The following is a 121,896-nucleotide window of genomic DNA, read 5'->3' on the forward strand; positions in this document are numbered from 1 at the left end:
AATGGGGCCTTAATTGTACATTTTCATCTTCTTCTTGAGAACCCCATGACCCATTTTCACCAAACTTGGCAGGTAGCATCCCTAGGGGGTTAGGAACTCAATTTGTTAAAATGGGCACCATGCCCCACCCAGGGGGCCCTCAGGGGGCCCAAGCCCCCCAAAATTAAGGATTCTGCAAAAATCTTCTTCTCTAGAACCAGAAGTGATAGTGCTTAGTTAATACTATGAGTTAGTACATTGATGACTGTAGTTTCAAGTTTGTTCATGGCAGAATCAGGGGTGCCCCCCTTGGGACCCAGGGGAGGGGGTGAGGAGGGGTCCTAATGGGGCCTAAATTGTACATTTTTATCGTCGTCTTGAGAACCCCATGACCCATTTTCACCAAACTTGGCAGGTAGCATCCCTAGGGGGTTAGGATCTCAATTTGTTAAAATGGGCACCATGCCCCACCCAGGGGGCCCCCAGGGGTCCCAAACCCCCCAAATGAAGGAATCTTTATAAATCTTCTCTAGAATCAGAAGTTATAGAGCTGAGATAATACTATGAGTGAGTACATTAATGACTGTAGTTTCAAGTTTGTTCATAGGAGATCCAGGGGTGCCCCTCTTGGGTGGGGGGGGGGGGGTGGTTGGAAGGGTCCAAATGGGGGCCTGAATTGTACATTTTCATCTTCTTCCTGAAAACCTCATGATGGATTTTTGTCAAACTTGGCACGTAGCATCCCTAGGGGGTCAGGATCTCAATTTATCAAAATGGGCACCATGCCCCACCCAGAGGGCCCCAGGGGGCCCCAATCCCCCCAAATTAAGGAATCTTAAAAAAATTGGGCCTTTATTGTACATTTTCATCTTATACTTGAGAATGCCTGGTCAAATTTTGGTGGAGCTGTAAATAATTTAGATTAGTGACTGCGTGAAAGGTGAACTTGCGATACTCAGGTGAGCGCTAGACCCGCGGGTCTCTTGTCATGTACTTATTGTGGTACACACAAACTTACAAGCAAAATGATGAAACATTTGAGGAGGTAAACAGGGTATTTTTAATCTTTTACGTAAGATTTTACAAAAGTATTGCAACTTCTTAAACGTGCCATCGTGAATTGACATAAAATCTGCTTAATTCATGTCAGACGAGGCAACCCAAAGCTCCTCCAGCTAGAAACAAATCCACATCTAGTGTTTTAATTTGGATATGTTTGACAAGCCCTTTTAGTGACAAGATGTGTGTGTGCACAGCATACTCCTCTGTAAGACAATTTTGCATGGCAGTTACTTAGCTGTACAACCCCACTGCTCATGTAGATAGTTTTTGTTGTTTTAGTTTCATGTTTTAATTTCTTATGAGGGTTTTTTTTTTTTTTTTTTTTTTTTTTTAGATTGCATGCAAAGTTTTTGGAGTGGTTAGTGGTCTACATTAGGCATTTCACAAGAGGGGCTTGGAACAAGAAAAGTAACGGCCAGTGCCTGTCATTCAGTTTAATTTCTGTGGATTTATAAGAGAATGATTTTTACACAAATGCAGTAATTTTTTCATGAAATGTTTAATTTCCGACAACATTCATCGTCCCGAAGTATAGGGTCAGTCGTTCTCATAGACCTTCTTACAAGATTTGTTTTTTCAAGATTTTATCACTTGTTCCCCCAAGATTTAAAGTGCCCTTTGGGCTAGAGTCAAAATTATCTTTATGCAGGAAAAAGTCCTTTTTTTTTTTTAAAGTGTAGTATGCTAAACAGCATGACACTTGTAAAGAAGATGAAAGGAAGGATCTTCTCTCTCCCTGGCTGTATACTTTGCATTTGATTATTGTTATTATTTTTTTTCTTGGGGGGGGATAATTGGTGAAAATGTTGTTATTGATGGAAGTGACAAGGTGTATAAGTGTGCTTGTGATATTATCTGGGTTTCAAACTTTATTTAAAGATATAATCTCCTGCGAATCAGAAGTACTCAAGATATCTTTAGCCAGACTAAATATACAAAGAAAGGGAGAAAGAGAGAGAGAGGAAGAGTGAGAAAGAATATGAAAAGCGTGCCTGCATTAGAGTTTGTGTGAGAAGTGTATTTACATTTTTTGCTATAGAATGAATCACCTTGTTCAATGAAAGGGTTCCTGCTGAGTAAGCCTAGCCCACCTCACCTGACTATAGTTTGTATATACATGTGAATTTGTATCATAGTATTTATTAACAAAGTATATTATAGATGTGTGTGTTCCTTGTAAGAAAAAGGAAGTGTGAGGGGAAAAAGGCTTGAGTTTGTATTTGTGTCAACTGTTTTCTGCATACCAGGACCTCTTGAAGTCAACAATGGCAACAGGTGTGTAAATGAGGTTCCGGAACATTCTATTATTCCGTATCAATGCATACTTTGCCTTTTTATACAGAAGTACAGGAGAGAGATCTCCTGTACATGTATTATTGGTATGTGTCTTCATAGTGCCTGTCAGACTATTGCATAATGTATACAATCATGGCGGTCATCAAATACACTATTAGTAAAATAAAAAATGAACCAATACTACATTGTTCTTGTCTTGGTTTTGTGTTTCCTCTATGTCATAGTGAGCTGTTTTTGTTTCTACCTTTACTTCTGATATTATCAGCCCCGTATTTACGAAGATAGTGTAAATAAGATCTGTAGTTTAAAATTGAGTCTACAGACTGAGAAAAGCATGAAATAGACATACCTTGCACATGCCATTGTCAGCGTAAGTACATTCACGTGGATGTTGGCGTACATTAAAGTGTCACACGCATTTACGCAATCAATTCCTAGCATAATCAAATGACTACATTGCAAATACCTTTGTGATTGCGGGCCAAATTTTGCCATAGATAGCGCTTTATTTTGCCTGCATATAAATGAATGTACATTCATTATTACCATTTGATACAGAATTCAACAAGTAAACACTGAAATCATACACAATGCAAATAACACACAGACAAGCATGCTCCCACTTTACAAGGGTATCCTCATATCCTCAAAATGTTCTTCTATTACTCTGCAAATTATTTTGCTTTGATAAAGGGAACCACAGTCATTTGAAAATCCTGCCAAATGGCTTTTGATTGCAGGTGTCACTTAAATAGAACATTGATTAAACGTTACTCTAGCTTTTAATTCTGTCCACACACAGAGATAGGTTTTGACACGTAAAGCGAGGATGATAATGAATAATACTGAGGTGCGTTATATTTTTAAAGAATATGCTAAGTCACTTCATTTTTAGAGTCGACTCAAGAGTCGACTCAAAGACTTTCTCTATATTTCTTGAATTTGTAACTTGTTTTTCATTTTGGATACTTCTGTTGATACATCATCATGGTTTGCGATTTGACATACCCAGAGATAAGGTGAAAGACATGGTGACATCAAATTCGGGCGTACTATTCAAAACAAAACAAATACAGAATTCTGAAGTTTCTCATGTCTTCATCAATAGTGACAGGCATTTATGACAAGTGCAAATTATTAGCGATGATGCCAACGTATATTCATAACTTTCCCACTCATTTCCTCACGAATATTATTTTTTAAACCACATTTTTGTAGTACAATATGATTCTACAACTATGAACAACTCTTTCCTCTCAAAGTCACCATTACTTATACATTGCACATCCCAGCAAACAGATGAGAATAAAAAGGGAAGTTTCCTCGTTGATTTTATACCACTGAACAGCAAATTCAGTGAAGGTGTGTGCAAATCATTGGCAGACGTGGGAAACGATGATATCCCCTCATCCAGTTTACATTAGTATCGACAGTTCATAAATATGCAATAAATTCACATATAAAATTTAACCCTTTTTATAGATAACCTTTTTAAATTAAATTTTTAGCTTTGTTTTGTTTGATTTTATTTGAACTTGGTGTAAAATTGGAGGAGACAAGACACAAAGCATGAACACAATAGCATAGGATATTATATAACACACAGTTGCCTTTATTTTGTGGTCGGGTGATGATGAACGAATTCAAGTATTGTACATTATTTCATATTAGCACGTCATGCTTCATATTCATATTGACACACTTGAAATTGATTCGGGAGGGGGCAAGAGAGAGGTGGGGGAGGTGGAGGAGGGTGGGGAGGTTAGTGAAGTTCAGATTAAACAAAATATGAATAAAGAAGTTTGTAGAGTCATGTACGACGCATCAGATTTAAAACAAAAGTGGAGATTGACAGGAACTTGGAGAACAGAGATCTAAAAATGAAGCAAACAAACAAATCCTTATATCCATCTTTTTGTGAGAAATGTACACTCCGACAGCAGTGTGACAGTGATTCCTGCAGCAATCTAAAACGACATATCGTGTTTCCCCAATTATTGTTAAATATATATGCCGACATATAGCTAGGCCTTATCTTTTGACCCGATGGTGTTGAAGACGAATGACGTTCATGAGAGGTACCTGGTCAGGATAAGTGCAAGTTCGATTCATACGCTATTATAGTAATTATCATTCTTAATCTGTTGGGCATTACCCACTCGCTGCCATGGCAACACTCATTATTGTAGATTGTTCTATAATTATATCTACATGCAATCTGAACGAGCATCAGAGTTGGGCTATAGTGGCTCCAAAATCATATACTTTTGGATGCCACTTCATGGGGCATTTCATGAAGCGTTTTGACATATATATTTCTGGCAAATTGTCATAAGTTAAGCTACAGCTGAAATCCTTGCATCTGATTGGCTGAAAGCAAATTTGTACGACAAATAATTTGTCTGACACAATACTCCATGAAATGCCCCCCTGCTTTTGCTTCCACTCATAACAGTCACATTCATGATCATGATGACCCTGGAATAAACGTCCTTGACATGAATTTCATTTGTGCATCGACTGTATGGTGACGAGGAGTTATACTACATGTATTAAATTGAACTCTATGCAGGAATTGTTCACGCTTATTATGCATCGTAATTATATAACTTACAGTACATAGAAGAGTTGAATAATTTATGAAGACACTCTAAGTAATTTTCTCCTTATATTTCTACAGGCCTGTAGGTCGGCGAGGCAGAGAGACGTTCTTCTTCTGCTTTATTTCCTTCTTTCTTTCTTTCTTTCTTTCTTTCTTTCTTTTTTCTTCTTCTTCTTCTTCTTCTTCTTCTTCTTCTTCTTTTTCTTTGTCTTCTTCTTCTTCTTCTTCTCCTCCTCCTACACCTCTATCCTCCTCCTCTTCTTCTCGTCTTCTTCATCCCGTCACAACAAGAATGTGTAATAGTCGGGTTTTATACCTATAGTATAATATAGGCAGAGACTCCAACTCTCCCGCTTTCGACGGGAGATCTCCCGCCGAAAGCCCATTTTTGCAGAATCTCCCGTTCTCCCGCTTAAAATGATTTCTTACTTAATTTCATTGTATGTTGAAAAATAAGCCTTAGATATAGCACGAGAGAGCAGCTAGAACCTATCTTGACCGCAAGGAACTTCGCCCTCGTGATGTGCGTTTTGCACACATCAAGTTGGAGTCTCCCGTTTGCTAGGGGTTTCAGGCGGGAGAATCTCCAGATCAGAAGGTGCTTGGGATTGGAGTCTCTGTTAGGTTAACAACAAAAGTTGGGTCTGAAAACCAGAAAACTTTGCCCAAAACTGATGAAAACAAATTGTATCCCAAGTATACTTTTTATATGCAGATAGTATGAACAAGTACAAAAATTGATATTAAATTCAATTCATTTATTCCACATGCTTAAAAGATCACATAAGTCACCTACACATAATTATTTCACATCACGTTTACACGGGACACAGAAGAAAAAGAAAAAGAATATTGAATATTGTATGCCATAGTGATACGTCAGGAAATCAGAAAAAGGCCATAAATCATACGACATATCGAGGCTGATTCGCTTAACAAACTTGATAGGTGCAAGTTGCAATCACTGAAGAGAGATTTACCCTAACAAAAAAGTCCTGTGGTACTCCCTGTGGTACTTGTCGGTACCACACAATGTACCACACACTTGTAATGTTACCACAGGAACTGTGTGGTACTGTACCACAGGCTTGTAGGGTACTCCCTGTAGTACTTGTCAGTACCACACAATGTACCACATAAATAAATGTTACCGCAGGAACTGTGTGGTACTGTTTTACAGGCTCATGTGGTACTCCCTGTGGTACTCGTTGGTACCTCACAATGTACCACACAAATATATGTTAACACAGGAACTGTGTGGTACTGTGTCACAGGCTCGTGTGGTACTCTGGGATGTACCACGGGGCAGTACCACAGGACATTACCACAGGAAAGTTCCACAGGACAGTGCCACAGGACAGTATACACACAAATTGTTCTGTGGTATTTTGGGACGTATACCACACAACAGTAGGGCCTACCACAGGACAGTACCACATGAATTGTCCTGTGGTATTTTGGGACGTACCACAGGAGAGTACAACAGGAAAGTACCACAGGATAGTACCACAGGACAGTACCACACGACTTGTTCTGTGGTATTTTAGGACGTACCACAGGACAGTACCACAGAGCAGTTCACCAGGACAGTACCACAGGAAAGTACCACAGGATAATACCACAGGACAGTACCACAGGAATTGTCCTGTGGTATTTTGGGACGTACCACCAGTGTTGCCAGATGGTGATTTCGGGAACCAAAAAGGGTGAAATTTGGTGACTTTTGAAGTTGTTTGGTGACAAAATTTTAGCCTGGTAACCAAATCAAAATTTGGTGATTTTTGGTAACTTTTTGGTGATTTTTAGACCAATGAAAAATAATCACACTAATTGAAAAGGAAAATGCATTTTGCCCAAAGTTTTCCCCTTATTTCCTGCAGAAACATAACATCCATGTGCCCCTTTTTTGTCACAGCGACACACACAAACACTCATAGTCATATATCCATACACATCGTACACATTTTGCACTTAGTGTGTGTGACTACGGTGCGCCGAAAATTGCACCGAGACTCGCGCAGTGTTTGATGAAGGTTTATTGATACAATTTTGTCTTGAAATTAAAGCCTTACCTACTCTCTTCCAAATTTGGTGATTTTTGATGACTTTTGGTGATTTTTTGCAAGCCTTTTGGTGATTTTACTCTGTTGGGACCTGGCAACGCTGCGTACCACCGGACAGTACCACAGGATAGTACCACAGGACAGTATCTCACGACTTGTCCTGTGGTATTTTGGGACGTACCACAGGACAGTACCACATGGCAGTACCACAGGACAGTACCACAGGAAAGTACCACAGGATAGTACCACAGGACAGTACCACACGACTTGTCCTGTTGTATTTTGGGACGTACGACAGGGCAGTACCACAGGACAGTACCACAGGAAAGTACCACAGGATAGTACCACAGGACAGTACCACACGACTCGTCCTGTGGTATTTTGGGACGTACCACAGGATAGTACCACAGGGCAGTACCGCAGGACAGTACCACACGACTTGTCCTGTGGTATTTTGGGACATACCACAGGACAGTACCACAGGAAAATACCACAGGATATTACCACAGGACAGTACCACACGACTTGTCCTGTGGTATTTTGGGACGTACCACAGGACAGTACCACAGGGCAGTACCACAGGACAATACCACAGGGCAGTACCACAGGACAGTACCACAGGAAAGTACCACAGGATAGTACCACAGGACAGTACCACACGACTTGTCCTGTGGTATTTTGGGACGTACCACAGGGCAGTACCACAGGACAGTACCACAGGATAGTACCACAGGACAGTACCACACGACTTGTCCTGTGGTATTTTGGGACTTACCACAGGACAGTACCACAGGATAGTACCACAGGACAGTACCACACGACTTGTCCTGTGGTATTTTGGGACGTACCACAGGGCAGTACCACAGGGCAGTACCACAGGGCAGTACCACAGGACAATACCACTGGAAAGTACCACAGGATAGTACCACATGACTTGTCCTGTGGTATTTTGGGACGTACCACAGGACAGTACCACACGAATTGTCCTGTGGAATTTTGGGACGTACCACAGGACAGTACGACAGGAATTCCTGTGGTAATTTTCGATGTATACCACAGGAGAGTACCACAGGAACTGTCCAAAATCCCACAGGAAAATCATAATATGGTGCTATTCCACACAGAAGTACCACACATCAAATTAAATTCGTAAGTACCACAGAAAAATGCTACAGGATATTCTTTTTTTTTCTTAACATTTTATACCAGAGGACTATCACATCAGGAGAATATCACACAGCAGTACCACACATGAGTACCACACAGGAAAATTGTAAGGCAGAATCAACTGAAATTTATAACAAAAATACCAGCAAAAAAGCACATATTAATGTTCCTCAATTAATTGATAGATGAGTTATGCTGTGAATTATGACAATTGATTTGCCATTACTTATCCTGTCCTATACTCCTACAGTATTACCTATTTAGTGAAAGTGCTGATGTAAAGCATGAGAAATTTCATAAGGACTTCTGTGGTACTCCTGTGGTACTCCTGTGGTACTCCTGTGGTACTCCTGTGGTACTCCTGTGGTACAAATTTTTACATAGCTCATGAATATTCATAAAAAGCACTCTAGATTTTAGAAAATACATATATGACTTAAAAAGTCAAAGTATTAATGATGGAACTTACTTTGAACTTTATGAAAGATTGTCTAATTATGTTATGTTATTCCCAATATCATAGATATTGTTATGAAAGTGTAATTTCATATCTTGATAATAAAGTATAATCGAGTTAGTAACCATGCCTTAATGCTTTACAGATAGATGGCCATATATATATGTACTGATAGGGTCGATGGCTACCTAGGAATAGAATATGACTATATAGATCTATTATAGGACTAGATTGGCACTTGGCCATTAGACTCTCGTTTGAGGTTACCGGTATATGTTAGGAGTAGGACAGGTTATTAAGTAGGGCCATGTTTGTCCTGAAATCCATCACTCACCTATCATTAATATTCCTTGAAATGTGGCTAAAAGTCTCCCAGATTTTTTTTTCGATCTATCCTGTGTGGTACTCTCCTGTGGTACCATGGAAATGCTGTGTGGTACTGCCCTGTGGTAATGCTGTGTGGTAATGATCGACCTGTGGTACTGTTCTGTGGTACTAGTCCTGTGGTACTGCCCTGTGGTACGTCCCAAAATACCACAGGAATTCCTGTGGTACTGCCCTGTGGTACCTCCCAAAATACCACAGGAATTCCTGTGGTACTGTCCTGTGGTACTGTTCTGTGGTACCGGTCCTGTGGTACTTTCCTGTGGTACTGCCCTGTGGTACGTCCCAAAATACCACAGGAATTCCTGTGGTACTGTCCTGTGGTATGTCCCAAAATACCACAGGACAATTCCTGTGGTACTGTCCTGTGGTACTGTCCTGTGGTACTGTCCTGTGGTACTGTCCTGTGGTACTGTCCTGTGGTAATTACCACAGGAGTACCACAGGACTTTTTCGTAAGGGTAAACAGAGTGTTTGTTACTTGCGTAATTTGTTATATATTCTTGATTCTGCATGGGCCTCTACTTATCTTTTATATCAGCAGCGCACTTCGACTAATAGAATCCGTTTATACGACAACTATGTCAAGAGATAGTCATGCATGCATAGACACGATACAGAATCAATTCAAACTACCGGCAAAAAAAAAAGAAAAAAAAAGATGGCAAACAAAGATTGCCATGAATGAAGTGTCATTCAGATGATAAGGATGTGCAATAATCGAAAGAGTTAAAATTGGATTTGTTGTTATTAGATACTCAACTTTACTAGCCATATACGAAAGATTGACCTGGCGTATCAGATGCTGCATTGCCTGTTCATATTACCATCTGTAGTGGCAGGTCATCATACCGAACTCGGAGCTGTAATCGTAACTGGATGAATGGGAAAGATGCTGAAAGTGCTTTGTAATTCCCGCGGCAGGCTGATAGTGCTCCGGCGTTGGACAACCGTGAAATCCCAACACGCATATATCGGATGCATATGTTGGGGTTTACAAATTTGATGGCATTTGACGCTCTAAAGTTTACTGTTGTTTGTTTTTCTGCATGAGAGGTCAAGCGAGTGTTTATTTTGTCCCGTTTGAATGAGGAATGTATACACGAAATATCTATATCCAGTCGGAAGCTGTAGTAAATAAAATTTGCAAGTCATGCACGATCATTTGTGCCATATGAACGGTGGCAATGAGTCAGCAGCAATTCTATATGTATCTTATATAGGCCATATCTTTTTTAAAGGCCTGATGCAGTCAAAAAATAATCTATCCGACCGTTGTCAATGCACAATTAAGTTACAGCAACAATTGCAGATCTTGCGGAGAGGAGAATGTGTTAACGAAATGGTTGCCATGGCAAAAACACTAGTATCAGCCTATCTCGCATTACTGGATAATGAGATTTGGCATGACCTCTGAAAAGGTCTATAGATTATACTCTTCATATCGGGAGACTCAATATGCTTTGGCCAAATAACAAGATAACTTGAAAGAATGGAGAAAAAAAAATGTAAGGCCTACAAAGAGAGTCTGATTCTTAAATTAACAAAAACAAAAACACCTCCCCCAATTTGGTACTTTTGAAGTTTCCAAAATCCCTTCAAAGCTAGCCACAATTATTCATTATGCTCAGTTGCAAATCGTGAACAGATAAGCCTATACATTGGAAATTGCTGTTTGTAAATGTGACGAGAACAACATGACTATTTTCGAGAACTACCATACTTAAAATTATACTCTCGAAAATGCAAAATCAGGGCCAAGAAGCTGCACTGATGGTTACCACTGATTGAAGAGTTAAAATTGATTGTAAAGTTATCATAGTTTTATGCAATGCGGCCCGACCATATTCATATTCATAAACCCCCTACCAGTAGCATGACAATCTCATACTTAACTTACTTTTTTTTTTTTTACAAAGCTGATGCTTGCTGAGAGTAAACAATTTTGTGTTTACATATTTCGTTGAGTAAGCAAGCACTGACCCATACCAAGCCCTCAAAAAGCCCTCTACCGTTGGCCGAACAGCTGCATTACTGTATTACCAAACTGTCGTCTGCTATCATCACATCACGACCTCCCTCAGTCGAGTGCACAGCATTCTCATTGTACCGCACCGACCGTTGCATTGCGTTCTACGAACTGTACGCGTCTGTGTGTGCTCATCACGTAACCATCGGAGGTGGACTTGATAACGCGAGAATAAATCTGAATCGTTGAGAGGATATTTGCAGAAATGGCATCGCAAGAACCAAAAAAGCAAAAAGTAGATTCATCTTGGGGAACAGATATCTCCAAGAAAGGTGAATTCAAACGAAAGCCTTCCGCATTTCGGAACTGGATTACCGGTGAGTGGATCTACAGTAGTACAGCCCAGGGTGTCGTTCATCCCAGTCCCGTGTCTGTAAATAGACGTGTATTATGAATTCTGGTAGTAGTGTATGTAGAGTAGTGTGAAAATATGTTTATCTTTAATCAACTCGATGGGATAGCTAAATTTATTAAATACTTTGAAATGGCGCACTGCCAACAAAGTATCACATGAGTTTCCAGGAAATCATAGACCCCAACCTTCTTCTTCTTCTTTGCTTGAATTCCTCCAGTCAGGAGAACTGCTAAAGTTGCAGAGTTGTCTAGACTAAAGTAAAAATGTGAGGTCTATGAATGAATAGTCACAAGGTCACAGGATAACAGCTGGATAACAATAATGGTACTACACGGCTATACGTTTGGCAACCATACATTCATCCTATCTTGAGCTGAGGGTCAGATGTGATATGTGTGCATGTGCCGTGCTGTGTGCGTGTAAATTAATCTAGGCCTACTACTGTAAAATTTACTAGATCAGGGCCCCTTTGCTAGAAACTTTGCGTTTAAACGCAACTTGCAACTGATTGTCACTGGCCAATCAAAATCATTGTTGCATGCATGTCTTCTTAATAGGGCAGACCCTGAGCCAATCAGAATGGTTGTTTCAAAATTAGCAATTATTTGCAATTGATTGCAACTTTCTTGCAACGGGGCCATCTACTAGACCCCTACTAGTAGTACTGTACTAGATTATTGAAGACCCACATCGCATACCGGGTATCAATAATTACATTAAATTGGTAGATCTATGTAAACACACAACTGTTACAAGACACATCCAGGCGGGGGCGCACCAGACGTGTGCCCCCGTTCATTTTTAATGAACAACTTGAGCTTAGATGTGACATAAGTCATAGCTCTCTAGCCGTCATGCGATTAATACAACTTCGTTTATTACAGTCGCCACAATGCCACGATATTGCGACAGTTGGAAAGAACCAATCTGATACTAGTATAGTAGTGATAGCCACAAGTATTCAGTGGTTGGTTGCCACACGTGGTACATGCGATCAGTGCAACTTACTAATATTGTAGACATATACCTGAATGAAACCTCTGAAGTTTGAATGAAAGCCTCTGAACGAAAGAAATGTTTTATGAATTTTCTGTGAACTTGATTTATATTTCTTGTTTAGGAATACAACTAAGGAACACTTGTCGTTGTACTGGTACAAGTGCACTGTGGTTCATTGCAAGAGTCAAGTCCACCTACGGTATTCAATAAGAGGGCGTTGCTGTTTCAATTTCAGCCAATTTCTTTGGTTTGAATTCGTTAAAGAACTATGTGAAGCAAAGATTAATTGTTTTCTCTTTGTTTCTTTCCTTTGTGCCCCTGTTCACTATTCTGAGGGATCTATGTGTCTAGCTTGATTTTTATCTAAATTGTAGTAATACCTTGCAGTCATGATGTGACCCGTGTTTGCATCATACATTATAACCATGATTCGATTGGTAATCTGTAAACATTGTTGTAAATCTTGCCTTCGGTGATAGATTTGCATAACTGAACATACATTAAAATGCAAACAGGGAGCCACCACTATGATTTGATTGATCAGTATATCATTGTTATATTTGCCTGTGAAGATGGAATTATAGACTTGCATTTGAGCATACAGTCAAACCTGCCTTAGCGGCCACCTGTCTATAGTGGCCAACTGCCATATGCAGCCACTGAACCCCCCCCCCCCCCTTCCCCAGAGCCGGAGAGAAAAGCCATGATACAGGGATGCCAAGTTCAAATAAATTTTATGAGTGAGATTTTCATGACTCGGCATCTCGGCATGCGAATGTGCGCGCGAGCGAGGGTGTGGGAGGGGTTTTTCCCTCCTGTGGCCCGAGTCCCACGGTAGGGAGCTTTTTCAATTTCAATTTTTATTTTTTGCGATCAGGTGCCTACTTAAGTGACTATAAGACAAAAGGGAAATATACCTTCATTTGCAACTATCACTGTAATCTTTTGAGCTATGCTCATTATTATAGGCCCAAGTTGCAGACTTCGCCTGATGCGTGAGAAAAATGGGTGCCATGCGTGAGATCGTGAGACGGCCCCTAAATGCTTGAGTCTCACGTAGAATGCGTGAGACTTGGTACAATGTAGCTCTGATGATAAAGACCCTGTCTATAGCAGCCATTTTTTTTTCATCTCCCTTGGGTGGTCGCTATATTATACAGGTTTGACTGTACATTCTGTATATAATGCAAACAGGACCTGCCACTGTGACAATAAGCTGCCATGCCTAGTGAGCATATGAAACATACCTTAACCCATTGAGGATGGGCTGATTTTGCTACAACACATGTTTCCCATAGACACTTGCCAGAGTATACTTGGGGAGTTGGGACTCGTCCTCAACAGGTTGAACATATTGTGAACTCATTGCAGTTCTTTAGTGTACAATGTAAAAGTCAAAGGATTCAAAGCATTCAGAGTTTGTGGCAAGAAAGAAGACTCAAAGAGCTGATTGTGGGACAGCCTTCATGTTATATTCAGCATATTCATGCTGAACTGTTGCAGTTTGTTTCATTTGATAGACCATCCCAGACATGGACTCCAAAAAGGAAGAAACACATGTGAGTGGACTACCCTAAAGTGTTGTACATATTGGTTTCTGAAGTAATGTGCATGTGGCATGACTCTGCATTTCTGACGGCCTGGCCCCTCCACTTCCACTGGTCAGAGGGATGGCATACCAAACTCGTTCCCTATATGATCTCCACTAAGAATGATTTTCATGTGACAAAATCCGGTGCGATGATTAAAAAAAGAAAGAGTATTATAAGGACGGCACTGGACTTTTCATGTGGAGATTTCTTTTAGATGGGGCATAGGTTCTTTGGACTCCTGAGAAATTAAAGGAGGGGGGTAGATTGGGGTTGGAATGAGAGCTCACCTGAGATTGGTGCTTGCATTGAGCACTGTTTTGGATTAAGGGGGGTCTCTGAGGCAGAAAAAGCCTGTGAAAAGCCCACAAAAGGGGGGGGGGTTGGGGCTGGGGCTCAGAAATTTTGGCAGTCCCAAGGTATGGGGAGTGCATTCAAAAAGAGGGAACGGAAATGCACATATCCTAAATGCTACAAAGTGAGGGGGCCATATACTGTCAGCCAGACTGATATTGTTTGTCAAAATTCTTCTTAAATCATTGTATTGTAGACCGGTTCTTTGCCTGCTTGTCTGCCAGCAATGTGTCCCAACTTCCCTTATCAATGAGACAGTCGGCCCATAATTTGCATAGTGTAGATAATGTGTGTCAGCTTTGTTTAAGCATCTATTCAAAGGGGGTGAGGAGGGAAAGCCACAGGGGTGGTGATGTAGAAAAAGACAAACAAGTAAATCTTTTTTAATTTACGAGCAGTGAATGATTGCCAGAGATACAGTACATGCTACTGTAAAAGTGGAAATTTGTGCGGTTTTGAAATTTTCGTGCAATTTGGGCAACCAGAACCTATAGTGCGAAAATTAAAAGCACGCAGATAGTTTTGCCTGCCACATGTTCCAGTAGTTGATGTCTTGATTCCGTGGAATTAAAAACATGCAAAACTCTTTTTGCCTGGTTTAGCGCGAAAAATTAGTCACGCAAAAAATATCCACTATTACAGTATGCATTCACATCACCTGATGAAAATGAAAGGGGTATTTAACTGTCAATGGTGTAAGGGCAGGCAGGGAGGAATAAAAGCAAATGAAAGCGATCATGGGATTGCAACTGGGTTGACTGACGTTGACTAGCAGACTCCAGTATGGAGGTAAACTTTTTAGCTCTAGCGCCCTCTTTTGGCTGAGCAGCAGTTATCATGAACTAGTGCCATGAAAACTATGAGTGTATACCCTTCAATGGCGCCAACTGTACTCTCTATATCTTCTGTTCTCGTTCAGCAGCGGCGGATTGGGGGGGGGGGGGGAGAGGGAGGGATGTTTTTGGGGATTCCATGTGTGTACTCCAAACTGTACATTGATGTGTCAGAAATAGACATGTAGGTTTGTATACATAGGCCTATAGAATGACAGCAGCAGATAAGGATGATGATTGAAAAAGCTTGTTTTGTTTTCAATTTTACAAGACATTTACATAGGCATAGGGGAATCAAATGGAAATAAATACCTGCAAAAGAGAGTGAGTGAGGGAGAGAGACTGTTAGATGGACTGAAGGCAAGATCTAGAGAAACAAAAGTAAAGTGAAATAAATGATTGATTGATAGAGAAAATGCAATATATTAAGAAAGCATGCTTAGGTAAAATGAAAATAGAGTGAAATGGATGAAGAGAAAATGCAATATTTAAAAAAAACTGCTAAAAAAACTGCAAATGAAATGAAATAAAGAGAGAGAGAGGGAGGGAGAGAGAGAGTGAAAACAGAAAATGATGCGCAAGGAAAATTGGGATGATAATGTTGATCTGTCATTAATTTGGAATTGTGAGATTGCAAATATTCTCCAAAGCATTCACCCTTTTGCTTATCAAATTATGTAAATTGTGAAGTATATTATTTCATCACTGAAATAACAGAGTTAAAAAATGGAGAGAGTTTATTATAAAAGAAAGAAACAAACATGACATTTTTATGCCCATTCATTGGCTGTATTTCATTTATTTCTCTTTCATTTTTAATGTGCAGTATCTGAATATTCATTAAATATGTGTAAAATGTAAAGGTATATATCTACGGTTAGTCTTGGTGTAACTGTAGATATACTGTATGAGACCCAATTCACTTCAGGCGGGCTAAAGAGGGGATCACTGTTCACACATGATGGGATGCCATGGGTCAGAAGGTAATTCCTTCTCTCAGATGCAGTTCATTTCATCACGTTTCCTCTCTTGCCCGTGTGCAGTCGTGTCCAGGTTGAGTTCACAAGGCGTTTCGTGCGTCACTTTGCGAGTAATCACACCCGCCTCCTGAAACTTTCATGAGGCTGGGACGCCAGCGCATGTAATCATGGGTGCCGAAACTTGTTCTAGCTTCAAAGGGACCAGCGGAAGTTGGAGGGGGTGGGGGGGGGGGGGGGGGGGAAGGGGGGATGAGGAGGCTAGGGCCGGTGTTTATAACAGCTGAACATCAGAAGAGGTGTGATTTACATTTATTTGGGGGCCCCTTAATGTGTGTGTGTGTGTTTTGTATGTGTGTGTGTGTGTGTATGTGTGCTTGCTATTTAGTCTGCCTGATGATTTCTCGGTCTGACTGTATCAATTTTTGCCATCATGCATGCCTCTCTCCCCTGGTGATAAGATTGACGCAATAAGCCAAGGTTGTCCACCTCGTTAAGAATACATTGAATCTCATCTCGTTTTGAAGAGAAACCATATCCTGAACCTATTACTGCAAGCTTGGAGTAGGAGAAAATGAAAGAAAGAAAAACAAAACAAAACTGGTGTCTCGTGTATTATGCACAGGCCAAGACAAAATAAAAGACAGTAGTTTTAGTGCTCCCGTGCTTTTTGGCAAATTCATGAATAAAGAGTGAGATTATATCTTTTACTGATATCGGGTTCAGGGTTAGGGACAATTTTTTTTTTTCAGGGTAATTTTTTTTTCTATCAGATCTGACAAAATGCAGAAATAAGTTGTCACTATAAGATCTTTGTTTCATTGTGTGTATCTTTATATCCAAATGCATCATTTTGATATACAGTAAGATAAATCTCACATAGACTTGAAATGTAATTGTAATTCTCACAGGTTTCTAGTGCTTCTTGATGATCAGTATCATCATAAACATTACCAATATCACAGGTATGTCATTACTACTGGAGAGAGTATCATAATTGTTAATTGTCATCACAATCATCATTGTGAATCTTGGCATCTCCTGGTATTGCATTTTATATGACAGTAAATTAAAAATTGACTTTTTAGAGATAAAAGAATAATGATAGACGAGTTTTCACAGGTCATTCTAAGTTTGAAGAACAATATCAGGATTTCTGTAAAGCAGGTTATTACATTACAATTTTGGTATCGAATAAAATAGTTTCACTTGGTGACTTGTGGACACTTTGAAATTTGTTCTTTTGGTCGTCAGATGAATTTGATTGCTCATTAAGTGCTTGTTTTGATGTGTGCAAAGAAGATTAAATTGTTTTAAAAATAAAATAAAATTCTTCCCCAAGATTAAGGATGTTTGATTTATACCACTTCATTTGTTATCAACCATCATCAGCAGTCATGCAGAAATTTTAGAGAAAATCTCAAAGTTTAAATATTGTAGTGACCTTTTGTGCATAAAGAGTTAGAAGAATATATATTGTTCATCGAGTGTTAGGCACATCACTGTGACCAATCTTTCAAGGTGCTGAAGTCCAAACACCATGTGAGAATATTTCCTGACATTCAACTTACTGATTACGATTCTCATATTGCATATAATAATTTAGTGACATGTTTCCACTGTTACATTTGTAGCTGTAGCTCTTGCATCAGTGCAGTCATAAAGTGTATTTTGTTCAGTGGTACTGTATACGCCAAATATTTCACGAGGTTTTTATTTTCGCAAATTTCGCGAGTCAGCTGCTATTCGCATAATTAGAAACACACGAAAATATTGACTCTGATCCTGATATGAATGTGACGTACGCGTACACAATTGCTCCATTCAGTACAGGACTACACGATCATGAAATTAACCACTCATGAAATAGTCGGGGAAATCTCGATTCGCGAAAATTTTAGACTCGCGAAATATATGGCGTATACAGTATATGATATTTTCATCATAGAAATACCTGCTTTTTCACCGGTGATCATGGATTGATATGATAGCCTTTTTTTTGCATTTTCTTTCATTTTACAGCCCATTGGCAATCTAGAATACCAAAATAGAATGAAAATGTGTTGTTGTTGTTGTTGTTGTTGTTGTTGTCGTCGTTTTTTTTTGGGGGGGGGGGGGTGGGAGGGGCGGAAAGGGAACGATCCACAGTGCAGTAAGAGGTGACCAAACTCTTTAATTCCAGTTTGTAATCTATGTCTCGCAATGAAGATATCAAGCTCCTTCCGTTAGTCAAGGTTGGGAGGCATCACTGCCATCGGGTCGTTAAGCATTCATGTTATTCAGGCAACGTTGAGATGGAGGTTCTCAAGCCCGTCTCGTCACCCGGCATTTTCATCATCAGAGGAGACGGGAGAGGTGTGAGAGGACACTTTTTTCCTCCTTTCTGTGTCATGTGTGTGAAAGGCTCATTGGTTGAAAGGTGTTTGTTTGGCCCCCTTCGTAAACCCTCCCCCCCCCCCCCTTCCACACACATACACCACCACCACCATCACCATCACCACCACCATCATATCCAGTCATACCAAGCATTTTGCATCATTCACAAAAGTTTAGCAGTAATGGATTTTTTTTTTTTCTGGGGGGGGGGGGGGAGGATTGAATGGGGTGCTTTTCAGAGCACAGTGATATTGACAAATAGCTCAAATTGTCTCCAAAGTTGATACAATGTAAAACCCCAGTGACTTCGTGTGTCTATTTCTTCTGTTACTTTTGAATGCTTCCAAATCTGTTCTTCCTGTGTTTTGTTTAGATACAAGTGGAAGGCTTTGTGGATGCAAGGTGGTTGCCAAACCCTACCCCAAGTATGCTGTATTTGCCATTTTATGCAAGATTTGACCTGCTCCTGGATATTTATTCTGTTGCACTGCATGACATAAATGTTCAGCTCATGTTGTCTCCATAGTTGAAAAAGCAATAAAACAAAAGGAAGCCCTGACTTCCTGTGTTTGCCTACTTATGTTGCCTACATGTGGCAGTTCCACCTTCGTCAAAAGACAAGATGATGCACTTGCAATTTTTCTGTCATCACCACAAAAAAATGAAGAAGAAGGAGAAATTAAAGTGCCAAAGAGTACTAGTATGATGACTCAGTGGAGTATTATTTAACCCATTGAAGATTAGTCTGGAGTATACTCCGGCAGATGTTTATGGGAAATGCATGTTATAGCAAAATCAGCCTGTCCTCAATGGGAAAAGTTCACCTGAATATATGTGTGGATTGAGTGAATGCTGCAATATCAATAGAACACATCAGTGAAAGTTTGAGGAAAATCTTTCAGGCAATTCCGAAGTTATGAATTTAAGAAGTTTCATTTCCACCGTTGCTGGCTGAGAATGCTACTGCAGTTTGTGATGTCACATGCATGGAACAATATAAAGAAAATATAGAGAGAATTCCAAAATATTGCATTTGTTTGTTTGTTGTTGTTTTTTAGTACACATTCCCTCAAATTGTTATTTAAGTATGTTAAGGTTGATATTATTCCCCCTACTTCCTGAAAGAGGCAAGCGAAGTGCATGCTCTTGTATTATGCCAGAAAAGTGACAATATGTTTAATTTTCTTTATATTTTCTTTATATATCGTTCTATGCGTGTGACATCACAAAGTGTGTTAGTCTTTTCATCCAGTGATGACAGCACTGAAGTTTCAAAAATTCATAACTTTTGAACAGTTTGTCTGATTTTCCTCAAATTTTCACTGATTTGTTCTACCAATGATGCTGAATTACTCAATCCACACAATGTATTTTGTAAGGTAAGCTTGTCCTTTCAAGGTTTTCCCTTCCTGTCCTACCCATCAAAACATGCATGCTTAAAAAATGGAAAAGTCCAAGGACCAGTACAGTGGAGTAATATAAGCCTTATCCACTCTTCTTCTCTCATCACACACACACACACACTCTCTCTCTCTCTCTCTCTCTCTCTCTCTCTCACAAGCACACAACAGATAACATAGGACAATGACAAGGTCACAAGAAGCCATGCGTCCTCACAGATAAAGTAAATTAGTTTTAATTTGCCTTCCGTGCACATTTCCTATTGTCTCCATGCATGAGAGAATAAAAGACAGAACGAAAGACGGAAAGGGAGAGACAAGTTTTGGAAAGACAAAATGTGTGTGTGTGTGTGTGTGCAGTGGCAGATCCAGGGGAGGGGGCGCACTGGGTGTGCACCCCCCCCCCCTTTATTCTTCTGAAAATAAAAGAAATAAGAAAAAATGAAAGGGGTGTGTGCGCCCCCCTTTTAGTTTTCGATTGTAGTGGCACCAGGAAATTGTGCTGAGGCCTTTTTTTTTTGATCGTCAGCCAATGAAACCTGGAGGTGGCACCAGAAATATTTTTTTGCACCTCCTCCTCCCCCCTACCCCCTACCTCCCACCCCCCACCCCCAATTTATGGAATTCCTGGATCCACCTCCGGTGTGTCTGTGTGTGTTTGTATTTGTGTGTATGTGTGTCACATTCACACAATGAAATCCCGCACATATCTCGATCATTTCCAGGAAAAACAGAAAGCGGGATGAATACGTCCAGTCTTGTATCTCACTACATGCATGGCTGCGATGAGGCAAAGAGCCAAATTGGTTGTTATGCTCTGCGTTGCTGGGCACGGCGCGATTCCCACCCCATGAATTTCACATCAGCGTGCCTGGTTACCCAAGCTCGCCGTCAGGCGACGTGACAGGACAATTATCAGGATGCGTAGACATTTGTCTTCTCCAGGAATCTCAATAAGCTTGGTTGCGTGATGTGAGTTGAAAGGAATATTGAGACAAAGAGAAAGAGAGAGAGAGATGGGGGAGCAGGAGGAGGAGAGAGAAAAGGAAAATATCAACAACCTTCCTTCCTCTATACAGGAGCACACACGTCCTTGTCCCACAAATTAAGCTGATGAAAATCTTCACTGTGCTGCAATTTCCCCTCTCTATGGATGGCACGCAATAATTCAAACCACAACACGAAGAGAAGATCTTGGTGTCCTTCCATCTCTTCACCCTGTTTTAATTCTAGACAAGTGTATATTGGTTTGATCTTTCACTTTTAATAGCTTTTTCACTCCAAGCCTCTACCTCAACAACCATGATATTGTTGTAAGAACACAATGCCATAGAAGGATTATTATTGAATAACACCAAAGTCTTCAACCTATAGTCATTATCTTAAATGCTTTTTATGTGTTTTTGAATGCACTGCATACATTTGTGTGTATGTACATTCATCGAAGCACACACAATCTGTCACATTTCATGTATTCTCATTTTATAGTGTACATAGATACATACATCTATTTAGGCTAAAAAATATTAAGAATTCAACTGTATCTTTATGTATAACTGTCGCATCGGGCTGGGATGGGAAGAAAAAAACAACAACAAAACAAAAGAAGAATGGAAATGGGTATTATATGTCAAAAGAGAGTAGAACATGATATATATATGAATTCCAGATACTATAATAACCAGAAATGTTAGCGTGCATTTTAATTTCGCAAATTTCGCAAGAGCCAATGTTTATGAAATTAGAATGCATGCGAAAGTTCTTGACTGTCTACACTATATGCATTGAATGCCAGTGGCCATTTGTGAAAGTTTCACGCCACGAAAAAAAGTGATGTTCATGAGTTTTTAGTGGAATATTTGCAACCTCTCATAAGATGTCTACGTGCTTTGGCACATTTGGGATTGAAACAATCATCTTAAAGTGTTGCAGACTTTCTGACTAGGCTGTATTGTTCTTATGTAATCGATAAAGTCTTGGGATTTTTTTTGTCTGGGAAAATTATCATCATATTAAATTGGCAACTCTGAATGGTGCTATATACCATATACTGGAAAAATAGTTAGGTAATCTGGTTGAATGCATGAAAATTGCACAGGATCAGATTGTACATATTAAAAGAAAATGGTCATTTTGAGATAGAAACATTAACTTTACTCTCCTAAAGCTTGTTGCCAGTTTACAGGTCAGAAACCCTTACAAAAAAAATTGCTATGGTATACCATAAAAATACCATACAATGTATGGTACCATACCATACTATGGTATTGTATGGTATCATAGACTTATACCATTCAAATACCATATGAATACATCACAAATACCATAGCACAAATACCATACAAATACCAGATACCATACATACACCATACACATGTACCATACATATACCATACACATACCATAACACATGTACCATCCATATACCATACATATACCATACAAATACCATACATCTCATTTACATTTTTGGGACAAATTTATGCAAATTTATGCTACCATACATCTACCATAAAAAATACCATACATCTACCATAAAAAATACCATACAGTTACCATATTACCACCATACACCACCACCAAAGCACTATATACCATCATATAGCTACCACACAAGCACCATATAGTTACCATACAACTACCATACACCATCCAGCAAAGCACCATATACCTACCATATAACTACCACAGTAGCACCATGTACCTACCATATAACCACCATACACCTACCACCGAAGCACCAGATACCTACCATATAACCACCATACAGCAACCATAGAAGCACCATATACCTACCATATAACCACCATACAGCTACCACAGAAGCACCATATACCATCATATAGCTACCACAGAAGCACCATATAGTTACCATACAACCACCATACACAATCCAGCAAAGCACCATATACCTACCATATAACTACCACAGTAGCACCATGTACCTACCATAAAACCACCATACACCTACCATATAACCACCATACACCTACCACCGAAGCACCAGATACCTACCATATAACCAACATACAGCAACCATAGAAGCACCATATACCTACCATATAACCACCATACAGCTACCACAGAAGCACCATATACCATCATATAGCTACCACAGAAGCACCATATAGTTACCATACAACCACCATACACAATCCAGCAAAGCACCATATACCTACCATATAACTACCACAGTAGCACCATGTACCTACCATATAACCACCATACACCTACCACCAAAGCACCAGATACCTACCATATAACCACCATACACCAACCAGCAAAGCACCATATACCTACCATATAACCACCATACAGCTACCACAGGAGCACCATATAGTTACCATACAACCACCATACACCATCCAGCAAAGCACCATATACCTACCATATAACTACCACAGTAGACCATGTACCTACCATATAACCACCATACACCTACCACCGAAGCACCAGATACCTACCATATAACCACCATACAGCAACCATAGAAGCACCATATATTTACCATACAACCACCATACACCATCCAGCAAAGCACCATATAACCACCATACAGCTACCACAGAAGCACCACGTATATACCATACAACCACCATACACCATCCAGCAAAGCACCATATATCTACCATATAGCTACCACAGAAGCACCATATACCCACCATAAATCTACCACAAAAACATCATACATCTACCATATGAGAACCATATATATACCATAGCGGTATCATACATGTACCATATTACCACCATACATATACCAAGAAGCACCATACACCCACCATAAATCTACCGTAGCGGTATCATGTACCATATAACCACCATACATATACCGAAAAGCACCATATAACAGCCATACATCTACCATATAACCACCTTATATCTATCATATAGCCACCATACATTTACCTCAGAAGCACCATATACCCACCATAAATCTACCATGGCGGTATCATACATGTACCATATAACCACCATATCCCGAAAAGCACCATATAACAGCCATACATCTACCATATAACCACCATATATCTATCATATAGTTGTAGCCATCATACATCTACCATAGAAGCACTGTGTGGTAAAAGCATGGTGATTTTGTGGTAGATGTATGGTGGTTATATGGTGCATGGTGGTTATATCCCTAATAGCAGAGACACATCTTAAAAACGTCTTAAAGACGTCTTTTCCTGACCAGTAAGTTGTCTTAAAGACGTCATATAATGGCACAAATAAGACGAAAACTTGCACCAACGCGAGACGTCGTGATGACGTCATATTTTTACGTCATTACGATGTCTTACTGGTCATGAAATGACATTTGAGACGTTATTAAGACCAGTAACTGACCATAATATGACGTCTTAAAGACGTAATTCTTAGCTGTCACTGGTCATGACAAGGCGTCTTTAACTCTTTATGTGCCACGGTGGAAACCCCCTGTGTGCCACGTTATTGTGAAACAGGAAGGCAGTCATGCTTTGAGAAAGAATTCTATTTTTCCAATTTGTAAAACTTCTACAAATTTCTGTTAAGATGGGCATAATAGCAGGCAAAGTTAAAGAGGAATGCCAAGATTTGTCTAGATATGAATTGTATGACGAATCTGGTTTCAGTTTTTTCTTTTGAATGACCACTTGCTACATTATTGTAAAGGCATGACCTTTGCACATGAAACCGTGACAGAAACTTAGAATGTATGAGCAAATCTAGTTGGGAACACCGCTTGATAGTCAATCACCACATAGAATGCAAGCCGTATATGAGAGGAACAAAAGCACGAGAAACGCTTTCATTGTGCCGCGGGATTAGCAATGATTAGCCGATTTATCGATCGGTTTTGGCGGCTTTGTTTGTTGAGCAGAATATGCGAAGTTGGCACGACGTCGACTGAGTCGGACGTGCGAACGTGGCACATAAAGAGTTAAGACCAGTTACTGACCATAATACATTGTATGACATGTTTAAAACGTAATTCACACATTTAAATGGGCATGAAAAGACGTCATTAAGACGTATTTAAGACCTGTTACAAGTCATGACAAGACGTCTTTACGGCATATTTTGGACATGTTACTGGTCATGAAAAGACTACATTAAGATGTGTTACTGGTCAAAATAAGTCGTAATACTCTGAAAACATTTTAGAATGTATAAATGTTCACAAAGATGTCTGTGTGATATCATTACGGTGTCAATAATTGTTTTATTTTAAATTCTATTTATCATGTAAAATGAGTAGGACAGCATTAATGCATCAAAAAGACAGATTGTTCTATGGTTACAGTATATCAATGTATAATTTACAGTAGTACTGTACTCAGTGTAATGCCCATACTTGTCTTACAACTACACCTGTCAAAACCACCTCATAAACTAACACTCAATCACTAACACAAGACAAAGACTACAATACTGCATCAAAAAATTAAATACACACAAGTTGATTAGAAACGTATTTACATAATTCAATCATGAACACAAGAAAAACACATACATTCTATATCTTGAAAAAAGGAAAACATTTTTAAAAATACACTTTGCTGTTAACATAGCAGTTTCCAAGCACATGTATTGAAGGTCTAACTAGTATATTGCTTACTAGAATCAACTGAAAGACCTGAAAATTCACACATACTGAGTAGAATAATTTAACCACCCCCCTCCAAAAAAAAGACCAGTATTTTCAACATTTGGATTTCAATATGCAAATTTCGAATGAATTTTAGGGAAAGTTGGAATTTCATCTAAAATCAATGAAAAATAGAACTCCTTTAGGTTTTCTGTAGAAAAAAAAAATCTTCCAAATGATGTAATTGATATCCATGACACAAATTCATAAAAATTTTGCACATTTCCTATTTTCCTTTGTTTTTACAGAATTTTCTGCTTTTTAAAAATGATAAGGGAAAATCTAGCCATGCTTACTTTAGACAATAATAAAATATAATTTTAAAAACTGTATACCCCCCTTGCCCCCAATGTCACTGAAGGGGGGTAATTACCCACAATTTCAGAACATGAAATGGCGGTTCTCCACAAGACTGAGCATAGAATTCATGTTATTGGCCACATTGCTGATATAGTCTGTTACTATTTCACCTTCCAAAGCTCTGATACAAACTTCCAATTTTTGGCTTGATAAAATATCCACGTGTATCAAACATTTTGAAAGCCTCTCATAAAAAGCTTATCATACGATTGACAATCTGTAGACGTCCGCATTTTCACACTGTAACATTGGCAATTCGCCGGGGCAGCGGCTGAGCTGCTGCAAGCAAGAGCACAGAAGTGCAGTCTCAACTGCTCTGTGTTGGTTGTATACCTGCTGCGATGTGGCGTGTGAGAGCCATATGACAGGCGTAGAAGTCCGCATTTCACTGACTGTATATTAGGGAGTTAAGATTGCACCTTGACATAGTCGACATGAACCGATGGCGTCATTTAAGGCTACGTTTACATGGTGCAGTGGACGACGTTCACCCGTCTGAGATGACGTGAAATTGGCAGGTTAGGAGTTCTAAGTATGGGTAGTGAACACATTGACGTACTGTTGAGAGCGAGGCACATGCGCAGTAGCCCTTTTGTTGCAGGCAGACATGATCTCGACTCCGTCCACTAGTGCATGTTCACTGAAATCTTAAACTCCCTATTGGGAAACCACACACAAGTAGACGTGCTAACTACAATAGGTTGTGGGTGTTCCAGCCTTTTTGCAAAATTGTTTATTCCACACTGACGTAGTAATTTCCATTGGGTGCTTCCTTGGAGACAAGATACAGCTAGTACAGGGTGCTGAGTAAAGCTAGCTTGCTACTTGCGAATTTTGTTACAGGGCTTGCTCTGGATCCTGAAATGACCAGTCATGTTGGGATGCCACAGCTGGTTGCTGGACTTAGAGTGCTGGGAAAAGAAGGGGATGTGAAATGAAGATTTGAAATACTGGTGGAAACTTCTTTTTGCTACTATAAATTACATCTTAGCCATATACTGAGTATCAACACAAGAGTTTTGGGTCAATTTAACATGAGTCACAAAATTAATGCTCATCTAAGTTAACATATTCATTACACTTCTTACCCATCATTGCTAATTTTCTAGGGCAAGGTGCTAGGTAAGCATGTGCCCGCTTGCCCTGGGCAAGTCAAAGTCGGGCAAGTGTTGTGGAGCAAAGGCAAAAACTGATTGCTCAAATCAGGCAAGGAAAATTCTCAAAGTAAGGTGGATTTTTTTTTTCTTAATATTCCTCAAATGCCATTATGCAGTTAATGAATTTGATCCTATCAAGGTAGGACAAACTGATCATCCAAATGGATGACTTGGTACTCTCCAGTTACTACAAACTTCACACAAAAGTATATGTTTTCATTGGCTTATACTCTTCATAATGATCTGACTTTGCAAGGAGAGGAAATTCAAGTAGAACTCAGGCAGTGAAGACTGGTCTTTAAAAGACTAAGTTTTTTAAATTGATTTCAAGATTTCTTGTTAGTGTGTAGGTGTGGATGTGCAATTCATCACATTATACACTGTACTGACTTTTAAGCAATCATTCTTATGACAGCTAGCAACCAATTCATGTCAAATTTATTTGAATCAGTTTTCAAGTACTATAAAAAGCTGTTACTTTGAATTATTTTTATAAAAAAAACATAACGGAGCTGTATGATAATTCCCATGGTTATTTAAAAAATAACGCTGGTCCATCTCAGCATTGTCACATGTGCGAGGTTAGAGTAGTGTTTTCCATCTTTCTGGTTGGTCACCATGTTATATAACCACTGTTGTGATGTAGAAAATAAATGATTATTGTCGCAAACAAATCCAATATTTAAAGCACAAAGATAGTTTTGGTAAAGAAAACTTTTAAAAATATAACTTGCTCTACAGTTGATAAGACACAATCCTAAGTATTTCTGAACAACTTTCACACTTTGAACCGAAGTAAGATTAACAATTTGATAAAAAATACATCTTGCAAAGTGCATTGATAAGGTGTATAGATTTGATCGGAGGCCCTCCGAACAATCCAAAAAAATAATTCAAATAAATTATATAAATTATACAAAAATAAATAAAAGAGATTCAGAGTAAACCATTACTGCTTGATGCCTTGCATTCATAATCAGGATGAAATACTCGAATTTTTGTTTAAAAAAAATATTTGTGAAAAATTTTCAGATTTACCCAAACTATCTTTGTGCTTTAGAATCAGTAATGTGATAATCACCTGATTCTTCTATTGCTGATGGTTGCCTCCAACATGGAATCCACACCTAATCTGTTGCCTTTTGACACCTCCTGGTGGCTATTTCATGATTTTCTGTGCCAGAGATAAAAGTGAAAAAGGTGATCCAAATTGTGACTGAGACCACACAAGACAGTACACAAGTGCCATTCATCTACCAATATTTCTTGTGAGCAATGGGAGGTGATTCATGGGCTATGGATCATTTTCCAAGAAATATTGGAAGATGAATTAAGCTTTAGAGGCTTATATTTTTCCCTTTCTATTCAATAAAAAAAAACCTAACGATTCAAAGATCCATGTATTCATTAAGCAATAAAAAGCAAGTTACAGAAAACAATACATTTTCTATTACAAATATCAGTCTAAAATTCATATCTACAGTCTCTTTAAATCAAATTATAGGCACACTTTTTGGAGTATAAAAGTGGGGAAAATCAAGCAAGTTGAAAGCAAGCTTCACATAACACATTTCCATCATATGAATACATTGTACATCATGTATGACAAAAAAAAAAATGAATTAATCTATTCTGCACATATTTTTGTTGAATATTAATTGAACTCAAATGCTCTTTCACTGAAAATGATGTGAATCCTAACATATTGCAAAATACAGAGTCATAAGTGCACTTATTTGCCTCTTGATGGTCAAATCAAATGCAAATTTGCGGGGGGGGGGGGGGGGGGGGGCAACTGCCACTGAAAGGTGGACACCATGCTCATTCAACAAAACATGTAAAAGGTTTTTTTTTTTTCACGGTCAGGCAATGCATGCGCGAACAGTGGAAAGGGTATCAAAATCACAGAAATTTTGAAAAAAGGGTTTGCTTTTCAATAGCTCGATATGTGTTCAGGGAATATATTTTACAACTCATGAAAATCTGAATACAAATACTTCATTCAGTGGAAAAAATCGAAGGGTCATTACCATTTAGGGTCCATTTTGGAAGTTCATAAACGAGCATGGTGTCCACGTTGCAATGGCAGTTGCCCCCCGCCCCCGGAATTGTAATTGGTGATGAATTATGGGTGCTCGTGTGGTATCATACCTGTGATGTACAAAACCCAAACAAGCCATGATGTCCAGCCTCCAGGACTCAGGGTCAGGGGCTCAGAGGGAGCATTGGTCATCATCATCATACAATGTGCCTTTCTCAACATGAGTGGTAGGGCAGGCTGGTACATGTGTCTCGCATCAGTTCTGCCCTACGTACATGTACGAAGCTCCCATATGTTGCCGACAAGTGTAGTTCATGTCATGGCTCCTCCAGTCGCCCTCCATTCCTACAAGCACTTTTCATGCTCGCTGCTAGCAGCCATACCTTTAAATATGAAATTAAAACAAACAAATTGACAAAAACGATTTCATTACTTCACTGGAAAGTATGAGTTTTGAAAAAAAAAGCCACTTCCTGCATTTAAATTGCCACATCAGCAAAAGTAAATTTGTTTCATGTGCTGTATTTTTATAAAGTTGCATGTTCTCTATAAATTTTTTAAAAGCCTCAATCAACATTGGAAGGCAGTGTCTAACATTGTTCAATCCAAAATTGTTGAATTGTACTAATCTAAAGTTTCATTATATAAATCAATGCAGATTGCAAGAATTCTTATAGAGAACCAATATTAACGAAAACATTTTGAATCAGCAATGTGACAATAGGCCTCTTCCAAAATCCAAATGCAAATTTGACAGTATTCTGCACATAAATAGTAGTAGCATTATGTTTAATTAGTATTAAATTTGCATTCGACATTTCTAGGGTGTTATGTTTCCAGTTCCTCCTTTTTATCCATGAAACATCACCACATACTTGCATGACAACAAAGTTAAAGAGAATTCATTTTTAAAATAGATTTTAACAATGAACAATGTAAAGGCTTCATTTAGACAAAACATGTAGCAGGATAATGTATTTATTTCGCAATCGCAATGTCACTCATTTATCATTATCACTGACAACTGATACATGAACATGCAATCTTCTTGAGTACACACAGCCTCATACTCACAGGCTGTAACACACTAATATGCATGGGTTAGACTGTTTTGTGTTCCATATGGGCCGTGGGCTCTGACCTTGTCCTTGTCTGTAAGAATTGTAACATTGTCATTGACAGTGTCAACGACAATAGATTAATTGTGACAATGAATAATATCCTGCCAGTACTATAAACCTTCGGTGAAGCCTTAATTATGTTGAACTTGGATTTCTGTTTAACCCGTTGAGGACGCTACAACACGCATTTCCCACCTGCACGAGTATACTCGGGACTCGTCCTCAACGGGTTAAGTTACACGTTATGTAGTTGCAAGTTCCGTCTTTGTATTTTGTAATGCCACAGTAGATCTTGATTATTACGGCAAAATTTAGGAAGAATCTTGCAAGTCCTAACAAGCACAATCCTGTCAAGCACAGTCCTGAGCCGATTCCAGTTAGAATATTGTTTCCTATAAGGTTGCATTTTCTTCTACCCAGCTAACGAGCTACATGTAACAATATCGAACACGACGTGTGCAATATGTGTAGGCCCTACTTTCTTTGTCGTATTTTTTTCTCATTGTTTTCATTGCCACTACCCTACCTTACATGACCACTTCATGATCTTGATTATCACTATAGGCCTATTCAAATTATTTATACAGATTATTCATAGACACATGATCTAGGCCCTACAGGCATTTGGACATCCTTTCTTTGAAAATTGTGGCAAGTATTGATTTCATCATTTAGTCAGCAAAAAATGTTGACAAATATAAAGTCACACGCAGGATGAAATTAACTAAAACGATAAAAAACAGACGCATCAAGATCACTTTCTTTCTTCAACTTTTTACTGTCGAGCCAACGTAATTATTGTGGTTAAACATCAAACAAACGGCTCTATCACAGACTACAACAATCGATTATAATTGTTTTATCGCTCTCCCACATAATCGATCACCCATCGTGCTACGCTACACACAGCCGTGGATCAGCGTACTTTTGAGTCAAAGGTCTATCTGCATATTCAACACACCGATCTTGATCACTTAAGTCGATTATTTCTGCGTAAGCGGGCTTATAAACTTGCGGTTGCACTGTAAATTACTGCAGGATGTGATTTCATTTTGACAGAAACTGCCTCCACATCTATGTTGGTTAATTTAAGCACTAACTGCGACCAGCAGCCCCATACGCATAGTGTATGCATGGGGCTGCTGGTCGCAGTTAAGCACCAACACAGAAAATTATCTATGGGACTGTGGGAGTAAAAAGAATATTTGCCGAGTGCGAGTGGATGGAGAACAGGCATCAAATAAATTCTTACCGAATTTGACGTGGAATTGTTAGTTCTTTGATGAAACCGGCCTCTTCAGCGAACAGATGCTTTTATGCAGTTCACCTTTCCACTTCCAGTCTCCAAATTTGGCATTCAATCTCCGATCTTTCGAGACGTGTCCTTCGCTTGCGTTGGCCACATCTAACGGTTACAATTCGAACAATGGCGGGCACTGCACGACTGCGCATACCGCGCGCTGGCGGTTAACGTACGAGCTCTGCTTTTGGCGCGCACGGCCAGGGGATGGCATAGCGAAGGGGACTACTTAGTATTGGTATATGGCTATGGCAGGGCTCGACACTAACTTTTATTTTTGGTGGCCCGATCGGGCCACCAAAATCATTAATTTTTATTTTTTGGTGGCCCGAAAGTAAAATCTGGTGGCCCGAAAAAAAAAATCAAGAAAAACATAAATACTAAATCGGTCCTACTGAACATAGAAAATGAAATATTAAGTATTACTGAAGTGATACATTGTACATGTACCCATGTCTAAAATAAATGAAGAGAAAATTCAATCATCTTACCGTTATTCTGAGTTCTAAGATTTAGCAAATAGGCTTATAGATTATCATAAAAGTTGATGCCTATTCAGGTGGTCAAAACTTACGTTTGAAACGATAGAGTGGGAGCATTTGCAGACATTTGTGAACATCCGACATCTGTTTTGGCATTATAAAGAGCTGGAAGTTACCGTTATTCATTTCTGATTGTAAAAGCAATTATCCAACATTTACTAGTATTTTAACACCATACGGAGCCGAATGTTACTATTAATTGTTTTTTTTTTTCAAATGTAAAAGCAAAGAACTGACATTCATTTTAGCATCTTACGGAGCTCAATGTTATCCTTATTCATTTCTGAACGTGAAAGCATACATCCCCGATTTATTTTAGCATCTAACTGAGCCGATTGATACCGTTAATCATTTCCAAATGTGAAAGCAATAATCTGTTATTCATTTTAGCATCGTACGGAGCAGAATATTACCGTTGTTCATTTTAAAATTAAAAAAGCAAACATCCAACATTTGTTTTATTATCGTACGGAGCCGAATGTTGTTGCTGTCCACTTCCGAAAGTGAAATGAATTATCTGACAATTTACATTGTACGGAGCCGAATTTTACTGTTTTTCATTTTTGAACGTCAAGGCAGACATCAGACTTTAAATATTTTACCATCAAACGCAGCTGAAAGTTACTGTTATTCATTTCGAAATGTAATAGCAAATATCCGACATTCATTTTAGCATCGTATGGAGCAGAATATTACTGCTATTCACTTCCGAACGCAAAAGCAATCATCTGACATTTATTTTAGCATCTTCCTTATATAGCCGAATGTTATTGCTATTTACTTTCGAAAGTAAAAGCAAACATCCGACATTTATTTAATCATCATTCGGGGTTGAATATCATTGTTATTCATTTCCGAACGTCAAAGGGCAAGGGATTATTCGACATTTATTTTAGCATCTTCCGCAGCTGATCTGTTATTGCTATTTACTTCAAACCTGAACGTGAACATCCGGTATTTATTTTACTATCACAGTGATCTATGGAGTTGAATATTATTGTTGTTCATTTCCGAACGTCAGAGCAAAATTAATATCCGACATCTATTTTAGCATCATCCGGAGCTGAATGTTGTTGCTATATACATTCGAACATAAAAGCAAACATGAGACATTATTCTTATCATTCACCTGAACGTGAACATCCGGTATTTATTTTCCTATCTATATGGAGTTGAATATCATGTTTATTCATTTCCGAACGTCAAAGGGATCATTCGACACTTACTTTAGCATCTTCTGGAGCTGAATGTTGTTGTTATTTACTTTCCAACGTAAAAGCAAACATCCGGCATTTATTTTCACATCGTACGGAGTTGAATATTATTAGTATTCATTTCCGAACGTCAAAGCTAAATTCCACATTTTTTCAGCATCTTCTGGAGCGGAATGTTATCCTTATTCAATTCCGAACGCAAAACCAAACATCCGACACTTCTTTTAGTATCATACGGAGCCGAATATTACCGTTATTCATTTCCAAAATAAAATGCAAACATCCGGCATTTATTTTCTCATCGTACGGAGTTGAATGTTATTAGTATTCATTTCCGAACGTCAGAGCTATAACATTCCACATTTATTTCATCATCTTCTGGAGCCGAATGTTATCCTTATTCATTTCCGAACGCAAAATCAAACATCCAACACTTATTTTAGTATCATACGGAGCCGAATATTACCGTTATTCATTTCCAAAATAAAAAGCAAACATCTGACATTCATTTTAGCTTCTTACGGAGCCGATTGTTACCGCTGTCCATCTACAAAAGTAAAGGCAATTATCCGACATTTTGGTGGCCCGACGCGCGTTTTTGGTGGCCCCGGGCCACCGTTAGTGTTGAGATCTGGCTATGGCATGTAACAATTCTCCATTTTGACACGTATTTTAGTTTTACTAAGGTTTGGTAAAAGATTTAGAGTGAAATATGTACATATACAGTAAACTTAACCCTTTTATATAACACGTCTAGATTAGGTTAAATGACGTGAAATAAAGCGTCTTTATCTGGTTGCGGGAATGCACTAGATCTGGTCAAAAAGCGACGTAAAACTGACGTCTTAATCCCGACATGAAAGCAGGAGAAAAACACTGGTCATTTATTGGTCAATAACTGACGTAAACGTCACAGCATATTCTAGTTGTGCAATTCATTCGTCGTTGAAAGTCGTCATAAAGACGTCGTAATTTTGTCGTAACACGACGTATGACCAGTTGACCAGTTTATGACCAATAAAAGACGTTTTTGCGACGAGTGTCTGCTATCACTAAACAACAGTATCAGGGATGGTGTATGTATGGTCGTCATTGTAGAACATGCAAATGTAATGGTGGTAATATGGGGTATGTATGGTCGCTATATGGTGTATGTATGGTGGTTATATGGTGTATAAATGGTAGATATATGGTACTTTTGTGGTAGATGAGTGGTGGTATGGTGTATAGGTATCATGGCGGTCATGATGGTAGCTGTATGGTGCTTCTGGGGTAGTTTTATGTGTGGTGATTATATGGTAGAAGTATGGTAGTATTTGGTAGATGTATGATACTAGTATGATATATGTATGGTGCTTATATATGGTGTATGATGGTTATATGGTAGGCATATGGTGGTATGGTTGCACCATTTACCCACCATAGAAGTTATAGAACCACTATGCATACACCATAAACACCATACATAAATCATACTTCGTTCATATAATTACCATATATCTACCATAAACCAAAACAGCTAACACAAATGACGCATTAATCTGCCACAGATATCTACCACAGTCACCATACAATGTTCCATGTTAGCACCTGATATCTACCATATAACTACAATGCATCTATTACCATCATAGAACCAACACTATACTTAACAGCCATATTTTGTTCACATGGTTAATTACCTGTATGAAAACAAAAACCGAGTCATAAAAAATGTAACACAATAAAAAATATCTTAATATATGAGCTGCATAGAGAAGTATTAGATAACAGAAATGTCTGTATGTACCATATACAATCTATTCACCATATTCTACACCATACGGTATATTGTAGAACAAGCATCTACCATACAGATGTTCCATACGCGATCTACTCACCATAATATATACACCACCATATGTGATATCAACATAGAACAAGCACCTGTCATACAAATGTACCATATTTATTCTACTCACCATGATTAACACTATGTGGTATACCATAGAACAGGCATCTACCATACAGATGTACCATATTCATTCTATAATTCTACTCGCCATCATTTACACCATGTGGTATACCATAGAACAAGCATCTACCATACAGATGTACCATATATGCATTCTATGATACACTATAAATTTACACCATGTGGTATACCATAGAACAAGCATCTACGATATTCATTCTACTCACCATATATTTACACCATTTGGTATACCATAGAACGCATATCTACCATACAGATGTACCATATGCACTTTATTCACCATAAATTTGCACCATGTGGTATACCATAGAACATGCATCTACCATAGAGATGTACCATATGCAGTCTACTCACCTTGTATCTACACCATATGGTATACCATAGAACGCATATCTACCATACAGATGTACCATATGCACTTTATTCACCATAAATTTGCACCATGTGGTATACCATAGAACATGCATCTACCATAGAGATGTACCATATGCAGTCTACTCACCTTGTATCTACACCATATGGTATACCATAGAACGCATATCTACCATACAGATGTACCATATGCACTTCATTCACCATAAATTTGCACCATGTGGTATACCATAGAACATGCATCTACCATAGAGATGTACCATACGCAGTCTACTCACCTTGTATCTACACCATATGGTATACCATAGAACAAGCATGTACCATACAGATGTACCATATGCACTTTATTCACCATAAATTTACACCATGTGGTATACCATAGAACATGCATCTACCATAGAGATGTACCATATGCAGTCTACTCACCTTGTATCTACACCATATGGTATACCATAGAACAAGCATGTACCATACAGATGTACCATATGCACTTTATTCACCATAAATTTGCACCATGTGGTATACCATAGAACATGCATCTACCATAGAGATGTACCATATGCAGTCTACTCACCATGTACCTACACCATATGGTATACCATAGACCAAGCATCTACCACACAGATGTACCATATATGCAATATTCCCACCATATGTTTACACTATATGGTATACCATAGAGCAATCATCTACCATAGAGTTGTACCATAGATTTACCATACACCATAGAGCCATACCATACATGTACCATACAATTTTTTTTTGTAAGGGAATATATTCAGCAATGTAGAGGCCTTTGATTTTTCAAAGCACTCATCACTTCCCTTCAATAGCAATGAGTTGGGGACATCTTCACTTTTGAGAGATTTTCTTTGAGTTTTAACAAGCATTCAAAGCCCCCCCCCCCCCCCCCCCCCAAAAAAAAAAAAAAAAAAAAGAAAGAAAGAAAGAAAAGGAAAATGTGTAGCACTCCTAACACTGCAAATGGAAGGCCAACACAATCCCATGTCATGTTATTCCAGGATTCCTGCCATACTTGATACTCAATACTAGTCCCCCATGTTTTATTAATGGCCATTGTATAGTCTGATCAGACAAATGGGTTAATTGGTTTTAGGGTATAACCACCTGTATCGCTTGTCAGATAGTGTCCAGCACTGCCAAATGCCACAGTGTGGACAGACAACCTATAGCATGCAATGCAGAGGTCCCCACCCCTTCCCTCAATGTATATTAGGGATTCAATGGACAAATACAGTAGCTTTTCCCTGGAGTGTTTTTCAGATATTGAAGGTCTCATCTTGAGACATACGAAGCATGACAGTATTGCATTGAATTACACCAGTGAGGGAATGGCCTACTTTACAATCAGATCATAATTCCATGTCATTTAGAAAGCGATAGCATTGTTGTATCATTTGTAATTGTTTAAATAGTGTGCAAATGCCATTTGCGATGAGATAAACTTTTACAGGCTTTGTATAACACCCACAAACCTTGCATACATGTGGTGAGTTAACTTATTTTCTTAGTATTTACATCACTGCATCAATTTATATGAACGTCAAACCTGGCTGTTATTTGAAAAAAAAAGACAATTGAAATATATATTAGATATGACTGCACAAAAGCGATGGCAGAACAAAAGTGATTAATTTGCCTAATGTGAAGATGAATACAACAATTTATTAGTTTAGGCATTTTACGTTGTATTAAATTAAACCTGTGTTGTATTACATGTAAATGCATTTACATATTTTTGAAATCATTGAATTGAAACTGAAATCATGCCACTATTTTATAAAACAAATAATGCACATCTTTTTGTCATCCTTAGTTAGTACATTAGTGACTAGTATTAACAACCACTTGTGCTCAGCTGCATTGCCTACATATTACCAATGCATTGCAAGTGATTGTGTGTGGTGTTTAATTAACTTGTGGCTGGTGCTGGCCCAGGAGTCATACGCAAGTGGCTGCTGCAGAATTGGAATCGTGTCTTTATTTTATAAAACAAATACTTCGTGCACATCATGTGGATGTCAGACGTCCTTAACTTTAAAACAGTCCGAGGCACACTCCGCTTTGCTTTGTGTGTTTCCAACTGTTCCAAAGTTATTGAGGGTGGATAGCTCTTACTGCAATGTTCATTATTTGTATACAACTTACAAGCAAACCCGAGAGCCAATCAAACATGCATCTTTTTAATACAGTGGCAAGGACTCTCGGAAAATTCTGAAGTTCCTTTAGACCACAGTTTGTGATTGCAGTGTGAACGGAAAGGTCAAACATTGCCATAATTTTTTTATGTCAGAATAATTTCCCAATGAGAATGAACAGGTCTGCATTCATGGATCCTGAATTTTTCAAGCTTGATTGCCAGTCCCCTCTTGTATTTTCCCGTGGGGTTGTGGTGTGGTGTTATGGCAACATAGACCTAAAAAAAAAAAAAAAAGGGAGAAGGAAAAACAGACACAAAAAAGGCAAAGAGAGAAACTGTAGACTCTCCGATACGGAGCCCCAAGGGGTGAAGTGTCTGGACCTGTTGTGTGCTGTGACGCTCTATCCAGCAAAGTGGGACAAGGCAGGTTGCCAGGATGTGAGGCAAGTCTAGTGGCTCTTGACTGGGTGCCTGACGAGGGTCCTACTAATGCCCCTTTCAGACTGGGCAATTCGTGATGATTACACATCATATTTTCCAGTGTGAAGTAGCTCTTCATTTTCTGTAAAACATGATATATTCGCGGCATGAATTTTTCGTGAATTGGAGCCGACGGCCTCTTTTGCGGCATGAAATTTTCGCGAACTGCCACTGGCATTCAGTGCATATAGTGTACAAAAGAACTTTCGCGTGCATTTTAATTTCGCGAATCTTCACGCTCGCGAAATTCGCGAAATTAAAATGCACGCGAACATTTCTCATTTTACAGTATCTCTCATTGGAACACCATTGTGTGCTGATGACAATTTGAGCATAAGACTCTGTTCGCACTCTTCAGTAACTCTCCATCTTTAAACAACTATGTCACGAGAGACTCTGGGCCCCATTTCACAAAAGATGTTAAAGAAAGAGCAAATCTGGCTTGAATAGTAAATTTTCATAGCAACAGCCAATCGGGAAGCTATAAGTTCTTGTCATTACAATAACGTTGCCTTTCCAGCAAGAGTTACTTTCATAGCATTTTTTTCTTTTAATGAAATGGGGTCCTGGTGTGAAAGTTTCCTCTATTGAAATGTTGATGAATTCACTGCCTATAGTGTGTTGGGGGGGGGGGGGGGGGGGGGCAGGGTATTGGCTGCTGCACTGCCCTTGCCTGTGAGGCTGCAGGTGCACATCATACAATGGTAGCTGGTAGCGGGATTCATGTTTTCTAGCTTGTGATTTCTATGGCACTTCATCTCTTTTTTGGTGAGAGGAAGACAAAGCAACTCATCTTCAATGACAGTCAAAACACTCACTGTCCATTGCATCATGCAGGGTGAATATGAAGTCAGTGTGAAGGGGGTATAACTTCTGCCAGCAGATGGCATACAGAATAATTAGAATAACCTCACAATGAAGAATTTTAAATACGGTAAAACTATCTGAAGAGAGTGTGTCCTTGGATTTAAAAAAAAAATGAGAGGTGAATCAATCATTTCAAAGCTTTTCTTTCCCTGTCGTTGTTGTGATGATAGTAAAAATGATAATGATAATGATATGACTTGAAAATGATATTGATAACGTTATGTGGCAAGCCATAAACTGGGGTGCTGTTGTATCCAAAAGTTCAGGCATTGTGCAATCTTTGGTTTTAGCAGGGAGGTCACCTCCCTGGTTTTAGGTACAGTTATGGATTGACCTGCATGTAATATACACATGACAGAAGTCTTGGGAAATACGAAGACAGAAAGAAAAAAATAAGACATATCAGCTGAGATTCACAGAGATGAAGGTCATTACCACTGCTCTGAATTATGTGTCAGATATTTCATGGTGTTTTTTATCATTTTTGTCGAGCCCACCAGAGGTGAGGGGAGACTTAAGGGATCACCTGCACCGTCTGTCCGTCCGTCCTCCCTTCGTCGTCCCTCCATAGTGCTACAAAAACTTGAATAACTCTCTACTGAGGACTTCAATTTCAGTCAAACTTGGAGGAAGAGTGGTCATACAAAGTTACACATTTCACCAAACATGAAGTTCATCTCGAGGTCAAAGGTCACAGGCAGGGGTCAAGGAACTTATGGGCCCAATGTTAAGTTTTTACGGCGTGTTTCGATCATGGCTCATAACTTTTGATGTATATGTCTGTTTTTGACCGAACTTGGATGGTAGATGTCCTTTATAGGGAGTTGAAGTTCATCACCAGGTCAAAGATCACAGACAGGGGTCAACAAACTTTTAGGGCCCAATGTTAAGTTTTTACGGCATGTTTCAATTATGGCCCATAACTTTTGATCCATATGTCCGTTGTGACCAAACTTGGCTGGTAAATGTCCCTTGGGGAGTTGAAGGTCACCACAATGTCAAAGGTCATAGTCGGGGTCAATGAACGTCAGGGAGTTAGAAAAACATTAATTTCTTCTATGCGATTGGGCGAGACACATTTTGGCACTTGCCTTGTTTCTCCAAGTTGCTGGTATTCATAAAATTACGTCCATATGTATGCAAAAATATTGCCTCCAATCCTGTATTCAAACACAAAGCGTTGTACATATTGTCTACAAGATGGGACTCTGATAATTTTCTCCGAAAAGGATTAGGGGTCATATTTTCTACTTGACACTCACTTATAATTCCATTGCCCAGTTTTCCAATCGCAAATTCAACCAAGTCGTAACTTTGTTGATATATATGCAAAACTCGCCAATTCAAACTATATGCAGTGCACACAAAATACATGGAAGGTGTTACCATTACTATTACCAAGTTCCTGAACTTTTCAGGAAAATTCATATGAGGACTTTTACACTTATAACAAGCTCATTTATGGATATGTTTCTAAATGTCCTTTATGCTCATCAAGTAACTTTTATGAGTCTGCACACACCTGGAAGCATGTTGACTTGAGACATTATTTTGCAGCTGTGTTGTGTTTTTGTAGTTTCATGGATAATGCAGATCAAGTTAACGAGCTCAACAGTATGATGAGTATACTTTTCTTTTATGAATACTTCAAGTTCCCAGTCTGTAATTTTGTTGTTGTTTTTTTGTGTGTCAGACTTATCAATTGCTATGTAAACATACTGGTCATTTCACTGCTTGAAGCATGGCCCAATTTGTTTTGCCAATGCAGTTGCAATACATTATTCATTCGTTTATTAATGAAACTTGCATGGAAGGTAAATATATCAAAAACTCAATGACCAAAAGTCATTTAGACTGTCCCATTATATCAGAATCTAATCTGATGAAACTTCTGATGTAGCAAAGTGGAAAGTGATAGTTTTAACCTTTCCCCTTCCATGAAAGGGGGTGGGATGGATTACAGTCAAGAGGATTGAACTCATTCAAAAGCTAAAAGTCATTGGTATAGTGGAGCCCAGGAGCATGGAGGGAGGTGTTGGGCACACGCCAGAACAAGCAGTAATTACCACGCATCATCACCAGCGCACTGTCCACTGGGACTCTGCAGCTGTAAGGCCCGTCCAATTTCCAGCATCCACCCACATAGTATGGAGGGAGAAGGAAGGCGCCTCGGGACTTAGGGACTGCCCCTGCCCTGGGCATGTTGACACCTACAGTACCAGCCATGGATCTGTGTCAGTGATGGGCCCCCGAGGGGTCTTGACACTTCACACCCACCCACCCTCCGCCCGGAGGATTGAATGGTTTGGATGGAGGGAGGGCATTATCAGGGGCCAGGGAGGTTGTGGGACCATTTTGTCATTATCGCACGCATTCCCATCTGCTCCTAGCCAGGCCAGGAGTGCATCTCGACATCAGCTTTTGTGTAAACTTGCATTCACACAAAACGCTCGTGTCCAGTGACTAGACCCAAGGAGGTATGAGATACCTCCTTGCTAGACCCCACTGTCATCACTCAAACCTTTTTCTTTGTTTGAATGAGAGTGTTCATTAGTGTGAGGATGACACAGCATTGGTTTGCCAATATGGTCGTGATAGTTACACTCTCAATACCAGGGTCAACTTGGGTCAGAGTTACTGTACTTGTACATCATGCAACTGCCAAAACATATAGGAGATGGATACCTGTATAGATATCACAGAGTAATTGATAGGTAGTTAGACATAAAAGGGAATAGGGACTGAGATTATGATTTGAGATCAAAGTTTATTTAATTTACCTGAATGCTTTCTGATGCAAATTTTGCTTTCATTTTTATAATTTCTTTGATCATAGCGGGATACATAAAACACATTCAAAGTGTCACTGTATCCTCTATTGTGACATTGGCATGTTCCTCAACAAATTCAAACTCCAGTTCAATGAAAGCCCAGTTCAGTCCAGTTCAAGGAAGGCACAGTTTACTCAAGTTCACTCAAGTTCACTGAAAACAACTTCATTGAACCTGATTTTTATACTCTAATACTTCCATACTGTTTCTTGCAGGGGAACTAGCTCTCAACATAGGAGTGCTCCATGCAAGTGTATATGAAAGAGCAAGAAGGTGACCATTAGTCTATTTATATTGGCAAAACCTGAAATCAACCAAAATGAATGTTTTTGTTTTGTTTCATTTGTTTATGTGTGTGTCTGTCTGTCTGTGTGGGGTTTTTTTGTGTGTGTGTTTTTGTTTTTTGTTTTTTGTTCCACTGTTTGCACAGGCAGAAATATTTAGTGGGAGTTTCCATGCTGAGAATGCATACATCTCTCTTTTTTTTTTCTCTCTCTTTTCTAAATGTACAGTCAAACCTGTCTATAGCGGCCACCTGTCATATACACCCACTAGAACCAACTGCTATAAGAGAAATATATAGCAGCCACCTGTCTGTAATGGCCACTTTTGTTTCATCTCCCCTGGGTGGTCACTATAGACAGGTTTGACTGTATTACACACGACCATCTCAACTTTATGGTGTGTGGTGTCACTTCCTTGATGGAGTGTAATGAATGCCATACCAGATGCAGGAGGTTTGTGTAAAAACAAACAAGCAAACAGACAAACAAACAAAAACAAACAAAAATGCAACCACTTATATAATGTCTGCAGAGCTACCAAGTCTTACGCATTCCGCGTGAGACTCAAGCATTTAGGGGCCATCTCACGATCTCACGCATGGCACCCATTTTTCTCACGCATCGGGCAAAGTCTGCAACTTGGGCCTATAATAATGAGCATAGCTCAAAGGATTAAAGTGATAGTTGAAATTGAAGGTATATTTCCCTTTTATCTTTCAAAATATGTAAAAAATAGTCACTTAAGATTGCACCATTAAGAGCTAAAAATTGAAAAAGCTACCTACCATGGGAGGCCATGTGGGGGAAACCCCTTCCACACCCTCGCTCGCGCGCACATTCGCATGCCGAGATGCCGAGTCATGAAAATCTCACTCATAAAATTTTTTTGAACTTGGCATCCCTGTGTCTGTGCAAGCATGCACCCACAGATGAAGCATCATGTGATCAAACCCAAATTTTTACCAGGGAGAAGAGAGCAAATGCCTGCAGTGGCAAAAACCAGCGAGAGTCTGGCAGAGTTTCAAGAAACTGCAGTTCTGCGTTGTATTTTGCGTAATAGTTTTGGATATTTCGCCCATTTTTCAGGTACGGGTTTGTTGCCTGAGAAGAACTTCTGACAGAAGTCCAGAATTTGAGAACAAATGTGACAAAAACATGTTTGAATATTAAATGATCTCCTGCTGGGTCCATTTCACACACACACACACACACACGTACACATATAGGTGCACTTTAATGTGAAAGGGTCTCAGTTCACCTTCATTCCATTCTTCAGCCGTCTGAATAAGAAATAACGACAAGTACACAGTGGAGAATATTAATGTGTCGTCCACTTGTTATGACCAGCATGTTGTGTGCTCTGGAGAGTTGATAGCTTCACACTTTAGAATTGCTGCCAAATGCAAGTTATTTATAGACGAGGAAGACGGGGTAAATCAGATGATTATATGTAAAGTGCGGAGACTTAAGTGCTTGGATAGATCCTTATGTCCATCGATCAAGTTTTCCACTGGCAGCCACATTTTTAAGCTTGTATCATATTTCAATACAAAGATGCTACATCAAGCTGTAAATAAGAATGACACGGCAATATATCATATGGAATATGATATGAAGTCGAGTTGGTGTAGTCCCAACATAGTATGTTGCAGTATTAACATTTCAGTGTAGCAGTGTGAAATCCGATGCATCACATCCGACCCATCAGCAATTATGTGTCTAGCTGAATTTGTTCTCACATTCTCTGCTTTGGCTTGACATTTCTCCTTCACGAGCAGCAGAAGGTCAGGCGAAATCAGGGACACAGGAAGAGGAAGCTGTAATTTCATCCGTTCCATTGTCAAAAGTCTCAATGTATTTGATGTGTAAACATGTTTTTATGCAGATCTATATGAAGAGTTTGTTCACAAAAACCGATTAGTCCATTTTTAAAGATTTTGAAGTACGGTCTCTGTCATAAAGTAAAAAATAATACCTTTTGAATGATATATTGGTCACTACATATAAAGGTGCATTTTTGAAGTTATGGTCAGAAGAAGCAAAAAATTTTCTTATTATTCTTTTTATTTTTCTTGACCTTTAATCGCAAATATCTCCATTTGGCAAATATGGACTTATATCGGTTTTTGCGATCAAACTCTTCATTTATATACCCTTTGGTCACCAAAGAAAGTCTGCGATTTTGCTACAAATGGAGTAATTAAGTTTCCCCATTGTTTGTGTCTGAAGTCTACACTTGTAACCTCGAAATGGTGGATAGTATCCTAGCTTTATCTTCTTTTTTTCACCCAAATGTTTTTCTCTTTATTTTGTCATCATTATTTCTTTTTTTGAAGCAGGACAGATCTCTCCAGAAATGGGAGATTGTCTATAGATACTATAATTGAAGTTTTTTTTTTCATCAATCAAAATGTAGTTACAGTTTGGCCAACATTCTTGCTGTCTGTTCAGAGCTGTAATGGATGGGAATGTGGATAATGAAAGTATAAAGCGGCATCAGAAAGTAAGTATTTTTCCAAAATATGTATGTGGGTTCATTACTTGCTGAAATATTAGTTACATATGAGGAAAATCAGATGATCTGTTCAAAATTTATGAATTCTGAAATTTGTCGTTAAATCAAAGTGCCATCATCAAAGGCTACCAAAATATGTGATGTCACAGTAGGGGAACAATATAACAAAATCTTAAACAAAATTCCATGCATTATGAATTTTAATTTTCTTAACATAATGAAAGAGCTCATGACTCTGCCTTGAGAATGATATTACCCTTTGAATATGTATGTCAGTAACAAGGAGAGGGAAAATCATGTGATTTTCATAAAGAATTAAATTTCGTGGAATTGTTTTTAAAAAGATGTCTTTCTATCATAGCAGCACAGACTGCTGTAGCCCTATTACCCAGCAATTGGTGGTGCATAAAATCAACAAAATTTTAAAAATTCATTACTTTTAAACTGATTCTCAAACTTCACAGTTGTGTTCTTCTAAACGTTTCTGCATTCACTTTAAATAGTCAGCATACATGTATGTTTGGGGTAAGTTTTCTGGTACTGTGCCAGTTTTTCATTTGATAGTTTTCACAATTGTCATTCAGAAGTTACAACTTATGACAACTGTGGTTTCTTTCAGTCCACATCATAGCATAAACAAATTTGATTTCCTTTGATTTTTTTTTTCTCCTTTTGAGAGTTATGATCAGAGCAAAATGTCATAAGCTGATATTCAGAGGAGCGATGCCTTTCACAGACCAGTTGAGGTGGGTGTGATGGGGGGGGGGGGGGGGGGGGGGGGGAGTGTGGTTTCTACCAATACATAATTGATCAGCACTTACTCAATAGTGACTAGCCAAAGAATTATCCAACTTTTGTACCCATATCCTTGCAGGAGAGAAGAATTTCCTGTGAGGATCTGGGTTGGGGTACAATGGGGACAGGACGGTGATCGTTCGCTGTACCTTTACCATTCGTATAGAGGCAGTTTGGTATCATCTGTGTTTCAGACTCCCATTGCCAACTCGAGTTACGCTCCAAATGGCTGTCACTTCGTGTTTCGAAAGGAAATGCCCAGAATCGAGACGTACAGGAAGGATTTTGATGCAGGTGTTCCCCCTTCCCCTCCTCCCCCCCCCCCCCCGCCCCCTCACGACAATGAAAAATAATGCCCAGAATGTTGTCATAGTTAATGCACTGCCAGTGCAAAATACTTCCTATACGTAATTCCGCTCTCTGACAAAGGCCAAGGTACAGTGTAGCTATCCCTGGTATATTGCCTCCTGCATATTTAATGCTTACAAGAGTGACAGCACTAAGCGTGCCCAGGGACTTAGTATGTACTGCATTTACAATTTCACGACCTTCATATTGCTGTTTTTCTGACCCCCCCCCCCCACTTCCCCTGTCTTCTTCAACAGAGTAATAGGTTGTTATTTGTTTTGTTTTCAGTCCATGTCACTTTGTTTTTTGGAAAAAATACATCCACTCTAGGCTTTTGCTCTTATATTCAGACTTAAATTTTTGCTTAATCTTAACCAAGTACTTCAATATTTTATTCATTTATTGACCTTTTTTTTTGCGGGGTGGGGGGGGGGGGTGGGGATAGAGTCTTTTCTGAAGCATGTTTGCTCAGGCAATAATTTTGCTGTTTGATTGATGATTTGACGTCACAATGGCATGCTTCGAACGTCCCCATATTCTGCAAATACTTTGTGGAAAGATAATGTTTCTTTCATCTCCTATACATCATTTGCCAGTTCTCCTGACAGGAGAGAAATGCTACCTTTCACTCTTCTTATTTTCAGTGTTTCAAAATTGTGCAATGTGTTTAAAAATGTGGATAATTATGCAAAATATTGGTGTTACCCTGAGCTTGTTCATTTTCTTTTGTTCATCTATGTATTTGTTTTTAAAGATGCCAAAAAGGCTTCATAGGTCTACTGTTTGTATCAGAATGTGGTATTTTTGAATGAATAATCTGAATTGAACGTCTAAATACTTTATGCAGTGTCACTTTATTCAGGGGTGCCATGTAGATGTACTCCAGCTTTGATGCTAAGCAAAGTGTATATGAGCCTCCTCTAAAGATTTAACTTGTATCAAGTTTGCACTACCCATCTCAGAGTAAATGCATAGATGTGTGCATATAATGTATTTGTCATGGTTCCTGATCCCTTTTGACTGACAGGACGTCGCACATTTCGTTCGGAATAATCGAGCCAAGCTTGTCAACTCGATACGCTTGATGCGGCAGAGCTGCATGTATCAATCCGTCACTCCTATAAAGGTGTGCTCAGTGGTAGAAAACCACGCAACCCCTTATGTCCAATCTCTTAATGTGTTTGCTCATGGCCAGCTGCCATGGCGAAGCATCAAGAGGCAGTTTGCCCGCAACAAATGCCTCCAATCCCCCTTGGCATCCGGGATGCAATCCAATCGACTATAGAATGGAAATGCAATAACTGCAATCTTTTCTTATGCCTTGTACTTTTGTTGTTGTTTCTGTTGCTGTTGAGGGCCTCAAGTTTTTGTACTTTCTCATATAAACTGATGGAAGTGAGTGAGAGTGAGTTAGGTTTTTTTTTTGTTTTGTTTTTTTTTTTTTTGCTGTTTACCCTGATTGAACATAAAGTGTCACAATTGCCTGTATCCTTTTCATTTGAAACTTGGGACTCTTTGCAAATTTTCCATCTCAACTTGTGTATACAAAATTGTTTTGCATGACAGTGGCTTAAAATGGTAGTTGCCGAAACGTGAAATGCAAAGCAAAGAATTCACAAACTTGAATATGAGTCAATACATGTAGTTTGGAAGACCAAAAAGACTTGCCTCCGTCTGTAAATCACCATGATGTACATGATAGATACAAACTTGGCATGGCATGTCTATCGTACGACAGTTCTTTCTGCCATGAGGTAACTAAGAAATTAGATATCACGTTTATATGCTGTGTGTATGCATGTGTGACTGGCAATGCAAAAAAGAGAATGAAATGTGTTCTGTCTGTTTTGCTGTTGTTGTGGGTGGGTGTGTGTGTGTGTGTGTGTGTGTGTGTGTGTGTGTGTGCAGCTACAAAAATGTCAAGAGGTGAAACATGTTCTCCTCATTGTGGTCAACCTTTGTGGTTTGTGGTATCTTGCTGTCATTATTGTTGTTTTTTTTTAAAGTAAAAAATCACAGACTCTGAAAGGATGCATAGCTGCATGTGCTTATTGCAAAAACGTGGTATTACCAGTAGGCCCTACCTCCCAGGTTGTATTTTCCATACATGGCTTCATTTATCCTATCTACAGGGCATCTTGGGCTGCGTTCATGCGAAACTAGAATTGCGTTTCTAAACACGTTTAGTCGCTAAACGTGTTTAGTTGCGTTGCGTTCATGCGATTTTTCCATTTAAACGCGTTTCAAAACGCCGATCTGAAATGCGGAAAATAGGGCGTTTTGAATCATGATTCTACCAGAATCACGATCGCAGAAACCGCATGAACGCAACCGTGATTTCAATCATGATTCTATGACGTCATTGTGCGTTGTGCGCATGCGTGTCTCGAGGGGTATCCCACAGCTTCTTGCTCTGTTGTGTACGTCTAATGAATCGTGTGTTTCGGTACCATACTTGCACTTATTTGTTTACATCAACGCCATACACCGATTCTATGCTAGTATCTAACGTTAGCTGTTTAATATAATAATACATGTAATTACTCTCCGATTGAGTTGATAAAAGTAATGGCTGCAGCGCTGTGTCTACCTAGGGAAATGATTGGAGAGACGAAGAATTAGGATTATTCCCTTCTGTGGGCAGAGCCTGAATGCCACACCTTAGTATTGGAAAGTATTCACTGAAATTAAAACGTAAAGGCCTATAATAACTGACTGATCAGTTGGCATAAGGAGGTCTGGCTCGAGTTGCAGAAACTGCGCAGTGCGCTGCGCAATGGCAAAGGATGAGCAGAGCCAGAATCAGCATTGCGAAAGCCCGCATGAACGCTCTTCCGCTGAGACCGTGATTTGAAACGCCGTTTTGAATCATGATTCATGTTTGTGATTCTGGCTACGAAATTCGCATGAACGCGGCCTTAGAATACAATGTCTACGTCAGTATTTTTTATTTTTTTTAAAAGAAGTGTTATTGAAAATTAACTACTCTGGTACAACTTCTACTACCTGAAATAATAATAAACATTGCACTCAATTGCATGGAAACTTATATTAACGATTTGCATTCGTGCAGGCGAAAGGATTGGCTAAAGGACCATAATACCACAGGTGATATTGAAGAAGTGTGGCATGCATCTTTAACAGATGATGACATACATTCTTGGAAAGCTCTTTTACACTTTGAAATTCTATAACTTGTCGTTCCTTCTTCCTGTTGGAATTCGATTTATCTTGTATAACTCGGCTTGTTCTGATTGTCACTCGATCCAGTTGTTGTGGTCAACTGCAGAATGGAGTGGAGGTTTCACTCCAAAAACATGGTTTGGTGAGACTTTACCTGAGGGTATTATTGTCTAATCTCTTTATCATCAATAAGTCAGTTCAATCGCAGATGCAGCAAAAAAAAAAACAACAACAACAACAACAAAAAAAGATCAAGAAATTCCCATCCAGATCTATTTGTAATTATGCAGACAGCATCCTCTTTTCTGTTGACTGGATCTGACCTGTTCAAAGTGAGAATTTGTACATCTCTAGCGAAGATAGTTAAGGGTACAAGTGACCCTGTCCCCCTAGAATCCCCTTGATCCCCCCCCCCCCACACACACACTCACCATATTTCAAGTTACCATAAAATTATCACACTGTGGGCAACCAAGGTTTCATGGGTGTCATAGTCACTGCTTTTTGTGTGATGTAGGGAGTGTGAACTCACCCTAAAGGCAAGGCAAGGGGGAGGTGCTTCATAATGCTTCTGTTTCAAAAAGTGCAGCTGAGAGTTCAGTGACACAGGTACGTGATGTCATGATGTTGTGATGCCGGTGTGAGCGCTCCCCCCCCCCCCCCCCCCCCCTTCTTCTTCTTCTTTTTTTTTTTTTTCTTTTTTGGTTGACCCATCTCAGACCTACCACAATTTCATCAGAACACAGCCACTGGCATCAGGACAACATGTGTTGATATGTGTGTTTATGTGTATGTGTGTGTGTGTGTGTGTGTGTGTGTGTGTGTATGCATGTGTGTTTGTTTGATTCTTTGTTTGTTTTGTGCCGGCAGGCTGCCTGATTGGTCATGAGGATATCAGATGTTCTTTACTTGTTGAATGTCCTTTTGTACTCTGTATAATCATATGCTTCAGGGTCTTCCTGTATTGCAGGATTAAGAAAAAAAAAAAAGAAAACAAAATGTGTGATAGCATTCCTCTGAAATCCAACTGTGATGAATCAAATGATACCGGTAGTGGTCATAAGGCCCCATTACAGTCTGTGATGTCAAAACAAAATTTCAGAAAAGTTTGATTGAATTCAAACCACTTGCTTCACTTGGTATTATTCTGGCAGTTGCAATTACATTGTATTGTACATGATTGCATCCTATGTCTTTCCTTAAAAACTAAACCTTGCTTAAATTTTTCCATTTTCTTTTCGCACTCCTGTCTGAGGCTTCCAATTATGAATCGACGGTAAATCATACATTTTATATCTCTTCTTTTCTGAGATGCCAAGATCCCCTCTTTTTCTATCTTTCTCCTTAACGGATATAAAGTGGAAGCCACATATCAAAAGACCTTGAGTGAAAAAAAAAAGCCAGACAAACAACCATATAAGTAATAACAGCTGAAATGTGCCTTTCCAATTTGTGTACATGGTACTAGTAGGTGCAGGGAGGTGGAAGCAATTATCCATCTAATGTTACGTAGTTTGCTTGGCTATACTGTAGTTGCATTCACAGAGAAGAAATAGCAAGATGATGATCTCAATTAAAATACCTTTTTTTTTTTCGCCCCTTCAGATGGACAGAAATATCCCATTAATTGCTAATTACCTCCACCAAGGAAAGAGATTAGTGTTTTTTTTTTCTTGTAATTTGACATTAAATATAAGAATGTTACGTATTTCAAAATTCACATGTTTGCATCAAACAGGGATATCACTATAGCAACTGCACATGTTAATTTGGAGATGATATCATTGAACTGTATTAAGAAAATTTGAAAAAAAATTCTCAATATCCTGCATTGATGGCTGAAATACCGGTAGGGAGATAAAATCCTCCAAAAAGAAAAGGAAAAATATTTGAAAATATCCACTTCTGTTCTGTATTGGAGATAATTACATTTGACATCTGTTTATTAAACAGAACTCCTAATAGTATTTGAAAAAAAAAAGTATTAGTGCTATTTTCCAACTAGTGTAAGAAGCAATTCAAAAATCCATATACACAAGTAGCTTATTTAGCTTGGTACAAAAGAGAAATAGGCCAAATAGAGTATGTGACACCCATCGTTATGCTATTTTGGTTATGTGTTGCAAGTGTGATGACATTTAGGGGAGCAAATTTGATGTGCCATAAAACTTCATTTAGGGTCCATTTCTTGAGCGTGTTTTTGACGCAAGTACACTTGGTAGCACAATTGTCTGAGCACCCCCCCCCCCCCCCCCCAACGTATGACCTACAAACTCACCAATTTACCAGCAGCTCACTATAAAGCAGAATAGGAACTGCAGAAAAAGTTGACCACAAATCCCATCAGATGCATTTCACAGGGAAAATTTCTACTTTCACGCGTGATGTTTGCTGCAAGTGGTAACCAGAGCAACTGAAGGCAGCGTATGAAATCTGATGAATAAGTAAGGTCGGACCTTTGTGGACTAGAAAAGGCACGGCGCAGAAGGCTATCTGGGAAAAACTGTTTTTAGTCTACGTCAATCAGTATGCACTATAATTGCTCTGTTGCACACGAGAGCCGAATATGCACACACACACACACACACACACACACACACACACAAACACACAATCCCCACTCCTCCAAAAATAACACACTTATACACACACAAACACACATCACACACACAGTGTACATATGCCTCCATAACGATTTCTGCCATATTCCACTGTCAATGCCCTATGATCCCCTTCACCTTTTTAGGTCATCAATACAGTTAATAATTGCACGCCTCTGGGCACCAGACACAGTTGTTCTCTTCGGGAGCTGGAGTAAAAAGAAAGCTCCCTTTTTAATCATGGACATTAACCGCAGCTCTCCCATTCCCAAAACCTCAATGCATGCGATAGAGCTCACACAAGGGATAATGGGTGTCTGGTAAAACTTTTTTTTTCCCCACACACACTACAGTAGCACACTCGGTATCACCATGGAGGTGGGACCCCCTGGTTGGTACACGTATCACAGTGATCATTATATGTACATATGCTTTTACTCATCATAACTTTTGTTGTTGCTAGTTTTCCTTGGAATTTCAGCCAGTGACTGTTACAACAGCAACAACAAAAACAAACAAACAACAAAAAACTATGCTTGAAACCTGGTAATCTCTCAGTCTGAATTCTATTAAATACAGTACCAGGTCCCACAATGATCAAAGGGTTGAGAAATATTTTTCAAACCGTTTTTTTTTTTTTTTTTTTTTTTACATTTTGTCATTTATCCAGGATGGTCACGACCAATACCATGCTTAAAATACTCTCATTCACATCAAGTGCTCAAAAAAGTGATGCATAATGAAAACTTAGTGTATAACTAGTGTTATAGACAGTGTTTTGGGTTTCAGACTGTGTTTTTGTTAACCAGTTAAGATTGGCCATTGCCTTCATCAGTTGACTTCTTTCTACTTTGAGTGGCAGCTTTCTAGCATTGATGCACATTGGTCAAACATCTTTTTTACACAAACTGGTCAGCGCAATTTAAATCACACATGCAATGCAACTTTGATTGGAACCTTGTTATAATGAGGATTAAAAAACAACAAAATCACAATATACATTGTTCTATCAGGTTTCTAACTATGTATCAGGGTACAAAAGCAAAGAAATATAAAGAGTTGGGACATGCAGAATTGTATACCTTGTAAGAGGATTTTGTTGTATCAACCCTCTTTACAACAAGATTCCACTGTAAAACCTCTAACAGAATGTAATACTAGAAAAACACACATAGATACATCTTTCTTGACACATTTTATTTCTCTTTATTAAAAATGAGAATTACATTCGAACAGTGTAACCAGGGAGGTGTTCCCACCTCCCTGGTGAAACGCAATATCACTGTACAAACAGAATGTGCTCTATTGATGAATACTTTATCAATATTCTAGTACATTGCATTAAAAAATGGCAGTTTGTTTGAATGATACAGGATCATACTGTACATGCTACTTTCTACTACAGGAATTTTCAATAGCCTACTGTCTAAGAAGTCAAACTTTGAGCCTTTAAGAAATAAGTATTGGGCCAATTGCATTGTCCCATATAAAAAATCTGGTTGTTGCTTTGCTTTATCTTTCATGTAACACTAAATTGTCCTTTGGATACTTCACAGGGTAATTTGGGTCTCTTTTTTTTTGTGGGGAAGAGGATATCCACCTTCATAATGACATATCAATGGCTAGGGGGAAAACATACAAATGGAAATCACATAGGACTGAACTTCAATTTATTTGCAAATCGCTATCTGGCAAGGATGAAGGGGGGGGGGGCACTTGATCTCTTACAAGCCCTTTTACACACATAGCCTGTCAATGTATGCTTGCATCCTCACGTAATACAGTGTGCTACACATGCGTAGCTGGTGAATTCTACAGTATTATGGTCACATCTTTGTCTGTTCAGCAATAAACACAGGCATGTAGACTTTTTATCAACTGCCAAGACAAAAAGAAAACAAAATTTGTTTGATTAATACCAGCCACCTGTTTCCGGTCAGTCATGTGACACTATTATAAAATATATGACAGAAATTGCAAAGCATCTAATCTTGAGGGCTCATTTTGTATCATTTTGTATCATTCTTGGTACAAGTACAACAACATTCTATTCTGACTCTGCTACAGCAAATAACAAGTAAACAGAGTGGCAATTCATTGTAATTTCCAACACATTTTGGACAAAATGAACTTAAATCTCACTGCTGCCACATTCAAGATACTGATACTGTATTTCTCATGCAGAGACTCCAACCCAAACCACCTTCTGACCTGGAGATTCTCCCGCCTGAAACCCCTAGCAAACGGGAGACTCAAAGATGATGTGTGCAAAGCGCAAAATTCCCAGGGTTCTATATGCTCTCTGGTGCTACCTAAAGGCTTATTTTTTCAACATACGATAGAAATAAGTAAGAAATCCTTTCCAACGGGAGACAAGGAGCCAGGGCGGGAGAAATTAAATTTCAAGCGGGAGAACGGGAGACTTTGCAAAAATGGGTTTTCGGCGGGAGATCTCCCGTCGAAAACGGGAGAGTTGGAGTCTCTGCTCATGTACATTGTACTTCTAGTAATACAACTGTGTCTTGCATGATATGGACACTTTGCACAACACTTAAAAACCTCATAATAAAAACAAGGAGTTTGACAATCTCATCTTTCTAATTTAAATGAGGAAGAAAAAACAATCTGAATTGTACATAGAATACAACTATTGTTACATGTTTCTCTTCTTTTTTTTCTTTTCATTAGAGCGACTAGATGCATTTTCTGACAGCAAAAATATGTCTATATGCAATTTTCAGAAATTTGGAAGAGCCTTAAGCAAAGCGAAGACATACAGTTGTAGATTGTGTGTGTGTGTGTGTGTGTGTGTGTGTGTGTGTGTTTCAGGAAAATGAAATGCAAGTATATGTACACCATTACATACGGCAGAGCCAGAGTTCCCATTTGAACAACCTGCTTGATTTCTTCAGTTCTTATAACTAACACGACTCCATCAGAGGAACTTGGAGAATGAATTATGATTTTAATAATATGTCCACAGAGAGAGCAATATACTTGTAAGCCAGCAACCACATGACCAAGAGGCTTCAAGTCCCATCCAAAGGAGCGAGGAGAAAGTGCTCCCTGCTCAGGGGGCACAGCCACTGCTGCTGGGGGACTCACAACCAAGGTCCAAGGACCTCATGACTGGTTGTCTGAAGTCATATATACTGAACTACATAAACAGACTGTAACTTAACAACGATTGCAACAACATTTATCACGATATCTCTTGAATGTGATCATAAATGTATCGAAATTTAAGATGCTTCATCCACAAAACTGTGTCTCCTTGCCAAGACTAAAATTCAGAAATGCTGTTCCATCACTACGTAGCATACATTTCTATGGCTGTTTAGTCAAACACATTCTTAATAATGCTTGCATGAAAATGAATGTGTATATATGCAAGTACTGAAGAAGAAGTTCATACATTTACAGCAGGTAAAGCTTTGCTCTACAATCTCAATTGAATTCTAGAGGTCAAAGCATTGACATCCCAACCTGCACCCAGAATTGGGCAAAACACTGTTGGTAAAACTCGACTTGAGAAACATACAATGTAGTTGAAGCATTTTGCAAGTGTGAAAGGGAACTAAGCTGTTTCAAAGAAAAAAAAAATAAATGAATAAATCCACAGGGGAAATTTAAGAAAGGCAAAATGCTCCTGGTATGTAGAGCAAATGGAATGAGAGTGCTGCATGAGTAGTATCATGGCACTTGACCGAGATGACTACTTTCACAAGGAAGAAAAAAACAAGGAAATGGGAGAACCGAGAGGTACCACAGAGCGTGTACACGCGGAAGGAAATTTGTCATTTGATTGAATCTTGTGAAAAGTCAATCAATCTTGTAGGACGCTTGTACATGAACTAGAATATGATTAAATAACAATCATAAAATTCCAATTGCTATTTTGGAGGTAAATTCTAGTGGAGGGGTGGGGGGGGGGAATCCCTAACATAGTGTAGCATTTAACAGATTCTTATATGTATATACTGGTACACAGTGATCATGATTTGGGAGGTTGAGTTTACATCATGACCTTCCAACCGCTTCCATGGATGAACGGCGCACCATTATGTGTAAATACACGTGTAGTTTGTACTGCAGTTTGATGCTTAAGGGGGTATCTCACCGGGCTTGAAACTAGTTCACGACTCTAGATTTTGCTAGTCGCAGAGACGTCTCCGCGACGTCTCCGAGATGTCTCCAGAAAATTACAGAGTCTCCGATTAGTCGCCAGTTAGTCGCAAGAAATTTAAACATGTTCGATTTTTCACGAAGTCTCCGCGACGTCTCCGCGACGTCTCCATCAGTCTCGGAGACTAATCATATCTGCGACTACTAAGACGTCTCTGCGACGTCTGCGCGATGTCTCAGAGACGTCGCCGAAACCTGCTGGAGACCAGAAAAACTGGTGAGAGTCGCAGAGACGTCGTGTCTCCGCGACTCTATTGACGCTGTTTGACCTACTTTAAAAACCATGTGACCTATCTGTGTGCTGACATCCTGCCTAGATCAAGTCAGGTGATCCTGCAACGGCTCCCTCATATTTGAAATTTTTTGGCACCTGCCATACCTCGTCTCAGAGACGTCTCCTTGGTGAGACCGCAAGACATTTTTATATTGGAGACGTCTCCGCGACTGCTGCAACTGATAAGTTGGAGACGTTGCGGAGACGTGTCCGTTGGTGAGATACTAGCTTTAGTGCTCTCAGCATGCAAAATTGATTGACATGGCACAAAGGATTAGGTTGTGCCTCTTTTTTTAAAAGAATTTACATTAAAATCACAGTTTCCAAGGTACCGTGTGTTGGTCTGATCATTGCAATATGAATTACAATCATTATCGCGATAATTTTTTTCTTGTGTATCCGCCCCTAGCCACTTGAATGAGATTGCTACTTTGAAGAGGAAAAGGAGGATAAGATGTATAAACAAAATGGCACCATGACACAGGAATCACTCATACCGTGGAAACTGGTGACACCTTGGTTTATTCACTTTGTCCCATCATGCCAAAATGCTTGCTCATCATACATTTAAATTTCATTTGAAGCAAGTCTCTGTGGAGTGCATCCTCCCTTTAATTAATATCCCCTTAAAAAAAAGATGACCCTCGCACGAGTCAAATATTGCTCAAGTCGAACCAGTCCCAACAACTTTGAATCATACAAAGTTTACTGTATGGCATTACTATGCTCACAGGCATATAATACAAATACTGTACCTGAAATGATACTTACTGTTAAGAAAAACAGGCACAAATATAAACTGTACATGGTATTGCAGTCAAGGACAAAATAAAACAAGTAATGCTTTAGTGGATGATTTCAAATAATGCTAAAGCAGAGTCAATGGTACAAAAACAACATTTCAAAATTATGTTTTCAATGCGTAGCATACAAAATTGAAATATTTCCTTGTGTGACAGACAAAATACATAATTTATTATCTTTACTGACTTATTCACTGCAAGTAATGCACAAGTATGCATGCATTGCTGATAGTAAACTGTGATGGGTAAAGTTCATCATAAGTACATTTCAAAAAAATATTGACAGTACTTGGATCAGAATTGCATATAAAAGTATTACACATAGGGAGAGCCTGTCATAATGCGGAACCACTGTTCATGAGGTGAATTTTATAGTCCCAATTTTCCGTGAATGCATTTAGCTGTTCTCTTTTTTTTTTTTCAGTACATTTACATGGAGGTCCCAAATGTACATAACAAGGTATTAAATGTGGCAATCCCAGCAAACTCGTCAAAACAGGGTTTTCCTGCACATACAATGAACAGGTATACCAGATAGATACCGTGTTGTGTTAAATGACTTGAGTACAACAGAATACATGTATGGGTTGATTTCTGCACTTATTTGGCAAGAACAAATTTAATCACTGAATACTATTACAATCTGTACATTCTAGTTTAATAAACAAAGCCAGACCACATTAAAAATATATAACAAAGGAATTTCGTTATGCATCTAATATAGTGCATGATGTTCAGGTGAAACATTGTCGGGCAGTATGTGTGTGTGTGTGTGTGTGTTTGTATGTGTATATAAGATATTTTATGTATGCACATTTTTTTTGGGGGGGGGTGGGGGAGGTGTGCTGTCACTTTTATAATCATTTACCGAGTAACTCAATACATTGTCAAAGTGAAGAGTGATATCACTCCTTTTTTTATAATTTGAAGTCCTCTTTGGTATTTTCTTTAGTAGGTTTTGTTATAGCTCCTTAAAAAAAAAAACATGCTAAATTTAAGAGAGCTGCCCCCTCCCCCAACACACACACTGGTGGATATATGTATAACAGTACCCACTCATATTCCCTTGCCCCTTCTGAGTCCCTGCTACATAACTATTCCTAAAGCAAATATTAGTTAGGGGATGATATACTACATGATCACATCTGAATAAAAGTTTCCGTGCCTGAGCCCAAGCACTGATGAATACACTGAGCCGTACCCTGCTCCATGGGCGAGACAAGGAGTCTGACTAAAAATCTGAAGACCAGAGAGAAAGAGGTAGAGAGCGGCCAAACGTGGCCCCATCACTCAGCATCTAACCTGCTCGAGGCGCATTCAAAAACTGACGCTCCCTGCCTACTCACCACAAATCCGGCTAATATCGCTCCATCACTGGAGCACTCTGGATGCATATTACTTGCAAATTAGGCAGCAAGTTTGACTACAATGTGCACTGCGTGCCTAATTTCTTCGCCGTCCTCACGAGCGGGGTCTTCATTCTATCATAGTTCAGAGGCAGTGGCACGGCAGCCTTACTATCTCTGCTATTTAGCCAATCTACAGAGCCTATGTTACCAATCAATCCATGGCAGAGCCCATAATTGCCATGAATTATGGATCCATTACAGTAATGATCAGAATCCGAGTACAATTATATTAGTGGTATTGATGTTATTACAAAATGGGATTTTTTGAATGAGAGTTTCCAGTGATAAGAATTTTGACATCCTTTTTTTTTGGGGGGGGGGGGGAGAGGCAGGAGTAGTAAACAGCTGAGAATGTTTACAATTTGACGCTGTATGGAATGTACATGTACTTCATTTCATTCATACTTTACTACTTACTTTTGTCAGTCATCCAAGTGTGTTGCCATGGTAACATACATGTAGTACCAGTAAGTAAATGTTAAATGCTGTCTGTCTGAATTCCAGACAGCTACATACAATGTATTTCCCTCATCATGCCCAAAGTCATTTTAACTCATTTGTCATAAACTTACTTGAAATTCATTGAGTTGATATTATCTTACTTCAACAAAACTTTCATGTTTCTGTGTTACTGCTGATGAAAGTAGTCACACATTTGGCAAGGTGATTATGCCATCATTTGTTTATCTCAATATCAGATATATGGCATACTTAGTCCATCAAGCATTTATCAGCAGGTTCTTTAGCTTTGCTATTATGCAATCAGTACCTTATTCTTCTTTGCAAATCTCCTCTGAACCATGAAAATAACTGCACCAATATCAAAATTTGCAAAAGCAGCATATGAAGATGTAATTTCTTAAAAATCAAACTCAAGCATTTGATCACTTGCAGAGTAGTAACTACAGTACTGTAGGTCTAGCATGCTGCATTGGCCCTAAGGGTGGGATTTCACGGAGCACGCGAACGATTTGCGAAGGACGCGAATGGCAAAATCCAGCATTCGTATTTTAGTCTGCAAAAGATTGCCAAACGAACGTGAGGGTTCGGAAGCGTCGTCAATTGTTCGCGAATGTCGTTTTTACTTCGGCGAGAATTTCAGAAAAGTTTGAAATTTTTTGCGAACCTTTTCTGCACACTTGGTCGTGATTTGCTCGTGAATTGTTCTCGAAAGTGTCTTTAAAGCCTCGTCATATGCGCAAGACCTTCGCAAGACACGCGCGATGTTTGCAAAATGTTCGTGAAACCACAAACAGCCTCCAAAACTTTGGAGAATGTCTCGCATATGTTACGCGAAATCTGCGAAGTTTTTCCGATCATTTCACGACGTAATCGAAAACTGTTCGCGTACCTTTTGAGACATTCTCGCGAACGTTTAGCGCACGTTTGGGGGATGTATGACCTATACGTTTTCTACAAATAAAAATCATAGTATACATCTTAACATCAAAGAATTATTAACAACTATAGTAACAAAAGAAATTAAAGACTAGCAAAAGAGAAAGAAATGTTTGATATACCAAAAAAAATTCGCAGAATATGCTTAAAATTAATCTAAAGTATGTAAAATTTCATTTTGACTATAGAGATTATGACATGGAGGAACTGCAAAAAAAAAAAATCAAATGCTTTACTAGTGGAGATAGGTATTAGGGAAAAAATGTAGGCAAGCACACGATAGAGAAATGAGAGAAAAAGAAAGGAAAAATAGAGGAATGAAAAAAAATTCAACTCAAGACAGCTTACACCTCTCCTTGGGTACATTTTCTCCCATGATTATTGGACATTTTTCGTTGTTCGCATTTCCGTCGCGTGTTCTTCGTGAACGTAACATGCTGTACTTTAGCAATGATACACACGACATTCGCACATACGTCGTGGAAAATTCGCACAAATTGCGCAAGAATAGTTTTCGGATTCATGGTCGGAACACATTCGGAGAAAAACTTTGCCGAATTTTGGATTTTGTCATTCGCGTCCTTCGCAAATCGTTCGCGTGCTCCGTGAAATCCCACCCTTAGGTAGCAATATCTGGGGCATAACAGCACATGAATACAGTACTTCAAATGGAGAACACATTGCTATTCAAATGTATAGGGAATCAACATTAAAATATTAAGTACACAGTTCTTGTACTGTCTCTCATTACAATGTACTCATTCTATTTATTTTTTTTTTGCAGGGTGAAGTTAGAATTACTAGACCCTTGCAATCACAAAATTAACATGCCAAAGTATTTGACAAGCAGTAATTCATGGAAATAACTGTAGGCAATTTTTCTTTAAAACAACAACTGTAAGCAAATTTTTCAGCTCACACAGTAGTGAATGCAGAGCTAGACGTTAAGGGAAATGTCATCAAACAAGAAAACCACCTTGGAAGATACACGTGTATTGTCACTTCATTTCTGACTACTAAAACATTCACTTGGTTTCTTCCTATACACTCACCAGACAAAAGCTGAATTTATGCATTGGCAGTGAATAGTGTAATAAAATATACTTTCTCCACATCAACACTCTGACCTTTATTTTCACACTTTTTTTTTTTTTCCCCTTTGGGGGGGGGGGGGGGGTGTTCCAGTCCTAGGACAAGTGCATACAGGGTTAATAGAAGTCTGCTGAAAGTAAGAGTGCATTTTGCTTTTTTTGTTTTTTTAGCCTTGAGTTATTTCAGTTTGACCTATATGAATAAAGAATGTACAAACGTAAAAGCTCTTTAAGCTTACATAAAATGCAGCAAACAATGAAAACTCAATGCTGTACAAGCAACCCTGTACTCTGTCATATTACACCACTTTTCAATGAGAAGAAAGGTAAAATACTTGATATGTACATTACATTGTAGGTTTATACATAATGTATAGTACATGCTGATAGTAGTTACTGGCTGTTCTGGGTACTACAAAATGAGCAACAGTCTTCTTTTTCCTGCAATTGTCCAGCGTTGAATCACTTTACATACTCTGCTCGTACTGGAGATATCTGAATACTTTAAATGACACACTGTCTCAACATTCCTCATGAGTCATGTCTTAAAAACGCAGTGATCTGGGAGGAGGTACAATTCGGGCATATTCTATACTGCTCTGATCGTTTCCTCCCGGTTTGACGCCACCTGCATCGCCGCCACCGACTGCCCCTTTTGCCGCATCCTCCTGCTCTGCCTCACCCTCCAACTCTGCATCCGGTTCCTCCTCCACCCCCTGGAATGCTAAGTCTGCATACACCAGGCCCTCCACATTCCTCTTTTTGGGGTCATCACAGGTGTTGATGACACCACCATTTGAGCGGATGATGATGTCTTCCGGTTCCCAGGAGATGGTCCTGTGACCACCCGGTTTCGGCGGTATCTCCTCCGCACCAGTCTCCAGGCGTCCACCTTCGGCTGTCACGACTGTTCCATTCAAATGCCCATTAGCACCTCCCTTGTGAAATACATACGTGCTTCCAGCACCAACATGCATTCCACTCTCAGGACCGCGCTCAAGGGAAGCATAGAGACGCTCATTTCTTCTCCTACACTTGATGACGAGAAAGTATGTGGAAAGACCAATAAGTAACACGCCCACCACGGCTCCAATGACTATTCCAATGATGACTATTGAGGAAGTACCACCACCTGTTGGGGTAGCAGATAGGACAATCTTTAGATCAGTACTTCCCATTTGGGACCCATCAAATATCGAGCAAGATAAGAAAGAGCCATTGGTGACCTGACTGAGTGGAAGATGAAGTGTTGACTGGGTACTCAATGAACTAACTTGACGGATTTGCTTCATCTCCTCATCCTGCAGGTGCCACAGGTAGTGGTAACTTCCTGGTGTTTGCACCGAGCAATTAAACTGGGCATTTCTGTGGTTGAGGTACTTCAGGGAGATGGAGGCTTGGGGGAGTTTTGCGATTTTGCACTGCCGTGTCTCAAAATCCTCTAGTTTTTCAGAAGCGTCGTTCAGCTTGCACTGATACAAACTGAAATTGAGGCCGGCGCCAATGTCTACGTCAATGCAGTTCTCCCTCACCTCGTCATTCCACTTGCTAGCTTGCTGGGTGATTCTCCAACTGCTGTTCTCTCCCTGTGCTACCCAGGCCAATGACATTGGTACGCTGACTATCTCTGTGCAGCAAGAAAGGATGACATTGACCCCAGCAGGCCCTTCTTGAGGGTTGACCAGGCACTGGGGATACTTGGAACTGGGAGGGTAGCTAACACTTACAACCGCAGTTCTAGACTCAGTTTTAAGGGAAGCCTTCCCTCCCGTTTTAAGAGAGTTGTTGTATACTTGGCAAGAGAAGTGTGAGCCATGATCCTCTGGTTCTACACGATCTATCCCCAGGTTACTTCTAGGGCCGTAACCTAATCCTCGGAACCTTGGAGAAACGTCATCATGGATTTGCTCAGAATCTTCCATGATTGGTTTCCCATTTCGAGTCCACACCAGATGATGATTTGGAGGCAAGTGGTTCACACTACATTCCATCATGATGAATTGATCGGGAAGAGTGTCTATGTTTTGGGGCTCATTGAGGTATACAAGTGTTTGGTTGCTGCCACCAGATGCTTCGCACTGTGTGGATAATGTAAGCAATGTGAGAAGTGTTGCCACAGAGAAACACTTGAAGAGGATGCCTGTAAACTTTGAGCCTCTCATGGTGATGATACGATGCTGGTGTGATGTCAGGCCACCTGGAAAAAACCTGAAATAACAAGTAGTTTAGTAAAATGTTTTGACGCCATAACACACATCATATGACAATACTGCCAGTATTTCAGCTGGCGCTTCAACAAACTGCATTAATTATTGCCAAATTGCCCTTCATCAATGTAATTAAGCGCTGATTGCTGGTATTCAGTGTTTTATAGTAGTAGACGGAGAGGTGTCAGGCAAAAGCTTGACGAGTCTATCACTTTGCCTTGAATTATTGCTGACTCATAACATAAGCTCTCTTTTCAAAGAAATGTGTTCCGGATGCTGAATCACCATTATAAACCAACACATAAAGTAATGAGGAAATTACATTATCACCTCTTCCAAGTTCCAATATGCATTCCTGTATTTGGTCAAAAAATATGCAATTTCGTAATTCCATAACTTTATAGTATCAGGTCTGATTTTTAAGAAATTTTTACAGCTATTCTAACTATCATTGATGCACAAACTGCACTTTTGTGATCATTCATCATATGTGACCGTGCACCTCAAAACGAACATAAAGTCGCACACACTGATTTTGCGTGAGGACTGAAAATAAGTGAAATGGGTCAACCTAGCCGAACTTGACTTTTTCATATTTTCTGAAAGAGCGGGTCTTCTTACATTATGCTAAAATTTGGTATCATAAAACGGGCAGGAAAGTGTGTTTTTTTAGCACTTTATCTCGAACATTTTTGGTAGAATAGTGTGATTAGGTGTGTCTTTAGAATCCCTTTTTCATTTCTGAAAAACCTTGTCCACACTCTTCGCTTTCAACTCTAATAACTTTTGAAAGGATAGTGCTACTGCTTTGAAAGTTGGCGTTAATTATGGACAGAATGTGTTAATGAGGCATGCTTAATTTCAGTTTAATCTGATAATCCCTTCATTGTTGTTACTCTGGTGGTTTACTTCCTGATTTTTGTCCCATTCATTGCACAGCCAGCACGGTTTGGTAAAGATTAAGCGCTTGAATAGACACTGTACTTCAGAGCCTCTTTTCTCAGTTCACAATTTTCCTGAGTTTGTGCTTTCTTTCCAATATTTAGATAGGTTAGGAGAGTCCATTTGATTTGAGTTATACATCATTTTAAAGCTTAAAGTCTGCTCTTTGAGAATATGGTCTTAACTAAAAATTCATGTCTGGCGACTTTTTGTTTGTTTTGAGGTGCAGTGTCACATATGATAACAGCTAGTTTATATTTGTTTGTATACAAGCTATTAAATATATATCATCAATTCAACATTCTATGTAAGTGCATGTGGTCACAAAACAGAGTTGGTCAGAAATATGATGCAAATGGATGGACAATAAAGCACAGAGGCTGTGGTATCACACTGTGACAACAGCATATTGAGTTCTTCTATTCTTTCCTGTTTGCTAGCAATACTAAAATATCAGGGAAAGTGAGAAGATCTATTTAGAGGCCTGGTATCATTACCATGACAGTAGAAACTCGATGTGAAGAGATCTGGGGTGGTATTCTGTAAGGATCCTAGGACAGCTCTCGCTCCTAAATACGCGATTAGTATTCTGTAACACCGCGCGTAGGAGGAGAAATAGGATAGTGACGTCAGGGATCCTTATTTCTCTCCCAGTTTAGGAGAGGGGCGTAACTTGATATGCTAATTAGATGTAATTAGATGTTAATGAGATCTTAAGATAAGTGGTATTCTGTAAGCACAAGTATGATCAAGTTTAGGAGCAAAAATAAGGATAGCCTCGAGGCAATCTTTCTCTGGCGATTATGCCGGGCTATTGCGTATAGGCCTACTGACGACCCACTGTCTCTTATTTTGTATGTTCATGAACAAGAAAATAAATACATGAATTGTATATAACAGAGTTATATGTACCTCTCATACTGAGGATTCTAAAACTGCAGTCTATAATGTTCGAAACAATTGTATTCTTTATCTAGGCTAGCTGTTATGTGTTTATTTGTTTGTTGTTCGCCATTTTCAATTCAATTCACACTTCATTTTATTCGGCACAGAATAAATAAAAAGTACATTATGTACACAATAACAACAAAAGCTATTATTATAATTATAATTAATATTGTAATAATGATAATAATTATTATCATTATTAATATTATCATTGTTATTATTATTATTATTATTATTATTATTATTATTATTATCATTATTATTGTCATTATTGTTGTTATCATTATTATTATGCTCAACGTCTGCCCGAACGTCATGCGGACGCAGTGCAAGTAGCCTACCTTCGCCGCCCACATTACGTGACCCTCGAAGTCGTTGCTATGAAGATCTATACCTTGTAACCAAAGAAAAAGAAACGTACACAGTGTGCTTCTAGGTCGCGTGAAGAATAAAGCAGGGCCGGCGGAACGTTTTTAAAAGCGTGGGGGCCTACTTCCGGGTTTCATGAGCTAACAAGAAAGAAAAAAAAAAAGGTCCTCAGCTCCTCTCACCCTTTCCATTTCTGGGTTTCTTCAGCTGACAAGCGAATAAAAAAAAGAAAAAAGGTCTACATTGGAAAAAAATAACCTTACCGCGCTCCGCACGCTTCAAGATCTCTATCTATTTCTATTTAGCGCCACTTACGTACTTCCGGGTTAAAAAAATTGTGGGGGCCCAAAGTGATGACACCTTATGTATTTCTTTTGTGTGGTGCACAAAAAGTGTGGGGGCCTGAGCCCCCACGGCCCCCACGGTTCCGCCGGCCATAAATATAAAGTACTAGTAACGCAACGAACCATACGCTCACATTATTGTTATGACGTACGTATAGTGTGTGACGCAACCCGGTGACCTAACAGTCCATGTGCATGGGTTAACATCTTTTTTTTTCCAAAATGTAGTGAACTTACGTGTTTATACGGTTACAGCTCGTTATTCCGAAGGCTCTTCCAGTCCGAAGATTCGTTATTCCGAAGGTTCGTTTTTCCGAATTTCATTTTCGAATTAACAAAACTTCGGAAAAACGAACCTTCGAAATAACGCCACAAATGTTCGGATTAACGAACCCTTTTTCATTTTCGGATTAACGAACCTCTAGGTATGGAGAATTTGTGTGTTTTGGATTAACGAACCTTCGAAATAACGAACCTTTGGAATAGCGAACCTTCGGAATAACGAACAGCACCCGTATACAAGGATATCATGGAGCTATAGTAGCTCCATGTTTATATCTTTGTCTAATCTATCAGTAATCTCCTTTATTTATTCTGTTATCATAGCCCTGCATGTAAGTCTATACTACCATAAAGATAGGGGAGAGCTAGCGGGGAGAATTAAGTGGGACAAAAATTGTGATTTGTTGAAGTTTCTCGAATAACTTTCTGATATTTAGGATGGGGCACACATGTATCGGACCAAAAGACTTTTGATGCTAGCCATATAACGGGTTGCTACGCTATATTCCTATAAGTCTCATATTTGTGTTATCTATTTTTTTTTTCCTGGGAGAAGTGGAACATTGGTTTGGTTTAAAGACACCCAGTCGCGAGGATACATGGACATATTTCAGCCGCGGGCGGCAGCACGTAAACTCGCTTCCGAAGTTGCTACGAAGCGAAATGTGTGTGTGCGCAAGACATCCCTAAAGCAATGTATCGCGCTATAGTATCTCGATTGCTCGCGATCGCTTGCTGAGCGCGGGACAATACGTTTTGTGTAATGTGAGTGATGTTCGCATGAGCTAGTAGCTAGCTGCGTATACTTCGTACGACTACGCATTCTCTTCATCGCATCGTCGATCGTCGTCACTCGTCAACTATACTGTAATCATCAGATCAGATCAGATTAGTGAGTGCAGACTACATTATAATAGATAGGGTGGCCATCATGGACGATGACACATCGTCATGGGTAGCGGATATTACCGCCGAGTTGTCTATTCTGAACGCGGACGATTGGGTCGGAGACCCTGCCTGTATCATGTACTTGCCCTGGCGTGTGTATATAAATTCAGGACGGGGAAGCGACTGTGCCCGTGCAGGGCCAACGGCCAACGGCCACAGTTGCACTGCACATTTATGCAGTATTTTTGCACTCTTCATTGTTTTACTAACTAATATGAAGAAGGTGAGCGTTGTATCACCTGCCTGGAATATACTATATGTAAGAAGCAATGCCGAAACCCTTTCATTTGACTAGGTAAACTCACAGTTATAGTTCTGTCAGCTTAGCCTGGTGTGAATAATCTTTAAAAAAAAGACACACACACACACAAAGTGAACATTAAAACTCATAGATACATAAGTACATGACAAATAAGATGTAATGCCTTCTTCAGACAGGAGCATAAAGAAATTATTGTCTATCTCCCTCTTACACAAACAAACAGAACACTATTGTCTCAACAATACAGTGTGAAGGATAACCATTATAAATAAACCTATCACAGGTATCAGTATTTGAGGTTATGTGTGAAAAATGCCCTACAAATTAATGAAAATCGCGGACAGTAGACCTTTGTCCATAGTCAACTCAGTGTAACATCGCAAAGCCATTGTAATGGGTTAGCTTTCTACCAAACACTGATTAAAATACCAATCAGAGGCGTACCTTTGATCAACAAATAAGGGATGTGCCACGGATACCAATTAATCGTACTTGATGAAGCTCATACCTGTACATATTAGCATGTTACAAACTGATAGGTTCATATTGCCCCTTGACCTACTGTATAATGACCAATATCTGTATTAGAATTAAAACAATGGATTCTTATGAACTGTTGTTCATCAACAACTTCCACACCAATCAACATCCCTATTAGACACTCCTATATGAAGATGTGAAGGTAAATAAAACTGTAACTTTCACGTACAAGGGTATTGTACGTACACTACTGTAACTCTGTAGTTACTACCACTGACCTGACACTGTCGGTGTAACCAAACTTTAACGAATTTCAACTGTAAAGGATCAATTTTTTTTTCTTCAGAATTTACATTTCAACATACTTGTAGAAATTCACATGAAAAGATGTACACTTCACTGGATCACTTGAATTTGGTTTCAAATTATTGGACCAAATGCATTGGAAGTTTGACTATAAATGCAACATAGATGCCTGAAACTTTTGCCAAGCTTATGAAAATTACAATCTTTATCAAAATTCCTTAACCAAACTTAAAATATAGGGCCCCTAAATATGATGAAAGAGGAGACTTTGCTATACAGTTAAATCAATGGGGACAAACAGTGTTTGAATCGCAGCCATGAAATCTGGCTATGCAAATTTAACCTGGATTGTTGACGCTAGCTGCTCAGGAAAGTGACCTCTCTGTATCTATCTAGATTCTACATTTGCACATGAAATACTTTAAATTCTCAATAGGCTACTGTGATGACAAAAAACTTACCACTACTTGCGATTCCCTGACTAATGACATTTGCTGCCTACTGCTGGGTCAGTTTTTAAGAAGCGATAAACTGACCCAGCAAATGTCATTTCGATTACGGCGTTATCATAATTTGACATAAATGAGAACTTAGAGAAGTTTTTCGCGGAATTATACATAGAAAAATAGGCCTACTTGTCGATGAAACGCAAAGGCCCTAGCAGTTAAAGATAGATTAGAAAAAGTCATTCCACTTCAATCATTGATTCATGTAATAGACTTCTAACGTTACTTACACATCATCTGGATCTGGATTCCTTGAAGTTGTTGACTTGGTCAGCTGGGGTTGCTTGATTGGCGTAAGCCGTGGCATTACAATTCCACCGTGCATGCCGTAACACGGATTTGCACATTCTAAATTCCTGCAAAACTGTTCATGCAACTCCAGCAAGTGGAAAGCAAATTTTTCATCGGCACGCTGACGCTGAAGCTTCCCCCTCTGCCACTGGTCTCTTACTTGTCCTAAGCAGGGAGGTGAGAGGAAACCTCCCTGTCCTAAGCATGCTAAGAACACGTCTCTCTGCGTTCTCCACTCGTCGATAGCGTCAAACAAGTAGATACGTTTTACTCGAGTTGGACGGCTGTTTTGATCTCCATTGTGAGGTTTCATTACTAAACCAAAGCCAAGGCTAATCCGAAACAGTACACGCATACCACACACATTATTGATATTGACATACCGGTACCGACGACTTTATACCAACTTTGTTATGTTCCGATCCGGCCCAACATACTGTAACACAGCTGACGCAGCAGACAATTGCCAATAAGATCAAAACAACCCGCCATATGGCCATGAGCATTGCAACTTGTTATACATGAAGTTTAGAGTTTTAATATTTCTTCATCAAAGCATATTTATAAATACCAAATATTAAACAACGTAATATATGAATGATTTAAAATATTGTTATATAATATTTTCAGACATTTTAAAATATTATTGCTTAGATTGCTGAAATTGGCACCATAGTGCAAATAAACAGAGACTGCAGCCAGATACGTACGTACGTACACCACACAGCTCTACTGTTGTGTCGCGACGGGGACCCGTAGGAGAGATTTTCATGCACATGGCTGTTGTGCGGTTTTGTGCGTGCACCCATTCGGCCCCATTCGGTAGGTATTCGGGCGTCCATGTTGAAATTACAGTGGACGGCTCGCACGGCTCTCGTGCCCCATCTGGTTTTCGCTGGTGCGCTGCGTAGCGTCGTGTTCGGCATTCGGTACGTACGGGGGTACAATAACGGGAGGATCAGCTTGTCGTGCTTTTCTACTGAGCTGCGAATCGCCTGCGACGACCGATTGCCTTTAAGTGGGAAAAACAGTAACTATAAGCAAGACATTATTATTACAAGCATATCGATCACAGAATAATGTGAGCGCATGTGTGTGTCTGTGTGTGCATCTATTATTATTATCATTCTTTATATTTATTTAAGAAAATCTTATATATTTTATAATAACTTTGAATTAAGGGCGAAGTTTGGCATGCAGTGATGATATCCCAGTTTACCCCAACATCCTCCAAAAGTTCAAAATTTGAGCTAATTTCTGCAAAAACTTTAAATGCAAATTAATGGAACTCGTAAGGTCTACATTTATTATGGTGGGCGAAGTGCGTGCTAAAGCTTTGATAATCGAAATCATATTCTTAACTGTAAAATTAGACTGACAATACATTTTTAACTCCTCGCACAGTAGAGCTGCCTGAAGCGCATGTTTGAGCAATGTAGATCTTGGGCGCGCATTGCGTAAAATTAGCCAGATGATTGGCTTATAGATACTGCGCCGGGCGTGTCCTGTCTTTCCTCATTAATATTCATTATTCATAAATGACTGTCCTAGGATAGGCTTAGGACAGGCTTACAGAATACCGATTTTGCCTGTCCTAAGGGTATCCTATTTTCTGTCCTACGCGCGCTCCTAGGATCGAAATAAGGATCGCGCTTACAGAATACCACCCCTGATATAACAAAATAGGTAATATCATAACTAATTTTTCTAGTCCCAATGAATTCATTTCCTTTGTTTTCTATTGTTTCTTGACAACTGATATAACAAAATATCTGATATAAAGGACAAATTGTCTTGGCCCCAAGGATCTTTTTATACTGATTTTCCACTGTATTAGACACTTAAGAAAAACAGACACAGTCACATTATCCTTATGGAATTGGTTGGGGTTATGACAGAGAAGACTTCACTCAATCAGGCTGTCTGAATGTCTAGTTTTGGTTGAGACCTAACTTCTCTTTTCTAACATATTTTTGTGAGATAACGCAAAGTAAAATAAGAAAGAGCATGTAATTCCAAGAGGAATTCAACATTTATTTGATGGAAATTGGTTTAGAAATGGCTGAGATATCCAATACAGAGCGTTCTTTAAAGGTGGGACCAACCTTTTATTATGGTTGCTTTGCTTTTAGCTTTTGGATGCCTCGGCCATTCCAAAACCGATTTTCATCAAATAGACTTTGAATTCCTCTCAGAATGGTATGCTCTTTAATATTTCATAAGTGGTTTCTTGGTATCTTGCAAAATGTAAAAAGCGCAATCCTCATCTCCACCAAAGTATATCCTATTAACTCACTCATGATGACCCATCTTAAAATCCTAATTGGTGTTATATTACAACAGGATGTCGAGTACAGCGACAGACTTAATGTTCTCACCTATTAACTGCACCTCAGCATTGCAGGAACTGCAGGAACCCTCAAAATTGATCTGGCAAAAAACATGAGATGACAAAGAAACTGACATCAATCCCATCATAAGAGAGACAAAGAAAAAAAAAAAACAAGCCAAACAAACTGTATACGCCATATATTTCGCGGGTCTAAATTTTCGTGAATCGCGAATTCCCAACGATTTCGCGAGTGGTTAAATTCGCAATTGTAGAGTCCTGTACCGAACGGAGAAGTGTGTGCATAAGTCACATTCACATCGTATCAGAGTCAATATTTTTGCGTGTCTTTAATTTCGCGAATAGCACCCGATTCGCGAAATTCGCGATAATAAAAACCTCGCGAAATATCCGACGTATACAGTACTTTATTGGTCATCCTAACCCATGACATCCTGGTGGACTTTGTCTCTTTGTCATCTTTGATTTGGGCCATCTAAATCCAATAAAATTCTCATGCTCAAACAAAAAAGTTTGAAAAGAGCTGGTTCAGTTCATAAAATCTGCATAAACTCAAATATTTGTAGATGAGAGGGGAAAAAAAAACAACTTTTATTCTTAACACATGTTGCAGATACAGTTGTATGCAAGAATCAGTTGTAAATTTGGCAATTAGGATTCTACTTCAAAGAGAATTATGAAAAGAATTTACAGTAAAGGGTTCAAGTCAAAAAAAAATGTCACATTAACTGAGAAGTACACAAAACAAGAAATTATAACAAAAAAGATACACTATTTAAAGCAGACTACAGAAACTCAAGTTCTGTGACTTGCAGGCATGATATTATGTAGATTTAAATCTGAATTTAGATTTTTTTTTCTCAAGTCTGTACACATTTTGCTATTTTCATGTATCAAAATCACCTGAAAATTTTGATTTCCGATTTTTTCAAAAAAATTCAATATCATCGCGGGACTTCAAATGAGGACAAAAACAGTGATTAGCATGTTCCATTACAAAGTCTCATTCAAAGTACATACAATGTATAGCTTCACAAACTTCCACAAGACTCATACCATGGTAAGGCACTAAAGATGGCTAATGGCCCTTTCAAGGTGCGACATTCAGCACTTCCCGATTTTCCAGGACAAGTGAATATCAAAGTCAGGCAAGTTTTTTTGAGCACTGAGAGAAAATTCTTGTTCGAATTGGGCGAGTAAAAAGCTTGGAAGTCACCTTTTTTTCACTCCCCTCCCCCCCCCCCCCCCCCTTACAAACCCACGAAATCAACCATACAGAAACCCAAAGATAATGACTGTTTGGTGATGAAATGCACTCCAATGCGTTTAAGTGTGCAAATCACAGTGTGCTGTTTATTCAAATGATTGCAAGTGTTTGCCCTTAACTTACAAATGATTTTCTTCATTATTTTCTCACATTTCTGGACTTTCTTTTTGGGTAAGTGAAATTCATGTTTGGGTTTTATTGTTTTGATGTTTTGTGTCAATGCCCCTCTCCTCTTGGTGTGTACAGCAAGAGAACAGCAGCAGAGGCAGAACATACATAAAATGGGTAGTGATTCTGTAAAATCGCATAAAGCCCTCAATCTCGTACATGTACTTCATTGTATGTGCCAAAATGTCAAGAGGTTTATGAGACCCAAAACACATTTTCACCAGGGAGATATGCACAAGCATTGGTTGCCTAAAATGTCTATGAAAGAAAGCCAGCTTTCACGACACAATTCTGTGGCTGCCTATTTTTTTCGCTCATTGCTCAAGTTACTGCCTTGCAAATTGCAGCAAAAGCCAAATTGTTCAGCATGTGAGAAAGAACCAAGAGTTTCTCCACTGAGACGTTAACACCTCTATATCCACACAAATGTAATGTTTTTATGGCAACGCTGAAGGAACATATGAAATCTCACAGCAATAGAGACAAATTATGCAAAGAACTTGGTTTCATACCTGATAAATCTACAATCTACCTAATTGCCAACTGATTGCCAGGTCCAATCAACTACTAGTACCTGTAATTATGTTCATCTCATTACAATAATTGTCCCAAAGAGCAAAAGGCACAAAACTTATGTACTTTAACTGAAACACACCTTCTTCTTTCATTCTCCATGATCACATAGAGCATTCACAAGCTCAACACAAATAAGACTAGAAATGTCGCTATGGCGACTGGTATGCCTCCGCAATAATGCATGATTCTCCTAATAGGTCTATAGTACATGTGGACAATGTGTGATAACATTTTCACAAAATTTGCAAAATATTAAAATGACATGTTTGTCACAAATGTATTGAATGTTTACTTCCTTGACCTATGTTTAATTGGATGAATAGGAGAGCATGTATTTGGGGATTTAAGAACTTTAACTTGACTTTGACCCTTTCATAAGTTTATGCACTGAGTAATTTTCAAGGTGTGGAGAAAAAGTGCAATTTCTGTATTGAACAGTAAATTGTTATCATTTTCATCTGGCCTTTGATTTATAAGAGAATCACTGTCAGGTAGAACATACATAGATATGTACTAAGTTTCAAGATAACGTGAGCCACTCCGAGATATAGAGAAAGAAGTAAGTTCAGCACTTTCACTTGATCTTTGACCTTTTGACCTTTGACCTTCTTGGCAAAAAAAAAATCCCAGAGAATCTCTATTGGGTTATACATGCATACATCAAGTTAAAAAAAAAAATCATCCTGCTGGCATTGCATAAATATAAGGAAAATAGTAAAATTTTGAAGTATTGCCCTTGACCTTTGACCCCTGACCTTTGACCCATGAACCCTAAATTCCCTAGATAACCACTGCCAGTCAGTACATGCATATATACTATGTTCCATAAAGATACCTTGAACAATTTCCAAAATACAGAGAAAAAGTGAAATTTTAACATTTTACTTGACCTTTTGACCTTTGACCTTTTGACCTCATGACCCCAAACTTTCACCACAGAATCTTAATTTGGTAATACATGTATACACTCAGTTTCAAGAAAATATCTTCAGGCATTGCATAGATATGGGGGAAATAGTGAAATTTTAAGCATTTGACCTTGACCTTTTGACCTTTGACCTTAAGCATGTGCTTCCAAAAGTTGATAGACACAACTTCACCTCCTAATACACATACATGCCAAGTTTCATTAGGATACCTCAAAAGGTTTTGGTAGTTACCCTGTCCACAAAATTCATTACGGACGGACGGACGGACGGACGGAAGGACGGACGGACGGACGGAAGGACGGACGGACGGACGGACGGACGGACGGACAACCCGAAAACATAATGCCTCCGGCACCACTTCGTGGCGGAGGCATAATAAAACAGGGTCCTATAAACTCACCTGTACCCACTAGCCCAGGGCTAATAAAACTATGCTGCTAGTTTGGCCAGTAAAATAAATGAGCACTTGCCCGCTTGTAATGGGTCCTATGGGGTTCTTGCCCCAATGCCCATTCAGGCAAGAAGCAGGAATTGGGGCTGAGACAGCATGTTTCTACTGTACTACTGATTTCCAGCATTTCATACCTACAAACAGACCTAAATTATGTCTATTTACACTGGCTTGGTTGTGCTTCCTTCCAATTTTCATGCATGCTGTGCTGTTATGAGTTAGCCCTTGCTACAATACAGAGTTATTTACAATTGTATAAAAGGGATCAGTGACATTGTCTTCCATTCTTTTCTCAAAAATTCACTCCAATAAATGAGCAACGCCTGCTGAATCATGTTACCATGAATCCCGTGCTGCTTTTAGGACTGCCATATTACGCATTGTGAGTATGCTGATTGAAATGACAACAATCATAGGGCCTACCGGTATTTGTTTCTTTTAGGCCAATATGTTTGGTAAACATGCAAACCAATTTAACTGGGAGCAGCTCAATAACCAATTTAACGCTAAGCTCTGCTGATACAAACAGTCCAGGCTGCCTGCAGTCATTCATCCCTGACTCACTGAGTAACTATGCCATTGTGGAAAATCAGAAAGTGAAAGTAAGCAAGTTGTCAAAATGGATTGAGTTTTTTCATGCAAGCCCCCAATTCTCTGAAACTCTTTGAGTGATCAAGCAAGCAATCTGCAGGTTGACTGCCACCACAAACCACACACGGAAAGCTATTGAACTGAACGGTGGACAAACACCACATCTGCAAACTTAATGCCCACTGAACAAAGCCTCTTTTTGTGGCTTAAAAAAGCATGTCAAAAGGGGTTATTGACAAGAGTATAAAATAAAAGGAGCCTCTGGTTTATTAGTTTGGGAGGTGAGTCACACTGCCCCTCTTGTGCCATGGGGTCACTTACTCTGCCCCCCTTCCCAAGGACATCAATTCCAAAATGAGATATTAAAGGGACAGAATCATACCATACACTTTAGGGCAATTGCATTGCCAAGAATGACCCATGACTCAGGGAATACATTCAAGAATCCCTGCAACACTTCAGAAAAAGCTCACACAACAGGCTCTTGTGAGCGGTTCAATTTGGAAAAAAAAAAAAAAAACGGTTACAGATCTCTTTCTGGCAATGTCGGGGCTACAGCTGTACACATGTATTTGATCTGTCATGCACAATGTATACTGTACATCGCTGCAGTGCGCAATTTGCAGTGATAGGCACTCCTCTTCAAGTATTTCTGCTAGTCGCTGTTTTAAGAAATACTGTGGTATGGTACTATACTGTAGTACAACCAGACAAACGATGGTACATATGTACACTTTACAGTTTTGAGTGCAGGGTTCCTGCGGTCATGGAAAACCTGGAATAGGTTAGATATACAGTATCATGGAAAAGTCATTGAAAATTCCTAAATTTGTATACACACTTTTGCCTTTTAGTGATCTTGCTTTTTTTTTCAATTCATCAAATTTTTCAACGGAAAAAAAAAAATATTCAATACAAATTGGAAAATGGGAAAAACTTTTTAGCTACCTCCAGTCTTTGGGTGGAGTTACACACTGTCCCTTTACTTGGACACTAGTTAGATATCTAATACATATGTAGTAATATTCATTTATTTTACACTATTAAACCACTTAGGTTTTCGTGAATTAAACATCTGAAAAAGGAAACTGGATGTCTAAAATTGTACATTGAAAAATCATGGAAAAGTCATGGGATTTACATGTATTTCTTTAAAAGGTACACCAAACCCTGTGAGTACTTCATGAAGACCTGCTTTGGTTTCATCCAGACAAGAGGACTTTGGGCTTTGTTTGTTTTTCTTTTTACACCTGAGAACCTCACACAATGAAAATATGCAGTATGTCAGTTCTGTGAATTCCAGTGGTATTCTATATCCTTGTGATGTATTTCCTAACAAAATGAAAATGAGTTTAAGCTCACAATTTCACAATTTTGAATCAGAGATCAGACATGCTACTTGTAGAAATTACTTTCAACAAAACTACAATAATTGCACTTTAGGTCCAAGCCAGTTATCTGATCTGATTACTGGAGATCAGATTCTAATTTAAAGCCAATCCCCACACACCTGCAGTAAAACTGCACTGTTGAAAGGGGAAAAAAATGCCAGGGACGGATGTACACTGTATTATCAAGGAGTGTTGTATCATTAAAGAGTAACACTTTAATACAACCTTCTGCTGTCAATCAAATGGAAACAAGCCCTTCCCATTAGGCAAATTGGATACAAAGCCGAAGAATGCTTCTTTTGTTAAACCAGATGTGATGGCAATAGCTTAGATTAAAACACAAAGGAAATAACTGGTCATCAATTCACTATCGACATTACTAAACACTACAATTTGTACCTGGGCTCAGGGAAGAGTGTATAGGATACAGAGCACTTTTGTTTTCTTTGTTTAATAATTGATACTAAAACTAAAAACTATATAACTGACCTTTAAATTCTTATCTTTGTAGACAAAAGAAACAGAGCAAAGCATTTGCAATGCAAAAGTTAAATTCTTAAAGCAAAAAGAAGACAAAAGTACCCATTGTCTTCATTTCTTCAATGCATCTGGAACATAAAAACGATAAAGAGAAACTTGTTTTGGTTTCCATACCGTTACGTGCAGTTCTCAAGAAACAAAAAATTATCCCCAAATATTCTTTACAGCTAGACTCCAAAGATTTGGTTGTTTGAAAAAAAAATGAATGTTCCTACATTGTATATTGCACTATGAATAAATCAGTCATATCACTAATCAATTTTCATTGCATATTTTTTTAATGGAATGATATCTACAATTCAAGTCTTCAAAAAGCACCCATAAGTGCACACACAAATAATTTAAAACAGTATAAAATGCAGTACTTCGTATGTTAGACAGTTTGAACCAAACTTTTTTTTTTTAAAGACCTCTCCATTCACATATTCATTCAATTTGTACAATTGTATCACCCCCCCCCCCCCCCCAAAAAAAGGTACATGTATCTCCTACCATGCAGTAATACTACAATACTCACAAGAAACGGTGTACAATAGTCGGCTTGCTTGAATAGTCAGGTAACAGTGACAGGTCTGACCAAATCAAATGGTGCTGGAAGGAATGGTAGGCATCCAAGTTTGTTATCTCAAGAAAATTTTGGTGGGTAATCCTGGAGAGAGAGAGAGATGATGCAGTCCCTGATAAAACTAACAACCCATCTGAGATGAGGAGGGAGATGGTCAAGATGGCATCAGAGGGATGATGCTGGGGACTGACAGGAGATGGTGATGAGCTTATCGCCGCCGCTGGAGAATAGTGCACACTGATTGGCTGCAGGCTATCTTTGCCCCCCCCCCCCCCCCCCCCCCCCAACCACACGCACACATACATGCCCCTTTGTGTGTGCCAGTGCACCACATGCCCGTGCGGGAGCATGTTTATATTCTACTGTGTGCGTGTGCATACTACATTTTCGGATGAGTGGGCGGGGCTTGCTGATAGATGGAAGAGTGGGAGGACATCACCTTGTGAAGTCATCTGATGCATGAAACTTGGACTCTGTAGTAATGCAATTAGACGGATTGGAAACAATGCGCCGAGTCTGATCTCTGGTAATGAGATTAAGGTTTTTAGCTGTAATGGGGGAATCGCTGGGCACATTCCTACAGCTAGAACTCTTCTTCACTGAAACAAGTCCATTACAAAGACTCGATGCAGAGTGATTTCCTGTGTGTCCTGGCACAAAAGCTCCCTAAGAAACTGAGGGTGACAAGTACCCCTTATCAGAAAGCAGTGGTTTCAAATTAATGCCTTTGTTTTAATAACAATGGGGAGTAGTTTGTCCATGATGAGGCCAAGGCTGAGCTCCTTCTCCCTTTTATTCTGCTCTTGCCTACACTTTGTGGCCACAACACAACACAGCACAGCACAGCACTGTCTTGAATACCAGACAGACTTTGAAACAATGCAGATGGATCATCTCAGTTCAAAATACCGACACATTCTTTAGACTAGAGTTGAAATGTCAATACTGATTTGGTCCACTGCATAATATGCACATATTATATGATCTCATTGAAGATGATCTGTACAATACATTTTGTACTAGCTTTCAAGAGATTTTGGTATTCACAGGGTTTGTTTTGTTCACCAATCAGCATGCATGCTGGAGTGCTTTCATCACAGATTGATGTCTGGCAACTAATTGTCAATAAAAAGAGCTTATAAACCTAATTCCCCTGATCCCCATTGCGTCACCATGGCTTTCCTTATGGACTGAGCCACATTGCCACACTTTGAGTGGGCTCGCTAACTCTAACCTTTAACAAAACAGGTTGAGTCTGGATGGATTACTAAATGCTGATGAGTTACGAAAATACCGTAAAACCAGAAATAATTGCATGCATGAAACTTTCACGAATTTCACGAGTTGCCAAGATTTAAGTGTATATGCATGTGAAAGGTTTTGTGCACAGTGGCAATTGGCATAAGTTTCATTCTGTGAATGTTACCGTACTGTTTTTTTTTTTTGTACTTGCAATATAAATATCTGAGCACATAAAAGATTTTAAACCCTGCATGTGTCAATGATGAATTCAACATTTGTAGTGCAGATGGTGCTCCTGAGAGGATTACTTTTGACCTATGATCCTTGACCTTTGCCACAACTGCCAATACACTGTGTAGTGACTAGAAAATTACACTTTGCCATGAATGGCTTTATGTACCAAAGGGTACATTAATATGCCAGGTTTGGTTGTCCATTGACCTCATAAAATCCCACTGATATCACTTCATCATAATATGATTGCAAACACACACCAAAACACACCAAAGTTAATAAATCTGTTATTATTCATATTTAATTGTACATGTCTACACTTTTACAGTCTTTGATGTTCTTATGTCTGCAGCAGGAAAAAAAAAGACTTACTGTAATGTAAAACAAGAAATTTTCTTGTGCATGAAATTTTCTTTAATTTTTGTGAGGAGCCAAGATTGACAGTCTAAGTAAAATGCATGCAAAAGTGTTTTAATACCTGTATATCTGGGTAATTCCGTGAAGTTGGGGCACAAAGTGTTACATTTTAGCATTTACTGTAACTCAATACTAATTATGCTATACATATTCTTTATAGGCTTTACATTTGTATTGAGACCATACATTTTCCTGGAAATTTTGTGCCATTCAGACTCAATTTTGAGGAAGTTATTTTTAAAAAATGTAACAGTGTCCTGTACATTTGTAGCATCGTGACGTGTCCATGTAGCATCGTGATAGTTAAAATCTGGTCCTAAAAGACAAATTAATGCAATTAGCTTGACCAAAATTTGATATAATATGCATAATTACCAGATTAGTCAGAGAGCTAAATATCTTAACTCTATTTTCCACAGTTTTACTTTTACAAGAAAATTACACAATGTGTCACTATGCTACACGGTGTCCACCAAATGTAACAAAAAAGGACACCGCGTAGCATCGTGATACATTTTGTAATTTTCTTTTAAAATTAAAACTGTGTACAGGAAATTTGAGATATTTAGCTATCTGACTAATCTAGTAAATATGCATATTGCATCAAATTTTGGTCAAGCTAATTGCCATAATTTGTCTCTTAGGACCAAATGTTAAAATTTCACGATGCTACATGGACACGTCACGATGCTACAGGACACCGTTACATATTGTTTAATAACTTCATCAAAATTGAGTCTGAATGGCACAAAATTTCCAGGAAAATGTGTGGCCTCAATGCAAATGTAAAGCCTACAAACAATAAATGTATAGCATAATTAATATTGAGTTGTGCTGAAATGTATTTTTCAAATATCACGATGCTACATGGACACTGCCCCAACTTCATGGAATTACCCATCTATACAATGCATGCTTGAATACCAGCAAACCAGTGGTGACAGTCGTGACAGTTTCATGTCACAAATGTTTCTGGTTTTAGTAGTAACCTGATCTCTTGAAATGTGACCACATTAATCAATAAAGAAAAATAAAACTACAGTGTATGTCAAGTTTTTCACAGGACAGAGTGTCTTCAAAAGTTCTTGCAGTCACATATTATGTAAATCAAATAAACATTACCTGTTCACAAGCGAGAAAACCGCATTGAAACAAAGACCTCAAAATCATGGACTTTCGTAACACTAGTATCAGTGCAAAAACAAAGAAATATGAAGAGTTGAGATCTGCTATCTGCCTACAAGAAAGAGGGTTTTGTACATTTACATACTCTGTACACAGTAATCAAATCTCTTCGTAAGTCCAGTGTCCAGAATTCTAAGGGCCCAGAACATACCGGCTTTACTCCAGCCTGAGTGTGATGTCTAATGAGTACCAGAATTGCAACTCTAGCTGAATACAGTACAGACACTATATACAATTAAGCTTGCTTCCTCTGTTTCAATGAGTAACCTTCACGCTACAAGATCCAATATCGAGATGCTCTATCCAATGAATGCAATGATTACTTTCCTTGCAGTGGTGTACACCTCGCATACAGGTGGGTGGGTCCAATTTATTTGAATGCAATTATTAGTTTTCTCACACACTACCCTGTACCTCATCAGTTGAAGGCATGTTTTAACAGTGATTCCAGTTTATTCTTATAAAATGAAAAAAAAAATGGCAGCATTGTCCTTATTTGCTACCAGAGACTCTAATACAATACAATGTATTGTGTTAAAGTTCAGCTACAATTGTATGAATTTAAATGCACAAAAAGGGAAGCAAAGAAATCTATAGATCACCTTAAAAATGCTAAAAGTTGTGATGTCTTCCAACATAAGTTGGAGCAGAGCCAGAGGCAAAACAAAACAAAAAAAACAAAAAACAAAACAAAACACAAAATATTTGAAGTTAAGACTCACCATTATCACTTCTTTTTCTTTTCTCTTTTTTTCTCCACAGATACCAAAGTTCTCAGAATATTAAAACCATGAATATAGGACATTTCTGCAGCATATATATCAAAAATATGTATTTCACTGTGCAATTGTAGGGCAACATAATGTATCTAAGCCCTTGTGTGTGCTACTGTACAATGTATATGAAATGAAAATGTGTCATACACATTGTACACATGTAGAATTCCAAAAAGAGTTTCTCTAATCACCGCCAAAAAGATGTGTTCCACAACTCTGGGTGGAAGTACAGTAGCTTGATTACGTTCCACGCTAGGGATGATTAGAACAGCGTCGTTCACAAACACAGACGCACTGTGATGATGCGGTGGTGCAACGCCATTGAAATGCAAAGTGTTCTGTAATTGATGAACACTCCACAGCACATGCGCCCTTGTGCACTGTATTGTGTCTGTGATGGTGATCAGATTATGTCCTCGAACAGAGGGAGGGACAGAGAGCTTATCGATTATGAAAAAGAAAAAGTTTCTAAATTAGCCAAGATGAAATTGAGAGTCAACTACAAATATCAAGAACTTGGCATGGTGAGAGCAAGGAGTACAATGTGCATTTCAATGGCTCAAAAGATAGTTTCACACATATTCCGAAACTGGTGAACTAATGTTTTGTATAGCCCTCTGTTTTCTTATTTCCAAAAATTTGCTCATCATGTCCAATCAACTTTAATCAACGATTTCATGAGAAAGGGAAAGTACCGGTACACATCAAAGTTCTACATATATTGTAGATAACACCACAGTTCAATACTGAAAAAAAAAAACCACCAAAAAACAAAAAATGCAGAAAGGAATGCCAAGTAACACTGTTAAGAAGAATGTATGAAAAACTTGAAATTCTTAACACATTTCAAGAAAATATTTTTAAGGTAATGCCACTATGCAGAAGATGTTTGTGGACTTTTGGTGCAAATTACGAGTCTGCTTGACCAAGTGGAAAAAATGAGGTATTCTGGAAAATGCATTGTTGGTACCAATGAATATTAAATGATCAGTGATGATACAATTGTACAGTGTACTGAGTATAAACTAGACTATACATTGTAGAATGTAGTACAGTGCACTCCCGTTATAACGAACACGGTTAACGAAATTTCGTTATAACGAAGTAAATCTTCTGGTCCCAAAATTATCACCATTAAAGTCTATGGTAAAAAATTTGCTTATAACAAACACGGTTATAGCGAAATTTCCGTTATAACGAAGTCTTTTCCGAGCGCCACAGACAAAGAAAAACAAAAGAAATGTGCTCCGTTATAACGAAATGCGAATTGCTTACGAAAATACCTAGCGGAACAAGTGTTTATAGCGTCTCTGCATGGGTGAACGCTTCACACCACTGTGTGTTCGCTCTTTGTGCAGTTTCTGAGGGGAACTTGCATTTATTATTGTGATACAGTTATCCCATCACATTTCCTAGCTTTCCGGTGTATGATGAGTATTCAGCAAACATACCTGGTTTCCTTGTGTTCGTTATATATTGTATTTGTTCGGTTATAACGAAATTTCGTTATAACGAAAGAAAACTGCCGGTCCCGAGCATTTCGTTATAACGGGAGTGCACTGGTATAACTATTAAAGTACCACTGCATTTGGTATTTGGTCATTTGATCTGGAGTTAGGATCTAGACCAAGGCAGCTACACTGTTCAATACGGTACTTGTTGTACATTGGTGTACATTAGTGTATACACCTACATTTGTACATCATGTTTGTATACCTTCCAGACCCTGCCAAGAAGGGGTACTGACACTAGCTGGCTGGGGGGGGGGGGGGGGGGGGGGATCAACCAAACCCAAAGACAAAAAGTAGAACCTTGCCTATGTACAACTGGGACAGTGCAATGCTACACCACTCGTCTGCTCTCAGACATACTCAAAATACAAAATACAACCTACAGTAGACCACATGTACTCGCTGTATTTTATTTCACTGTATCAGACAGCATGACTCGGGAGATATCTGGGTAGGCCTAGTTCACAGTAGTTGTTGATAGGGTCTCGACAATAACCTTGACATTCGACCGCGCGGATCAGTCTAGCATAACCATGAGCACAACATACATGGGTCCTACAACAGCTGTGTGGAGGCTTCTTTCAATCCCCACGCACGAAGGCAGCAACGTGCAAACGAAAGAGTGAAGCATCGCGACTTACCGTTCTACCTACTTCGTACGGCGAACCGCACAAGCTGCCCAGGTTTCTGGCGTTCAACACTCCTGTGCCCTGTACCGCGACTGTGTGGGGTAGCGCCTTCCAAACTTCCAAACTCGCCTCGATCGCGATCGCAGAAAAGTTCGTGGACTTTACCACCTCCTGGTCCTAACCTTCTTAGTTACTGGCACTGGCGCTGGTAGAGATCTGCAAATAGTCTCGTTTGTTTAGCACCAACACGTTTAAGTGCTTATCAAAAATACCTTCAGAGAAGAGGAGTACCCAAAGATTCAGACAAAGTTCTCGACTCCAGTCGCACATCATTCATTCGTCGGCCTCGTTGCATTTGTTTACCTGTATAACCAACATAATGCGCCTACCACTTCCGGTTGAGATACAGCGAGCTGATTGAGTGCAAACGAGATCGGTGGCGCTGGGCTGCAATGCGGGGTAGACAAAGCGTAGTCAAGAAGCTACCCCTGATATCCTATGACTGATCAGCTACGCACGCAGAACAAGTTTCGATATCGGGACAAGAATACTGATATCTATTTTGCGCCGTAACTGTCTGGTAATTGCCTACTGGTAAAGAAAACGAATGTAATCTACTCACTACTGCTTGCGGCATTCTTTTTTTTTGAGATTTTGTGTGTGTGTGTGTGTGTGTGTGTGTGTGTGTGTTTGGACAGTTGCTGTACATTGTATAAATAGTATCTCGCAATGATTTTCTTACGAAAATTCCCAAGGGCCTTCATGAAGAACGAACTCGACATGTGATGCTAATAAAATGTAAAGGTTTGATTGCTGTAAAAATTGCGTGAGGAAAAAAAAACAACAGTAACGAAAAAAAAATCGCCTATGGAATCGTTCAAGCGCGAAGGGCGTTGGGGCGGGTCGGGAGAACACTTTTTTTTTTTTGGCTCTCTCATTTGAGTTTGATCATAGTTGTGAAAATAATGTTCTATAAGCAGTTTATGAATAATATAGGGTCTACATTTTCGCTCTCGTTGTGGCAATTTATGCTTGAATCAAATTAACAATGCATTATGCATTGTGTTTGGTTTATATGAATATATTTTAATTTTGTCAATAATGTTTGAGAGAAAAAACAAATCACTTCAAATTTCATGTCCGCAAGTCCGACCTGCAAGCATAATGTGGGGCCTTCGTTACGCCTACTGATATTTTTGCAAATAAAACTTGCCTAATCATCCTGCCTGATCCACAACTACGTACTATACGTCTTTCTTTTTCATATGTACATATAACAGGGCTCGACACTAACTTTATTTTTCGGTGGCCCGATGGGGCCACCAAAATCAGCAATTTCAAATTTTTGGTGGCCCGAGAGAAAAATTTGGTGGCCCGAAAAAAAAAAAACATTGATAAAAGTCCATTTTTTTTTAAAATAAGTCGGACACTCACTGCATGTATTTATGCATTTCCGGCGCAAAAAGATACGAATTTATTGACACACTTTTCAAAAAATTTTGGTGGCCCGAGGTGGGCCACCAAATTTGCCCTTTTCTGAAATTTGGTGGCCCGACTTTCATTTTTGGTGGCCCCGGGCCACCGGGCCACCGGGCCACCGTTAGTGTCGAGCCCTGCATATAATACACAGCCATCCTCTTTCATTTTCATTCCAAATCGCCGTTCTAAAAATGATCCGGGGACAAGTTTATGTCTTCCAGTACCGTTTTATGGTCACGTATATGACCTGAAATGTTAATCTCTCAGAGACAGAAATATCTTGGAGGCCGTATGCAGGAACGGCGCAGTGTTTTCAAAAGTGTGGGGGCCCACTTCCGGGTTTCATGAGCTAACAAAGTGATGACACCTTATGTATTCCTTTGTATGGTGCACAAAAAGTGTGGGGGCCCGAGCCCCCACGGCCCCCACGGCTGCGCCGGCCCTGGTATTATCCTTGATATGTGTCCCGTGAAATTAGACAAGGAAACAAATAGCGACCGCCATGACCGGCAAAAGACTCGAAAGAAATAGAAACGCACATCGTGCCCCAGATTAATTAGTGTCCATATATGTTTACTGTATATCATGTGTGAAATTTGTGCACATCAATTTTTGCCCATTGGCGTATAATAGAAAGGGTTCACATCTCCGTGTATAGGTTGTCCGGCACTGTTCAGGGGCTTCCCCCTCTTCCTCCTTGTTTCCGGTAGACGTGATGCCGATAAGCAGTCATTCTTCGATTTCATGTTATTGGCTACTGCAGTTCCGTAATGTGGCTTGAAGTTTTCGTTTGTTCGTTTGTTTGTTTGTTTGTTTGTTTGTTTGTTTGTTTGTTTGTTTTTTCCTGCCTGGGGTGCCAGTCCTGGTGACTCTTTTTTTTTTTAATCTGGTGGTGTTGTTTTTAGCTCTTCACAGAATTTTGTGTACGGCTAACAAAACGTAAACATCCATTCATAATAGATTTTTAATTTGTACTGTTCCATTTTGCTCCAGCCCACACTATACCTGTCTACATGTCTATCCAATTTATGTTTGTTGTTTTCGCATGGTGTGACGTATGCATTTGGACTGAATGATCATTTTTTTTTTCGTTCATGTGCTCAACCGTCGATGCTAATTTTGGCGTCAAAGCCGAAAGCTTGTAATTGGAAGGCATTTAATGTCCACTTTCGCTATTTTTAGCATTCCGACTTATCAGAATGACGCAGAGAAACGGCGATAATTTAATTGACCCCATCCGATCTACACATCCCGGACCCCCTTTGCCTTCAATAGCATATTACTAAAGGATGGGTTACAGTAGAATTGAGAGAGTTAAGCATAACACTCATGGATGTATAGGTCCAACGCAGGAGCAATGTAAGTTCATCCGATATAATATACACCTTCGCAGACATAATAATCACATATACCCAACATCACCTATATACCTGATATCATATTGCGTAATTCGATAACTAGTTGAATATTTGTGATGTTATCAATATTATACAGGCGCAAAAAAAAAAAAAAATATGATCCTACCCCAAGAGAAATCTGATGTCCTATACAGGTCACACAGCGTGAGTCATTTTTAGTGTGTCTCATTGCTTGTTAATGGCTGGTGGCAGAGATTTCCTGTTGAATTCAATAGTTATTGTGTATATAGTCATTTTCTTTACTGCGTAATTCATTATGTAATGTACTATTCTTTGCTTTCTGTGTATCGAGTGTACAGTATACGTCACACCAAAGATCTTCATCGTTCAGGGGCGCATTGAGAGGCCATACAACGCCCCTTTCCTTCTCTCATAACCCCCCCCCCCCTCCCATCCCCCTTTCTCTCCCTCTCTCTCCCCCAGAAGTTCATTAGTCCTATCAGGCAGATAAGGCGATGTTATAAAGCGCTATGCATATCTTTTTGTTCTTTAATGTGTATCATACACATGCAATGGAGCCGTGCTGCATGTTAACTATCGACAGTTTGCAAATATTATAGACTTCCATATCACATTTGAACAATTAATTTGATTTATCACTAGAGAAACTGCGTATACAATGGTTAACATGAATTTGTGTTAACTTACTAATTCTGTTGACCTGCTATAAACAATTTGTTTGTAAGCCATGTGTCAACGCACAGGCGCATCATCATATATAAATTGATTTATCAAAGCATTACGTCTGTGGCTTTGAGACGTGACAGAACTTTCAACAATTCATTTGTAGAGGTCTGAATAGGTAACGGCAGGTGTGACATTTTGATACCTGTAGTTTAGAATCGGGTATAAGAGTACCGCATATAAGATTCTTTAGAGGATATGGAACCTAAACCTGGTCAAAGTTTCACTGCATGCGTTCGTGACGCTAAGGATGAAAACTAAAGAGGGAGCTATACTGCTTTGAAAACGGTTGACCTGTGTCAGTAAATGTTTATGATTTATTAGAAGCAATATTGAAGCTATGAAATTTATGGAATTGTTTAACGTGAGCTTCATAACACGAGATTTTTGAAATAATGTGTCGTATCATCACATGTACTGTGAAGACAATACACACAAAATGGCAGGAATTCCCAATACACGTGTGGTAGTCTCACTTGTTCTCAAATTATAACGAACCGTTGAGATTGGCACATGAGTTATTATTTTTACGGAGACAGACACCATTCCAAATTTGGATTTAGACATAACGAATTTGAGGACGCCACATTCAACGACGTGTATTTATCCTCATGTTTTTCTTCTAATTGTTATTTCAAATGCGACGCCCACACTATATAGCGGCTATATTCCCATTTTCTCTTTCACATTCCGAATTTCATCACGAAAAATACTGGCATGCAATCATGATTCCAGAGTAAAACTATTTACTGAATTAAGGGAAATGTTAAATTGTACATTCCAATGCACCCCCATATTCCTACAGCCCCTTCCCTGCAAAATCGTAGCTTTACAATCATGTACGTATCAGGGAGACATCATGCAATGGCTGACAGTGGCAAAATATCATTTTTATAGATGTGAGGTATTAATAGATTATACTGGAAGATACCGAAAACAAAATATTAAAAATTGCATTGGACAGGAACTTCAGCAGTTGAAGCAACCCTATATACATTAACAAGTAAAGAAATGGGGCGGTATGGCATTGGTGTAGTGGATAAGACTCCCGACTCCCAATCGGAGGACCAGAGTTCGATTCCCTCTCAGTGCTTACGTCCTCGGACAAGATGCTATTACCCACCATGTCCGTCTCGACCCAGGTGTATAAATGAGTACCTGGCAACGCTATATGGTAATAATAATAGCAGGGCCCTCTGGTAGAGCATGCAGTGGGAACACTGAAGAGGCTACCATGGGTAAATATGACCTTTTTATCAAAGGCAACTGCGAAAACAAAGAAAATATAAACAAACAAATAGAAAAAATGGGCCACGTTGTACATGTACCCATCACATCACATCCCGAGTAGGACAGGCTTGTCAGAATACTAAGTTGGGTAAGGTAGATGGAGTAAAACAGTTGTCCCTTATAGTGGACGACTTGTATTCCTCTGTGCGCCCCGTTTTCCTTAATCCGTTGGGAAGGAGACAGTCAGTCCACAATAATCCCTTGCCCTCATTGCAAATGCCATTAAGCACAAGTACTGGTTTTGCATGCACTGTAAAAACATGGGTGTTAGATTTAACATCACGGGTGTTAAATCCAACACCGATCAAACTTCAATAAAGGACCACACCCACAGGTGTTAAAAATGCACTGTGATGGTGTTGAAAAGTGTTCACTTGACACTTCGTGGTGTTAATTTGACACTGTACCTGGTGTTATTTTGACACCGATGTACTGGTGTTAATTCAAAAATGACACCACATGGTGTTGATTTGATATTTGTTGGTGTTAATATCAATGGTTTAACACCCGTCCAGCTTCAATAAAGGACCACACCAGCTGGTGTTACTTTGGTGTATATTCATTTTCACATTTTTTCAAAAAACTAGTATTTTAATGTAAAATTCTTGATCGTCTTGTTTAAATCAAAAATCAACAAGAAGTGCAGTTACTAAGAAACTCTTCAAAAACAGTTTAAAATTTGGAAATGACACCCGGAGGTGTTAATTTAACACCATAAATGAGCACCGAAAATTTAACACCAGCTCGGTGTTCACTATTTAACACCGGACTTTTTGCAGTGTGGTATTATAGGGATTTATTTGCAATTTTTCACCGACCGGTATACACCTCATGACATAGTTATATTCAATCGCAAATGAACGAAATTCATTTGACTATAATCCGTTTCACTGTAGTAAAAGACATATCTAGTTGAGGAAATGAAAGCTTGTTGTACCATTGTCATCAAACATGTAGGCCCTACATGCCATGCATGTCGAGAAAGCATAGACATGCTTATTGTTTTGTGAAACGGCTTTTTAGCAAGTGGATTGCCGTTAAAGGGACTGTACAGTACTGGTTGCGGTGGGGATTCAGGTTTATAACATTCCTAAGTGAGATAATGGGAAACCTCTTATGAAATATGAAAGAGAATGTAATTTTAAGAAGGATTCAACGTTTATTTGATGAAAATTGGTTTTCAAATGGCTGAGATATCAAAAAAAAATCGATAATAATAAAAGGCGACAGGCCACACCTTTCAGCTATCAGGGTCTCTTTGTTTCATCTTGCTTTTGGATATCTCAGCCATTTCAAAACCGATTTTCATCAAATAAACTTTTGATACCCCTTAGAATATTGCATGCTCTTTGACATCTCATAAAGTGGTTTCTGAATATCTCACAAAACGTTAAAAGCTAATTAAATCCTCGCCTCGACCAGAACTGTACATATCCTTTAAGTATAGGCCCTCTCCCGGTGTTAAAGAGCTGATCTGCTGTTTCCACAATATGATATGGGAAAAGGTATAGGAAGGTTTGGTTTCTTGACGCTAAACCAGATACATCTCTTGCGAAATATTATTCAACGCATGTGCTCATAATAAAGCTCTAGAAATATATCCATAACGTATACATGTATGCTTTATAAATCGTTTATTATCACTACTGAGGTCTTTTTTTTTTTGCACCGAATAACTGAACTGCGCCTGATTTAAAAAGATAAAAATACAGTGAGACAAAACATATTACATATAAAAACAGTATCACGCAACAACAAAATAGAATCATTAAAAAGGCGTCATCAATACGAATAGTGGCAATTCATTCACGTATAATTAATCTTCTTTTAAAAAAGGCAGAGTTGTGTGAAAAAAAAAAAACCGGTTTGTAACCTCCGTTATTGGCATATCACAAACCTTTCAGCTAATAAAAAGGGTAAAGGGTAACAAGCTAACGTCGTAAGAGTATATAGCGCCTCAAAATTGCTTTATAAATCGTTTATTATCACTACTGAGGTTTTTTTTTTTTTGCACCGAATGACTGAACTGCGCCTGATGTACAAAGATAAATATACAGTAAGACAAAATATATTACATATAAAAAACAGTATACAATAACAAAATAGAATCATTAAAAAGGCGTCATCAACACGAATAGTGGCAATTCATTCACGTACAATTAATCTTCTTTTAAAAAAGGCAGAGTTGTGTAAAAAAACAACAACAACCCCGGTTTGTAACCTCCGTTATTGGCATATCACAATCCTTTCAGCTATAAAGGGTAAAGGGTAACAAGCTAGCGTTGTAAGAGTATGGAGCGCCTCAAAATAACAGATTCACAATAACAGTACATGTGCGAATTACGTAACGTGAGTTCATACTATAAGTGCATCAATAACATTTCAGAGTTTCTATAAGTCGACACATAGGCATATGCAACAGTTGGAGGTATACATCGAGTCCCTTACGGTTGGCAGCACTGCAGTGAATCAGGGAGGTTATATCGTCTCACCTCCCTGAGTGCATGGGCCCGTGAGATTGTCGGTCATCGGTGGTATTAGGGAGCTTTAGATTTTAGACGCGCGGACGTTCAAAGGGGAAAAAACATGGTCTGAGCGTGCACAGTAGCGCGGGTCAAGTTACTGCGCACGCTGAGACCATGTTTTTTTTTTCCCCTTTGAACGTCCGCGCGTCTGAAATCTAAAGCTCCCTAATATTGGGATTAGAGGAAGAAATACTGGAATCTGAATGATTGAATACTAACCTGATTAACACAATAGTCAAGCAGGCAATTTCGCCGTCTGTCCTGCTTATGCAAAGAATCATTAATCAAATTAATGACTTGATTTTTAATCACAGTACTCTACGAATGACAAAAAAGTGTGATGAATCTACACTTATGTACATATCGATGTTGTAATAATCACATTTCCGTCAAAAATGTTTATGTTTACGCATGACAGTCATTGCATGCATCTGAATGTTTTCATTTCACTTATTTTGCCTTCAGCATTTACGGCGCTGTCTATGGCAACAGTCTTGTGATTTTTCCTTTCATACTTGGTGAATTAGTATCGCACCGTTATGTTGAAGTCGAAGCTCTATATAGCAAAGTGGTTCACATGCTGTATACAATTCCAGCGGATCCCGCCAAAGAGCTTTCCTTCTGCTAATACCGGTCATCCATAACATCCTGATTTGAGATGTAGTGCACCATCAGTGGTCACCCTATGAAAGTGCCAGTGGTATGATGTCTGTTTTCACCTTTCGAGACCTATACGTCTAAATTTTTTGTCAGTTGCAATACTGCAAAATAGCACCTCGGATTATACAGGTGGATCCAGTAATAAAAGCAGTTTTTAATTTGACTCATGTAGAAGTATGAGATTCATAGGTGCTCAAGTGCCGTTGATTATTAAATGCGTGTTGTCACTTGACATTGTGTACGTTGCATCGATAGGGTCCACTCGTCTGCGTTTTTTCCTGAAAGCAATTCCCCCACGTGATATATTGGCGGATTTCCCTCCAGCACACTTGCATCGACAGCAAGCTACGCTTATCAGCAGCGTCACCAAAATGATCATCGCAGCAAGGCAGCCGACAATCACAGCGTTGGCTTCGCTGCATCCGGTGAGTCCCAAATGGAAGCCGTCTCCTCTCCGGCCAGGGTTATCGTTCCCATCTCGGCGTTGGTGCATGGTGGTGAGCGCCAAGACGCGCCGCGACGACGAAACAGCTCGTCCGTTGTCGACAGAGCACTCCAGAAGGCGGTTGTCGTCGCTCTCACGGAGTTGGGTGATTTTCAGCGTCCTGTTTCCGTCGTGGAGCCTGTACCGCGACCTCTCCAAAGGTGGGACAAAGGACCACACGATGCTCCTTGGCTTAGGATGGGCAATTAGTTCGCATGTAAACACGCCTTCCTCACCGGAGGAGAGAACTGCTTTCTCGGGTCTAATAGCTACCCTCGGTGGATACACAATTCGCAGAGGGCCAACAGCACAGGTGCTGGTGTAGAAGGGGAAATCCTCGCTCCTCGCTCGGCAGGTGTAAGTCCTTCCCTGGTCACTTTCCGTTATGATCATATAGAGTACCACGAAGCCCGGCATGGTTGTGTGGTTCAGCATCGTCCGGGGCATATCGGCGTAGCGACCCTGCAGCTCCAGCATCACTGGGGGTTTCCCGGTCTCCGACACACAGGCTGATATCTTCTCTCCCAGCTCCAGCTCCCTTGTGGCAGCATTGAAAGGACAGTACGGGTACTTGGAAAGGGGTGTGTAGTACACGGTCACTTTCGCCGCTCTCGATTCTGCGACGAGCGTGGTGACGTTTTGTTCAGTTTTGTTGAAGACAATGCATTTATACTCGCCCTCGTCCATGCGAATGATATCGGTGATTTTCAAGTCGAAGATGCCTTTCTCCCGTCCACCCAATATTCCATACCGAGTGCCATCGATGACAAAACGATTTGCCAAGATATCATGGCCCGTGCTGATGGACTGGTTGTTTTTCTGCCAAACGACCTCGTGGTTGTCGAGGAGGCCGTCGATGTGGCAAGAGAGACGCAAGCGAGATCCTTGATCAATCATCATGTCGATCGGTTCTTCTGAGATGATCACTGCCGCTGACAAAGTCAGGCTTACCACGACAACCAACGATGTAAGGCACACTGTCTGCGGTATTAACATGATGGCTATTTCTGGCATCACTCCCACATGCGGTTTTCAGTCAGTCAGAATGGGGAATGTGAATGCAAGGAAACCTCGTGATGCAGGCACGAAAGAATGACCGATGATCTGGGTGTTCCTGGAACCGTACAAAATAAAATCCGCGATCTCAACGAAGAAAGTAAACCAGCTGTAGATGGGGTCGCAATTGTAGATTACTCTGCCTCTCGTACCCGCACTGCGAAATACTAGTAATCCTTCTGTTTCATTTCAAGGTGGTGCCGTCCATGTCCACCCAATCCATTCAAATGACCAGCAATCCTTGCTCTTGAATGATAGCTTCCACCTCTCTGCACTCCTGCTATTACTAATAAAGTCCAATCGCAAGAAACCGATGGAAAGCTCAATACTTTGGCTTCTTCCCGAATTTCCCTATGAGTTGTGTATGCCTTCGACGAGGTACGCGAGCGGAGTAGGTATGCAGTGACACTCACGCTGTCGACGACAACAAAGTCAATGTTCCCTTGTTGTTTCTATCGAGACAGGTCTGTCGTTCTTTCGCAGGGTTGACATTTAGGGTCCTGGTGGCAATCGATGAATCAGCGGTGCTCGTGATGCGGCAGAGCAGACGCGTTCCCGATGTCAGATCGAAGCAAAATGGCGCAGGACTTCTGAGTGAACGAGCGAGCGAGCAAGAGACTCAAGCGAACCAGCCAGCCAGCCAGCCAGGCAGTCAGTCAGTCAGTCGCGAAGAGGAAGTTGTGCTTGATGCTGGTTGTCGATAAGACGTGCATGTGGGTCGAGGAAAGGGGACTGCATGATATGGGGAGGGGGTTTCTCAACTCTGGATCCGCGTTTCTCTCCCTCTGCCTATACAAGTAAACGTCTGCAATATCTCGGTATTTTCACTCTCTACCTCTTTTGCCCACGTTTAAACCTCATTTTCCCCGTGTTATATGAGGATCGATACTTCTTGCAAATTCTTCAAAATTTTCATTTAAACAACGGTGATTTCGCTGAAGAATCGATCATGTTATCGTATCATCTCTCTTTTTTTTTAACCGCGAGCGAGATTTCAATGAGAGATGAGGTTAATAATGACGTACAAGGAAAGTGTGTAGATTGGTAGTACATGTATTACCTCATGATTTTACCGAAGTTTTGAGGATGGTAATCCTCCCGATATGAGAAAATTAGAAGAGGTCAATAATGGCCTCAGAGCTAGGTTGCTTGCCCGTTGAAAGGTCAACTTATCGCTTACCATTATTCATATCGTAGTTTTCTCTGTTCACTCTAATGCATGCATCTTGTGAACAGTCTTAGCAGTCGAAATCTTATATGCTGCATTGTGCTAACTTATAGCTTGAAAAATATACTTCCAGACAAAAAGCGTTGCGCTCTCCTAAATCACCATATCAATATCGACGCATCTCTAGATATCCATCACACCAGTCTCGAGATATTGCAATGTCTGTTCTCGGTTTGTACGAGGATATGCAATGCCATTGCGTACGTGTTCATTAAGATTGTCTTTAGTACAGATGGGCTAGGTTATAGATTAGGAGGGGGGAAGAGAGAAAAAGGTTATCATCCGGGTTGAAGACACGTTTAATTCCTCCGGGAATCAACTAAAAAATGCATCACTTCCTGGAGTTAACGTCAAACTTCTGGGACCTGAAATCAAAGCAAGATAGGTTGTAGCATGGATCAAGGTTACCTCACCTCCCTGGTTGTTTAGAAATGCCATGAGTTCATAATAATATCAGGGAGGTGAGTCTCACCTCCCTGATCAAGGCATAGAGTGGGTACGAGTGCACAGAGGCGTCAGCGAGCCTGTTTTATAGGAGAAACAATACTTGGCAATCATATAGTCCGTTGTTATCTCAGTCATCACAAAACACTGGATTTGAGAGTTTATTACTCGTAGATGTATTGCAATTCCGTTTAACAATACTTTCTGACCAAAGACGATCTTGTCCAAAACCAACATATAGCAATATTGACATACGTATCCCTACCATCATATACCATGCAGCTCGAGATATTGCAATGTTTGTTTTCGGTTTAAACGAGAATGAATAGATGAAGAGCCTTTGCGTATTTCTAAGATGATTGTTAGTAGATGGGCTATAGGTGGGGAGGGGGAAGAGAGAGAAAGGTTATCATCCGGGTTGATGACACGCGTTCAGTTCCTGTGGGAATCAACGAAGAATGCATCACTTCCTCGAGTTAACGTCAAACTTCTGGGACCTGAAACCAAAGCAATTTAGATGGGTTTTAGGAATGTCAGGAGTTCATATCAAGGTATAGTGGTTACAAGTGCACAGAGGGTACAGCGAACCTTTGAGAAACAATACTTGGCAGCTAGTCCCTCGTTATGTCAAGCAATCACAAAACACGTGATTTGTGAGTTATTACTTATTACCATCAATTTTTGTTCTATCTGTAATTATCTACTTGCCCTTTATACGTCGGGTTTTTTCTCTTTTTTTTGCGTGTTATTCAATTCTTAGCAGACGGGTATTGAGTTGAAGTATGCTTAGTCATGGACTTGTTTTTCTGTGGTGTTCATCAAATTTCCAACCCTAACATCAATTCAATTTCAATTCTATTCATTCGGCACAAGAAATAAAAAGTACATGCTGTACACAATAAAAACAAAAGCAATATGCGTATCATTCATGACAAATCAACGCCGGGACCCTTTTGAAGCAACTAGAGCTTGTCAGTGGGGGATAATCTTCGTTTCCAGATGCATTTTCGTTCGTAATTGCCAAGTCCCTCCAATAATTTTTTACTGATGTAGGCCTACTTTTTTCAATTTCATGAATAAAATAGATTTGACACTTTAATAGAGCGAGTGCAGGCTAATGCGCTATCGTGAGAAACATGCATATAATCTATACCTCCCAAGACATTAAAAAAGTAATGGGATGATCCTTCGCGCAGAGTAAGTTTATACGGCAAGATGTAGGTGCGGGTTTGATTTCATAGAGCGGGGTAATAACTTTGTGTAACGCGCCCTGAACACCGTGACATGGTGAAAAGGTGCTGGAGATGTATGAAAAAGCAACAACTATATTGTCATCGTATTGTTATAGTCATCGTCATGTTTTGGTCTAGCTCTCGGACCCTTGCAGTGCTATGAAGCTTTCCGACAAAAATATTCCATTCTGTAAATCACTGTTAACCATAAATATTTTTGTGACAGGGAAAAGGGGCATGCCAATTTAGAAGGGGAAGACTTGGTATTGTGTGTGTGTGTGTGTGTGTGATAATTTCAAATTATTTCTGCCGTTAGAACGTGCTGAAATTGCAATGGTGCGGAGTGTACGTCCTCAATTTGCCCCTCGCTTCACTGACAGCGCGGAAATGACGTCGCTAACTATATATACATTATAAGTTATTCACAAAGTAATATGCAATTACTTCTTCGGGTCATATATTCAAATTGGCGTTATAAGGGACTGCTGTGCCACTTTAAGTGTAACATAAAGTTGAAATAAGGATTCTCGCCGAAACCTCCTGAGCTCCTTGAAATGTTGTTGCATGTATAGAATGAATTGGAGTACAACTTGGATGGCTATATTCCGAGATGGCGATTTCCCGCATGTGCATTATGCACTTAATACGCCTGAAATAAGGAAGAGAAACAAACATGTATCTCGTGCTCATTGCTGAGTCACCTCATGTCTGTTATTAACAGTATAAGCTGCAATGTGTGACACATACTTTAGCGACATTTACAGTCACGTTATAATAGCCTCAGTGTCACTACACGTATTTAGCGCGTCACCTTGTACTCGTATAATATTGACAAGGTTTCCTGTATGGCGGCAGTACCCTGTTGCGAGAATAATTATTGATGAACAGAAATGAGGAGAGAAAATCGAGACCACGCCTTTAAAATGAGCACTACCAGACGTCGGGCTTTAAACAAGCATAGCAGTGATGTCACGAGAAGGAATGGTTATGATTCATCGAATTCTGTTTCACTCCCGTGTCTGTCCCAATTCTCATGTTCCCTCCAAGTTCATCGAGTAACAAGCTTATAATCGACACCGTATGTAACTTGTGCTCTCACCCTCTCTCTCGTGTATATGTCATGCTGTGTAATACTGACTAATGCCTGATGGTCACTGTTTAAAGTATACTGCCTCGCTGTTTCAAAACTGCCGTTTTTAATACGGAATTATTGCGCACACTAACGCCCAACACAACTTAGTCATCGATAAGCGCATACTAGAGGGAAAACCTGACAGAAAAATGCACAAAATACCCTTTAATAAACACGAATCGATCAACAACCTTGTGCCCAATTAATACAATCACTGATTCAGATACCAAGTGCAATTCTCCAGAGGTTCAATTCTGATTAGCAGCTTTAAAACCATTATAGCTTGCAATTCTATTCATTTGTTTATTATTTATAGATACTTTTTGTTCATTTATTTATTCATCTATACTGATCTATTTGATTGTTCAATCATTCATTTACTTTTTGCCAGCAGCTGCAGTGCGTTTCGAAGCATAATGACCGAACTCTGTCTGAAATTTCTAGTCAGAATTTTGCATACTAGGACCTAATAAAGGAGAAATGTCATTCTTTTTATATGTCTTATAACACATGATCTCCTGCATGTAGGCCGTGTTCCTCCATTTGACCGCGTGGCCTCATTATATACACACCATACAGAATGATCACACTTTGAGTTCTTTTATTTTTCTTGCAGTTGAGCATGAAGTTGTTAAATTAGTCAGTCATGCAAAAGATGAGGATGAATATAGTTTTCTTTGATCGAAGGTCATAAGCCAGAAAAAAAAAATGTCCGTGTTGAGGAAGGAGATGTCATTATTGAAATTTTGTTCACAACATGATAATATCAAAAGCTGCGCGGATCCCAATCGTCAAGATATCAGTAGAATTTGTGTGTGAGTGGAATTTGTAACAAACACTCTGACACTTTAGTGATTATAACAAGCTTTAATTATGTTTTGCCTTGATTTTTATCTAACTATTAATATTGATTTCGAAACACACACAAACAAATACATTTCCGCGAAATTATAACTATCCAATTCGCAGTATGTCATTCTCTATTTTACCATCTTGTATTATGTCTGACGTTCATCAGATGAAAGGTCAAATAATTATGATAGATTCTATTCACTGCAGGATATGTAAAACAGCTTAAAAAAGAAACACACGATTCATTAGCACTTGGAGGAGGCATGTATTGGCCTGCTGATGGCATTCAAAATTAGTCATATCAATTCAGTCATGGATTATAATCCGTGATCATCAATGATAAAACGGTGTGATTCAGCAGCTGCCCGTGATATGACTAAATTGATATTCTTGTCTCTAATTAACGACTACATAACACAGCGTGCGAGAAGTCAATGACGAAAATTTCACTGAATTCAAGAAAGTCTAAACTCTAATTCTTTCTTCAGAATATTTTATCTCCCTAACCCAGCTGTCAATGGATTTCTCTCTGCTCCTCCTCCTCTCTCTCCACCTCTTCCTTCTGTCTATCTATCTGCACATCTGTTTGATGTATCTATCTATCTATTTATCTATCTATCTATCACATCCACGCACACACACAGACCCCCCCCCCCTCCATCTCTTTGAAACATTCGGAGATTGTGCGTATTTATGAAGGCAAAGTGTACAGCCATCTTCTCTATAAAGAGAACACAAACTGCTTTAAGATTCTCTCCTACGGTGTTCTAGACATATAAAAGTCGTTGTTTTGCCATGTAAGACGTCGAAAACAACATGTCGAGTGGATAGATGAGAGCCTGATATGCTTATTAAGAAAAAAAAAAGTTTCAGCTTTTTTTTTTTCCAGTTGTTTCTTGGAATCATACGTCAACAGGGGCAATGTGTCTCCGTGACATTTTTGTCTTCATGCCCCTTGGGAAGCCTTTCCTAACATACTATGCCTAAGCTGTGTATATATGACATTGTCTTGCTGTGTGTCATTGTGTAGATGTGGATTACATGTGTGTGTGTGTTTGTGTGTCTGTGTGTTTGTCGTGAAGCCGCTAAATGTCATGGAAATAACGCTGTCATCGATCCCTCGATCGAAGCCTCGATAGAGCAGTCCCGATGGAAATTCGAATTAAATCGCCATGGCATTGCCCAACTCGTCTGTTGAGCCATTGCCAAAACTCTCGTTTCCTCATAGGCACTGTGGTATCGCTCTGTTCAATCGACTGCATGCCATCGTCTTGATTTTGCAACATCTAGCCATCGGCGTCCATCTGGTACGTCTGTAGCATAACAAGAGAATTAATTTCCTTTCCTTGTAAAGCTTAGACGATATCGGAGTTTATCAGATCGAATTCATGGTATCAATTCTGTTATCACGTCCATGTATGTTTGTAAGTGTTCGATATGCCCCCCCCCCCCTCCAAAGAAGGAAAAGGTCACGTCATCGAAAGAAAGAATAATGAAATATCACCATCCCTTGAAGAATGGGGGGGGGGACTTTAAGACACTCTGTCGTGGTATACAATCATTTGAGAAACTGGAAAAAATGCTCAAGAAAGAATCAATGACGATTTAGCAATAGATGGGGTAGGGGAGGGGAGAGAGACACAAAGAGAGAGAAAGCATAGGAACGGATACAAAATCTAGCAATGTCATGAATCCTTTATATTCCTATATAGATTATCAACATGAGCCGAGAAGACTCGATTTGGCGACTACTTTGTGGTTTGTTTGCGCTCTCGCTCTGTGCTTTGGGGAGGGGGTGGTAGGAGCAACAGTATATCCCCCAAGACATCGAGAACCAATAATGCACTCTTCCATATTTCCATGGATGAAGAATGTTCATCGTGCGTATACAGAATCGAGAAGTGTATAAACAATCCGATTGCCGATTACAAAATGTCATGAGTGTTTACTGTTTGCGGTTGAGTCTGTTTTACACGTTCCACAGTCGCAAGTAACACTTATTGTAGTTGTGTACTTTGTGAGAGAACAGAACAATAAAGGCAGTGTTTATGGGATATATTATACTGGTAATTTGCATCATGAATTATTGGTGATTTATGATCGCTTTTTAGCTCTCGTGGCATTAAACATGGGATTCCGGAAAAAAGTGGAAAGATTGGAAGCGACAAAGGAGAAGATTTTAAACAGCTACTCATCAAGACTTAGCTAGATCTTTTTCACGTCTGTAGTCAACATTACCATTTATAAATGGTCATGTCTCCACAATGTCCGAGGGCAGTCATTTACTGAGCTTCCTGTAAAACAAGTTGTCGTTTAAAGGACAATTCTACCTTCATATCCACGTGGATTGAGTGAATGCAGCATCATTAGTAGAACACATCAGCGAGAGTTTAAGGAAAAATGGACAATTCGTTCAAAAGTTATGAATTTTTGAAGTTTCTGCGCAGTCACTGTTGGATGAGAAGACTACTACAGTGGATGATGTCACATGCGTACAACAATATAAGAAAAATATAAAGAGAATATGCCAAAATTTCAATTAAAAAAAAAAGTGCATATTTCCTCGACATGTCACTGACGTATGTTGAGGGTAATATTATTCTCCCTGCCTTCATTTCTGAAAGAGGCAAGTCAAACGTTCTTTTATTATGACAGAAAAGTGAAAATATGTTAAATTTTCTTCATAGTTTCTCTATATCGTTCTACACGCGTGGCATCACAAGCTGTAGTAGTCTTCTTATCCAGCAGTGACTAAGCAAGCAGAACTTTTGAACGGATCAATTCGCGGATTGTCCGATTTTCCTCAAGCTCTCACTGATGCGGTATGCTAACTATTGCTGCATTCACTTAATCTACATGCCTATCTAGGTGAACTTGTCCTTTAACTGCCTCAATGTGCAGAACGGCTCGATGAATGTTGGCGTCTGTTAATACGTGGGGACAGATTTATCGGCAGGGCGTTTCTTTAGGGGATTTCCCCTTCTCCTCTTCCACTTGCGCGTCTGTCGGTGTCGTAACAATGCGAACGCGGCGGGAGTGTACAAGCGTCTGTCAGCCTCTCTGTGAACGTGATTTCAACGATGTAAGTTCGTCGTTCTGCGATCTCGTTGCCAGATAACGTGGGAGAAGAAAGTGCCGTCTAATGAACCATTTCCACTGAAGTATACTGTAAAAGATCATAAAATCATGGTAGCAGTCGAGAATATTATGAACCTGTATCGTGTGTGTGAGAGAGTGTGTAAATTTTGAGCGCTGTCTGCATACACCGTTGCCAGCACTTCAGGCACAATGCAATCAGCGCTACAAACGTGCTTTGCAATCTCAAAAATGAATGTTTATTTTCAGACAAGAACAATGACGTCTGCCCAGGGGCTTATGACCACTTTTCAGTATCACAACAAACAACTCAAGGGCTTTGTTATGTTCCGTGTTTGTTTTTCGTACTTCGGAGATAAAATGGATATTCGATTGCTGATTCAAGAAAACTTTCACCTTCAGTTCAGTTCAATATGATTTTTTCCCCTTGCAAAATACAATTAGCAGGTCCTGTATTTAAAAGAAAATCTACTAAATGAATTTGCAGTTATGTGATCGCGATATAAAAATTTACAGTACTTGAACAAATACAATGAAATAAAGGCAGTCGACGATACACCGTAGAGATCAATAATAACCTTTGAGTATCTCTGTCATGCATGTAACACTTTTGAGAGGGAAAGAAATGCAAGTCTGTAATCTTGACCACGTGCTTGAAGGCAGCCTCAGAAAAATAGGAAAAACACACAGAAATGGGCAAATTTTCCTCTGAAACTTGACTTCAATCAACAAAGGAAGCGAGTGGTTAATGAAGAAAAGCAAAGTGAAAGGCTATAAAATATAAGTATGAAGAATGGAGTAAAGTGAATTTACTCTTGAAAAATTAATGCGTGTATGAATAAAAAAGAAACAGAAGAGCGAGAGTCTCATTTTAAATAATTCGACAAAAATGTAGGAAAGTTATGAAATGTCAGGGCGGATATGCTTTACGGTCATCTGTTTCAAAACAGTCACAACCATGCACAATGATATGCAATTACGAGAAGTAATTACTCGTCATTGTTACATTATACAATGTTGAAAGAAATTTGTTTTGAATGAATGAAATGACTGTAAGAGTGACATCGTATCAAGATCGAATAAAGATATTTTGATTTAGATTCATATTTGGATGTATTGTGTGGTAATGCTATTTAAGTATTTTGGGGGTAGTTTTTTGTGTTTGTTTGTTTGTTTGTTCGTTCGTTCGTTTGTTTTGCCTGTGGGGACAGTAAGTTCAGACTAAGAGAACCTCTGTAGATAAAAAATTTTCCTCGGATGCATGCGTTTTGAGTATTGTAGCTGTGTAGTGACGTTTTTTATTTGACTTCACTTCCACCGGAAGAGACTGATGGAGCTAACAAGACAGTGCATGCTTCACATGGTGTTTATTGCGTTGTCGATAGCGCCATATATTGCCCGCTAATTGATATGTTTATTTCGTCGCGCACTCGTCCGCACGACCGTATATAAATATGCGATATGTATCTGTGTCAAGTTCGATGAGGTCACGATTGATTCGTTGTTTATTTGGTTCTCCTTCTCACCCGGATATACAGCTGATGGACCCTTTCAGCCGGCCGCTGGTCGCTATCACCTCTATGTCTCCCTGGCCTGCCCGTGGGCGCACCGGACGTTGATCGTCCGCTCCATGAAGGGTCTCGCGGGCGCAATAGGGGTAACAGTGGTGGACTGGTTTCTCGGGGACAAGGGCTGGAGTTTCACCGATAAGGTAACCGGAAAACCCCTTCATTATGACCCACGGCGTCGACGTCATCCAATGTTGTTAAGTGATACTCAAGGTTGATGTATATACATCACATGACCCAATCCATGCTTTCTACGATCCACTAAAGTACCAACATTATTGTGAGAGTGCAGCAAGTGGGCGAAATGCTACAGTTAACACAATAGATCAATACCCGTTTTCGGAGGTTTTTCTTCTTCTGCTTCTTCTTTTTCTTCTTCTTCTTTCTATCTTTCTTTCTTTCTTCAAGCAGGTTGGATAATCTCGTAATGTCTAGATATTCGATAGCTACGTTACAGTGACACCATTTCATTTACAAAATTTTGTTGTTGTTGTGGGGGGGGGGGTGTCAGATCTTCCGTGGGTATACGTGTGTTGATTATCAGCAACTTTGACTGAAATACACGGTGATTTCCCAGTAAACACTTCAATTTCCCCTCACATAATTCTCCATCATGTCTTGCATGGAGGCATGATATGGGACGTTTGCTTTGACGACCTCCATGAAATCGAGGATGCTGCAGTTCCGAGAGCGACGGAAGCGTTGGGAAATGCGCCCCCGTTCCCATTTTTAGACACCTTACATGGCATGCATTTTGTATATTGATTCCAGGGCGAATAGACCCACATTATACGTACAAACAAGACAGCGTGATACTCACCAACGTCATTGAAAGCGATTTAAACATACAGTTCTTTTTTTTTTTCATGAAAACTTATTTAATACTACATAAGGGCCTACTTGTATACTTCCTTTCTCTTTAAACTCGTGCCAGCTTTATCACTATGTCGGCGACCGTATTATAATAATTATGTCCCCTCGATCGCCAAATAAGCGCACACAACATATCCTTTTTGAGTTTTATTTCTGTTTTCATGTATAATGCTATACCCACGGTTCAATCACCGTGTCCATGCCAGTGGATAGTGTGTGGCAATAATATTACCTTGTAATAATGTGCAGCAGACCCCTGCTTCCTCTCCATTAGCCCTTCCTTTTCCCTCTAAACTGACCCTTCCCGCGCACCGTTTCACGAAAGTTGTCAGGCTGACAAGATGTCAGTCACTGACAATTACCATGGTAACAGTCAGTGACCAGAGCTTCGCAGCCAATCAAATCCACAGATTTTGCTGAAATTGTCAGAGACTGACAACTTGTCAGAGCTGACTATATTGATGAAACACCCCCCTGATGTTTCTTGCTATTTTGTCCTGTCTACGTCCTTGTTTCCTCGGCCGTGTGTGTGTGTGTGCGTGTGTGTGTGCGCGCGCAGGGGCGGATCCAGGGAGGACCGCAACCGGCGCACGCCCCCCCCCCCTTTATTTTTTGTTGAAACAAAAGAAATAAAAAGAAAAAAATGGGGGAGGGGTGCGTGCGCCCCCTTTAATTTTGTAAACGCGCCCCCTCTTTACGGAATTCCTGGATCCACCCCTGGTGCGTGTGTGTGTGTGTGTGTGTGTGTGTGTGCGTGTGTGTGTGTGTGCGTGTGTGTGTGTGTGCGTGTGTGTGTGTGTGTGTCTGTGTGTCTGTGTGTGTATGTGTGCTTCTGTGTGCTTCTATTACTTTACCTTCTATAATTTTTTTTTCTTTTGTAAGTCCAGTTCATTGAGAGGCCCACATAATAAGCGTCTTTTACGCTTGCCTCTCTTTTCCAATATCACAGTTACTATGATAGAACAAATGAAATAGTTTGATATAGTTTATGTACTTGCCCATCTTAATTTTCCTCTTTCTAAATATATATGTTGGTATATTTTGTATCAAGATGATTTATTGTATACATTTATCTTTCGTGAATTTGTGAAAATGTGAAAATGGGAATAAGATTTGATTTGATTTGATTTGATTTGATTCTATGTGTATGAATTGTGTAGGTCCTACATCTATATACCTGTGTTTACCTATCGTATGGCGATTGAAATGAGGGATGTTAGGTTGTTCAAAATGTTGCTTTTTATTTGCTATTTGTTTTGTAATTTTGTAATCGCTCTGAGTCTCATGGGAAGAGCGTACACACATTCAGTGTATTGTGTTGTATTGTATTGTATGGTATGGTATGGTATGGTATGGTATTTAATTCCCTTCGTAAACTGTCATGACTGATATTTCTTTCCTTTGTCAAATATGTGTTTATAATCGTATTCACATTTATGCTTCTGTCTGTTCTTTTATCAATTTTATCTTACGTCTTATTTAATTTGTTTACATTACTCTGTCTCTTCGACACTCACTATGAGCATGCCCTTGCTCTACTCTTTTTATTTAGCAACCGAAGACGTCATTGGATACGATCAATAACTGCAACTTCTTGAGAGAGGTGTACCAGAAGGCAAACCCCGGTGAGTGTTTAAATCAGTCCAAAATAGTCACATTATCTAATCCAACAGAATAATGGATGACATGTTCTGTAATGCGTGTAATGGTAATATTATGATCCTTAAATTCATCCGTTCAAGATGGCGATAAGGTGGTATAGTGCACTGTGTACTGTGCACTGTGTGTGTGTGTGTGTGTGTGTCAACATGATGTGTGTACTTGTCATCTGAGTAGCTTTTGTTTCCTCGATATTTTATAATTACATGAAAATATACAACATTTTAAGTAATTGAATATGTTTTCAATAGGAATAGCACACCACTTAAAAGTTAGTCTGAAAAGAAAGAGTTTAGTCTGAAAAGAAAGAGTTTACATGACAAGCACAACAGTGAAAATGTAATCAAAATAAAAAAGAAAGGAAGTTAAATGATTTGCCTGATGTCGTACAACAGTTTTTGAACAGTTGATATGAATCAAGCAAAAATAAAATGCATTGATGAGCTCATGATGTCATCACCTCACAAATTTCCTTTGATCTTGTACGAAAAAACAGCCAATTTTTTCCTTTTTTTTTTTGTCTGGAATTATACAACATAATGTTATTGCTGGTTGAATGACTTCAAAATAATGATCAGTCAGACATATCAGGATTTTAGACTGTGGGCATGATTGCGTTGGAACAAAACACTGGAAACTTCATGATTTTGTGAACATAGGGCCTACTGCATATGGCAAATTGTGAAGGGATGACGTCATCAATTCTTTATTGCACATTCATATTAACTGTTCGAGAACAGTTACTGTTTCGTAAAGATTTATAGCGAAACTTCACGATTTCTTGACATCCTTCATTTTTCGATCCAATTTTGATCAAACTTTTGTGCCTGTGAGGTTTTTCCTCTTTCTTTTTAGTCTTAATTCTATTTTTTTTTTCGTGGATTTTCCCTTTCAGTTGAATAGCCTTGATGTCTGTCTATTAATAACTTGAACAGATAACATCTTATACGTCCGTCCATCCATAATGTGCTATGAAATGTGACGGAGTGTATAGGATCATTACTAAAGCATGACTCCGCTCCACCCATACCCCACGCTCAATGAGATGAGTGACATATCTTAGAGCCGTCGTGCCATTCATTATATTCACAAATTTAGCATTTGTTTCTTTTTTAATCCTTTCTGTGCCGAAGACTTTGGAAAGTGTGTACAATGGTATGATTTGGGGGTTTGGTTTGGTTTGGTTTGTTTTGTTTTGTTTTTGCTTTTGTTTTTTGTGCCAATCGGCACTCAGAGCACTCGAAGGGTTAATGAATGACCAAAGACAGTGATGCGAAGTATTCAATAGAGAAATGACACGAACACCGGATACACACAACTATATATAAATGTCCCTCATGTAAAAGGAATATATGGGTACATTAGGGTGCGTTATTGAACTTCCTTTGTTTTGCTCTTGACATATAAAGGTGGTCGTAGCGTATATTTTATGTTTCATTGGTGGATTTTTAGTATTTTTTTCTTAACTTTTTTTTCAAAATTTCATTAGAATTGTTATAAATTTCATTAAAATTGTTAATTCTAATCCTTCCTTGATTTTTTTTCTTTGTTCTTTATACATACCCTCTTTGTAAGCATATCTCTCTTGACGTAATGTATAGTTTTAGCGTATGTTTATATTTTGTTGGAGGAATCTTAATATTTTTTCTAAAGGTTTTATTGTAGGTACTAATTAATTTGATCAATTAAATTAATCATTTTTTTTATCCTTCCTTATTTTTTCTTTACTTACCTATTATGTAAGTATATCTTACAGCAAATTAATTTTGTTCAATTAATCATCACTGTTTTCTCCCGCAGAGTACAGCGGCCGAATCACCGTCCCCGTCTTATGGGACAAGAAGTTAAACACAATCGTCAACAATGAGTCCTCGGAGATCATTCGCATGCTCAACAAGGAGTTCAATGAGTGTGCAGGAAGTGAGGAGCAGCGAAATATTGACCTCTGTCCGGACAGTCTGCTGGGGAAGATTGACGAGGTCAACTCGTGGGTCTATGAGTAAGTCGAATGCATCTCATTGAGTATGATCTTTTGCTCATCAAAAACAACCAAACACATAGCAGGCTTTGCCAAGTAGCTCATTTCCACCCATAATTATTGTGGTTTCCACCTTCTAGTCCCGCATTCCCACTGTGTAATAAAAATAGATTCATGGTCATCATCATGATAGGGCTCACACGGGTAAATAATTCCCCATACAGAGACGTGTGTTAAAATTCAAATTTCAAAAAATTCTGTGAAATAGCTGGGAGAAATGAGGTGTTTCATCTTCACTAACCTGGATAAGTGAGATATACCCTTTCATCCATCAAATTTCAAGGGTGGGTTCTTTTGCTCTAATTCTGTCCACGAGTTCTTGTCGCTCAAAAAATCACCTATTTTCCGTACACGTACCCAATGAAATATAGTCCCCTCAAATTCCATCAGAGAAGCTTTCATCTTCCAACCAAATTGCAGTTTGTAGAAGAATTCATATTCAATGTCTCCAGCTATTCAGTTTTTTGCCAAACTACATGATTGATTTTTAATTATTTTTTTTCTTCATTTATTTTGGTATCTTTGGTACGAATTTGTGAAGGGGTCTGGGACAGTCCATTTTATTTACAGACGTGAGCCCGATAGTGTACAAAAGAGTGATGGCAAGGACTATTTTTTATAGAATTATAAGCACATTAATGCTGAAAATGGCCGTATTTGCCAATAATAAAGAATCATTACAAAGGAAATGGAAAAAAAAAATCACTACCCGGCAAAATGTTAACATATGTTCCTTCTGTCATATAATTTTTTCCCCTGAAAACTTCATCCTAATACGTAAAAAAAAATATATATATATATGTATTATTATTATTTTGCAACTGAACAAATAAACCAAATCAGGCAAAAAACAAAAACAAAAACATAACCCCCATGGCGAAGGTAACTAGCACAGAAGTGATCATTATTTTGCATGCACGTTTAAAGATAAAGACAGAAGAGGTATCTGTGGTTACATATTTTTGCAGTTGTTATTGGGAATTACGATAATTGGAGTTCCTTCAACAACAACTTCATAACTCACAATCGATTCTGACTGATGGCCTCACTAATGCAATTATTGCAAGTCCAAGAATGAACAATTTCTGTATGTCTTTATGCTTATGTCGTGCTGAAGTCTGGATGTTATGAGAATGAAGGCATGGAAGTCAAAAGGTTAATTTATAATTATTTACATAATACATGTTATGCATGTACACACGGCATATAAGCCACACTTGGTCAAGCCGAAAAACATATTTCTTTCCAACATAAAAGTGACCACAGGGACTGTTCTTCACTCTAAAAAAAAGATGAAATGGTAAATCAACATTTTGGATGTTGTGACTTCTCTAACCTTTTGTAAATTAGAGTGTTCGATTACTTGCCAATGAGACCTATATTTTGAGAGCTTACATTTGGTGGCTCATCTATGCATCATTCAAGTTCAACATTTCGATAAATTGTCTCACATAATAGATGGAGGTTGTGAAACGCTTGAATACTATTTATGGACATAAAAATATTGAAGCGACGACGCTGATCTACAATGGTTCCTGATTGTTTGCATAGGTATTTTGAGAAATCGCACACTTCGTGCATGCAGTCAAATATTGTACAGGTCTGTAAATCTGGAGAAAAAAACAACAACATCAACAAAAGACTGTCAGCATACTGCTGCTTGCATGAAGCGAAAAGTAGCAGGCAGCACGAAATAGACTTGCAGCTGCCGACTCGTGCCGAAACCACTTCAAGCTAATTGAATCCCCTAGCGGAAGCAATTGATTAGAAAGCCGCGGCCAATTAACTAGAATTTAATGAAGTCCACTGATTGGTGCGCTTTGTGCGCGACTTATATTTGTCATTCCTTTACGAGAAGTCGAAGTTCCTTTGTTTTGACAGACAACAACAGAGGGATAGAAAGAGTGACAGACAGACAGACACACACAGACAGACAGATAGAAAGAGAGACAGAAGACTCACAGACTAACGCGCAAAATTCAAGGTCACATCTTATAGGTTTGCTCGCTTTTGCTGTTTCTTGGTTGCACCATGGAGGTTTACCTCCATGGTTGCACTCAAATAAACAGTTTGCAGTGCAAGACCTATAATCAAAATTGTAATCATTTCATCTTTGCCTCTGTCGTGTTCTCCTATAAGATTGGTCAACAATGGAGTCTACAAGTGCGGCTTTGCTCGAAGCCAGGAAGCCTACGACGACGCTGCGCAAAAACTCTTCGCTGCTCTCGACAGGGTAAGTAACTCTCTCGGTACCGCCAATTTCAAATGCCATTGATGTTGTATGCACAAGGGAGGCCGATCGCAATGACAGACTTAAAGTGCTATTCCACTCCTTGCCGAAGTTAGCTGTCGTTAATAGCGTAAAATCGAGCAGACATTATTTTATGATAAATAGTGTCATCAAAACCACAAGTCTATAACACATTAAGAAAGTTAAATGAGAATTTTAAGTTCCAGATGAAAACATCTATTTGGCTATGCAATAATATGCAAATTAGATTTTGTGCAAAATGTAACATGATGGAGAAATTAATAAATCAGCCGCAGCTGTCCCTTTAATTCTTTTCCACACCTCATTTAATTTGCGTATGTTGGTGCGGTAAAACATATTATGAAACTTTGAATCGCGTGAACTGCCAATTTCTGCACCAAGGCTTGCTGATAACGTAGTTATTCCAACTTGAAGAAATCTCATCGAATCAGATCGCGGCTTCCCGTTGGCTTCACTACCTAATTAACCTCATTTGATTATATCTCCCTTCAGCTCGATCGGTCTATTTTTTCATCTCCGTATATTCATATCTTTCCGGGGTTTGATTAGAGCTGTTCTGGGATGAAAACTGATAAATTATTTCCATCCGCCATATCTTTAATTACCCCCCCCCCCCCCCGACCCCGCTCCCGTGATATCTTTTGGACTATCTTTTGGGGGCGCTGTGACATAATGGATAAGACTCCCGACTCCCGATCGGAGGACCCGAGTTCGAATCCCGCCCGGTGCTTACGTCCTTGGGCAAGATGTTCTTTCCCACCTCCCTGTTCTTACCCACCATGTCCCTCTCGACTCAGGTGTATAACTGGGTACCTGGCAACGTGAGGGTAATAATAATGGCAGGGCCCTCTGGTAGAGGAGTGGCAACACTGAAGAGGTTACCCTGGCTTAATAAGACATTATTATTATTATTATTATTATTATTATTATCATTATTACTATTATTATTATTATTATTATTATTATTATTATTATTATTATTATTATTATTATCATAATCATCATCATCGTCATCATCATCATCATTATTATTATTATTATCATTATCATAGGTCGAAGACATCCTGTCGAAGTCCCGCTACTTGTGTGGTGACCACCTCACCGAAGCCGATATCCGTCTCTTCACCACGCTGATTCGCTTCGACACGGTCTACGCGCACCACTTCAAGGTGAGACACGACCCCGTATGCGGTGTGATAGTTTACACTCAAATCCACGTTTGACAGTACATCTCGATTTCCTACATAAATCTTGTGAATAAGCCACTTTGGCATTGGCTCATATGCGCATTGGTACAAATGACCTTTCTTTTTTCTCAGTTGGTTAGGCCCTGCATTATAGGCAGTTTACTTGTTTTCAAGCAGACTTAAAGCATACTTGCCGATGTAACAATTTATGGCATTCGTCAATCATGTTCAATCGGAAGAATGAATTTGCGTGGACCAGGTGACGTGAATGGTCCGTCAGTCAACACAAATCTATGGGGAAACCATTTCTTTATTTTGCATTGAATGTGTTAAGAAACTTTTTCTATTGATATTGCCAAATACCAGGCTTTTGCTGTTACTATAGTCCGGTGGCTTTGCTGGCAAGTACCCGGTTGACAAGGATTAAGTTTCACTGTAAAATACATCAGAGCATATAGGGCCTGGTCCTACATCCTAAAAAGAACTTATCAAATTAAAGTGGAATCGTTTCAAATAGGAACTTAGGCGATTTCTACTTCAAATCTGCTCATTTTTTAAAAATAGATTCTGTTAGAATATGATCGGAATCTATCTAAATATGAAAAGAATCCATTCAAAATTTGACTACATTGTGAATAGAAACCATGAAAGTCCCCATCTGAAATCATTCCTATTCAAGATGGACTATTTTGTCTTTAGAGTGTGCGGTTTACATAATATACATATACCTCTGCATGACAGGTTAACTCGTTTTCACCGTTGCTCTGACCGGAGAACACAGATTCGCTTCCTAAATGAAGCGAAGTGACATATAGCGATTGTTTGAACTCTCCGGTATTACAACGTGAGGAGACAAGTCTGCCGAAAATTTAACATGTGAGACGCTACTAATAATGATATCGTCCACAGGTGCAATTTCAAGCATGAGGCTTTCGGAAGTGTAAGGATATCACCTATAAAAGGGCACACATGCACGAATTTAATTGGTTTGGTGTGTTTTATTTCTGCATTCAACCAAATACAAATTCAAACTCAAATTCCAAGGATACAAACGATGGGAAAACCAATGATTATAATTATAACGATATCTTGCAATTAGGTAGAAAAACGTACAAGCATATACAAAACAAAGTGTTAATAAGAGAAGAAGTGTATTATAGTAAATATTTTTCCAGTAAATGAGAGAAATAATTGAACGCAGGGGACCGCCACTGTGAGCGGTTCGGCTGCAAATGGATGGGACCTCACAAATTTAAAAATGTATGGAGCCATATTTATGACCGTGCCAGTTGGCAAAGCTGTTGATGTGCTGGTTTTGGTTTTGGTCTTGGTTTTTCTTTGTGTGTGTGTGTGTGTGTGTGTGTGTGCGGGGGGGGGGGGGGGGGGTCAAGGATGTGTGGACCCCTGTACATATGAGCCCAATATGTGATGGGGTCCTTTTGCGTTGCACATGAATTATCAAGAACGAAACATTTAAAGTCCCTTGACGAACACAAACGTACGACATGTCGTGTTCATATCGAGTTTCTTCTAAATTGCGAGATCCTAATGACACGCCGCGGATGAAGCTGTCGATGTGTATATAATTATTATATACCTGGATATATACTCGTGGGACATACCGAGAGGACTTCGAGAGGAGCGCCCTCCCGCTGTTACGGTAGGCGTGATGTCGGATGCCTCGAAATAATTCATGGAGTCGCGAGAGAGCGCCGCCTCGTACCATCAAAAGCGGGCCTCTTACGTGATGCAATCAAAGATGCACAGGTTATGGGCGATGATGATTAGCGCTATAACATCCATCATCTTTTTCTTCCCCGAAACCAATTTCCGCTCACCTCCCAACGCCCACCCTGCATGAATCCTGGGTCAGCGCGTTCCCAGGTCTTGCCTTGATGATGTCGACCAGCGCCCGCATGTGAGAAAGCAGCATTGTGAACGGACGATGCCTGAAAAAAGAAAAGAAAAGAAACTTGAGGTGTGAAATCATGCATGCGTCATTTGAAGCCCCCGCGTATTGCCGAAAGTTTGGACAAGGGGGGCGCGCTCTATCCCCAAAGCTCTGATGAATTTTGCAAAGAGAGAAAGTCGCCTCATGAACTAATATTTAGTTTTCCCGCTCTTGCCTCATTCATGATGGTATCTGGAAAGAGATAACGTCGTTAGACAGATGATAGGTAGCCAAGGGAACTCATAAAGAGTAGCAGCTTTGTTGATATTGTAAATCGTCTTCCAGGCCCTTCTATCTATTAATACTGTGCTGTCTTGAAGGGATGGGATGCAAGAAAATCTATTACCACCGCGGCTTAACCCATTGAGGACTAGCTGATTTTGCTGTAACACACATTTTCCCTGCCCGAGGATATGCTCTGGACTAGTCGTCAATCAGTCAGCGGCTTAATGTGTGAATGCGCTGACAAGGGAGGAGAAAAGACCATTCCCCAGCTTTTATCAATTCACCACGTGGATCTCCATGTATTAAAGTTTAGTGAACTCTTTACCCTTCTTCTTCATAATGATAATGGTATGCTGTTATTTACCCATAGGGTGTACTCTCTGCAGTGCCCTTCCAGAGGACCACGACTTATCATTCACTTCAATTCAATTTCATTTTCACATTTTTATTTCATTTTTCGACAAACACATGTAGACTTCACTTTTTTGGTAACAGAAAAATAAGGTGCGTAAAACTGTGAGATGAAAAGGGTGTATATACAATAATTGTAGATAACCTTACGATAATTATCCATTGTCATAAAACTGTAGTGATCAGAGGGAAGTAAACGATACGCAAAGCTCGAAGAATGGAGGAACCCACTAAAAAGACAAAGCTTGTAGGATGTGGGCCCCTCAGAAGAAAAGCATCAATTGAAAGCCCAGGGGGAAAACATCATTATTAAGTATCAGCGATCTGGAATTGACAGGTATATATACCCATCGAAACTCCTGGCTCAAGAGAATCCTGAGCCTTTAAGGGGGTGGGGTTGGGGATGTACATGTACACTCCGTAAAGGATTCGAACCGAGAATATCTTATTTCAGAGTCTGTAGGCACTGATGTCACGCCTTCGGTCGTGTTTACCTCGTTCAAAGAGAAACTCGATCCTGTGGTTCAGTGGATGGAACTGAGGACTCTCAGTCTTAAGGTCCCCGGTTCAATTCCTTTGTATGGCACCAGCGGCTGTGCCCTTTGTTGACAAGACACTGACTTTGTATCCTCTTTGCCTTGTCCTCAGATAGGAGAGGTCGGTACAGTTGTTCAGGTGCTTCCTGAAGACCTCGTGAGTAATTCAAACATAGTAAATTCAATTACACTCTTTACATTGTAAATGATATGCCATACGGAGAATAAATCAAATCAAATCAAATCAAATCAAAACAGCTCAAATCAAATTTAAACCCTACTTTCATTATTCAAATATAATATACAAAGAAATACTTGAAATTCGACATGCATTTTGAGTAATACACAGGAAGCACAGTTTGTTCATGTCTATGATCAAAAGATGATCTGACCACGATATAGATATGATCATATGATAAATGATTTACTAAGACCAAGGAGGATTGAGAGATAGAGTTCCAACTGGCTGTAATTATTCAAACAGCTGCCAATTTTCTACTGATGCACAAAAGAATCCCACAGGTGCATTTGTGCCTTTGATGATCACGGTTCCATGCCGCCGTCTTTTTGAGCAATCTGAAGATTCATTTTAAACTCAAACATTATATCGTCTATATTCTGCTTGTTTATTTGTCAAATAAAATGAATGTTCTCTTAATGATAAAGCATATGAAACAAAAGTAAATCCCGTCCTAGATTATGTGCAAAAATGTAAACCTGAGCCGTATGTCGTGAAAATCTTTGAAACTGTACTCTCACTACAAAGCCGATTTTATCATCTTTCCGATCGCTTGCGACAAATGAAACTGATGAGGTATAATTTTCGAGTATAGCTCGTTATTCATTTATATATTAGATTAGTGTAAAGTAATGTAAAAACGAGTTATTTTGATTTTCATTTCATCAATTTTTATACAATTTTTATTCGCACATCCCCGTGCCTATACTATTAACGTGCCACTTGTTTTCTACGAAGGGACGGCGAAAAGCAATTACCATCATAAAGACATATCTTCCTTTGAGAGTGACGAGTCATGATGCAATGCCACATGAATCAATTGTCTTCCTACCTGTGAGGCAGCTCCAGTTTAGCACATACTTCAAATATATCTGAGTGGCGGCATGAAACATGGGATCAAAGGGAATGAGACTGTTGTTACTCCATTTCTCAAACCTCCTTGCTAAGACCAAGAGGAAATAATTATGTTGGAACTTTTTCTTTGTCTATGCTATGATTCTAAGCACCACTCAGGCTTTTTTAGAATTGGTATGGAATACTTCGTTGGTGCTGACCAAGCGCAGCTTGCCCGGTTAAGTATGAAGGCAGCATGTCCTATTAACATCCCTTAGGGTTATACGGCGAGGAGCGGGCGGGGGCGCTGAGCCGAATGAGATCATTATGAAGATGTTAAATATGTCTGGTTGTCTGCGAGTCTGTTTTGTCTTTTTATTTATTTATTTGTTTTTCTCTTACCCTCCCTCTCTCTCTCCCTCTCTCTTTTCTCCCTGGTGATGCCAACATAAATAATGAAATGTCTTAATGTCACTGGTTTTTCTTTTTCACTTTTCCAAGTAACATGCGAATAAATGATTCACTTCGTTGCTCAGGATCCCCCTGCGTGTGATTTTTGGTAAATGGTGTGGGGAGGCCGTGACGGGCTGTTGAAGGGTCTGGTGAATAAGTTGACGCACGATTGGGAAAGGAGAGAGGGAGGGAGAAGGAGAGAGAGAGAAAAAAAAAGAAAGAAAGAAAGAGAGGGATAGAGAAATTGAAGGAGTGATATAATAGAAAGAGAGCACATCATGTGATATTCCAGACGTGTGCTCGCATAGTCTTTAACGGCGCTTTGCTGCATACGCAGGGACCGGTGTGCTGTAGCTAAAATCAGTGGCGGATCCAGAGGGGGCACACCGGGCGCACGCCCCCTCTTTATTTGTTGTTAAAACAAAAGAAATTAAAAAAAAATGATGAAACCAGGAAGTAGCACCAGAAATATTGTTTGCCCCCCCCCCCCCCCCCCCCCCTTTACGGAATTCCTGGATCCGCCTCTGAAAGTGGATAGAACCAAGCCGGGCTCTAAAATGTTGAGGTCACCGAGTCGAGTCCCAGTGGCAGCGGCGAAGGTCCCCCGGGCAAGGCAGACTGTATTCACTGTATCGTGGGTCTCCCCAGAATCTCTGCAGTAATGAGTGTCATAAGAGTATTCTTACATGTAAAATGTTCACAATCATTTACATTTTTTGCCTATTCCATAATGTGTCCGACAAAATTTTAGCCGTGTATTAGTAAAATTATTCCCACATCATGTACATACTGTTGTTGTTGTAATTGTTGTTTCTTTTTTTTTCGGGGGGGGGGGGGGAGTAGATTTTTTTTTTCTGTGAAGTGCATTGCCATGGGTCAGTAAATTTCTTCCGGTATATCATCAAACTGGGCGCAGAAAAAAAAAAACATGATGAAAAATAGATTTTGTTTCGTTATTTATTTTTATTGCTTGCGTGCGCCCGAATATGAAAAATGATGTACATCAGGTATTTCGTGATTCGGTGGAATTGGCTACCGTCAGTGATAAAGTCCCCGATTGAAGTTCCGCGGCAGCGATGGCAGTGCCCCCAGGCAAGGCACATTATCTCTTCCATTGCCGATATAATCTTTCGGGAGGAATTTATAGCCATCTGTGGCGTGCCTGTTCGCACGTAAGAAATTAATGAGTAATTCCCTTATAGATGGCAACGCGAAAAATGAACATCCGTCACCGTCGATTACGTATTTGCCGCCGTCGGTTGCGCATTCGGAAACAATCTGGAACTCACCATGGGGTGCTGTTCATGGTTTTAACCATTGCATTCCATTTCCCTGGACCACTCACATATCTCTGTATCACATTCATGTACATGATTACATTCTAAGCGAGTAAATCTTATAACATGACATTTTTGGGTACTTTGTTTTTAATGATCTGAATACAATGACGATCCCACTATTGCGTGAGCAGAAGACCTCCCCCCCCCCACCCCCACCAAAACAAAAAATAATATGAAATAAAAACAAATTGATAAACAAAATAAATAGGGAGTTGTTAAAATCACCCCAAAGCAGGAATTTTTCGATGTTAGGATCGAATTTGACGTTCTCACTAGCCGTCGATAGAAAGGAGCCAGATGTGCGAAAATATGAAGAAAAAAAAGAAAGAGAGAGAGAGAGAGAATTCTAGGAATTGTTGCTCATGCACAATCATAGGCAATATCTTGATGACGTCAAGCTCCATCTGCAAATTAAGTTTTGAACCTTTGGGGTGCTGTCAACAGCGATCTCTCTGCATTACTATTCGATCAGAAGTACAAGTATAAGGATGAAGTGTACTAGAAATGCCGAGTGAACGATTTTGCATAATCGCTCCTCTCCTTAATGAGAACTGGTGACGCTTTTCTCTCGAGGCTTTGGACATGTCTCTTATACATCTGTTGCGGAGACAGTATGACCAATTCATTCAACAACATCGTGAATTATTGAGGAGCGAATGCGCAAGATGTCGCACCACTAAGGAACCAAGTTTTACCGATCCAATTGAACTTTTCGCATAAAACTTCACACCAAGCAAATCAGGAAGTAGACGAGGGCATTCACTCTGAATTACCGCTTACCTAACCACACATGAGAAGTTGTCTATCGAGCTGGCGTGGAAAGCTGGATGTCAGTTTCTTGATGATGTCAAAATCTGTAATGTATAAAGTATAACAGTGTCATATAAAAGCGTTTTCCTTTTATTCTACCTTCCAGATTGTACTGTGTAATTCTTTATGGGAGTGGTAGAGACGGGTGCTGTTCGTTATTCCCAATGTTCGATATTCCGAAGGTTCGTTAATCCGAAACACGCAAATTCCCTATACCTAGAGGTTCATTAATCCGAAAATGAAAAGGGTTCGTTAGTCCGAACTTGTGGCGTTATTCCGAATGTTCGTTCTTCCGAAAATTTGTTCATCCGAAAATGAAATTCGGAAAAACGAACCTTCGGAATAAGGAATCTTCGGACTGAAGAGCCTTCGGAATATCGAACCTTCGGAATAACGAGCTGTAACCGGTAGAGACATCGGTATTTAATAGCCATGTTTTCTTCTGTTGTTTCTCTGACTCGTTGATACCCATGATAGAATGATGATATCGCTGTCTTTTTGGCGTCACTGCATTTATCCATAATAGTGCAACAAGAAGCGGATAGTTGACTACCCCAACCTGTGGGGGTTCACCAGAGACATCTACCAGACTCCGGGCGTCAAGGAAACGGTCGACCAGGAGCACATCCAGAAGCACTACCAGGTGAGTTGTGGCGGGGAAAGGGATGCGGGGCATGGTGGATTGGGGCAGGTGAAGCCTTTAACAGCGTCTTTGCCCGTCAAATTTCCAGGAACTACGGTTTTTGTTTTGTTTTTGTTTTTGTGGGGTTTTTTTTTGTGGCTTGGTGCTGTGTCGATTTCTTATGATTTTTTTTTCTATTATCCTTTGTTAGTGTTTCATATAACCAAGGGAAAGTAGACAATGAAAGGTCTAAATGCAAAAACCGTTAAACGCCGTTTTCCTTTTTTTTTTTTTTTTTTTGTTAAAGTAAGGTCATCATCAGATAGACAAAAACAAATTCAGAAATATAAACAAATGAGAAGGAGAAGAAGAAAGATGAAGGAAAAATAGAATGAGAATGATGAAGAAAATGATAATAATTTCCTGTTTAGAAGCTAGTTAATGTGAACATGCATGACTCACATATGGACAAAGTGAACGTTTATCTGACTTATGGCATTTTTACCCTTTTTATTTCTTCATTCTTTACCATGCCAGTTAAGCCACACTTCCATCAACCCGTTCAGCATCGTTGCCATCGGTCCCGACCTCGACTTCGACGCTCCCCACGGCAGGGACACCCAGTTCCAGAAGTGAACGTGGAGTTGGCGCATTTACCACCAGGGTGTATACAGACCACCGACAATCACCCATCAACCAATCACACACACACACACACACACACACACACACACACACACACACACACACACACGCACACGCACACACCCACACATATGCAAATGAACAAGTAAACTAATATCACAAACATTGTCTGAAAAGGAAGGTCCCCCCTCCCCCGGACGCGCTGGCCTATGACAGTTACGATTGTTGTAAAAACAGTGCAAATCACGCCGATGCTTTCAAGAATATTATGCAAGATTCATAGCTTTTTCATGTTTTTATTCTCTGTGTTCAGTCCGGAAGTATGAAATCCCCAACAATTTTCGTTACTGCATTTCTTAACTGTAGACCATCAAATGTTGCCGTGATAATAATGATCAAATGCATAGATGAATTGCACTCCTAACTCAAAATAGTTACCTCATATCTATGAAAATTAGTGAAACGCGATACTGTAATAGTCTTTCAATGTTTTCGTTTGTTGTTGTTTGATTACCTTCAATATAAAGTAATGGGTGTATCATGATTTTCTGGTTTAGCAGCATACACTTCTGTCTGAGACCATCAGTGTGTATAACAAAGACAAAGATCATTGATATCAATGTTGATTTACACAGGTTAAAAGATTAAGATACATTGAGTTTTGTTACTTTTGTTTTCTTCCTGTTAGTTTATCTCTTCGTGGTTATCTCCAATTCGCGTACAGCAGAGTCACTGCAGAATGAGAGACGTACTGTGAATGTCTAACTAGAATAATGTTTTCTTCTCTCTCTCTCTCTCTCTCTCTCTTTCTCTCTTATTTTTTGTTTGTTTGAATGTAATATTGGCTGATTACTTAGTTATCTTCTTTGTTGCACAATAATGATTACATTATTAATATCAGTTGTTACGATTCATTATTGGAAAATATTCATAAGTCGAAATTTCCGTCGCATTTTAATTTCTGCCTTTGAAAGGTTATCTCTTTCCCTCTTTCAAGTCTCGTGATGAAGTCACTGTTTTATGTTACATGTAACTCTCTTGACTCGATGTTACGCTAAAATCTCTTTATATAACGAAAATGTTCTTTGTTTACGTTATTGCACCCGTAGAGATACAATTTTGTATATTTGTTGGTGTAGGTATAATTTTACATGATGTAGTCTATAAGTGTGCCAGTGTGGTTAGCATTCTATGTTATAGTATTCATCTTCGAATGGAAATATATCTTGTGTGTAGAAGAATGTCCGTGATATGTTAGAAATCATTGTAACTCATCTGATTATGCTGTATTTTGTGTAATGATTTATGAAAGGCTGAATATGATAACATTCATATGCCTTCTTCGTGATGATAGTAATATGCTGTCCTGAAATTCTGAAGTGTATGTGTATGTTAGATTTTAGGTAGCTAGATGTAATTGTCATTTGGTCGAAACGAAGACCATCATATTGCTTGGGTAGTCTGTTTTAACAAGCATATTCATTCATACTACTTTTTTTTTTACATTTTGCTATTAGTACACGCACAAAGTTGTCGCTTAGCCATGTTCATAGTCTATTTTGTTGCAATAGATGTGTACTTGGGCGTTGCGCAACGCTCGGCGTTGTAGATGTTTATGTACTAGAAGTATCCGAGGCATTGTTTTCAATGGCATGAAACTATGCAGTACTTTCTTTTCTTCTGTCTGTGTGTCAGGATATACATCAAATGTAGGTAGGATTCTCAGGTCTAACTCAAATATCGTAGATATAATATGGTATTCATTGCAGTGATGACAGTTTTGTGTGGAGAATAAACCTTGAAATTCACGTAGAGGTTAGTTGCATACGTGTTGTATAATGTATGTATGTATTCATATGTATATTCATATGTATATCTTCAAATATATTCAAATATATCCAAATGTATATATATATATATATATATATATATATATATATATGTATATGGGCCTATATATATATATATATATATATATATATATATATATATATATATATATATATATATATATATATATAATTATGTATATGGGCCTACATATATATATATATATATATATATATAATTATGTATATGGGCCTACATATATATATATATATATATATATATATATATATATATATACATATAATTTGTATATATGTGTGTTTGGTGTGTGTCTGTGTGCTCTGTGTGTAAATATATATTTCATTTCATTTTCATTATATATATATATATATATATATATATATATATATATATATATATGTAATATGCGTATTTCTTTATCAGCTACATTTTCGCTAAGTTAATCGATTGAGTCATGCGATTCTCTCTTTACTATTGAAAAAGATATTAATTGGTTCAGTCAAAAAACAAAACAAAAAATTACCAAGACTTGGTGTATCTTATATACCGGAACTATAGCTTATACAGAGAACAACTAGGGAGTGGAGCTCCTGCAAACATACGAGTGTGCAATGGATAGAACCACATAGGGCTGATTATCATAGAAAACATTAATATACACCAAAGAGGCAGTAAAAACGCTAACGCTAAGAGTGCTAAAAAGGCTGAGAGTGCATGGTATCGAAGCTCGCATATCACGCATGCTTCTCCTAATGGAGAAGAACTCACGGTAGACGTGGCGTCCTGCCAGGGCCAGTGTGATTTATTATTTGGAATCAACGAAAAGTTGTGCTCGACTATGACAAAATGGGCAGCTTAGCAAAAAATAAACTGACAAACAAAACGCATGAGATATCAAAAATATGAACACAATATCAAAGATACATAGACAAAAAAAAAAAGAGGAGAAGCCATAATATATATATTAGTCAAGAAAATTATGCCAGAAAGTTCATTAAGACGCCTATGACACGTTAGGACTTATGACATGTATTGATATGGCCGTGATGGGTTCATGGGGTTCATCTTAAAACGTGTGTTGTCTATGTTAGGTATGTCTCCGTCACACTTCATTTCAATACAAATGCAATAACAAAATGCAAATTTGGTATGGAAAAGGTCAAAGCACGATCTCCAAAATTTAGAAAAAAAAAAATCAAAGCAAAACAACACGGAAAAACAACAACTATATAAGCG

The 121,896-nt window shown here is 39.2% G+C and overlaps 2 protein-coding genes and 1 long non-coding RNA gene across 3 annotated transcripts; 1 reads left to right on the top strand and 2 right to left on the bottom strand.

The window, feature by feature from the left end:
* The first annotated feature begins 11,175 nt into the window (after positions 1-11,175).
* On the top strand, positions 11,176-118,811 carry LOC139742541 (glutathionyl-hydroquinone reductase YqjG-like). Its single transcript, XM_071653073.1, has 8 exons — positions 11,176-11,356; positions 102,686-102,858; positions 105,141-105,213; positions 107,048-107,246; positions 109,425-109,518; positions 110,610-110,726; positions 118,069-118,185; positions 118,702-118,811. The coding sequence occupies exons 1-8, from the start codon at positions 11,245-11,247 to the stop codon at positions 118,798-118,800; spliced, it is 984 nt and encodes a 327-aa protein (XP_071509174.1). The 5' UTR covers positions 11,176-11,244; the 3' UTR covers positions 118,801-118,811.
* On the bottom strand, positions 25,720-31,740 carry LOC139742539 (uncharacterized). Its single transcript, XR_011711708.1, has 4 exons — positions 31,486-31,740; positions 29,223-29,495; positions 28,153-28,245; positions 25,720-26,825 (listed from the first exon to the last, which is right to left on the bottom strand). It is a non-coding gene; the product is annotated as an uncharacterized lncRNA (long non-coding RNA).
* On the bottom strand, positions 60,996-63,047 carry LOC139742540 (uncharacterized). Its single transcript, XM_071653072.1, has one exon. The coding sequence runs from the start codon at positions 63,020-63,022 to the stop codon at positions 61,406-61,408; it is 1,617 nt and encodes a 538-aa protein (XP_071509173.1). The 5' UTR covers positions 63,023-63,047; the 3' UTR covers positions 60,996-61,405.
* Positions 118,812-121,896: the final 3,085 nt, after the last annotated feature.

Source organism: Diadema antillarum, unplaced genomic scaffold (assembly GCF_040938485.1).
Source record: "Diadema antillarum isolate AM-2024a unplaced genomic scaffold, OU_Dant_1.0 seq00001004_RagTag, whole genome shotgun sequence".
In the NCBI taxonomy this organism is placed as follows: domain Eukaryota; kingdom Metazoa; phylum Echinodermata; class Echinoidea; order Diadematoida; family Diadematidae; genus Diadema; species Diadema antillarum.

What these genes read in the sequence shown, in the direction of transcription:
- LOC139742541 (XM_071653073.1), top strand. Translation starts at nt 11,245, where the DNA reads ATGGCATCGCAAGAACCAAAAAAGCAAAAAGTAGATTCATCTTGGGGA. An exon ending in GTCAACTCGTGGGTCTATGA is followed by an intron (nt 107,247 to 109,424) that starts GTAAGTCGAATG and finishes TTCTCCTATAAG; the next exon opens with ATTGGTCAACAATGGAGTCT. An exon ending in TCTTCGCTGCTCTCGACAGG is followed by an intron (nt 109,519 to 110,609) that starts GTAAGTAACTCT and finishes TCATTATCATAG; the next exon opens with GTCGAAGACATCCTGTCGAA.
- LOC139742540 (XM_071653072.1), bottom strand. Translation starts at nt 63,022, where the DNA reads ATGAGAGGCTCAAAGTTTACAGGCATCCTCTTCAAGTGTTTCTCTGTG.